The sequence below is a fragment of the Spermophilus citellus genome, assembly GCF_964194105.1.
Source record: "Spermophilus citellus genome assembly, chromosome: 1".
Classification (NCBI taxonomy): domain Eukaryota; kingdom Metazoa; phylum Chordata; class Mammalia; order Rodentia; family Sciuridae; genus Spermophilus; species Spermophilus citellus.
In genome coordinates this window covers 172,592,486-172,714,381 of record NC_138182.1, presented here as the reverse complement: position 1 = coordinate 172,714,381, position 121,896 = coordinate 172,592,486, and the positions used below count along the sequence as shown (strand labels likewise).

Genomic DNA, 121,896 nt, shown 5'->3' with positions numbered 1-121,896 from the left:
CCATTTTTAAATTAATCTTTTTAAAAACAAGTGCCAATACACTAAAATTCTTGTTACCATTTCTGAAATTTGTTTACTTCTTTGTCCACTTTTTCTTCTCCTGTTTTTATTATCAGAAACTCTGCTTTTGGCCCATCACATCGAAATCCTCCCAAATACACTGTCATTCCTTCATTGCCTTCCTTTCTCTCAATGGTCTTTGCAATTCTTATCTTAAAATCTCTTCCTCCTTGATGTTCTCTTAACATCTACCAACAGTCCCTAATACTGAATAAATCAACTGTTTTAATCTGGTAGCTCAAAAAAAAATTTTTTTCTTTGGTTGGCTTCAGTGTAAATTCATGATTTCCAAACTCATTTGAAAATTAGTACTTAACTAAATTTTTTTCTAAACATATGCCTTTTTAATTTTTTTTTAAATAAATGACAGTGGAATGCCTTACAATTCTTGTTACACATATAGAGCACAATTTTTCAAATCTCTGGTTGTATACAAAGTATATTCACGCCAATTCGTGTCTTCATACATGTACTTTGGATAATGATGTCCATCATATTCAACCATCATTAATTACCCCATGCCCCCCTATTGCCCTCCCACCCCTCTGCCCTATCTAGAGTTGTCTATTCCACCCATGCCCCCCCTCCTTACCCCACTATGAGTTAGTCACCTTATATCAGAGAAAATATCAGCATTTTTTTTTTGGGATTGGCTAACTTCACTTAGCATTATATCTCTAACTCCATCCATTTACCTGCAAATGCCATGATTTTATTCTTTTATTGCTGAGTAATATTCCATTGTGTATACATGCCATTCATATACTGAAGGGCATTTAGGTTGGATCAAGGACCTAGGAATTAAACCAGAGACTCTGCGTCTGATAGAAGAAAAAGTAGGCCCTAATCTCCATCATGTCAGATTAGGCCCCAACTTCCTTAATAAGATTCCTATAGTGCAAGAATTAAAACCAAGAATCAATAAATGGGATGGTTTCAAACTAAAAAGTTTCTTCTCAGAAAAAGAAACAATCTGTGAGGTGAACAGAAAGCCTACATCTTTGGAACAAATTTTTACCCCTCACATATCAGATAGAGCAGTAATCTCTAGGGTATATAAAGAACTCAACCTAAAAAGAGCATGCTACAGGGACACTGCTACATCGATGTTCATAGCAGCACAATTCACAATAGCAAGACTGTGGAACCAACCTAGATGCCCTTCAATAGATGAATGGATAAAAAAATGTGGCATCTATACACAATGGAGTATTACTCTGCATTAAAAAATGACAAAATCTTAGAATTTGGAGGGAAATGGATGGCATTAGAGCAGATTATGCTAAGTGAAGCCAGCCAATTCCTAAAAAACAAATGCCAAATGTCTTCTTTGATATAAGGAGAGTATCTAAGAACAGAGTAGGGACGAAGAGCATGAGAAGAAGATTAACATTAAACAGGGATAAGAGGTGGGAGGGAAAGCGAGAGGGAAGGGAAATTGCATGGAAATGGAAGGAGACCCTCATGGTTATACAAAATTATATACAAGAGGAAGTGAGGGGAAAGGGAAAAATAATACAAGGGGGAGAAATGAATTACGGTAGAGGGGGTAGAGAGAGAAGAGGGGAGGGGAGGGGAGGGGAGGGGGGATAGTAGAGGATAGGAAAGGCAGCAGAATACAACAGACACTAGTATGGCAATATGTAAATCAATGGAAGTGTAACTGATGTGATTCTGCAATCTGTATACGGGGTAAAAATGGGAGTTCATAACCCACTTGAATCAAAATGTGAAATATGATATGTCAAGAACTATGTAATGTTTTGAACAACCAACAATAAAAAAAAAAGAACTCAAGAAGCTAAACACCAAAAACAAACAAAAAAACCCCAATCAATAAATGAGCCAAGGACCTGAACAGACACTTCTCAAAGGGGATATACAATCAATCAACAAATATATGAAAAATGTGCCTTTTTTTGTGTGTGTGGGGGGCAATCCTTTAGTCTTCCTCTTGATGTCCCTATACTGGCTTAATTTCTTACCTTGCCAAGGAAATAAAAATTTGCAGGCTTGAGCTTCTACAACTTTAATTTTTTTTTTAGGTGGTGCTGGGAGTTGAACTCAGGGCTTCATGCATGGTGGTAAACCAGCACTCTCCTGCAAAGCTACAATAGTCATTTAAGTAGGATACAACAAGGACATGAAGGGTGCCAAAGACAAAGCAATATTTCTTTTACTTCAAATTTGTTTATGGTATCCTTGGTTATTCATCATATCATTCTGTATTTAAACATGATACCATTCTTTGTCATTGTAACCAAAACCGAATTACTTTAAAAAACAAGAAAATGCAAGAAAAAAAATATATATCTTAAATTCTGAATATAATAGAAGAGGAGCAAAATCCATGGGACTTGTATCAGAAGCTCATAAACACTTTTCCTAATTCCTAAATTGGGCACCTTAAGACAGGGATGGTTAAAATAAGCAAAGACAATTATTCTCTTTACCTAAAACAACTAAGAGATCATTGTTCTTTGATTTGTGATGATCTCATAAGAAAATTTATAAGCTTCATTTAATCATTTAATAATAAAAGAGTTCAGCTTTTTCTGTCAATTAAAATATTTAAGATATCACAGCATCAACTATACATATTTAGAAGAAAATACTTGTTTCTATCCAAAAGATCCCTAATATGTTTACATACCCAAATAATTTGTTACTAATACTTCACAAGGAATATCATTTTATTACTGTAATCACAAAATCATAATTTCTGTACAGGAATGTATAAGTGAACAATAACCAATGCATTGATAATTCACTTCATAAAGAGGGTAAGGTACTACAGAACATATTATAAAGAAAAAAATATTGTAAAATCTTCTGGCCTTGCAGTGCACTTTTTAGTGCAAGTATTTAAGACACAATAGTGTTCAATTCAGCAAAATATTGCAGAATGTCATGCCACAGTCCACTTAATTCAAAGAGGGTCAGGACATGCAGCTTGTAATAAAATGTCAGAGTGTATTTATATGTGTGTGTGTGTGTATGTCTTATACACACACACACACACATATACATATATGTGTATATATGTAAAAAAACCACATGTAATTCATAAAATATATAGTGGTTTATTTAGATGGTTTTAAATGATTTCATTGTGGAATTCAGCATGACTGGAACAAACATCCAATGTCTTCTTAACAGGAATAATCTTATTGCTAGGCAATGGCTTTGGCTTCAGGTAGGAATGCTTCCCAGTATTTTATCAGCTGTGGATGATAATACAAGATAATCTCATTATCTCATCATTTTTATGCATACATCTAGTATAGCATTTTAAAAAATCTACATCTACAATGTCTGCCCCCCACCCCCTTATTTTTTTTGTGGTGCTGGGAATTGAACGAACCCAGGGCCTTATGCATGCAAGGCAAGCATTCTACCAACTGAGCTATATTCCCAGCCCCAAGATGTTTTTTTTTTTTTTAAGTTGTGGATGGACCTTTACTTTATTTATGTACATGTGATGCTGATAACAGAATCCAGTGCCTCACACATACTAGTCAAGCACTCTACCACTGAGCCACAACCCCAGCCCTGTCTCGTTCCTTTTTTAAAAACTGACACATAATTGTACATATTTAGGCTGGAGAAGCAACTTCAGTGGCAGAGTGTTTTCCCTAGCATGTGCAAGGTCTTGGGTTCAATCCCTAGTATCACAAAAAGAAGGCGGGGGGGGGGGGGGCCGAGGAAAACAGAAAACCACGTTGTAGGGAATGTCTGGTTTCTTTAAAGGATTAATTTCTTTACCTAAAGTCCATTAAAATAATTCATATATAAATTATTTTTTTATCTATAAATTATTTAAAACATTAATAACTCCTAATTTCAGTTTAAAATTATATAAACAATGTAACTTTAAAAAATGTAGTACCTTAGAGTTTGATTTATGTAAAATGTACATAAAAATATATATTGAATATAAAAAATTTATATTGTATATAAAAATATGTTGGTACAATATACTTAAAAATACTACCCTTAAATAATAAAATTATAATGACCTTTTCCAACAGAAAAGCAGTAACATCTCCTAATTCACTGGATATTTACATTTTTATATTATTGTTAACTAAAAGAGATAGGATAAAAGGATGAAGAAAATATTGAGCAATAAAGATAAAAGAGGACTAAAGTTATAAGTTTAAAACAAACCCTTTAAAAACAAGTTTGAGCTTACTTTCCTATTTTAAAAAATCTAAATGTAAGAACGACTTTTTAAAAACGTAAATATAATTTGAAGACATTTCCCTGATTTAAAAAATATAATCATTATGTTTTATATAGATAAATTTCTAGATCCACATATTACTACTAGGGCTGGGCATGGTAGTGCACACCTGTAATTCTAGTGACTTCAGATGTTGAGATAGAAGGATCACAAGTTCAAGGCCAGCCTCACCTTTTAGCAAGGCCTTTGGCAACTTAGTGAGACCCTGTCTCAAAAATAAAAAGGGCTAGGGATTTAGCTCAGTGGCAAAGCACTCTTGGGTAATTTCTGATAACAAAACAAAACAGAAAACAGAAAAACTACTGGAGAAAGAAATTCTTCTGTGTTTTTTTTTTTTAAATATATATATTTTTAGTTGTAGGTGAGCACAATACCTTTATCTTATTTTTATGTGATGCTGAAGATTGAATCACGCATGCTAGGCAAGCGCTCCACCACTGAGCCATAACCCCAGCCCTCAGAAATTCTTCTGTTTGACATTAACTTATGTTAAAATAAAATACACCAGACAATCTGCTATTTTACTTAATCCAACAACCCCAAACAAAATTAAAAAAAAAACAAAACAATAAAAATTAAAACAAAAAGCCCTAAAAAATTAATTAGCTTTGGTTTCTATTAAAGAAGAGAACAATTTACTATGAGCATTTACTCACAACAGGTCTGATCAATAAAGAAATAGAACTAGAAAGACAGAGAAAGGGAAAGTTGTCCCTGAAGTTTCTTATGGCCTAATATTGGGAAATCTAGCTCTGTCTATTGTTTAGTAAAGGCAAACAGGACCTGAGATACTTACAATTACTTTAGCATTTTTTCCTTTTATTGTCACTGACTTTCTATTTCTTATAACTTTTTGAGCTTAAAAACCTATTTCATTAATTGTCATCTTGAAAATGAAAAATATAATGAAAACAAATTATAGAAGTTATTTTTTAAAAAAAGCTTACCTGTTGCTGTGTTTGCACTAAGGATTCTAAGTACTTGATGATAACAGTTTTAAAATCTTTCACTCGTTCTTTCTGTTAAATAAAGTACATCGCATGGAAAAAAAGTCCATTAGTAGAAAATTAAATTTAACCTTTCCAAAAAACACAGCAAAATGTGACCATGTTCATAAACCATTATACATACCTCAAATCTTCCTACTTCTTTTCGAATTGTTTTAGAGATCTGTTCAAAATCTCTTTCCCCTTGTTGTACTTTTGCCTCCCACTAATAAAAACAAGCAAAAGAAAAAAAAAAAATAAAAACAAAAGAATATTTCATTTTTTGCCTGGAAAAAAATCACAGAATTAACTACAATTTTGATGATGATCATTCATTGAACTTTTAAAAAACATAATGTCTAAAAATTACAACGAGAAAGCTCAATATTGGCAAAAATCAATTTAGCATCAAAGTTGTATCTCACTTTCTAGTGGCAGAAACACGTGTCAATTATTTTCATTAACATTTCCCTGCTAAATTTATTCAAGAGTAGAATATTGCAATACGTAATGAACTATAATGTCCACAGCTTAGTAAGATATGAATTCAGGAAAGATTTTGAGTATAAAATTCACTACCAAATAAATTAGCAATGTTACAGTGTAATTTTCTCATTTTTTCCATCAATTATTTCAGAATATACTGACAATATATATTTCAAGAATACATGTTCATCACAATTTATATGCCATGAAAATACTTATAAAATAGGAAAACCATGTGACATTTAAAAACCACTTTGTAATGGTAAAATGACTGGATTAAAATAAAAAAAAGTGGAATTATGGTCTACTAAAGACCCATTAATAAACATTAAATTCAGATGAAAACAACAGAATGTTGTGATTTGTGACCAATGGAACACATAAAATAAAGTAACTAAAAATTTAAGCAATGAAATGATATTTTCCCCACTATGTAACCAAAACACTGGTACATACTCTTCAAAGAGCAGGTTCATTTATTTTTAGTAATATAAAGATTGTCCTACCTCTTCAATTTCCTTATTGAAGCATGGCAAAAAAAGTGTATAAATTATAATAAACTTGTACAAATTTATTAAAATACCATATATAATACATATATATGGGGGATAATGTTGCCTGTATAGCTAACTGTGGGATAGATCTGTTTCTAAAGTCATTTTTGGACACAAAATAATCATCTGAAAGTTAATATTAACCATTTAAAAATATATATATATATATAATTATTAATGTAAAGGTCAATTTCAAATAGTTTCTTTATATGCTTCTTTATTTCATAATCATGTGTAGGTAACAGAAGGGCTCTGGAGATTTTAATGATGATCACAATGTTAAAGTAATTCTAACACAGTTTATAAAAATATGGAGAGATAGTTAAGTGCTGAATGGGTCAGAAAAAAATTTATGAAAAATTATGCATATATGAATGACATGAAAACTCTGAATAAAGAAATATGGCATTTAGCAATCACCTCTCGTATTTCATTTTTAGCTTGCTGTATTTTATCTGGTTTGTTAGCAACCATCATTTTTGCTTCAGTTTCACGTTTTTTGAGCAAAGTAATCTGAGCATCTTCCCATTTTTGCCAGCACTTCATTCGATGGTCAAATACACCCTATAAGCAAATGATACAATGGTATTAAGTAACACTGTAAAGTACTACCTTCATTACACTAGAAGTACTATAATATTGAAAGCAATAAAATCAAATATTTAGATACTATTTTAAAATACTTAGTGAAAATAAGCATGCTGATATCAAAGGATACTTTTCCTTATTCATTTGTTTTAAACAAAAAATTCACTGGATGAAAAATAAGGGCTCAGAATAAAAAAGCAAAACACAAAATCAATTTTACTAGCCTTCAAGGTTTTAAATATGATTTATAATAAAATTTCTTTTTTTATCTAACAGAATTTTATAAATTGAAAAAAAAATGTCTTTAGTAGGAAAATGCTGGTGTTATATCTACACTTGAAGTTTTCCTACTAAATATTATAAAACACAAATTTAAGCTAGGCACGGTGCCATACACCTATAATCCTAGCAGTTTGGGAGGCTGAGGCAGGAGGACTGCAAGTTCAAAGCCAGCCTCAGCAACTCAGTGAGGCCCTAAGCAACTCAGCAAGACCCTGTCTCTAAATAAAATGTGTGGCTCAATGGTTAAGTGCCCATGAGTTCAATCCCTGGTACCAAAAAAAAAAAAAAAACAAAACAAAAAAAACAGGTCAGAAATTTAAAAAATTGAGAAAAACTCAGGAACAGGAAACTTAAGTAAAACAGGAAGCTAAGTAAAAATATGGTAGAGGAGAATCCAGTAGCAACAAATACAAGTGGATTAAAAGTAAAGGCTTAGCCAGGTGCATTAGCAAATGCCTGTAATCCCTTGGGAGGCTAAGGCAGTCCAAGTTTGAGGCTAGTCTAGGAAACTTAGTGAGATACCCTATTTATTTAAAAAAAAAAAAAAAGTACAAAATAGGGTTGGAGGTATACTTAAGTGGTTAAGTATCCCTGGGGTTCAAAATCTAGTATTGCAATGAATGAATGAACAACAGGGCTGCGAATGTAGCTCAGAGGTAGGCATCTTGATTCCAATTCCCAATACCTCAAAAGAAAAAAAAAAAAAGTTTAACAAAATGAAGTGGGGTCAGTAATACGCAACATGAAAAAGCCAAAATCATACATTTGTCTATATATTTGGTCTGCAAAACACAATGAAGTTGACAAACAAACTCTTAAGAGTCAACCAAATCTATTGACTTGTTTCAAGGTATCTGGGAGAGCAAGAACAAGTGAATGGAGGAAATGAAGGAATAAGAGTAGTTAGAAATCTTACGAAAAAACTGATGGTGGGGTTGGGGATATAGTTCAGTGGCAGAGCACTTGCCTAGCCTGCACAAGGCTTTGGGTTTGATCCCCATCGTGGGGGAGGGGGGGCAATCAATAGGATGGGATCTACTAAGAATTTATTTTCTAGCTTGATGTTGAAGGTATATCATTTTAGTATTTTCTAATTGAACAAATAAAATAAACATCAGTAAATTAGGTGAAACAAAAGTTACTTGGATTATTAACAGTGAAAGAAACCTTTTTGTATGAAGAAACAGTAAAGTACCTTATTTACAGGTACTTAAGACCACTAAGAATTAACTACATGGGGCTGGGGCTGTAGCTCGGTGGTAGAGTGCTTGCCTACCACCTATGAGGCCCTGGGTTTGATCCTCAGCACTACGTAAAAATAAAAAAATAAAATAAATAAAGGCATTGTGTCCACCTACAACTAAAAATTATTTGAAAAAAAAATTTAACTTCGCTTTGGGCCAAACTTAATTTGAGAGAGCAAGAACAAGTGAATGGAGGAAATGAAGGAATAAGAGTAATACATCAAACATAAATAGTTTTTTAAAAGTTAATATAATTTAAAAGAAATAATCCCTGCCTTTCATCTCTTACAAAGAGATACATACACAAACACATGTACAATAAAAAAAGTAATACTAAGATTTTAGGCCCAACTCTTCTGTAGGGGAACAGAAACATATAAGCTCTTCATTTTATCTATCTATCTATCTATCTATCTATCTATCTATCTATCTATCTATCTAATTTATGTAGGTAGGTTGGTAGGTAGGTGCGTTTATACAGGGGATTGAACTCAACCACTGAGCCACATCCCCAGCCCTATTCTGTATTTTATTAGAAACAGGCTCTCACTGAGTTGCTTAGCACCTTGCTTTTGCTGAGGCTGGCTTTGAACTTGTGATCCTCCTGCCTCAGCATCCCGAGTTGCTGGGACTACAGGCATGTACCATCATGCCCAGCCATAAACTCTCCATTTATAAACTCTCTGTTCAGTAATAATTTGATTACTTAAAATATATACCAGTCTAGGCCAGGTGTGGCAGAAATCCCAGTAACTCAGGAGACTGAGGCAGGAGGATCATAAGATTTAGACTAACCTCATAAACTTATCGAGACTCAGTCTCAAAAAATTAAAAGGGCTAGAAAACATACCTCAGTGGTAAAGCATCCCTGGGTTCAATCCTTAGCACCAGAGGGAAAAAAAATATACAACCCAATATAGAGAAAAAGATTATTTTTTTAAAAGTTCTTTAATTTTAACATTTGTTTTTAGGATATACATACTAGTTTCTTCACTGATATACTAAATTTAAACTAATTTGGGCCCTGCCCAGTTTATTATCTCAAAAGGCTTCAGAGCCATCAGATGTTTACTGTAGTACAAATGCACGCACTTAATACTAAAGTCAGGTTATTTCAGGAAGGAAATGAAAAAAATAATCCTAATGATACCAAAATAACTTTTTCTTCATTTTTCTATTCTTGTTTTTAAAAGGACAGACAATAAAAAAGAATCAGAAAATAAAAAGGGATGAGGATGTTACTCAGTGGCAGAGCACTTGTCTAGCAGGTGCAACCCCTGGTTTCAATCCCCAGTCCTGCAAAAAGAAAATAAAAAAGAAGAAAAAAAGTAAAAGGATCATTGTATGTTAAAGATGCTTTACATTTACACTAACCAGAGAAATTACAACTTTTACCAAAAAAAACCCTTCATCTTTGGGTAGAAGAAAAAGGAACACATATGTTGATGATAGTTTGAAATCAATAACATTTTTCTCTTTGGTTAGGCCTCAGTTTCTTATGTCCTTGGCAATATACTCTAACCCCCAAAGTACTCCTAGTTTCAAAATTATGAGAGTAAAATACTTTTTTTCTGTACCATGGATTGAACCCAGACACTAAGCCACATCCACAGCCCTTTTTAATTTTGAGTTTTGAGACAGTGCCTCACTAAAATTGCTGAGGCTGGCCTTGAACTTGAGATTCTCACAAGTTCTAGCAATGCTATCTTAAATCAATTAAATCATAACTTAATGTTTCCTTTTGTATGTAAAGACACTAACCCATCCAAAAAAAAAAAAAAAAAAGATATTAACCCACTCCAGTAGCACTAACCTTTTCCATAAAAGTAGTAAGATTTATATCATTCATTTTGGGCCTCCATCCTGTGCCAATTTATAGAATATTTTTGTTTGCAAGCTAGTCTAGGTCAATCAAGGTTGTAGCTGTGACACAGTATTCTGAACACACCAAGAAATTTGTTGCTGCAATTTTAATTAATTATTATAATATTTCAATTCAGTGACTTTGAATGTATGCTATCCTGTTTCTTAGGGTTCTAAAAGGTTGCAGAGTATTTATAGTCAAACAATAAATCTTTTAAATTTCTTGGGAAACAATTAATAGCATGTTTGTGTATTTATATACACTATTAAAAATATTTACATATTTTGTAACTTAGGATCTCCCATAAAAACTAAGACATATTCTCATGCTAAAAGCATTGAAAACCATTGTCTGAGATCTCTGGCCATACTCTAATGGCTCTCAGAAGTCCAATACCCAACAAAGCTTGCAATAATAGTAACTAAAATATGTAATCCTAAATAGCAGAAGCCATGTACTTGCAAAAGAGGAGCTTTCTGAATTTTTTTTTTTTTTTTTTTGAACTAGGGATTGAACTCAGCGGTACTTGACCACTGAGCCACATCCCCAGCCCTGTTTTGTATTTTATTAGAGACAAGGTCTCACTGAGTTACTTAGCACCTTACCATTGCTAAGGCTGACTTTGAACTTGTGATCCTCCTGCCTTAGCCTCCCAAGCCACTGGGTTTACAAGCCTGCACAACCATGCCTGGATTTTTTTTTTTTTTTTAAAGGCTGTGTCTCACTAAGATGTTGAGGAGCTAACTAAGTTGTGAGGCTGGCCTCAAATCAGTGATCCTCCTACCTCAGCCTCCTGACTGAACGGGATCATGGGTATATATCACAACATCTGGCAGAAAAACACTTCTTGTTCATATGAATTTAAAAGCCTCTGGATCAAACAATTAAATAACTTATTTTCTTTTCCTTACTAGACAGTTCTGAACCTTTAATATATACTCTAAATCTCCTTAGCAGGGATGCTACTATTTTCCAAACTTAGCTGACTGCACTTCTTTTGGTGCCAGTGCTCTGTAAAATTTTGAAAACCACGAATATAATTAATTTTATGAAATGTAACATAAGACTTACGTAGTATGCTGAAAGCTGTTTGAGAAAACAAAACAGGCAGGCCATCCCTGCCAAGGGTCTTTTTCCAGATTACCTCTTATCAGGTATTCCTCACAGACTGCCCCTTTTTTTTTTTTTTTTTTTTTTTTTTTTTTTTTTTTAACCTACATACTCTTTTACAATCATTCTTCATGCTACTGGGAGGTGAGAGTTAGAGTTCAGGAATGAGTCATCATCTGTAAACTGACTTGTATATCAAAAGTTGTCTACATATACAAGCAAAATTGCTAATTTAATCAAATCTAAGCAATCACCATTTTGGTCTAAGAGCCTTCTAGTAATAACTGTCAATGTTATCTTGAAAACAAAATCCTCAATGAGTTGGCAATGTATCAATATTCTTATTGTAGATAAATTATTATTTAATCACAGACTTTAGCTGAACAAAATTTGCATTAAAAAACAAAGAACAAGCTGGGTGAGGTGGCACACGCCTATAATCCCAATGGCTCAGGAGGCTGAGGCAGAAGGATTGAGAATTCAAAGCCAGCCTCAGCATAAGTGAAGCACTAAGCAACTTAGTGAGACCCTGTCTCTAAATAAAATACAAAATAGGGCTGGGGATGTGGCTCAGTGGTTGAGTACCTTGAGTTCCATCTCCAGTTACCACTCTACCCCTCCAAAATAACAAAGAACAGGGTCTTTGTACTTTTTTAGAATGTTTGCATTCAAGGTAAAAGGTAAATACCTAGATCCTCCCGCCCCACACCCCAGCCCATGATACCATAACATTATTATGAAACATTATTTGCAATACATGAAAGACTGAATAATGTTCAATTTAAGAATCCAAATACTAAAGATATGTATACAATAGTACTTTGTTAAACTGGATTACTTTCCCAACTATTCAGAAAGTTTATTAAACATTATCTTTAGGTAACATAATCTATGATCTAATGTAGACCCATCTCGTCTATAGATAATGGTGACTACACATTTGAACAAACAGACAGAAAGTCTGACTGGAATTTGAACCATGCTAAAAACCCCACGAAATATATTCACTTCAACAATATTTTATGGCTTTATCCTGTTTCTTATTATATGCTTTAATTTACTAATGATAATAGAGTCTAGTAGGTAGTTTTAGTTACTGCAGAATGATCAAGCAAATGCTAATAGTTAGTTGCAAACTTGTAAATATGAATATATAATAAATATATATAATACTTTCTCTTATCTGACTTTCCTTAGATCTCTTAAAAATATTAACTCTGTTAAAAAAAACTAAGTTACAAGAATACAAACAAAAATAAGTATTGGTGAGGATGTGGGGAAAAAGGCACACTCATACATTGCTGGTGGGACTGCAAATTGGTGCAACCAGTATGGAGATTCCTTGGAAAACTTGTAATGGAACCACACCATTTGACTCAGCTATCCAACTCCTCGGTTTATACACAAAGGACTTAAAAACAGCATACTACAGTGACAAAGCCACATCAGTGTTTAAAGCAGCACAATTCACAATACTAAATTGTGGGACCAACCTAGATGTCCTTTAGTAGATGAATGGATAAAGAAACTGTGGTACATATACACAATGGAATATTACTCAGCAATAAAAGACAATAAAATCATGGCATTTGCAGGTAAATGGATAGATGTGGAGAATATTAGGCTAAGTGAAGTAAGCCAATCCCAAAAAACCAAACGCCGAATGTTTTCTCTGATATGAGGATGCTGATCCATAATGGCGGGGGGTGGGGGGGGCACGGGCACATGGGAGGAATGGAGGAACTTTAGATAGGGCAAAAGGGGAGGGAGAGTAAGGGGGTGGGCATGGGGGTAAGAAACACAGTAGAATGAGATGGACATCATTACCCGAAGTACATATATGAAGACATGAATGGTGTGACTTTATTTTGTGTACAAGCAGAGACATGAAAAACTGTCCTCTATATGTATACTATGAATTGAAATATATTTTGTCATGTATAACAAATTAGAATAAATAAAATAAATAAATTGAGTTACAAAACAGTTTAAAGTCTTTTTCTGTGTAGTATTATTTAGAATTTACATACTTACATACATGCCTAATTGGAAACCACATTCTTTTTAAAGCAAACTATACTGAAGCAAAGGCAAGAAAGATTGCAAAACAGGGCTTACTTTCACTGCAGCAATAAGACGAATATAGTCGCTAAGTAGTTCTGAAAACATGTAAAAGTCAGCAAAAGCTTGTTCTTGATGTAACTGGTCTATCTTCTCCTCAACCTCTGCAAGCTGAGACAGAGCTCTAGATAAAGCAGTATGATCCTCAGAATTACCTAACATGGCAGCACTTTTAGCAAAGGCAGCTGTGTTGGCTGAAAGTTCTGAAATAAAAAAAGGGCTTACTTTAAGCATTTGTTAGTATAATTATAAAACATTGTATTGATTTTCTACATTCTCTCCAAATTTTATGTACTGACGAACTGGCTGAATAATGTTTTAAGTTAATTAACAGAAATAGTTACTAAAATGCCTTAAGCAATAGTGCAAAATGCTCACAAAGCTACTGAAAATTAATAATCACTGCTGGCGCTGGGAATGTAGCTAAGTGTTAGAGTGCTTGCTTAACATGTACAAGGCCATGGATTTGATTCCCAGCACTGCAAAAAAGGGAAAAAAAAAAAAAAGAATTATTGCTCATGTTTTCAGGTTATATACTATATTTAAATAAATAAAACATAACAATCTTTCTTTTCTCCCCCAAATACTCATTCTTTGTCCATTCCTAAAAAACATAAGAAATGCATTTTTAATAAGTGAAGCATTAAGGTTATGATTGATTTATACTACATTCTTTGGCCTTTAAACATTTGTCACTGAAAATAATGTCTGCAATTTTTAATGAGAATATTATTTAGCTAATCAAAGAAAAATAAGGTAGAATTGTAGATACAATTCATGTCCACCTTTGTCTTTTTTTCTTTCTTGTGCAATAATTTTCCGTAAAATAGAATTTCTAAAAAAGATTTTTCGCATGACCATTTTGGATATTTCAATTAAAAAAAATTTACAGGATGGATGCTACCAACAACTAGCAATTACATTGCCTGAAAATTGTTGTTACTCTACATTGTACAGAATCTAAAAGAACCTTCATAGCCCATTCCCTAAAACATGTGTAATACAAATGACAAAGCTGTGACAAAATACTTTCAATAATATAGGTTTCTGTTAATTATCTTAACAAAATGTATTACTAGTAATGTCACATACTAAATTACTTATTAAATATTTTGGAAAACTGATAAAGCCTCGATGTCTTTAAAATTAACATATCCCCACCCCACCAAAAAACCCCACTTCATTGTGGATTAAAAACTTACAACTCAAAATTTATGGGAAGTTTTATGCCCCATGCCAGCCAAAGAAACAAAAACAAAAACAAAAACCTCATATTTTTAAATACTTTCGTTTGAAAATGAAGAAAATACTTCAAAATGTTTTCCAGGAAATAGAGGCAGAAAACAAATACTTTCATGAAAATTTTCAAACACCAATTTTGGAATCTCTCATGTTTTAAATATAATTAAAGTTATCAATGAGACAACTTCATCTGTTAAACTGTAAATACATCAACATGGAATTAATCAAATGAATAATAGTTTTCATCCAAAATTCAAATATACTTTTATATGAGCTTCTATACCTAAACCAGAAGTTAGATAAAAATAAAACAAAATTTTTAGTAATGAAATTAAAACAGAAGGCACTCTTAAACTATTATTTCTCTCTTCCTTAATAACTTCAGAATATGCATTTTTAGTAAAATTTAAATAAAATATTTTCATTAGTTTTATGATGGTAAACATACAAGCAACAAAGTAAACAAACCTTTTCTATGACAGACCAAGGCTTCCACACTGGCATGAAGTTTCCTAAGTTGCTGGTCTAGATTCTCAAATTGCTGTTGCTTTTCTTCAAACCACTAAGAAAAAAAAATGAAAAATGGGGTTAATTTAGGAAGAACAAACCACTGTAAATTAGGTTACCAATACCAAGCTACATTCCTTGTTTTAAAGCAACAAATTAACCGTATATAACCATGGTGGTCATCTGATGTGGCTGAGAACTAAACTCAATAAGCAAATTAATATCCTATTTTCTACTTGTACAGCTTTAAAATGCAATTGTTGGGCTCATTAATTCATCTCATTATTCAAGTCGAAAAATCAGCTCTTACTGCATCCGATTCATTCATCTTGATTGTCATTTTGTTGACAGCGTCGGCAGCCTTGTTCACCATCCTCAATATTCCTGCTCCACTCAGAGCCTGAGTATTAACTGCTCTAGGCAGCTGGAATTGAATGACAAATAAGGGCAAACAAACCGGTTAAAAGCCTAGAGGTTTAACTGGGCACAAAAGGGATCCCTCCCTTCCTAAAATAAAAAAAAAAAGAAAAGAAAAAAAAAAGAGGCTGTATTTTCTTTACTCTCATACATTTAAATAGTGAGATCTAATTTCTCAAATACACTACTTGTACATTCTCAAAGGAAAACCTAAAAAATAGACTTTCCATTTGCTTTTCTTCTGTACGTTTACATTTAGATGGAACAAACACCATTTGTCAAAATATATTAAGAAATTGCCAAGTATCCTAACACTGGCCACCTGTTTGCTAGCAGAAATAAGCTGTTTATAAGAAGAAAGTCTTGAGAAAAATCTCCTTATGTTCAGTTAGGATAATGCGGTTTTGAGTTTTTAAAAAATTCTGAGACAATTCCTTAAAAAAAACCTCAAGCACTAACAATTAGAATTCTTAACTGTTATTAAAAGCCCAAAATGTACCAAACATCTCAAAATATAAAGAGTAGCATGGTTATAGTTCAGGCTTTTTCAAACTACACATTTGCATTTTGAAACCTTAATAAAGATATTAGAATGCAGACACATATTCAACTTTGTCTAAAAATGAAGTCTGAATAAATTTATTTCAAAGATACCTAACAAACAACTTAGGGCATTTGAAGTTAGTTTATAAATCATTCTGTTCAACTTGGTTTTAAATTTTCAAGAAAGGGACTGATCATCCTATAAATATCAACTTTAAAGAAACTATTTTGCTAGTAATTTAGTTAAGTAATTAATTCATTAGGTGAAAAAAACCCACTGCCTTATTTCATCTATTAATCCAATTATTTACTGATTATTCTTATATACATTATAATGATAAATACAAATGAGAAACTTCATATACAAAAATTTAAAGTAGAAAAAATACCTCTGAACTTTCCAAGAACTGCCTTAAATCAGGATCCTGTAGTAAAGTTGGATGTTTTACTGTTCTTTGAAGATACCTAGATTTAAGAATAAAATTTCTCCCTTTATTAGTATTTTAAATTGTATTTCAACAAATAAAAATTTTAAAATGCAATAAAAAGGTGTCCTCAGTCTGCCCCTTATTAGTCTACTCTCACTATAATTAATTAGAATCTTATAACATTCTACTAATTAAAAAGCTTTTTGTTAATCTTTAAAAAATTGATAATACCTTTTTCATAATTAAGTAAGAAATGGCAGAGGGTAAGGATAAAAGTGGGAAGTGGTTAAATCATTTATCAAACTTCTTACTATAAAGTATTAGAATTTAAAAGGTTATATGAGTTTAATGATTTCATATTTAGATATAGTTAATATTGTTTCCAGTTACAATTTTAGAGTCCTAAGATACATATTTCTATATTTTACATATATGAAACACACATTTTTTTAAAACTTAACAAGAGTAATTGCTATCATTACCAAAATTCAAAACAGTCTACCAATGTTTTGCTTGTTAACAGATTTAAATTGCACAATCAACTCTGGCACACAACTAAAGTTTCTTTAATAATTGTATTTTTAAGTTTTTGATACTTCTGTAAATATGATATATAAAGTAGAAGTGAAAAAGCAATAGAGAAACATTATTATCAAAATCACTGTTAGCTCTGGGTGCAGTAACACATACCTATAATTCTTGTTTAGTCTCTTTCTCCACAGCCAAACTCTATACAATAATCGTAATTATTTTATCAATGTTTAAATGTTAATCTGTCTTTACACATTTATGTAAATCATATACCATATTAAGCTTCATTATAAATTGGTAGTTCACATAAGAAGTTATTATGCTAGAAACAGATCATTTAGTAGATATGTGGTTTAAAAGAATTTTATTGCTTATATAATAGAGCCAAAAGAAAAATGCAGTGAGAACATTAACTTTAAAGTTTAAAATAAGTTGGTATCATCCCACTAGAATCTGACTTATAATTTTAATAATGAAATTCCCCCAACTCTATTAAAGAAATTATTTTAATTGTTTGTACTATGTATTACCTAAAGGCAGTTTGCATAAGTTGTTCAATTTAGTGCTGACAAATAACAGGCAATTACATATTTGTAAAATGAACAAGCAGAAAGGAAGACAAAACATCTGATACTTAATCTTTAAGAACACTTCAACATTTCACCCTAAATGAAAATATCTAATACTACCTATATTCTGAAATAGTTTTCCAAAGTGATTACTAGTCCCATGAAATACTCCATCAAAAAGATTAATTCTAAAAATGTTTGAAATATAATACATACATACACCTTTCTTTAAGATTCATATTGACTGGTATCAAGTTGGTGCTCTAAGTCCAATAGGAAATAAACCTGATATAACTGTTAAATCCTGTGTTAATAAAACTCTGTTAACTATAGATCCCATTTTTCATCCTACCACTTATTAGCTTTCTGAGGAATCAGTTTTGGAAAATTATATTCTAGAAAAGAACAGCAAAACTTTTCCTTCTTTTTTAAGGAAAGAGCAACTAACTAAAAATATATGTATAGCTTATATCATGTTATAATTGAGAACAGAAGTGTAAACTGGATTTTAAAACAATAAGCATTCATACATATACACCAATTCAGAAATAATATCAGAGAAAGCTATAAATATAAAAATATTAAAAAAGGATGAAGAGAAGCCTTGAGTTCAATACCTAGCATTCCCCTCCCCAAACCAAAACCAAAACCAAAACCAAAAAACAGAATGAAAAGAAAAGAAAAAAAAGAAGAGAAGTGCTAATGATGAGAATAGAAAGGCAGAAAGAGTCTGGGTCTTGAATGACATTCATTTGTTCATTCGACAAATATTTACAGAGCACTTACTACATGTTAGGTATTGTTCTGGGTACCTGCAATACATCATTCAACAAGACACACTGAGATGTTTTCCCCAGTGGAGCTTAAGAGTTTAGAAAAAGACAAACTATAAATATAACAAACATAAATTATGTAGGATTTGAAAAGGCAGCAAGTGCTATAAAAAAGAAAGGGTAAAACAGGGTACACAGAACCAAAGGTGTAAGACATGGTGTTTGCAATTTAAATAGGTCAGAATGAAGCTGAAGATCAGAACAGACTTCGGGGAAACATTTACAACTGAAGAAGGGATGGGAGTCAGCATGCAGATGCCTAAAGAACAAAAGCATTCTAGGCAGAGTGAGTACAAAGACTTGAAGTAGGAAAATCCCTGGAGTGCAAAAAGATCAGTGTGGCCCAGAGTACAGTGAGTGATCAAGGAAAATATGAGATCAAATAGATAACAGAGTGGGAAATACAGGTCAGGAAAACTTGGGAGTCTGTTATAAGGACTTTGACTTATATTGATTGAAATCAGATATTAATATGATCTGATTTATGTTTTTAAAGGATTATGCTAGCTGCTATATTTGAAAAAAAAAAGAAAAGAAAAGAAAAAGTAGAACTGCCAAAGATGAAAGTGACGAGACCAATTAGGAAACTACTGCAGTTAATTAAGACCTTTGGGCCAGTAGTCACTAGACTGATGAGAAATGGTTATGTTCCAGATATCAGATGGAAGCACTAGCATTCCCTGATGAATTAATAATTCTGAACAGCTTCCTATCTCCAAATTTCTTAATATGAAAGAGTGGATTAACTAATCTATACTAACTTCTTAGACCTTGCCAATTGGGTTTTTAGGTTCTTGAGACAAACACAATTCTGATTCACTTACACTTTAAAGTTAAGAAAGGTTATATTTAAGTAACTTGCCCAAGATCACAGAGTGTAGGACAGTATAGACTTGAATTACAAAATGAATTATAAATCTTGTATGCTATTATTATGCTCCTCCAAATTTCTAAGCATATATTTGCCAAAGTGTATTCTTACCTATAAAATAAATTCACTATATGTTAAGATAAGGTACAAAGTACTCTTAAGAAAATCAAGCAAGCTATCTTAGGTATATCTCTGCTTACTTTATCGAATATGGCATAGAGTGGTACTTGGCTATTTCACTCTTCCTAACTCGTAATACCAGATGTTTACTTTTTCATTAAAAATAGTCATCTGGATTCTCTAAATTAAATAAATAAAGTGAAACACAAAGAAATACTTCCCTGATTACTAGAGGCCTGCTCTAATGTTTAAAAATTTTTAAATGTCACTTGACAATCACTTTTATAAGTCAGATATATAAAAGGGTAAAAAAAATGCAGTTTTAAAATCTTGTACACATTATAAAACTGTGTTCAAGAAGCGAATAAAACTGGTTATGACAGAAGAAATGGGATTAGGGTAAAGCTAAAGAAATGAATTCCTTTGCTTCTGTATGTTCATGCTTATATTTTCTGTAGTCATTTTTTCTAGAGGAACAACTTTTCCATATATGTTATACTAAGTGTTTTATGCTACATGGAGTATATACATGGAATGTTTTATACTACATAGAGGTATGCTAAGTACTATATAATGCCATCAAGTTAGAAGAAAGTAGAACATAAAAATAAATTATATGTCCTTGGTACAATAAATCTTCATTAAGTTCCTTATCAAGCATGCCATCTGAAATATTTCAAATTTACTCATAGAAAAATAAGACTTGAAAGGTTTCTCAAAGGGTCTTGGTTACACTTTCAGGAAGGACTAAGTGAAATCAAGGCAGAACATTATGTACCTTTATTCTTAAAAATATTCTGTCTGTATCCCCTACCTACGATACAATCAATTCTAATGGCCAACCTAAACTTCTGCAATTTCAATTTTCTGGGGAATTGCTGATTTCATAAATACAATTCTACCTTCTAGTATTCTCTAGCATAAGATTTTAAAATTGCATATTCTTTAGTTTTTCTTACTGCATGCTGTTTAAACTTTTCTGTGGCATTTTTTAAAAATGTGAACAATTTATTACTAAACACAAGAAATAAGTTGCCTTGAAAATAGTTTAAAAAAATACCTGGGGTAGGGGTGGGGGTTGTGGTGTATGTGTGTGTGTATCCTTAAAGCCTGTCCTACCTACCCCAATACTGATTTTAAGCTAAAAGGGAAGTAATTACCATGATAGGTTCTGAAAAGTCAAGGATAGTTTCAAATTTGTTTTCTCATTTTTAGCATAGCATGGAAGGAAAAAATACACAAAAGTAAGAGGAACACATTGCAATTTTCATTGTACTGAATAATGTTCATACCATATATGCTATAACTTCCTAAGAATCTAAATACCAAAGTGGGATTATTTTTACCCAAACCTTTTTTTTTTCCTGTAGTGTTGTGTATTTAAACCAGGGCCTCACCCATGCTAGGCAAGAACTCTATTACTGAGTTACATCCTCAGCCCTATCCAAACATTTTATCAACTCTTTACCCCCAATCACAACTACCATGTTTTCCTTTACAAGTCTAGAAGTTTCTTAGTGCCTTGGTATCTACATCTATGATATAATTCTATCCTCATTTAACTCATATATTTATATTCCTGCTTATAGCATATGAAGCAAAACAGATGTTATTTTGTTAGACTATTCATGAGGATTAATAGAATCACAACAAATACATTATTGTACTGCTAAAAGAAGCAATTTTTAAAAGTTTAAAGTACTCTTAAGAGCCATCAAGTGGTAGTTAAAAAAAATAAGCATTAAAATACAGTTGTATAATAAGTAATAAATTAGACTTATGAGAGTAATGAAGTATTACTATCTAGAATTACCTTTCAAGAGCTGCTCTCCGTTTTTCTACGAACTCTGTGGATGATGAATCTTCTTTACCTACTTTAACCTTGGTCATACCTTTGAAGAAGTTGAGAGTTGAGATGATTTTACTGTGAAAAAGTCTTTTGTGACCATTTCTTCACAATTTAAAATATACTTTGAATTTGAACTTAACAAAAAAAAGCTTCTAAGTTGGTAACTGCTATGTTACTTAAAAAGCAAAACATTTTGAAAAATTAAATCTCATGATATGCTAACATTTCTACTTGGTAAATAAATAATTAGGACACGAGAGAACAGATAAAACAGAAAATGAGCTATTTGTAGTTTCTTGACCCGTACTGATTATTTATACAAAAACTTACATCAAAAAGTTCTTTATCTGCAATATTTTACACTCCTGGTAAATTCAAAAGTTTTTACATTATAATGTGCATTATGGAATCTTTAAGGCAGTTAATTATGAGCAATAAATAAGGCTCTTTACTTTCAGGATGACGTAAATAAAGATAAACATAACCCATGAATTTACTAAATTTTCCCCTGACTCAGATTCAAAGAGCATGTTCTTGTTTATTTATCAAAACTTTGTTTTTAGGCAGGGTCTCACTGATATTGCTCAGGCTAACCTTGGACTCCTAAAGCTCAAGTAATTCTCCTACCTTAGCCTCTCAAATAGCTGGGACTGTAGGCATATGCCATCACAACCAGCACATGACAGGTTTCCTAACAGTTGAAAGAATAAGCACATTCACAGAGACATTTAGAACACATCAAATTTTGAAAATAAAAATCAGGTTAATTGGGCTTGGGGTGTAGCTAACTGGCAGAGCATGTACTTAGCATGTGGAGACACTGGGTTCAATTCCCAGCACCAAAAGAAAACAAAAAAACCAAAAATGTTAATTATTTCTATATTGTCAACTTTAATGTTAATATATTAGGCTGCAGATCCCCCACCATTCCTTTTCCTTTCAAACATGTTTTCTGAAGAAATGAAGTACTGATACAAGCTGTAACATGGAAGAATCATGAAAAAACAATAGTAAATAGATGAAGCCCATCACCAAGAACCATATATTGCATGATTCCCTTTATATAAAAAATCCTGAACAGGCAAATCCGTAGAGAAGGACAGTACATTAGCATCTTTAAAAACATATTATAAAAAACTATGTAATTCTTATTCAGGTTGATATATTTGGTGAATAATTAACATATACCACCATTAATGTTTTGTTTCTAAAAATCTCATGAAAATATAAAGGTTTGAAAAAGAAAACTCAGACAATTGAAATTATGGACCTTGTGTACTGTATATGGGATGTTAATTATTTCAGATATTTTATATACCCATAAAAAAATCCCACAACTATGTAATTCTTTGCTTCTTTTTTTCTTCATTTATCCTCTCATTCGTAAAGGCAACCATTATGGCACATTGTGGGAAAATAAAACAACAATTTATCTTAATTGGTTCACTCTTAAAATTTTCAACTTGTTTTTCTAATAGTTTATATAGAATAGTATTTTTTAGTCAAATGAGGTCCTATTAAGTGGTAATGGTTATGTGCAATGACTTGTTGGCAAAAAGTAACCACTCTTATTCCACTATTTAATACTTGAAAAACACAGTTTATGTAATTAAAACCGTCTTTTAATTTTTCTTAGACAATATATTCATTTTTATTTAAAAGTTAATAAATAACAAGACATTTATAAAATGACTAGAAACTGTGCTGGCTGGCTGCCAGAAAGTTCAAAGATTAATTTGTCACCTATCTTTAATAACTGTTCAAGATTTTAGGAAAAAATTGTTTTACTTGGATTCATCCTACATTTCTTGACTATATTTTCCCTGCTAATTTCTTTATTGATATACATTTTCATTATTACATGTAGTTGCCTCAATCCTTTTCTTGAATGAAGTAGTATATAAATAATTTTTAAGCAATTTAAATCTATTTTAAATGTCTTTTAGACAATTCTACAATAATATAGCATTAAAAGTTATATAGCTCAGTTGGTAGAGTGCTTGCTCAAGGTTCTGGGTTTAATCCCCAGCAAGGGGGGGGGGGAGTTATATTTAAAAAACAGAAAGATGGGGCTAGGAGTATAGCTTAGTGGTAGAGTGCATGCCTAGCATGTACAAGGCCCTGGGTTCAATCTCCTGCCACAAACAAAATAATACATAAAAGTTTTCTTTTTTAGGTAAAGAACAAAAACAAATTAAAAAAATTAAAAAGCAAGAAATAAGCAAATCATTATCCTATTGAAATAATCAAATTGAAAGTAGGAGGCAAAATAGAATTGTGGTTAAGAGTATAAGTTGAGAAATAAGAAAATTCAGCTCTGCCACGTTATATGACTTTTGGCATGTAGGATAACCTTGATTAATCTTAGTTTCCTAAGTTCCTTAGTTCAGAATATCTGGAGGGTTTTAGAGACTACAAGGTCCCTATAATAATATTAAACTGTTTATCTTTTGTTGTTCTTTAATGAGTGTCCAGCGTGGAATTTTATAAAGGTTAGCTAATGTGTTATATCACAATAAATGAGTATAGAAGCACAGAAGAACAAAGCTATTTTTCTATTAAGGTAGAAATTAGAATTTACAAAAAGTTTTTAAATTTTTTGTCTTATTAAATGTTTTTGTCATAAAATTTCTTTCACAAATTTTGTGTAACATAAAGTAAATTTATTACTTTTAATATTTATTTTTCGTTTTTTCAGCGGACACAGCATCTTTGTTTGTATGTGGTGCTGAGGATCGAACCCAGGCCGCACGCATGCCAGGCGAGGGCGCTACCGCTTGAGCCACATCCCCAGCCCTAGTTTATTACTTTTAAATAAATAAGATTAAATAATTTTTTCAAATACAGTAAGTATCAACAGATGTAGCCCACATAAGCAAACGCTCTCTTAAGACTCTTTAATAAATTTTAAGAATGTAGGGCCTAGGAATGCAGCTCAGTAATAAAGTGCTTGCTTAATATACACAAGGCCCTGGGTTCAATCCCCAGCACTGAAGAGAGAAAGGAAGAGAAGAGAAGAGAAAGGAAAGAAAGCAAGCAAACAAGCAAGAAAGAAAGAGAAAGAAAATAAAGGGTTCTTGAGACCAAAAAGTTGAAGAACTACTCAACTAGGTTTATGAATTTTAAAAGAGAGAAAATATATTACAAACTCATCAGGTTTCAAATGAATGATATCAATAAAACTGCTTTCAGGGCTCGGGCTGTAGCTCAGTGGCAGAGTGCTTGCCACGCATGCATGACAACTAAAAAATAGTAATAACCTTTTTTTAAAAAAACATGCTTTTCAAATCAAAATCAAAAAAGTAAAAACCAATAATTTAAAAATCAGTAAAATTCATTTCAAATATTTTTCAGAGTAATCATCTCAAGTATAAAGAAAACTTGAAGAAAGAAAAAAAAGGACTGAAAAAAGACTGGATAATACTTAAAAATTGTTTTTGATTTTTTTTCTTTTAATATTTTTTAATTGTCAATGGACCTTTATTTTATTTATTTATATGCAGTGCTGAGAATCAAACCCAGAGTCTCACACATATTATACAAGCACTGCACCACTGAGCCACAACCCCAGTCCAATACTAAAAAATTTTAAGAAATGGAGGTTTTCTCTTCTTTTTAAATTTTCTGCATTTTCTTAACTAAATATTACTGGTATAAATAGAATAGTTTTTAAATATTAAATTGAGGTATAAAATAAGATAAGTTTAAATAGTTTTCATATAAGCAAGGCTAACTCAAATGTTCTTTTTGGACAATATAAAGCTAAGGTCCAAATACCTCCACCTCTTTGAAAATTGTTAATATATTAATAACATTAAGTATTCTGAGTGTGACTCAGTAAAATGGTATTCTACTTCCCCTAAAAGGTTACAGTTTGTAACTGCTTTCAACTTGGTAAATTTTAACCCAATATTCAAAACCTGAACCCGTAGGTGTTAGAAAATAAAACTACTAGCTATATATTCTTATATAATAAGAATAATTCTTATATAATAATATTATATTCTTATATAACAAATGCACAATTATCATAATAGAACATTTAAATTACGATTATCTCTACAACTGAGATGGTGGTAATGAATGATTCTGGAATGCATAAATGTATACAGTTAAAAGGGATTTTTTTTGCTTACTCATGCTTACCTACTATACTCTTCTCTGGGGCAGGTGGTACAATATAACCAACGTGTAAATACTTGCTTGCTAATTTGCTGTGCAAACCAAGAAAATCACTGAATCTTCTTTTAACTGAAAATTCACTCTTGCTGAACATGGAAAGAGAAGTCTAAAAGTGAAGAAGAAGTATCTCAAATTTTGAACAGTACAGAATTATTCAGAATTTAATGCTATAAATAATTACGAACACACACACACACACACACACACACACACACACACACACACACACAAACACTGCTCTCCTTTGCAAAAGAATGCAGAGTATCTAATGTGGTACACAGACTTCTAACAATTCAAAAAACAAACAACAACAACAACAACAACAAAACCCAAATGATTGTTTCCGTTAATGAATTTTAAATCTTTACCTCTGGCACAGATCTCCTTCTAAGTTTCAGTCCAAATATTTCCAAAATGCCTAAAGGGACACCTCCACTTAAATCTCATTGACCTCTCAAACTCACTATATTTTCCCCTACTCAAACACAAGTTCCATAAAAAAAGAGCACTTGACTGTACTGTTAACTAATATTAATATACTTCTTGCTTGTAACAGAGGCTGACACCATAGTAAAGTACTTAATAAACATTTGTTTACTGAATTAACAAATCTTATCTCACACTCACTTTGTTCCTCCCTACCTGTCTTTTTAGAGAGATCACTTTCACAATTACAAAGTTCCTCTATTTAGTAACTTAGGTATCCCTCTTCTTATTCCTTACATCTAGGTCTAAGAAGCCATTTATTTTTCTCACTTCCAGAACCATTTCCTTAGTGTCAAGCATTATTTCTTATACCTGGGACTGCTGCAAAACACTCTATTTAAAGATGTGATAATTTAATAATAGTAGTGGCCTCTTAACTGGCAATCCTGACCTCTACCTTGACCCTTCCAATTCATATTGAGGCCACAGAGATCTCTCTAAAACAAAAATCTAAGAGTGTTATACTCTTGCTTAAACCTCTTTCATGGCTTTCCATTATACTTAAGATGAAACCCACATTCCTATATGTGCTACTCATAAAACATGAAAGCTCATGGCCAAACAATTCAATTATGAACCACTTCTTACAGATCCTAGAAAACACAATGCTTTCATTACTTAGATTTTTCACCAGCAAATTCCTATGCCTGCAACAAACATTCTGCTACTTTCTTTCATCTCCCACAAATCACTCCCCTCATATTTGTCCTGGTTTAGATATTACTTTGCTCAGAGGTTTTTCCTGACCCTTGGGTCTAGATTAATTCCCTTCCTGCATACTCAAACAGAACACTCAACCTATGAAATTACTTACAACTCACTGTAACAATTTCTTAGCAATTTTTATGTAAAGATAGCCTTTACAAAGACAGGGTTCATGTCAACCATAATCACTGTCATATCCTCTTCTATATATAGTAAGGGGTCAATATTTTATTAAAAGAGTCAAAGGCTTACCTTTGTTGTTACTCTATATGCCATGTAAGCATTCATGCCATCACCTATAAGTCAAATATTATTTTTAAAACCACGTGCTTAAAAACAGTACCATTTTAATACTGTAATGACATATTTAGTTAAAAAGGGGGGGACATAACAGTCAAACTAATAAAAAAGAGGTACAAAATATAATTAATATTGACTCACCAACTTTTTCTGGATCCGACACACTGATTTCTATATCAAAAATATCTCCATTTGCTTCTTCTTCAATCTAGAAAAGAATAATTACTTTTTGTGTTAAAGAAGATTCCAATTTATATTTTTGTCATAACACTAAGAACTATAATTTTTACCATATATGTTCTAGTAGGGTGTCATAAAAATATTTTAAGAAGTCACTGAAAAAAAACACAATAAAAGCTTTCACATTTCCTGATTATATAAAGAAACAGAATAAAATATACAAATAACAGGATAAGGATTATTTGGAGAAGTAATGCAAAAATCTCGTGTCTTCAAAATTCCTCAGATGTAGAAAAAATATTTTCACTTTCTGTACAAAAACTGTGGAATTTTTTTTGTCCAATATACTGAATCTTTGTATTCATACTTTTAAAATTATTAACTCCTTATTTTTAATACCAGTATTTCTTCAAGTTAGAGCTGTTTCTAAATAATTAGGAGATAATCATTACTTTCACCAGTAGAATCTTACATACTTGCAAAAAATTATTATACCTAAAGGCAATATTAGCATTGTGATTTTTCTAAATACCAAGTGAAGACACATTCCTCTTGAAGCCAATAAAAGAACTATAAAGTTCAATTTTAAAAAGCAGTCAGTAGAAAAAAATGATAACCCTATAAGACTGTAGAAAAGACCTTTTAAATGCTGTTATAAAGCAACTGGATAGCAGTTCTGCAAGAAAGCTTTGTTATTATAAAAAAGCTCTGAGATTATTAACTTAGCAAAATTTTCAAAGCAATAACAATCTATCCATTAAAAAGTTGAGTTTTTCTAACTGAAATCTTTTCTTCAATGATTGCCTTTTTGTATATTTTTTAAAATATTTTTTAGATGTAGATAGACATAATACCTTTATTTTATTTATTTATCTTTATGATGTGCTGAGGATCACACTCAGTGCTTCATATTGGCTACTACTGAGCTACTGAGCTGTAACCCCAGCCCTCTTGTATGTTTTTTTAAGTAAAACTTTTTTGAATTATAACACATACAGAAAAGTATATAAATTGGTACAGCTCAATATACTTTAATAAAGTGTATACATCTTTCTAAACTCAACCAAGGTCAGAAAAAAAACACTATTAATCAGTCCAGAAGGCCCTTTTACATTCTCCTATAGTCATAATCTTTCCTTCGCCCTACCAATATAACTACTATCCTCTGTTCACTAGCTTTTTTTTTTCTTTTAAAAGTTCATTTCATGAAATCATGTATAAGTACTCATTTCTGTCTAATTTCCCTTAATATTATACTTGTTAGATCATTCACATTTTTGCTTGTGGGTATGTGGTTGTTACTTAATTGTGGTCATTTAAATGATCTATTTCTTTAAGAATTACTTTTTTTGGCTTTGTTTTGATGGGGATAGAATCAGGGGACACTCTATCATTGAGCTACATCCCCCGTCCTTTTTATTTTTGTATTTTTAAGACAGGATTTTGATAGGTTGACGAGCGAAGCTGGTCTCAAAATTGTGATCCTCCTCCTTCAGTCTCTAGAGTAGCTGTGATTATATGAGTGTGCCACCGTATCTGGCCTATGTGGATGACTTTTAAATATGTAATTTTGTCATTTAAATAACCTCCACTCCATGATTTTTTTCCTTTTCCAAATGCATCTTAACAAAAATTATTGCCAAAACATGAGATTGTATCTTCAATTGATTTATAGTCCTTCCTTTTAAAAATAAATGCTACATAACAACTTTTAAGTACCAACTTTATTTATTACATTCTTTTACAAATAAAATTACTCAAAATACCACTTTACTGTGATTAACAGTTTTCAAAGTACTTTCATACATTACCTGACCAACATAGGAGTCCTCAGAGGCACACGTTATCATCATTAAGATCAGAAATGCCAGGACTGGAGTTGTAGCTCAGTGGTAGAAAATTTGCCTACCATATATATGGCACTGGGTTTGATCCTCAGCACCACATAGAAATACATAAAATAATAAAGGTAATTGTGTCCATCTACAACTAAAAATATTTTTTAAAAAATCACAAATGACAAACTACTTAAGAAGGTTAAATAATATGCCCAAGTTACTGGGTTAAAAAGTGGTAGCGATAAAATCAGAATCAAGATCTTTCAACTTCTTTAATATATATTCTTTTTCTAATAGGTTTAAAAAGGCTTTGATTAGGAATGACTAATAGTACAGTGATGTGATGTTAAGTGAGGAGCAAAAAAAAAGGGTACAATTTACATATTAATTTAAAATATGAACACTTTTCTATACCTCCTCCCTGGATCTATCGAAGATCACAGGAGCAGACATACTCTTTGATTCAATTCTAGGAGCAATGAGTGCAGTAGGGGTGACAGGTGTGACTGCAGGAGAAGGTTCCGAGGAGAGTATTGGTTCCCTTTCTGGGCTGTCCAAAGAAACTTCTTCTGTGGCTTCTAAACACAAATTAAACAAGTTTAAGGAAACTGCAACAAACTTCCAAAACTATACAGCAGTTAATGAATCATGAATAATATTATATACTACCCACAAATATCAAAATAATATAATTTTAAAATTGTCATGATGAAAGAATTTTCTGAATTTAGTTGTTTATCATATCTTTAAAAACAAACAGGAATTTTGTTGGTTTCAGGAAGAATTGTTTTAAGTCAGCTTAAATGACTATACTACTGGAAATTATCTATACTACTAGATGTGGAAAGCAAAGATGTGGACAATTCCACATTCATTTGTGTTTGATTTTATAATATATCTTATGCTTACAGTAACTTACCTCCCAAACATTTTATTCAGACTAATATTATGATTATTTTATACATAGGAACACAAATGTTAGGGCACAAGGCTGCCAAGAACTATACCAACTGGGATTAAAAATTGGTTATGGAAAAGCCACAAAATTAGTAACCTAAAGCAATTAATTGTCAAAGATTACGGGGTATTAAATGAACACACATATATGACGCAAAGCAAACAGGTGTTTAGGTTTTAATTAAAAATGCTCATTCACTTGAAACAAAAATCTAAAATATATTTAAAATCAAACCATATCAATAAGTTGATGTCTATAGGCTAGGTAATATTGTGCTAAATGCAATGGAGAAACACAAAGAAATGGAAAATATCATACCTGCCCTCAGGGAGTTTATAATCTAGTTGGGAAAACAAGACATGTGGAATGTTAAATAATAATAAGAGACTTACAAGAACAATAAGAATATTACAGGACATTTATTGCTATACCAACTATAGAACAAACACTACAATTTGAGTAGATACAGAAGACAATACTTCAGGCTGAGGAAATCTGGAAATAATTTGTAAAACTGATCTGAGGAAATTGAGATAGGCACAGAAAAAAATGAGAGAAAATTCCAAGAGAACAGAATAATAGCATAAGCAAAAAGCAGAGTAAGGAAAGTAAAAATTACAGTGACCATAATGTAAACCACAGTTGCACTGGTCTGCAGAACTGATACCAGGAAAAGGAAAGCAAGATTATAAGGGAAACTCATGACCAGACCAGTGATTTCTTTTTTTTCTTTTTTTAACCTTTATTTTATTTATTTATTTTTATATGGTGCTGAGGATAGAACCCAGGGCCTCTCGCGTGCTAGGCGAGCGTTCTACCGCTTAGCCACAAACCCAGCCCCTAGACCAGTGATTTCTAACCTGACATTCTTATATCCTACAGGTTTAGAAAGGTAGTAATTGTAGTCAATGTGCCATTTTAATTTTAATACCTCAAAAGGTATATCTGCCTAAAAAAAGGTTGTACAGGTTGACAATGTTATCAAGTTATTCTTATTGGTGACCTAATGTTGATATAACCATTGTTATGGATCCCTTTATATTTTTTTATTAAAAGAAAAAATAATAACTAAAATTTTTAAAACTGTGGTAATCAGAGGAAGAATGGACTACACATGATATAGACTACAGAAGACTCAATAAAACAGAAAGCTTTTATATAACTTCAGGTTATGAAGATTGATGGCATTTATTATTATTTTTTTAAGAAATGAAAATAATGAGCAATATGAGAAAGTAAAAGACAAAATCAGTACATTGAAGCTAGAAGGTGTTAAGATATTTAATCTACAAACAATGAGCAAAACAACAAACACCAAAACAAACTGCAAACAAAACAAAAAACTCCAAAAGTATCTGAAGAGGCATGGTTACTGCAACAGACTCATATATAAAACAAAACAAAGACACCCCCCCCCAAAAAAAAACCTCTATGAAATAGTAACTTTATTAGACATCAGTACAGATAAAGTCATTTCAATTTTTTAATTACATTTTATTTCATTGACACTGGGTTTGGTATTCTTTGCACTAACAGGCTGCTTCATAAATGCTAGCAGATTACAAAATAAATAAAGCTAAATATTGATTTATGTAGATAATATGGAAAGTGAAACCAAAAAAAAAAGTAAACAGATTTAGATTTAGCATAGTAATATAAAGTCTGTTTTAAATCGCTTTCATGACTTCTTTTAGATTTGACATTAATATACCAGAAATTCACAAGGCTTAATTTAAACCAGAACTAAAGGTTCAAGGAGATGTCCTGTGGGCATTAACTACAAAGATTGACTTTTCCTTAGAGACATACTTTGAGGACAAATATAAATTAACTATGTCAATGTCAGCTAATTAATACTTCACTCATATAGATTCCAGAGAATATTTTTTAAAAAGGAATATTCGTTACCCTTATAAATTGGCATGACCTGTTGAACAGCACAAGTGAAATAAGCTTGATCATGTGGCAGAAACAAGTTCTAAAAGTCTAGGGCAATTTCAGTATTGGCAAGCTGTTCACCCTCATTTATTCCCCTAGGGCAGTTTCCTAAAGGATGTTCAATTAAGCACTGGTGTAGGACATAACAAATGAAGGAAAAGCATTTGGTGAACATTGTCTATGAACACTAAAGACTTTAACACCCATTATTTGAAATGCTACCTAAAACTTAGCACACGTAACAGTATGATCTAATTTCTTTAAGGCTTTAAATCAAAATGGCTAGGTTGCTAGAGCAAGATCTATAATCTACTCACTGATATAGGAAAAACAAGCATATGTTCTCATTACTGGAAAAGTTTTCACCATCCTGATAACACATGCTACTCTCTATTCTGGTTTTCTAGAACCATTTATCCATGGAAGAAGGGATATACCTGCTTAAACTGTATTATAATAAGAACATAGTATAATATTAAATCATTTATAGAAAAATATTTAGTTTAGGCCTTTGATCACCTAATGTTATTATGCAACATAGGTAAGTTTAAAATAAAAGATGAAGCATAGAAAGTATATTTGAAGGTTAACAAAAAACACATATTACTACATTTATTGTTCTTTAGTTGTTTCTCCTTTTTATTTTAAAACAAATATTGACAATTACTATATTTGAATCAGAGTATTTAATATAGTCTTCAAGGTAAAGTAAAAGAGTGTAAACATTCTCCAAATTGAGCTATGTAGGCAAATATCATTGTATAGTTCTCGAACCTAGAAAACTGATCAGTTATGCATGCTATTTAAAAAACAACAACTTTTCCTTGCATAGGTATACATACACAAAGTTGTTGTTATCATCAAGTTTCAGTAATCTCATTTATTCTGAGACTGGTTAAAAAGTTTAATATAATGAATAATACAAAAAAACTCTATGCATTAACCTACACTGTCAAGAGGAATAAATTAAATTCTAGATTCAGAACTGCTTAGTAGAGAAAGGACTTTTGTCATCTCAGCTTAAAATGCAAATGCCATGAAAGTGCTTTTGATAATTGTCTGAAAAAATTCTACTAAATGGAATAAAAAAGAACACTGAAATACTATAATTCTCATTAACTATGATTGGACTCTAAGTTGTTAGAAGACTTTGGGGTAAAAAAATAAGATACGTGGTATCAAAATTTTCTTTTTTAAAATTTGTTCTGATTAATAAATGACAATAGAATGCATTTTGACACACTGCACACAAATGGGGCACAACCTCTCATTCCTCTGACTGTACATGGTGCAGAGAGTCACACCAGTAATGTAATCATACATGTATATAGGGTAATAATGTCTGTCTCTACTGTGGTATCATAATTTTCTAACATAGCAACCTACAGGAATTCATCTGTGGTAAAACTTTTCATTGAACTAATCAAGCTGGAAATTATGTAGACCTTAGTGATGAAGAACTGTGACTTCAAACATATTTGTACAAAAAATAACAGTGGTTTGAATATGGGACCACTTTAAAAGTTGAACACACATTATTAAAGTTTAAAGGAAAGCCAGTTCAACTAATTGTTAATATTTTAATTTGTGGGCTGGGGATGTGGCTCAAGCGGTAGCAGGCTCGCCTGGCATGCGTGTGGCCCGGGTTCGATCCTCAGCACCACATACAAAGATGTTGTGTCTGCCGAAAACTTAAAAAATAAATAATAAAACTTCTCTCTCTCTCTCTAAAAAAACATATATTTTTTAATTTGTTTCAATAACCTTAAGATTTTGCTTTTTTAATATTAAAACATTAATTTGTAACTAAATTTTAGCCAAGGCATAGTTGTTTTTGAAGAGTCCAATGCTTTTTTTTCCCCCCAGTTAGGATAAGTACACCAAATTTTGCCTCTATATGTACAATAAATTCCTCCAATATCAATTGATTCACCTAAAAGTAAGCCAAAATAAAATAGGAAGTATAGCAACTTATTAAAATAAAAGATTCCAAATATAGATAAAATATAAGGTGATTTTGCAATCCATAGTTTAATTCTGCTTTGTGACAACTTGTTAATTAAAAAAAATAGAATCGATGCTACTTTTTGAAATTTGAATACCACAATCATTAGTCTTTTGAGTTTAAGGACTGACTAAAACAATAAATTATAGCATGAAATTTATTTCCAAATTCTTAAAACTAAGAAAGGATATCAGTTTTGCTTCTCTAATCAGTCCATATATTTCACAGAATAATCTAATAGGAAATTCCCCTTAAGTTGTTATAAGAAGAGCTAAAACTAATACACAGAGTTTACGTTTTGCTTTAGAGAATATTTTATCATACAATATCTAACTAACTACTGTTAAACAAATAAAAAGATATGATAATTACCTGCAAAAAGATCTTCTCTGTCATCATCTAGTACAACTTCTGCAGGTTTGGGGCCATTAGAGTTTGCACTGATATCTTCTGCAGGAAGACTGGCTGGTTCTGGAGAAGATGGGCTCGACTATTAAAAAGAACAATAATTGATAATAGACTGGGTGTTTATAACTGTTGTAATTATGTCCTATACACTAGAGAAACAGAATGCCCTCTCATTAAGAACGACTATTTTCTCCTGTCAAGAATAAACCCAAAACATATTTTTAATTAACTCCTTTCTTAACCAAAATTCACTTCAGATTTTACAAAGAAACCCTTTGTCAGCCATTCCCTTAGAGGCACTAATTTATCACATTGAGTTATGATTAACAAAACCAAATTTAACACTTCCATCATCATAGACAACAGAATCAAAATCAGGCAAGTCCCTTGATTTTTAAAAAAAAAAATTATTATTTTATTTTCTTACACAAATGGAGCACAACTTTTCATTTCTCCAGTTGTACATGATGTAGAGTCACACCATTTGTGCAATCACACCATACACAGGGGTAATAATGTCCATTTCATTCCACCATCTCCCCGCCATACAACCCCCCACACCTCTGCCCAATCCAAAGTTCCTCCATTCTTTGCTTGTCACCCACCCCCATTATGGATCAGAATCCACTATCAGAGAAAACATTTGTCACTTGATTTTTAAGAATCCATGCTTTTGAGCCAAGTGGGGTGGCACACACATGTAATTCTAGCAGCTAGGGAGGCTGAGGCAGGAGGAACATGAGTTCTAGTCAGCCTAGCAATTTAGTGAGGTCCTAAGCAACTCATCAAGACCCTGCATCTGAATAACATATAAAAAAGGGCTGGGAATGTGGCTCAGTGATTAAGTGGCCCTGGATTTAATTCTTCTGTACCACTCCCCAATTCCCCCCCCCAACAACAAAAGAATATATGCTTTTGTTTCTGCTATGATCATGTTTGTTTCTCTGGTGGTGGAAGATATACCCAAACATCAAAATTCCATGCAACTCAACAGATGTAAAAAACATTACATGTGCAGGAATGTCAAAGCACTACTTATTCTGAGAGGAAGGTGTAATACAAGTTAAATTTATTATTTTTTAACCTATTTATTTATTTACTTTTGCATTATAATTATTTTTTTTAAAGAGAGAGAGAAAGAGAATTTTAATATTTATTTTTTTTTTAGTTTTTGGTGGACAACATCTTTGTTTGTATGTGGTGCTGAGGATCGAACCCGGGCCGCACGCATGCCAGGCGAGCGCGCTACCGCTTGAGCCACATCCTCAGCCCTGCATTACAATTCTTAATACACCTTCATACTACAATTTATCATATCTCTGATTGTATATAGCATGTTGGCACCAAATTCACATCTTCATACATGTATTTTGTATAATGATAAGGGTCTCCTTTCACCATCCATGCTATTCCCCTTCTCCCTCCCTTTCCCTCCCACCCCTATTCCCTATCAAGAGGTAATCTTCCTCCCTTGCTCACCCTCCCTACTAGTTGAATTTAAATGCCATTTTTCTAAGATTTCTAGAGTTTCAAACTAAAAAATAGGCCCTCAGTCAAAACCCAAAACATTTACATTTCACTTAAGCTAAACACTACTTTTGTACTTCTTGGTTTTTTTGTTTTGTTTTGGGTACTGGGAATTGATCCTGGGGGCACTTAACCACTGAACCACATCCCCAGCCCCTTTTTTGTATTTTATTTGAATTGCTTAGGGCCTCACTAAGTTGCTGAGACTGGCTTTGAATTTGCAATCCTCCTGCCTCAGCCTCCAGAGCTACTGGGATTATAGGCAAGAGCCACTGAGCCCAGCCTGTACTTCTTGATCTTAAGTATATTGACCAACACAATTACTACAGCACAACTTTTAATTTTATCAGTTTTCCTTGTAATAGTTAAAACCAACAGTCTTAAAAAATTAAAGCTTTCTAAAACAATTTTATAAAAGTATAACACAAAAGAGAAATTTTTATATATCAAAAGTATTGAGCTAGAGATTTTCAAAACCTCAACACAAGAATTCGGAGCAAGACAGAACACTACCATCAAGCCCAGAGACTCCACTCATCCTCCTTTTCCAATATTTACTATGGAGGCTTCTACCAGCATGGATTAGTTTTTCATGTTTTTGCTCTTCATATAATGGAACCATATAAAATGTACTATTATTTGGTTTTGTTCTTAATGTTATCTCCTATATGAAGTTCTTCTATATCATTCTGTATAGTAGTAGAGCAGTGATTCTCATTGTTGTGTAAAATCCCTTTGTGTAACTACTACAATCAACACACTCTATTACTAATGGAAAATTGGGTGGTTTTCAGGTGTGTGTGTGTATTTTAGTGAACATACAAACAAATTTATCTAGCACATACCTAGAAGGGAACAATTGGACCATAGTATAGACATTAGGTAGATGAATGTTCAGCTTAAGAAGCTGTTACTAAACAATCTTTTAAGGTGGTAGTCTAAATTTGTAGTCCCACGAGAGAAATATAAAAAGTGTTGTTCCACATTCTTGTCAACACTTCCATATATTCTACCTTTATCAGTTTAGCTACTCTGGAGGGTACAGAGTATATACCAGTGTGGTTTGAATTTGTATTTCCCTGATGATAATGATGCTGAACAAATTCTATGTGTCTAATGACCATTTGGATAACTTTGTTTTGAAGGATTTCTCCAAGTATTTTGCCAATTTTTCTATAGTTCTTGTTGGTTTATAGTTCTTTATATATTCTGGTTACAAGTTCTTTGTTAGATGTTATCACAAGTATTTTCACCAGTCTGTAGCTTACCTTTTTACTCCCCTGCAACCCCAGTACCAGGGACTGTGCCCAGGAACATTCTACCTCTGAGCTACATCTCCAGCCCCATCACTTGTTTTAAAACTTTTTTGAGACATGGTCTTGCTAAGTTGCCCCAACAGGACTCAAACTGGCATTCCTCCTGCCTCATGTCCCAAGTACTGGGATTACAAGACTTTGCTGCCATGCCTAGATACTTTCCTATATGCTTTTTTCCCCCTTTTAAAAACTTGTCCCCCTATTTTTTTAATGATAGACTTTAAAACATAAGTTCTTAATTTAGTAAGGGTACATCATTAATAAAAAATATAATTAGTAAACTTTTGTAGGATCAATAAACATTTTTCTTCTTTATTTTCAGTGCCAGAGACTGAACCCAGCACTTAATGCATGCTAGGCAAATGCTCTACCACTAAGCTACAACCGTGAGTCTCCCAATTAACAAGATGTCTTCAACAACTTTTTAAGTAAATAATGGAAGTGAAATATGCTAGTCCAAAAAAAACCAAAGGCCAAATGTTCTCTCTGATATGTGATGGTAACATACAATGCGGGGTGAGGGGAATAAAAATTCATCGGATTAGACAGAAGGGAATGAAGGGAAGGGAGGGGTAGGGTACGAGAATAGGAAAGACAGAATGAATCAGACAGTACTTTCTTATGTTTATATATGAATACATAGTCAGTGAAATTCTACATCATGTGCAACCACAGAATGAAATCCTAGGGCTGGGATTGTGTGGCTCAACGGTAGAGTATTCACCTTGCGTGTGTGAGACCCTGGGTTTGATCTTCAACACCGCATAAAAATAAATAACTAAAATAAAGGTATTGTGTCCAACTACAACTAAAAAATGAAATATTTAGGTTTAACGCTAACAAAATATAAACAAGATCTTTATAAGGACAACTAAAAACATCTGAAGAAAAAAAACACAGCACTAAATATATGGAGAGATATTCCATGTGCAAAGAGAAAAACTCAATATTGTCAAGATGTCAGTTCTTCCTAACTTGATCTATAGTTCAATGTCATGACAAACAACATTCTGGCAAGTTATTTGTGACCACTAACAACTGTTCAAAAGTTTGTATGAAAAGGCAAAATCCCAGCATGGCTAACTTAGTATTAAAGAAAAACATGGGGCTGGGGATGTGGCTCAAGCGGTAGCGCGCTTGCCTGGCATGCGTGCGGCCCGGGTTCGATCCTCAGCACCACATACAAAGATGTTGTGTCCGCCGAGAACTAAAAAATAAATATTAAAAAAATTCTCTCTCTCTCTCTCTCTCCTCTCTCTTTAAAAAAAAAAAGAAAAGAAAAACAAAACTGGAGGATTGATGCTACCTGACTTAAAATAAAGTTACAGTAATTAAGACAGTGTATTAATAAAAGAAGAGAAACAGAACAGACAGCCCAAAACGAGCCCCGTTAAGTACAGCCAAGAGATCTTTAACAAATGAGCAAAGGTAATACAAAGGAGAAAAAAATAGTCTTTTCAACAAATAGTCTGGAGTAACTGCACATTCACATATAAATATGAATCTAGAAACAGACCTTATACCTTTCACAAAAGTTAACTCAAAATGGATCACATATCTAAATATAAAACAAAAATTATAAAGGCACAGTCCAACATAAGAAGGAATTGATAAGTTGGACTTTACTACAACTAAAAATGTTGCTATATGAAAGATACTATCAAGACAATAAAAAGACAAAACACAGACTAGGAGAACATACATACAAAAGACACGTGATAATGAATACTTATCCAACACTCTTAAAACTACACAATAACATTTAACAGCTCAATGAAAAAATGGGCTAAAGATCTGAATATATACCTCACCAAGGAAGATACAGAAATGGCATTAAGCATATGAAAAAATAACACTAAACACCTAGAATAATGGCCAAAATCCACAACACTGCAACTACTAATACTCATGAAAATGTGGAGCAACAGAATCCTCATTCAATGTTGGTGGGGATGCAAAATGGTACGGCCAATTTAGAAGACAATTTGGCAGCTTTTTTTTTTAATTTTTAATTTTTTAGTTGTAGATAGACACACAATATCTTTATTTATTTTTATGTGGTGCTGAGGATCAAACCCAGTGCTTCACACATATGAGGCAAGCATTTTACCGCTGAGCTACAACCCTAGCCCTTGGCAGCTTCTTAAAAAGCTAAAATACTCTAATCATGAAATTCTACTCCTTAGTAACTACCCAAAGGAGATGAAAATACGCCCATATAACCACCTATACAGGATGTTTACAGCAGTTTGACCCATAATGGCCAAAACATTTGAAAGGTGAATGGATTTAAAAAAAAAAAAGCTATAGTACATCAAGACAATGGAATATTATTCAGTGCTAATAAGAAATGTGCTGTCAAGTTATGAAAAGACATGATCAGATAATTAAAAAAAAATCAAAATTTGTGATCTTGTGTGTGTTTAGACAGATGCAAGTATGTATATATACATTAAATATTTTAATTGTATGTAAGGATATTTATTGAGTATGCTAAAAATACCCATCTATTTAATGATAGAAAGGTTTAAAAATTAAATTCTATAAATTTATGAAATGTTTTTGGGACATTTTAAAATTCAGTGTTACAAGCACTAATTCACAACATACAAAAATGCTTATATTTTAAGGTTAAATAAGGAAAAGTACATTATTATATATATCAAAATCATTCCCAATTTTGCATAAAAATGTATGCTATGAAAAATGTTAGCAGATGACAATGTCTGTGTGTATTTTTTTTTTTCTTTAACAGCACTGGGAACTGAACCCAAGGGTGCTTTATCCCCACTGAGCTATATCCCTGGACATTTTTGTTTTTATTTTGGGACAAGGTCTCAAAATAAAATACTGAGGGTCTTGTTAAATTGTTGATTGAGCCTGGCCTTGAACTTGCAATCCTCCTGCCTAAACCTTCTGAGTTGATGGGATTACAGGATGCCTAGCTGGAAAAGTGTTAATAGTAAGCACCTGAAATTGTTTGATGTGGTAATATTCTTTTTTTCTCCTTTGTATCTTTATTTTCTAAGAATTGAAATAAAGAATTATGAGAGTTTAGATGGTGAAAGGTCTTGTAAAGCATGCTAAAAATTTTGAACTTTACTGTGAAAGCAACGAGGAAACAAAAAAGGCTTTATAGGATTTTAGGAAATAATATCTGACTTTAAAAAGTGCTGAGATTAGAATGGAAGCTAGCAAATGTGTGAGAATAAGAGCATATTAACAAGCTATAAATCTAGTTAAAAGTGTGTAGGAATAGTAGTGGGGATAGATTTGAGAGCTGTGAATTAGAGCTTCACAAATATAGTGAAATTAAAACAAATCAAAGAAATGCACTTTGTCCATGAGCCTGAACAAACCAGCAAGTTTTACTTAAATCCCCCAAAATCAAGTTTAGTTTTTTACTTATTGAGGAAAATGAAGGAAAAAAAATCCCTGAAGTTCAACTCTCATCTTTACATTGTATAAAATAGCCTGATGTGAAGTAGCCACTTCTTTCTGGTTACCACATCAAAAGAGAAGCACAAAGAATATGGATATTATAGATATTAGCTCATGATGCTTCTACAAAAAGTGTGTACTATATTTAATCAGCATTAATATTTATATATCACGGTGTCAAGTCTGTTAGATATAGTGACTCTTTAATTGTTCATTTAGAAGCTTTTCTAAGAATGAGATTGATGCTTTTTATCCATCTCTAATTATATAAACATAATTCCTGGAGTGTAACTTCCTACTGCATATACCCTAGTATTCTGACAACAAAAAGTATTTGTTTAAATAGTCAAGTTGTTTGGTATTCCCCAAAACATTTTTCTCTTGTGCCATATTCTACTCACATCAAACAAGATACTATGAATTTTTTTTATTTGCATTTCTACAGATACCAACTCTCAGTTAAACAGATCTTGACAAACAGGATTACAGAGTATCAACAACTTCTTTTGCTATTCTTGTGACTTAAAATTCACTACATAAAGGTTGTGATCTTGGCAAATGTAGTGATTATCTCCCTTCTTTGGCTTCCTGATCTTGAATCCCACTGATTCTGTAACTACATCTATTTTCCATCTCTATGGCCACTGTTTGAGCTTTACTATACTATGCCTGAACTATTTTGAAGAGTTCTCTGTGAAATGTTGTTCACACACCAGTCCATCCTTTAAACTTGGTTTATTAATAAAGAAAAAATTCAGTTGAAATCACTATATCAGTGTTTTCTATTATTATTGTCCCACTTCATTCCACCTTATCTCAAATTAAGAAATTTGTAGTGAATATTTGCCATTTTGGTCACTAGCATCCAAACAACTTTCCTATTTTGGAGGCTCTCAATATCGGTAATAGGTAAAACAGCAGAGCTGGATCACCGAGAGACTATTCATAGTGGCTTCCAAAAGTAAAGAGCTCTCTGCAACATGTCCAGGTCTAGCAGAATTCTTAAGTACAGAATCAAGTGTCACTGTCCTATAATGACGGTACAAGAAGTGGCAAGCAGAGCAGATTACTCATATGGAAGGATCTTGGCTACTTCTCTTGATTTCTACACCTTATTTTCCAGATTTCTTATTTATTCTACTAATTCCATGAGATTTTTCTAACACATCCCTCTTTCTCTTTATAAACTATCTATCAAGAGCCAGGCACAGTGGTGCATGCCTGTAATCCTAGCAAATTGGGAGGTGAAGGCAGGAGGATCACAAAAAAGTTCCAAGCTCTGAAATACAAATTACAGCAATGCATAATATTTTCAATGAAATAATATCAGAAACATTTTCAGACTTTAAGAATGAAATGGAGGGCTGGGGTTGTGGCTCAGCGGTATAGTACTTGCCTAGCACGTACAAGGCCCTGGGTATGATCCTCAGCACTACATAAGAATAAATAAATAAAATACAGGTATCGTGTCCAACTACAACTAAAAAAAAAAAAATGAAATGGCAATTCAAATACAGGAGACATACAGGACTCCAAATATACAAAATTATAACAAATCCATGCCAAGACACATTGTTATGAAAATGCCTAGCATACAAAATACATATAGAATTAATAAAGTTGCTAGAGAAATACAACAGGTCACATTTAGAGGTAAACCAAAAATGGATCTCAACTGATTTTTCAACCCAGACCCTATAAGCTAGGATGTCTTGGAATAATACCAAGGCTTGAAAGAAAATGGATGTCAACCAAGAATACTATACCAAGAAAAATTAAGCTTCATAATTAAAGATGAAATAAAAACCTTCCCAGATAAACAAAAGCTAAAATAATTCACAACTAGAAAGTCTGCACTATAAAATATACAACAAAATATTTCAAGAAGAAATGAAAAATAAAAACGAAAACCAACACAAGGAGGAACTACACTAGAAGAATAGTCAACCAAGAGAATTGAATTCAACTTAAAAATCAGAAATAAATCAAAATAAAAGTAAATAAAAACCATGTCTCAGTAATAACATTCAATGTAAATGGTCTAAAGAAATAAATCAAAAAAAAAAAAAAAAAAAAAAAAAAACACAAGCTAGTAGACTGTATTAAAAAACAAGACCCAGGCTGGGGTTGTGGCTCAGTGGTAGAGCGCTTGCCTAGCATGTATGAGGCGCTGGATTTGACTCTTAGCACCACATAGACATAAATAAAGGTCCATCAACAACTAAAATATATATAATTAAAAAAAAAAAACAAGACCCAACATTATGTGGTCTCCAAGGCAAAGATAAGACCATCAAATTAGAGAACTAAGGAGAAATGAATAAATCCTATAAATACAAACTTACCAAATCAAAATCACAAATAAATAAAACACACACACACACACACAAAAAAAAAAAAAAACATGAAAAGTGATAGAAACAGTAATCAAAATCCTTCCAAAAAAGTAAAGCCCAGGAACATGAGGTATTCTACCACATGCTGGAAAAACAAAAAAGCAAACAACAATAAAACCAATAATGATACCAAGCCTTCTCAAGTCCTTCAAAAAATTGATGGAGAAACACATTTTATAAGACCAGAACTACTTTTATACAAAGCTAGAGAACACTGAAAGAAAATAAAATTAGAAGCCAACATCCCTGATGAACATGTAATCAAATTCCTCAACAATATTCCTCAACAAGTAATCTAAAATCATGAATATATTCAATAATTATATACCATGATAAAATCGAATTTATCCCTAGGGTCCAGGATTGTTCAACATATACAAGCCAATATTATGATACACCAGACTAATAGAATGATGAACAATAATCATATGATCATCTTAATAAATGCTGAAAAGTGCATTTGACATAATTCATCATCCTTTTAGGATAAAAACTCACAACAAATTTGGTTTATAAGGAATACATTTCAACATAATAAAAGTCATCTGGGGCAGGGGATGTGGCTCAAGCGGTAGCGCGCTCGCCTGGCATGTGTGCGACCCAGGTTCGATCCTCAGCACCACATACCAACAAAGATGTTGTGTCCGCCGAGAACTAAAAAAAATAAATAAATATTAAAAATTCTCTCTCTCTCTCTCCCCTCTCTCACTCTCTCTAAAAAAAAAAAAAAAATTAAAAAAAAGTCATCTGTCACAGATAAGCCCACAGCTAAATTATATTAAAAAATGAAAAGCTGAAAACTTTCCTAAAGACAAGGACACCCACCACTCTCACTACTTGTATTCAACATAGTATCTGAAGGTCTTCGAGAATTTAGGCACGAAAAAGAAACAAAAGGCAGACAAATTGGAAAGAAAAGAAAGAAGTTAAAATGTCTAAGATGGCATTATCTCATATACACAAAATCCTGAAGACTATTAGAAAATGTTAGATTAAATGAATTTAGTAAAGTTTCAGGGCACAAAATCAACAGACAAAAATAAGCAGCAGATATATGTTGGAAAATGGCAGACTGGAGTCACTGAGCACTTGTTCAACTTCTCCACAAGACAGAACCAAAACAACAGGAGTGTAGCTAGATGCTTGTTGAACTGGATGGACTTAGGAGAGCATTAGAAGAGAACAGTTGAGAGAAAGAGACCTGGAGAAATATATAGATTTGGGATAAGGGAAGAGTGCAAGGAAGAGTGCAAGAAAAAGTGCCCCACCACTGAACACAAGGTATCAAGGTAGGGGAAGGGGGAATAACTCTCAGTGAAAGAGAGAGGATCCCAGAGAACTCCACTAGCACAGAATTTGGCACCTTGCAGACACAGAGTCTAAACAAGTAAGAGACTTGGGAACTGCAGAGCAAACTGGCTCTGGAGAAGTTCTTTAAACTTATCAGGATAGTCTCATGAAGCTAAACTCAGGAGATAACTTGAGAAGGGTCTTATTGTCTAAATTTACTAGTGTGGGGATTGGAGACCCCTGAGACTTTTCTTTCTCTGGGACTCTGGACTCTACAAAAATTTCACTGCACTGACGGAGTAGGTGGCTGCCTTGTAAGACAGTATGATCCAAAGGAGAGACTTCAACACAAAGCCATTGAAAATTCTATGCTACAGGAAGAGAGACTGCAACATGGAGGGGAGCAGAAGTTGCTTCCCTTTGAAACTGATAGTTCAGGGAACCAGCTAGCAATCTCGGGGAGTGAAGAGTTCTATGTGAATTTTTTTGAGAATCAAGTATGAGAGTACTAATAATGTTGGTAGGGACTATATGTATGCAATCTGACACCCTGCCTCTCAGCACAGATCTCTTTGTCTCCAGATCCTCTCACCACTTATAGGTGTGTCCAGGGATATGCTGCCATTTTCCCCGTCCTTAGAACATGTAGATCAAAAGTTTCTAGGCAGAAGTTTTACTTAGCATTCTGAGATGGCTCATTAATGTGTTGCAATCCAATATTTGCCCTGCACTATGGAGAGAATCTTTGCCTACTGATCTCTGCATTCCATGTTAGCACATTCTACTGTACAGCAGATGAGAGGAATTCCAGCTAGCTTTAGCCACAATTCAGCCCTGTTAAGCAGGACAACAGAAAGAACTGTGTGTGTGTGTGTGTGTGTGTGTGTGTGTGACCACAAGACTTTACTATCCACAGGGTACAAAGCTTAAGAAACCCAAAGAGAAGATTTGATCAGCATAGGTTGTAATTATTCACTCTTCCCACCTCACTGAGGTACCATGATGGAGATAACAATTTACAATTTTATACTTTTATGTAAAAATGCTTTTTTTCCTTCTCTTCTTAACTTTTATTAGAGTTTTTTCCCCCCCTTTCTTTCTTGTTTTCCCCTTTTACTTTTCTCCTCTTTTCTTGTTTTTGCAGCAGCCAGGAAACACTTGTCCTGAGGATTTCAGATCCTTTTCCTGGCAAAAGAGGCACATCTGCCTAAGACACTGGCAACATAGTAATCTCCAGCCTGACCACTTTTCCCCAAGCTGACATTCCCACCCAGCATTTCTTCAGGCCACGCAAGTAGGCCAAAAACGGAAACAAAAAACATCCTAGCAAACAAGATAGACAGGAAAGAACACATATGGGCTACACAAGTGTGGTGACAGGAATTGAATCCACATAGGCATCTTCTGAAGGCAACACCTCCAATACATGGTCAGAAAGCAGTAGGTTCCAAGGGGACAGCAGAGATTTTAGCATTCTTTGTGCTGACCTAACATTGTGCCTTGTAGCCTACACACTATACTATAATGTAAATCATGTTTCAGTTAAGAACATAAAAGAAAACAATGCTGAAAGGTCGGGAGATAAGGCACACAGATGCTCAGGCACTCACACCTCAAGTCAGGAGGGTGGGGTGGATACTAGGGTTCCTTTACATCCTATGCACAGTGCCAAGGTCTCATTCACTGTGTACACTGAGGCCTGCTTCTGTTCAGGGTCTGTGAAGATTGTTATCACTTCTGGGTTGCTGGATTACTGTACATAAACTCCTGTGTATTTTGAAATTGCACTGACACAACTATTCCCACTCCTGCCACTGCACTAGTGACTAGCAGGTAAAAAGAGGCCACAGGAAGTTGTGGACCTCAGAGAGAACAGGCATTTGGAGCAAACAGTGGAAAAGGCAGTGTTGGCTGTAGGAATGGAGGCTACAGTTTGGGGGCTTCTTGATGGAAGGGCCTCAGCACAAAGGGGCTTAGCCATCACACCTAAATAATTAAGCAAAAGAGCCCTTCTTTCTTACCCAGAGAGGAAACATTACCTTGCACACTAGGAGGAAGGTCAGCTTCTGTTTCTAAGAGCAACAGACAAAACATCTGATAAGTCCCTGCTCTACCCAGGGGCAGATATAGAGGAAAAAAGCCTATGAAATCCCGTTTTTCCACTCCTCAGACAAAGCCACACAAAATGCACAGAGGAATTCCTCTGCTATGCAGCTTTCCTTCCCTCCTCCAAGATTTCTGAACATCTGCTGTGGGTATCACCCCTCAAACCTGGAGTTGTCCAGCCGGCCCTGAGCTTCCTCCTTGGACCATGACTCTCATTATACCTCCCCAAATCTTCTGCATATTATAAGCTTTCAGGAAGCAAACAGACAATCTAGTCAGTGGTGTGTTCCTACCTCATGCTGGGAAGTGGCTTTACCTCAGGGGGATTTACCACCCATGTCTTTTTGTTTTGAAAAATATTTAAAGACTTTTTTCTTTATAAAAAACTTCTAAGCTTCTGAGAATTTCTCAATTGGGGCTCTCCCTGAAAATGGCAAACTATCTACATGACAAATGGGACACATTTCTTTTTTTAAAAGTTATCACTTTCTAACCAAAAGATAATTATAATAGCAGAAAGAAGCTGCCAGAGCAGCTCTGGGAGTCCCAGCCCTGTGGAGATGCCAGAGCTGGAAGATGCCCAAGGCCTCCCATTCTGACTGACCTGAGAGTTCTTTACTCTATATTTGTGTGCACTTCACTTTACAAAATTTAGTGTGAACAGAGCTCAAATATCAGAGCAATTCCACGTGGGTACCCTTGGTTTTTATGTAAGTAACATCCATAACATTACCTTGCACACTAGGAGGAATTTTGACATTTCCATCCCCAAATCCCATGTGCTTTCTCTCTCATGACTTTAGCAGCCACCAGGAAGAGATTTTGGGTAGGTAGGCTGCATGGCATGTGGTGAAGCACCCAGCCATTGCTGCAGGCAAGCCCTCTCCTGCCCACTGGCCCACCTCTCACTTCCCTGTGCATGGGATTATGGAGATGATGCCATAGAACACTCTGCAGTTTCCAATAATGCCTTATCAGATGTGTATTCTCCAATAGCTGTCACCCACCCTGTCCATACACCACAGGGAGGGGCCTGAAGATTGGGAAAGGGATTCTTTCTTACCAAAGCAATCAGTTCAAACAGAATAAAGTATACAGAGGCTCAAGGAGAGAATCAACATCTATACTAGGTCAAGGGGAGCTAGTCTCCATCTACATTGGCTCAAGGCAAGTGAATCCCCATCTACACTGGCTTAAGATAAGTGAGTCCCAATCTACATTATATCAGTTGAATGAGTCTCTGTCTACCCTGAGCAAAGAAGGAGGCAAAGTGATCCAGGCCTCAGATAGGATTGCTGCTAGATTCCTCCCCTTGCCCTGAGGCCTCTCTTTTTTTCTGTTTTTTTTTTTTTTTTTTCCTCCTCCTCCTTTTTTTAACCTGTCCTTCAAAAAATCTTTGGAACATCAATATTATTATACAGTTTGTGAGAAACAAATTTATTAAAAACTATCTCTGCTATCCCAGAAGGACAGAGAAGGGCAGGGAAAGAGGAAATGTCCCAGGGAAAAGAGTCTCTGATGTCTCTGGCAGGTAGAGGCAGAGGAGCGTCCTGGTGAATCCAGATGCACTCCTGGCTGGAATCTGCAAGAAGAAGCCTGAGCCACTTGGCACACCTCATAATTCCTGACCAATGGCTGGCACCACGATGTCAGGATCCTCAGAACTTGGGGTCTTCTGGCTGTTCATTAGTTTGTATGTCTCATCTCTGCATCCTCACTAGAGCTACTGTTTCAGAACCTACGATGTCTCTGGACTTCTTCAACAGGAGCCACTTTTCCTCTGAAAACCAGGCGGCAGAAGCACAGCATGCAACAACATGTTGAAGGCAAGTGGCAATTCTCTGACTGATAGCTTCTTTCACCACCACCTCTGGTCCAGTGAAGAGATGGCGGGCTATTATCACCTGGCCAAAGCTCTCCTGCCCAATGTCCCTCAGGACCTGATAATGGTCCATAAGAACCATCTCATAGCACAAGCTGGGCCACTGCAGCACTATATTTCTCAGAGTACTCTAAAAACACATCCTAAGCTGGAATACCAACTAAAGATGCAAAAGAGAGAGAGAGAGAGAGAGAGAGAGAGAGAGAGAGAGAGAAGAAGAAGAAGAAGAAGAAGAAGAAGAAGAAGAAGAAGAGGAGGAGGAGGAGGAGGAGGAGGAGGAGGAGGAGGAGGAGGAGGAGGGGGGAGGGAGGAGGGGGGAGGGGAGGGAGGGGGGAGGGAGGGAAGGAAGGAAGACCAAAATCAATAATAAAAAAACAAATAAAAAACACAAATCAAAAACACATTAGCAAGGGCTGGGATTGTGGTTCAGCGGTAGAGTGCTCGCCTCGAATGGGCAGGACTCGGGTTCGATCCTCAGCACCACATAAAAATAAAGGCATTGTGTTAAAAAGAATAATAAATTAAAAACAAAATTAGCAAGCTAGGTGTGGTGGCTCATGCCTGTAATCCTAGCAGCTCAGGAGGCTGAGACAGGAGGATCGAGAGTTCAAAGCCAGCCTCAGCAATGGCAAGGTGCTGAGCAACTCAGTGAGACCCTGTCTCTACATAAAATACAAGATAGGGCTGGGGATGTGGCTCAGTGGTTGAGTGGCCCCAAGTTCAATCCCCGGTACCAAAAAAAAAAAAAAAAAAAAAAAAAAAAAATTAGGAAAACACCATAATTACCTACCACAAAACACTATCCGGGAGTCCAATAGGTCACCACCAAGAGTTTACTGTATTTATGGACAAAAACCCGGCTGCAGCCACCGTCTTATATACCCAGGATTTGAAGCAACCTTACAGTGTGACTCCTTATGAGATCAGAGCAAGTAATGACCCACTTACACGTAGGCATAACTCCCAGTGATCACCTCACTTTGGAGCCTCCAGGATCTTTTCAACTTTCATAATAAGAATAAGAAAGAACCCCGGAAATTTTTTTGCTTCAGTGGGTTATGGAGACTGATATTTCCATGTTTAGAAATTAAAACCTGTAGGGTTTCAATGGTCTTTTCCAGTCTGAAAAATCTATAACTTCTGGCTTTTGAAGACCTCATCATATAACACTCATGGTATTCCATTCCTATTTCTTTCAACTCAGAATGATTAGGCTGTGGAGAGTGGTGATTTGAATCATGGTTTTTGATTGTCTCACAACAGGAGATGTACCTGTGCTGGGAACTTCCTATGCAAAGGTATAGGTCAAGATTGCCCAGCTGTTATGGTGAGACAGAGGTTTTGTGCAAGGCACAGGACTATCAGTCTTGACCCTGAGTTCAGATAGTAGCTGTCAGGGGTAGAGAATTATGAGCACAAAAAAGCTAATTATAATTGGACTTGATCCTCCAGCCTGCCTCCTTTGAAGAAACTTTCTCACAGAAAACCCTTTTGATGATAAAACCTATATAATAAACATGATGAGCTAGCTCTGGGTCACTGCTCCTCTATAAGAGGATGGTGTCCCACCTGGTTCCAGTTTTCTCTCCCTGTGCCTGTCTTTTCTAATCCCCCATCACCCCTTACCACAGTCGGTTTCTGAATTAACAGCCATGCAGGTCATGGCAATTGGTGTCAAAGAGATGGTAGTACTTCACTTATAATCTTGATACTATAACAAAATGCTCTGGTCCTAAGACACTCTAGAGCTTGGCATTAACACCTATGGAGTTGAGAAGGAGAGCACATTTGTCATCATTTCCCCATAAAGATTCCATCAGATTTCTCACTAGAAAACCTGGATTGCAAAAGGCAGTGGGTTGATATATTCAAAGCAATAAAGGATAAAATATGGAAGCTGAGAATATCAGAACCAGTGAAAGTATTCTTCCCATCAGGGGAAGAAATGGTAGCATTCATAGATACTTAGGTCCCTTCCTGCTATTAAAAAAAAAAAAAACACCTTAAACTGGTATTTATTAATAATAATAAATATTAATTTATTAACAATAGAAATCTACTTCCCATAGCTCTGGAGAGTGGCAAATCCAAGGTCAAAGCATCTTGAAGCTATATCCTCACACTATGAAAGGGGTAGAAGGATTGAACTCATTCCCTCAAGCTGCCCTCCCCGCCCCCCAACTTTTTTTTCCCTTCCTCTTTTGACATACTGGTAATTGAACCTACATCCTCAGGCAAGTACTCTACCAATGAGGTACATCCCCAGTCCTTTTTATTTTGAGACAGTTCACTAAGTTGCTCAGGCTGGGCTTGAACACATGCTTTAGTTTTCAGAGTTGAGAGGATTATAGCTTGTTATGGTTTGGATATAAGGTGTCCTCCCAAAATCCCATGTGTTACTATAGGAATATTCAGAGGTAAAGTGAATGGACTGTGAGAACTTTAAATTAATCAGTCCATCCTAGGTTGAATGGACTCATTGGCTGGCAATGGTTGGCAAATGAGGCATGACTAAAGGAGATGAGTCACTGGTGGCGCCTCTTTGAAGGCTACTCTGTCCCTCTCTTCTCTGTCTCTCTTTTGCTGCCCTGAAGTGAGCAGTTTTCCTCCACTGGGTCCTTCTCTCATGACAAACTACCTCATCTTGGGCCCAGAGAACTAGAACCAGACATTTATGCACTAAGACCTCAGAAACTGCATCCCCTAGATAAATTTTTCCTCCTGTAAGTTGTTTCTGTCAGGTATCTTGGCCGCAGTAGTGAAAAAGCTGATTAAAACATGGCCATACGCCATTACACCCAGCCTGACAGATGTACTTTTGTACGTGTTCTGGTCTTGTGCATGCCATCCATGGGATTGGAGCCTCGAGACCTAACCACCTATTGAAGGCCCACCTCTTAACACTGTTACATTAAGGCTAAAATGTCAACAGGAATTTTGGAAATAAATACACATTCAAACCACAGTACTGATAAACAAGAGCTCAGGGTGCTGGTTTTCACTAGATGCACCCTGTTTGAGGGGAGTCCTTCAGACTGAATGAACATTAGATAGGAATGAGATCTTGATAAGGACGTAAAGACATCTGGTAAAGCAAATTTCATAAAAACTATAAAACTAGTGCTATTTGTTTTCTAAAAGATGGAGGAGAATAATGTAGCAGAAAAAAACAATTTTATTGCATGGTATTGAACACACAATGCTTACACATGTAACACTATGACAACAGTAACTGAGATGTGGGGTCAGAGAAATAAGGCAGTAGGATTTAATATAATACTGAAGTTATGCTGCTCTAGATTCACATCAGAGCAGTATCTTCTTATATTAAATATAATTCCCAAATGGGAATCACAAAGAAATACCTACAGAACACACTCACTCACTCAAAGCTTGCCCTGCTCTCTCTATAAGGATGCAACCACACTGAACCATGAGCTCATCCTATTCCATTATAATCTCAGCTTAGGCAATAACATCATAATTATGCTATTTCTGGACCCCCCCCCTCAAAAAAAAAAAAGGCCTTCTTCCTTCCTGTGAAGTCAGAAGCTACACATATCTTTTGGAGGAAATAATTTAATCCATATACTCTCTAGTTTTATTTTTCTGAGTTTTTTTTATCAATGTGTGTTGAATTTATGTCATATGATTTCTCTACATCAATCCATATATTCATATGACTTCCTTTGCTTGTTAATAAAGAACTTTAGAACTTGAAGAGAGTCTTTAGGCCTTGAAGAGAGGGCGTGTGAATTTGAATACTAAGTATGTAATAAAGGTAAAAAATAAAAGATCATGATCAGAATATACAGGATCTCTGAGAAAGCATCAAGAGAACAAACCTGAGTGAGAGTCAATGGCATAGAAGAGGATGTGGAGATAGAGGCTAAAGGCATTAGGAACATTTTTAATGAAGTAGTAACAAAACTTTTCCCATATCTGAAATGATACACATCCACATACAGGAGATATATGGGACCCTGAGGTTAAGACAAGATCATAACAAAACCCCATTAAAAAAACAAGATACATCATAAAGCAAAATGCCAAACATTGAAAATAATGTATGAATACTCAAAGCAGCCAGGGAAAAATATCAGGTCACACGTAAAGGCAAGCCACCAAGCCAGCACAACAAAGAATACTCAATGTAACGATGCACAGTTACCCAAAAATAAACCCCAATGCTCCCAAATCAAAGAAGACCACTAGAAGAGCATCCACTTAAATGAAAATTAAGACCGAATATAATTATCAAACAAACCAAATTGGCAGGCAACTACAACATACATCCATAATAACACTGAATATAAATGGCCTCAACTTCCCAATTAATTAAAAGATACAGATAGCAGAATGGATTGAAAAATAAGATCCAATTGTATGCTGTTTCCAACAGACTCATCTTGTTGGCAAAGACACCCACAGGCTGATGGTTAAAAAAATGGAACAAATAAAATATTCCATGTAAATGTCATCTCAAAACAAGCTAAGTTGCTAGTCTATTTATCTGACAAAGTAAACTTTAAGCAAAAATTAATATGAAGAAGAAGAGACGAAGAAGGCCACTATATTCTGGTAAAGGGAACACCCTAATAAGAAGATATAATGGTAATAAATATATATGCCCCAAATGTCAGTATACCTGATTATATTAAAAATTATTCTTGACATTAAATCCCAGATAGACCCCAATATGATAGCACTGGATGATTTTAACACACTCTTACCACCAATGGACAGATTATCAAAGCATGTAATCAATAAGTATATGGCAAACCTAAGTAATATTATAAATCAAACAGATCTCATAGACATCTACAGAATATCTTACCCCACAACATCTAAATTTACCTTCTCACCAGCTCATGGAACCTTTTCTATATCACAACACATTCTAGGTCAGAATGTAAGTCTTATCAAATCCTCAAAAACTGATTATGATTCAATAGGATGCATGGGATTATAATGTAAGGAAACTAGAAGTCAACAGAAAAAAAAATAGAACCCACATAAGCATATGGAGATTGAACAATATTCTTTTTAAGAAGAAATGAGAGATGAAATTTAAAAAAATTCTTAGAAACAAATGAAAACAGGGATGCAACATATCAAAATCTCTGGAACACTGTGAGAACAATTCTAAGGAATTGCTCTAAGGAAAATTTATAGCACTGAGTGCCTACATTAACAAACATAGATTCCCCCCAAATGAACTTATGATTTACCTCAAGACCTTAGAAAGGAAGAACAAACTAATTCTAAAAACCATATGAGGGGCTGGAGTTGTGGTTCAGTGGTAGAATGCTTGCCTAGCATGTGTGAGGCACTCGATTCGATCCTCAGCACCACATAAAATCAAGTAAATAAAATAAAGTTATTATGCCCAAGTAAAAAAAAAAAAATTTAAAACCCACACCGGACAAGAAATTATAAAGAGCAGAGTCAAATTTTAAAAATTGAGAATTTGGAAAAATTCATAGGCTCCCTGAAACAGACTTGGGTCCTTGAAAAAGTAAGATTCATAAACTCTTAGCCAAACTAATGAGAGAGAGAGAGAGAGAGAGAGAGAGAGAGAGAGAGAGAGAGAGAGAGAGAGAAGAGGAGAGAAGAGAGAAGAGAGAGAGACCCCCCCCCAATTAACAAAATTAGAGATGAAAAAGGAGCTATCACCACAGCCACTTCTGAAATTCAGAGATCATTACAAAGTATTTTGAAAATTTATACTCTAATATGGAAAATCTAGTAGACACTGACAAATTTTTATACACATATGACCTGAGCAAACTGAACCAGGAAGATATACAAACCCAGACAGATCAATATCAAGTAAAGAAATTGAAACATAAATTAAAAGTCTTCCAAAAAAGCAAAGGCCAGAACCTCATAGATTCTCAGCCGAGTTCTACCAGACCTGTACAAAAGAACTAACACCAGTCTGTCAAATTATTCCATGAAATTGAAAGGAAGGGAACACTGCCAAAAACATTTTATGAAGCCAATTGTTATGGTTTATATGTGGTGTCCCCCAAAAGCTCACATGTAAGATAATGCAAGAAGGTTCAGAGGAAAATGATTGGGTTTGAAAGTCTTAGGCTAATCAGTGAATTAATCCCTAATGGGATTAACACTGTGGTGACTGGAGGCAGGTTGGGTGTGGCTGGGAAAAGTGGTTAATTGAGGGATGTGGCTATGGGGTATGTTTTGGATCTGGAGAGTGCAGTCTCTCTCTCTCTGCTTTCTGATTATGATATGAGCTGCATCCCTCTGCTACATTCTTCCACCATGATATCCTGCCTTGCCTCAAGCCCCCAGGAATGGAGCTGGCCTTCTATGGACTAAGACCTCTGAAACCATGAGCCCTCCAATAAACTCTTCCTCCTCTGCAATTGTGCTAGTTGGGTCTTTTAGTCACAGCAGCTAAAAAGCTGACTAAAACAGAAATTGGTACTGAGAAGTGAAGTTGTTGCTATGACTAAACTAACCATGTGGTTCAGGCGATTTTGGAGCTTTTTGTAATTGATGGGAGGAGGAATTTTGAGATGTGGAGAAGTGCAATCTCCTTAGATTGTTGTAAGCGGAGATTAATGGCCAATTCTGGTGTGGGCTCAGAAAAAAGAGGACGCTATTGCAAGTTGGAGTAGAGCCCATTCGTCTTATATTCTGACTGAGAAGTTGTCTGCATTTTGCCGTGTCCGGAAACTGTGTGAGGCTGATTTTAAAAGTGATGGACTTCTTAAACTGGCAGAAGAAATTTCTAGCCAGCAAAGTATTCAGGCAGTGGCATGAACATTGCTGGTGGCTTTTAGCCAAATTCATTGTGATATTCAGGAGCAGAAAGCAGAGCAGAAGGATTTGAAAAACTAGCACTTAAAAGGTAGGAGTAAGGAGCTGGGGCTGTGGCTCAGTGGTAGAGTGCTTGCCTAGCACAGGTGAGGCACTGGGTTCCATCCTCAGCACCACATAAAAATAATAAGAGATATTGTGTTCATCCACAACTAAAAAAAATATATTAAAAAAAAAGGTAGGAGTAAAACGGGCTAAAAAGGTGTAGTTGTTAAAGACCTACTGCCACTAAAGAAATGCTAAAGACTTTGCCCAGAGACAATAAGAAACATGGCGTGAAGGTATCTCAGGAGCTGGCAAGACCAGACCCATCTAAAGCTCAAGGGAGTAAAAGTGACAATTTTCTTAAGAGACCAGTGGGTTCTTTTTCTTGCACAAGTTGGCCCCAAAAGTTTTTACAATGTGCTCAGACACCCAGATGCTCAGAGGCTGCTGCAACAAGGATCCCTGGATGGTTGGCTACTACTTAAGATGGCAGCAGACCTTGGTGTGACACGTGGTGCTGTTTCTGCAGAAATGCGGGATGCTGGAGTTAGGGGTTCATGGAGGATTCCATCAAGATTTCAAAGGGAGGCAAGGCAAAGCACAGCGTCCCTGCGTGCACCCCCTGAGAAGTCACTGCTGCCCCATCACTGAACACAGCTGCTTCCATCTTGGGACACCTCTGCTGCCACCATAGAGAGACACAAGCCAGGGGCTGGAAGACCACCCTAAGGTACCTGCAGCTTTGGTTACACCTGAAGTATTCCTGCTCGTTGTGCTAATAGCCACCATCTTGCTGCAGAAGCTGGAGAGAACTGGGCTCTCCCTAGATCTGTGAGTCTTAAAGTGCACAGGGACAGACAGGACTAGCTCCTGCGGGTAGGGAGGCTGGAAGAGGGTGTGAGGGCATCTTGCGCTTGGCCAACTAGTCTGGCCCCCACTGGGACCCAACTCCAGCCTGGTCCCCAACTCTCTCCCTAGTCCAGAATGATCCCCCAATCCCACCAGTTTGGAAACCAAAAGAGCCCTTCAGCTCTACAATCCTCAGTCTCCCAATCCCTCCCTAGATACCAACTCAGCCCAGCGCTTGCAGGTATGTGTCGAGCCCCCAGCTCTGGGAATCTGGTCCTGATCCACTTGATACACAATAGCTCTCCACAACAGGCATACAGGTCCCAGAAATTGATTTCCATGCATTTATGAACCCTACTACTATGTATAACTATAAAACTCTAATTAAAAAAATTAAAATGGCTGGGGACGTAGCTCAATGATTGAGTGTCCCCTGTGTTTGAACCCCAGCACTCCCCCACGAAAGTATTAAATATTACTAAAATTTAATATTTGTGATTTGATATTTTTAAGTATTTAAGGAAATCCATTCAATTAAGCACTGTCAAATCCCAAATTCTAATAGGAAAATAATGATGAATAGAAAAAAAAGTCTACCTTAAATAAATTAAAGTACTACTTTAGCCACTATAGTATTATTTGTTATATTATTTCAACTAACCTTTTCTCATCACAGCTAAAAAAAAAAAAGAGTTAATATTTGTTTACCATTATTCAAGTTAGCCAAATAACCTTTTTTGACAATTTATTTGAGATTACAAAATATAAACAATGAAACCCTAATTATGTTGTACATACACACACACACATATGCACATGCACACCTGTTAATATTTGGTGTGTAGATGTCTTTACTTTCAAGAGACTTTAATATTTAATAGTTCAGTGAGAAAACACATGCATATAAGGTTTAGAATAGAACTGTTCAAATAAGCCCCATATAAGTTACTTTTGAATGCCAGGGAAGAGGTCCTAAGTCCCCCTGAATAAATCAGAGTTTAACTTCTGAAAAGAGATGGAGTTTTCTAGGTTGACAAATTGTGGGGTAGCAAGATGAAAAATGAGGGCTATCTGGTCTTTGTGACAGCTACTCCTCTCCCCTAGCCATAAACAAATGTAAGCAAATGGATGTGACTGTGTTCCAATAAGATTTTATTTACAAAAATGAGCATCCAAACAGATTTAGCCTCTAGGCTATAGTTTGACAATCCCCTGCCTTATAGCACCATTTTCCCCTCATCACCCAATCTGGGAACTTACACATTATCTCAGAGACCTATATCTCCCTTATGACTTACATCTTCCATTATCTAGCGAATCACCCATTCCCATTTTTTTTACCCCCACTGTCCCTCAGAAATGATAGTAGGTCACTTCTTCCATGTTGCAATGGTCCTGTGCTTGCCCTTGCCCTATAGCCCTCTCTACTCAGTCTAAGAGAAAGCAGTTGCCAGATGCGTAGTAGGTATCTACAGAGACCCCTGTGGCAAGGATCTGATGGTTCCTCTCACAGCCGTGCAAATAAGCTTAGAATTCGATCCTCCTCAGGCTTCAGATGGCTGCAACCCTGACTGAAATCTACCTCAAACCAGAATACTTCGGTAAACTGCCCCTTAGATGAGGAATCTAAAATAAGTTGCTAAGTCACAGAAAGTTGTTACAGTGCAAAACGTAACTAATATATGTGGTAAGCCCACTGTAGCCCCATTACCTCTGCTTACAACTAAAGTCTAGGGGCAAAAAACAAAAACTACAGGAGGAATCTAAGAAGTAAACATATTCAGACACTGTGAAAGAAAGTGAGTGTACTTTCATCTTTTCTCTAATAGTTTTGTCCTGAAAATAGCCTACTCACAGATCTGTGCAATGGTAAAATTCTAATAGAATCTCACCTTTATGGCTAGACATGAAGAATATGTACGCATAAACAAATCTGGATTTTTTTTTTCTTTTCTCTTGAGGATTTGCCAAAAGCAGGCCCCATGCATGGAGCTGCACTAGAGGAGCAATAGCACAGGTAGATACAACTCCAAAGAAACCTCATCTTTCTCACCAAAGAACTGAGAAAAATGAACTGTATATATAACCTGAACAATGTGGGAGAAGAACCCAGAGAAAAAACTGGTGAAGGGGTTCCTATGATTCTGTGAATGAGTGTGCAGAAGTCTCAGGATCAACCCTGATGAGGTACATATAAAGGAAGAAATACAAATAGCACAGCACTTTCCAAAGACTTTTGAGAATCAAACTGATATTTAGAACATTGTCAAAGTCCCAGATAAAGCTGTAAGTAGTGCATGCATGGGACAGACACAAAGAAACAAAATCTTTGAAAATTGAACTGAAATGAGAACCAATGCCCCCAAAAGGCAAAACAGAACTTTAACCTAAAGAAGCTCATTGTCTGACAAAATAACAAACAAACAAATATCTCCAACATTCTCCAGAAAATTGTAACAGGATGCGGAATCTAGCTATTGATATGGTTTAGATATGAGGTATCGCCCTAAAAGCTCCTGTGTTAATGCAGGAATATTCAGAGGTGAAATAATTAAGACTATGAGGTATGAGCTAATCAGTCCATTGTAGATTGAACAGACTGAGTGGTAACTGTAGGCAGGTAGGTATAACTGGAGGAGGTGGGTCACTGGGGACCTGCCTTGGAAAACCTCATCTTCCCTGGGATCCCTTCTCCTTCCCATCTCTCTGCTTCCTGACCTTGCCATGAGGTAAGCATCGTTCCTATGCCACAGTCCTCTGTCATGGTGTTCTGCCTCACCTTTGTCCCAGAGAAAGAGTTGGCCTATCACAGACTATATCTCTGAAACCGTGAGCCAAAACAAACTTTCCTTCCTCTAAGTTGTCCTTGTCAGGTATTTTGGTCATAGTGAAGCAAAGCTAACACAATATGACACTTGGAACATCTACGACACAGTCCAAAATCATTTGTCATAAAAAAGAACCCAGAAAATGTGACCAAATCTTAAGGGAAAAGACAATCAACAGATGCTAAACCCAAAATAACAACAAACATTTAACATGTCAGTTTAAAACAAACAAAAAATAATAACTATGCCCTATGAGGTAAAGATAAATACATTTGAAATGAAATGACAACACTCTCTAAAGGAATATAGAAGCTACAAAAAATAACCAAAATAAAAATTTTAGACTGAAAAAACTTATCTGAAAAAAAAATCACAGGATGGACAATAACAGAGTGAACACAACAGAGGAAAGATGTCAGTGAACTTTAAATTCATAGAAAATATTCAATCTGAGTAACAAAGACAACTTCTGAGAAAAGAAATTGAAAAAGAATGAACAAGGCACCTTAGGGATTTGTGGAATAATATAAAGAACCTAAAATTCATGCCACTTCAGTTCTAGATGGAAGGATGAAAAGACTGCTACAGGGGTTGGGGTTGTACTTAGTGGTATAGTGCTTGCCTAGTGCATGTAAGGCACTGGGTTTGATTCTCAGCACCACATAAGAATAAATAAAATAAAGGTATAAAAAAAAATTTTTAAAGACTGTTGCAGAAGTATTTAAACAGTGGCTAAAACATCTTGAATTTGGAAAAGACAAATTTATAGATAATAAGTTCAGCGAGCCTTAATGAGGATAAAATCAAATAATATGACGCCTACACACATCATCAAACTGCTACAAATGACAGACATAGGTTAAAAAATTGAAAGGATCTAGAGTAAAAGACACATTTTTACATGGGAACACCAATTTGAATTTCTGTAGATTTCTCTTCAGAAATCATGAAAGCTGGAAAATAGTGGAAGAATACTTTTAAAGTGCTTAAAGAATGCTATTGATCCAGAAACCTTTAAACTGTGAAAATACCCTTTAGGAATAAAAGTGAGAGTTTTCAGATGAAGTAGAAATAAGAGAATTCATCTCCAACTGATCATCTCTAAGAGAAATGCTAAAGAAAATTCTTTTTTTTTTAATTCTTATTTATACACGGACACAATATCTTTATTTTTATTTTTATGTGGTGCTGGGGAACAAACCCAGTGCCTCACATATGCGAGGCAAGCACTCTGCCAACCCTGGCCCCTAAAGGAAATTCTTTATGCTGAAGAGGAATGAAATAAGCAAACTATCAATGGCAAAAATCTTAATAACTGAGTGAACATTTTCTTCTTTAGTTCTTTAAAATAGATATAACATAAATATTTTAATAGTATACAATGCAACTATAATACATTAAGATTATAATCTATAATGAATTCATATAATGATGAATGTTTATATTATGCTAATATATGGGATACTCATAGTTTTATAACATAAGTATTATAAAAACAAAAATTTAACTTATTTATATAACACCAAAAAGCAACCCTTTTGTCTCATAGTGTAGAACCTAAGAGTGAAGTGTGGGATAGGAATGGTGTGGGTAGTGGGCAACTGTAGTAAAGGCTATGGAAAGGCTATGAGGCCTACTTTCCCTTTAGTGTCTGTCCATTGTTAACAGTGCAGAAGGCTGTTTTCTACTGCTCAGGACGCAGCCATGGTCAGTGACTCAGTAAAAGCTTTGAAGACTTACTTATTTCTGTCCCTGCTTCTCCATGCCTTTTCTAGGTTCCTAGTGAGTACAAGAAGAGCTATTCTCCAGTAGATGGATAAAACTGTGGGAGGAAAAAGCAATGGTGAAAGGGAACACTGATGGCTTCTTTGTTTGGAGCTGAGGTTCTGTTCCATCAAAACTACAGTTGTCCAAGATACATAATTGAGTAGTCAGCAGTATTCTTAGTGAATGTGTATATTTTCTTCCCTCAGAGCGTCACCTCGTAGTGTGCAGAAAAGTTTTAATACAAAATTTTAAAGTTTTTGCTAATATCTCTTAAACTAAAAAGTGATGCTGTGGATTCCAATCAAGACCAAAGAAACTCATTATAGTCTTTCTCTCCCTTACAGATTAACACTAAGAACTCTGAATAGAATACAAAAACCAATAATATAAAAATAAATAATAGCAGTCAGACTCAGGAATGAGCCAAAAACGTGAAAAATTATTCTTAAAAATTATTCTTGATTTCTGTTTTGGATTTTCCTGAGGATACTGCCAATTGGAAAACTTTATACAGACGTGAGCAGTAAAGACTCCAAGAAAAACTCTTTGTATTTCTGGCCATAACATGAGGGCCCCTATAACCTATAGAATATGAATGGAAAACTCTTTTATTTCTTCACCCCCATTTTCTTTCCTGGCACTGACCTAAGGCAGATATAGTGTCTTAGCCTCATGACGTTAGCAGTGACAATAATGCTAACATAGAAAACCCTAAGAGAAAATCTAATTCTTCAGCCAAGTGAATTAGGAAAAAAAACCCAATACTGAGAAGTGGCAGAAATCCTCATTGGTATTCTTTTTCCTTTCTTTGATCTGCTTTCCTGCAAGGCTGACCCAAGCTCAACAAGTATGTGACAGTGCAGGTAGCTAAAACTCTAACAGAAGTTTTGTTTCTGGCCAGAAGAACTAAGGAGAGAGATCTCTAAGAAGTAAAGAGTGAGGTGGCAGCGGGTGGAAGGGATATCCTGGAGAAGATCCCCCTAATTCTATGAATGAACCTACATAAATCATGGTTTTATCTCCAAGCTGCATATTTGTAGAATAATAGAATAGACTCAAAGCAGTCTGCCAAAATTTCCAGGGTGTCTCAAGTTTCTGTACATACTGCAAACAAAGGAATTTGCTCTCTTGTTTTGGACTATGTTTTCTTGAAAGATTGTATAGTAAACAACCTTTGGAAGAGAGAGGTAAGAGTCTCTTCAAAGCAAAGACCAGGTTTGTTTACTGGGTAGTATTAATAAAGATGATGTATTCACCAGCACTAAGAACAGGCAGGATTTAGCATAAGGGTTCCTCAGCTTGTGGCTAACCAAAGGTACAGAATCCACCTAGGCTAATCTTCCTCACCTTATTGGAATATGAGGGGCAGGGAAACTGTCACAAACATATACTTATGTTTCTTGCTATGCTTTGAGTAATAAAATCCTGTATCGTGTTTTCTCCCAGCAACCATAAAACAGATTAAATAGTCAGCTTACAAGGAAGGTAAAATTCTTAGACTTTTTACAGGTGTTGAGATAAAAAAGTCAGTGAACAGAGAATATTCAATCTAAATTGAAAAAAAAAAAGAACAAAATAGCAGAACCTTTGAAATATTAAAAATTTATATCATCCAAGTCCTAGAAAGAGAGACAAAGAAAAGCTGTGTAGGAAAAATATTTCAAGAAATGATGGGCAAAAATTTCCCAAATTTGATGAAAGACATAAATTTATAGATTAAAGAACAAGCAAACTCCGAACAAGACAAATGAGGGAAAAAATTACAAGTTACATCATAAAAAAGTTACATCATAAAAAGTGGCTGATAAAATAAAAAAGTTAAACTTGAGGTAATTAAAATCACAAAAAACTACATTTAGAAAAATTATTAGAATGACTACATATTTCACATTAGAAATCATAGATCAGTTCAGAAAGCAGTGACATGAAATCTTTAAAGTGCCAAACAAAAAGACTTGTCAACTAAGAATTTTATATCCACTAAAAATATGAGGAGATCAAGAATGTGGGAAGGCTGGGCAAAAGGAACACAAGTTTGAGCCTGGTCTGTGCAATTCAGGGAGACCTCATCTCAAATAAAAAGAACTGAGGATATTGCCCAGTACAGTATTTGCCCAGCATATGTTTCAGTACTTAGCCCTGAAACAAAAACTAAAAAACCCAAAAGCATTTCAGCCCCAGTACCACAAACAACACAATGAAACTGAAATAAAGATATTTTCAAATGAAAGAATACTGTAGGAATTTGTTGTCACTAGGGCAACTCTAAAACGCTACTTACAAGTTCTTTAGGCTGAAAACATACAATAGAAGAAAGTAACAAATACTTGGACCTTCAGAATTAAATAAATAATCTCAAAAATAGTAACTAACTGGAGAAACAGGATAAACTAGTTATTTTAAATGGGTATGACTAGGCTGGGGTTGTAGCTCAGTGGTAGAGTACTTGTCTAGCACATGTGAGGCACTGGGTTCGATCCTCAGCACCACATTAAAAAATAAATAAATAAAGATATTATGTCCATCTACAACCTAAATACATAAATAATTATGTCCATCTACAACTTAAAAAAAATCGTTTTAAAAAAATGGGTATGACTAATGGAAATAGTAACTTTACCTGATAAGGTTTTCAGTACATGAATATTTAGTACATATGAAAACTATAACATGAAAGGGGGCAGTACACTAATAGAACATCAAAAGTTAGGTTTGTCTATTGCAATTCCTAGAGTAGCCACTAAAATATATATTTGTAAAGAGCAAAAAAAATCCAGTAGATAAATTAAAATGCCAATAAACATTAAAGTAATGCAAAAGGAAGGAGAAAAGAAGAAACAGGGAAAACAGAAGAAGAAAAACAGTAAACAAATAAAACAGTATAGATCTAATCCAACCATGGCAGTAATCACATTAAACATAAGTAGCCTAAACACACCAATTAGAAGAGATGGATACAAAATCAACAAATTAACTACACAACAATATGCTGCCCACACACACACACCAAAAAAAAAAAACAAAAAAAACAAAAACCTAATTTAGGTCACAGGTTAAAAATAAAACAATGCCAAAAATGTCATATAAATAAAAGAAAGGTGGAATGTTTATAAACATCAAAGTGAACTTCAGAATAAGGAATATTACCTAGGAATAAAGAAGGGCATGATAAAAGGATCAATTCAACAAAAGACACAAACAATCCCAAATGCCGGTGGCTAACAAAGCTTCAAAATACTGCTAAATAATACTGATTTAATTAAAAGAAGAATTAATAAATAGAATTATACTTGGAGACATTACATTTTTCTCAATAACTGATAGAACAATTCAATAGTTAAAAGGGAAAGACAGCGAACACTTGAAAAACCCTTTTAACCAATTTGATCTGACGTGTCTAAACACTCCATCCAACCAGAGACTATATAGCATCAGCACAAACAAGAAATTAGTAACAGAAAGTTGTCTGGAAAGTTCTCATATTTTGTAAATTAAACCATACATACTAATTAACACAGGTCAAAAAAGTCACATAGGAAACTATATACCTAAATACTAATACTAGGAAAAGAGTTTCAAGTAAATGACCCAACCTTCTATTTTAAGAAACTAAGAGCAAAGTAAACATAAAAGGAAAAAAGAAAATAAGAAACAGAAATCAATGGAATTCAAAACAAATAGAAAAAAATGAAAACAAAACTAAATAAAAGCTGGAAAGATTCTAAGAAATTGCAAACTTCAAGAAAGACTAAAATAAACACATAAACAAAAAACCCTGAATATGTAAATTACCATTATCAATAATGAAAGGGGAGAGGCATCACCCATGGAATCCACAGACACAATAATACAATGATAAAGATTATTATGAAAAACTTAATGCTAATAAGTTGCACAATTGAGAGTAAGTGGCCAAATTCCTTAAAATACACATACTGCCAAAGTTCACCAAGAAAAAATAGTCTAAGACGTAAGACTAATTCCACAGAGCCTCTTCAAGAATATGAAATAAGAAAAAATCCCCAATTCATTTAAGGAAGTCAGCATTTCTGATACAAAACCAGACAGACATTACAAGAAACAGAAAACTACAAACCATTACCTTCCATGAATATAGACACAACAACCTAAACAAAATATTAGCAGAATAATCCAGCCATATATAAAAAAAATAAAAATATTATGTCTGTGGGTTGTCCCAGGAATGCAAGGCTTATTCAACATTTGAAAAATGAATCACTATAATCTTCCTTATAAATAAACTAAAGGAGAAAATTATATGATAATCACAATAGATTAAAAAAAAGCTTTTGTCAAAATCAACATCCATTTATGAGATAATGTTGATTTCTCTCAAAAAGGGAATAGAAAGAAAAGTATTTTAACCACATGAAGTTCATCTACACACAGACACACAGACACTTTACAAATAATATATATATGTGTGTGTATATAAATATATATATATATATAAAAATGAAAAAGAATATTTTTCTCCTATAACTACGAAAACAGGACACCCTCTAATACCACGTCCTGTCAACATTATATGGTGGTCCCAATCAGTGCAATAAGGCATCCAGAGGAAAAGAGGAACAAAGACTGGAACAAAAAGAAATAAAACTCTAGCTACAGACAACATAATTATCTACACAGAAAATCCCAATGACTACATAAAAACCTATTAGATCTAATGAGGTTTTAGCAATAGTTACACCATCCAGGGTCAATATGCAACTAATGAAGAAATGTAAAAATGAAAGAAAAGCAGCAAAACCGAAATCAAACACCATGAAATACTTAGGTAGGAAATCTCAAAAGATGTGCTGGATCCATATGCTGAAAACTGTAAACACTGATAAAGAAATCAATTAAGGTCTAGAAAATGGAGAGACTGCATTTGTTAACATGTTCATTTTCCCCAAGTTAATCTATGGATTCAATGCATCCCAATTAAAATTTCAGCAGCGTGTTTGATAGAAATCAGTAAATTGATTCTAAAATCATGTGGAAAGACAAAAGAACAAGGATAGCCAAAATAATTTTAATATCAAAATCAGAAGACTCATACCACTTATTATCAAGACTCAGCTATAGTAATGAAGACAGTGTAGACTGGCAAAAGGATAGTTAATAAATCAATGAAACAAGAGTCCAGAAATAGACCAGACATACAAAATTGCTATGGTATGTATATGAGTTATGTCTCCCAAAGGTCCATGTTAAAGGCTGTGTCTCCAGAATGGCATTATTGTTAAGTGTTGTGACTCGTTAGAATGTGGGACTATGTGGGAGGTCCTTATATCACTGGGAATATGGCCTCAAAAGGACTATGGAACACCACCACCCCCCCACCAGCTGTTTTCTCTGTTCCTAGCTTGAGATGTGACCATTCTGTTTCTAACACGTGCTCTGGTGTGCTGTCCTCACAAAAAGCCCAAGCCATTAAGGCCACTCAATCTTAGACCTTAACCACCAAAATCATAAACCAAAATAATCCTCTTTACTTCATAGGCAGATTGTGTCAGTTTGTTTCATTATAATGACAGAAAGCTGACTAATACAATGGTCAATTGATTTTGACAAATATACAAATGCAACTCAATAAAGAAAGGCTAGTGTAGCCCATACCTCATATGAAAGCCAACTCAAAATGAATTCTAGGCCTAAATGAAACACCTACCAACTATAAATCTTGTAAAAGAAAATAAAAGCAACCTTGTGACCTTGGGTTAAAGTTAGCAAAGGATTTATATTCTATATGACATTTAAAGTGAATGCTAATTCACAATAAGGTGGGTATTTTGGACCAAAAAGAGGAGAGTGAAGGGAAGGCAGGAGACATGGGAGTAGGAATGATAGTAGAATGAACCAGACATTATTACTCTATGTGTATATATGATTACATGACCTGTGTAACTCTACATCATGTACAACCAGACCAATGAGAAGTTATATTCCATTTTGTATGATGTGTCAAAATGTACTTTACTGTCATGTGTAACTAATTCGAACAAATAAATTAAAAAAAAAAAGTTCTATAAATGAAAACAGAAAGGATAATGTTCTTTTATCAAAATAATAAACTTTCGTATTGTGAAAGAAAAGGTTAATAACAAAAGACAAGCAACAGGCTTGGAAAAAATTCCTAGAAAACACATATCTGACAAAGGATTCACATTCAGACTACATGAAGTATTCTAAAAATTTAATATGGAAACTCAAGTTTTAAAATGGATAACAGACGTGAAAGGATGTTTCAAAAAAGACAAAAGTCAGTTGGTGAAGATAAACTCAGAATCACTAATCATTAGGGAGGGTATATTAAAATCACAAGGTAGGGTTGAGGGTGTAACTCAATGGTATAGGGCTTGCCTAGTATGTGAAAGGCCCTGGGTTTGATCCCCACCACTACCAAAAAACACCAATAATAATACTACACAACTGATGGGAGGCTAAAAGTCAGCTGTGTGCAGGTAAATGTTTAACAATCAGAACTATGGTAAAGATTTTTGGCTTTTGCAGTGGCAAGCTGGTTATCTCTCACTAAATGCAGAACTGGGAAGACTTATACTTTTCACCAAACAGATGAAAAAAACACACAGGTAACCTTGATAGCAGATAATAACCACTGACCTATACTACTAGTGTAAGTTTTTATCAATTTAATTTTTAATAATGGCTAAGTTTCCTAAACTAGTTCCTTAAAATTTAACAATCAATTCTTGCTAGCCAGGACAAACCTGATCAAGCTTACCACTGCCTAAAATAAAAATTAACAAGAAGTCCTGAAAAGAATGTGGAACAACTAACATTCTCATTCATGGACAATGGCAATACAAAATGATACAGCCACTGGGGAAAATAGTTTAGCATTTTTTTTTAATAAAGTTGTTTGTGTTTATCACACAACCCAGCAATCCTTCTTCAAAGCATTTACACAAAAGAGATAAAATGTCAACCAGAGAAATGAGAAGTTTTGCTCTATTTGTGTACTATATGTCATAATAAATTCTACTGAAATATAAATTTTTTAAAAGAAGAGATAAAACGTGCTCATGTAAAAGCCTGTAAGAAAAGTTTATACTGGTTTTATTCATAATTGTCAAGAACTGGAAACAATCCAAAATGTCCTTCAGAGGATGAACAGATAAACAGTGGTACATATATACACCAAGAATACTAAATTCAGCAATAAAAAGAAATGAACTACAGATAAATACTATACTATAAATAAACACTATAGATATATTTATACTATAAATACTATACTATAAATACTATAGATAAAAATACATGTGATAAATACAAACAACATGAAATACCATTGATGACTCTTAAGTGCTTTATGATAAATAAAGAAATTAGACTCAAAAAACTTCATATGTATGATTTCATTTGCATGACATACTGAAAAAGACAAAACTATAGGCTGAAAACAGATCAGTAGTTGCCAAATGCTGGGGAATGGGAGGAGTTCATTACAAAGAGCAACATGACAGAATTTACTGGGGTGATTGAACTGTTCTATATCTTGATTAAAGTGACAGTAAACTTTACAAAATTGGAATCAACTTCATATCAACTAAAAACTATCATCAGAGGAATAAAACAGAACTGTTGAATTGTGTATGAACTGTTCAACTCTTCAGAGTAAAGTGAGCATCTGCAAAACTAACATTGAAGACAAGTCTTATTTTTTTCAGGAAAAAAAATCTTCAAAAATATTTGAGCATTCCTGGCAGGTAACTTCACAGAATTACTTTTTTTTTTTTTTTTTTAAACAGGCTCTAAAAGGGAAAGTAGTAAACTAGAGTTATGCTTCTTCATAAATTCCTTTCTAGTAATTTTTCATGCTTATTGCCTCTAACCTTGTTACTGTTTTTTCCCCTCTAAATCATAGATAATTTATAATGATTTTTTGGAAATTTGGTACTTTTAAAGGTGGAGCTTTATCATTGAACAAATTTATGACAGACTCTCAAATCTATATCTCTAGCCCATCTAGTATTTCTAGCTACCTGTTATCATTTTTATTTACTGTAGTACTGGGAATTGAACCCAGAGCCTTGTATATGCTAGGCAAGCATGCTTAACACTGAGCTACACCACCAGCCTGATAATTATCTTTATTGGTCTAACATATATCCAAACAAATAAATTTATAATTATTTGCTCTAAAAATGATCTAAAAGGAGGAAGCCATACAAATGTTACCTTTTAATCTGTTACTGCATCAAATCCCTTGTTTTATTATTTGTACTTTGCTCTATAAAAAAGCTTCCAATTTATCAACCCAACAATGGTACCTCCCATTCAAATTTATCCCTCAAGTGGTCATATTAATCTTCCTAGGTAAAATGTTACAACCATGCAAATCTTCCATTCCTTTCACTTGCCTACATAACAAATGTGAGAACTCTTCACAATCTTACTACATAGTAAGCCTATAACACATACTACATTCAGTTACTCAAAATTATTTATGGTTCTTTAGAATTGAACACAGAGAATCTGAACCTCAGAGAGACCCTTGCCAATTCCCCACTTCAAAATTTCATTCCACTCTTCAAGATCTCTCTTAAATACTATCTCCTCAATTAGCTTTTCCTAGTCAAAAGATACATCCATTGTTCATTCACTATGTGTTAAAGAATGTGATAGGAATTAGTTTCTCATTTCACTGGCATTTTATGTTTTCAGATCATATAATCTCTCTGTATCAAAATTTTCTGTACATCTTTTCCTTCTCTACTGGAGATTTTCCATCTTCAAAGACTTATAGTGTTTTGCTGATCTTTGTACTCTTATTATAAAATAAACATTATAGTAGAGATTGTAATCCCAGACAGAGGCTTGGGAGGCTGAGGTGGGAGGATTGCAAGTTCAAAGCCAGCCTCAGGAACTTAGTGAGGTCCTAAGCAACTTAGTGAGATCCTATCTCAAAATAAAAATTTAAAAAAGGGCAGGGGATGTGGTTCAGTGGTTAAGCGTCCCTGGATTCAAACCCTGGTACAAAACAAAACACTACAGCAGAGAATAAATAAGTGTTTACTGAAGCCAACCAAATATGTTATCTTCTGGGCACTTATTTTTTTTAATTTTTTTTAAATATTTATTTTCTAGTTTTAAGTGGACACAATATCTTTATTTTACATTTATGTGGTGCTGAGGATTGAACTCAGTGCCTCAAGCATGCTAGGCAAGCACTCTACCACTGAGCCACAACCCCAGCCCTCTTCTGGGCACTATAGCCTGGGGTTACATGTTAGGACAGGAATTCTAAGGCCTGTGAATACCTCATCTGAAAATTCTAGTTAAAATTCTCTATAAACATTTTGATGTGATAACATTAGGAAAATACTGTGGTATTCATCTTAAATTTAGCTGACTCACATTTGAGGTTAGTAAAGAACCAAGTGTAAACACCTATTTGGTCAACTGACTTGTTGACAAGTGTCCCAAGATCATCAATCAATGGGAGAAACATACGATGTTTTTAACATCATATGTTTTAACATCTTTTTAACATATGATGCAGGAACAACTGTACTGTCATATGCAAAATAATAAAGTTGGACTCTTACCTAATGCCATCTACAAAAATTAACTCAAAATGGATCAGGCCTGTTATAGTTTGGATCTGAAGTGTTCCCCCAAAACTTATACTTGGCTCCCAACACAACAACTTTCAGAGGAGAGACTTTTGGGAAGTGATCAGATCATGAGGGTTCTGATCTCATCAGTGGATTAATTCATTAATAATTGGATGAACTATTGGGAAGTGGCAAAGGACAGGGCTAGTGGGACCTAGTTGGAGGAATAAGGTCACTATGGGCAACCCTGGAAGAGTATTTCTTGCACTAAATCCTTTTTTCCTCCAGTGATCAATATCCCCTGCCCCCTTCCTGGCTACCAGGAGCTGAACAGCTTTCCCACCATGTCCTTCTGACAAGATGCTCTATCTCACTTCAGGCCCAAAGCAACGGAGCCAGCCAATCATGGACTGATATTTCTGAAGCCCTAAGTCAAAATAAATCTCTCCCCCATAAGTTGTTTTTTTCAGGTATTTGTCAAAGTGATGAAAAAGCTGACTAACAGACCTCAAAATAAGAGCTAAAACTATAAAACTCTTAGAGGAAAACGCAGATGTAAATCTTCATGACCTTGGATTTGGGACAGAGGATTCTTGTTAAGACACTGAAAGCATAAACACTAAAAGAAAAAAATAGATGAATTTGACTTCATTAAATGTAAAAGATTTGTTTTAGAGGACCCCATTAATATCATGAAAAAAGCTGGGTGCAGTGGTGGGCACCTGTAATCGAAACACTCAGGGATGCTGAGGCAAGAGGATCGGTAGAGCCCAGGAGCTGAAGACCAGCCAAGGCAACATAGCAAGATGCCATCTTAAAAGGAGGAAAAAAACTGGGGATTGAGGGGGTATGTATCTCAGTGGAAGAGGACTTGCTTAGCATGTATGAGGCCCTGGGTTCAATTCCCCAACACCAAAAAGCAAAAACAAACCAAACAAAAATTTTTTTTAAAAACCTGAATGATGGATGGATATATACTACAGTACTACAGACCTTGAAACCATCATGCTAAGTGAAAAAAAGTCACAGGAAAACAAAACAAAACAATAAAATCCCATTCCTACAAAATCCAGAACTGGATAATATAAAGAGACACAAATTATTGGCTATTTAGGACTCAAAACAGGTGGGTTAGGGAAAGGGAAGAGAGATGACATCTAAACATCTTAAAGGGTACAGGGTTCTTTTTGAAGTGATAAAAATACTTTTCAGGTATCAAAAAAATAAAATAAATAAAATTTTGCCAAATTCTTTCTCTTCTCAATCCTTTCCCTGCCCCAAACCTAGCCTCTCGCCACTTTCTTGTCTTATAGTCACAATGGAAACATAAAGCAGACATTTGAAACATCTTTTATTTACTTAATACAGTTTTATGTGACTTTCTAATTTTGAAATAAAATGAGTTTTTCCCTTCTTAAAGAAATGAGTTTAAAATTGGGTTAAAAATATATACATAGGCATATAGATAAACTAATGTGTAGGCATTATAAACTGAACAATTATGGCATTGAAGCTGTGTATGATTTTCACTTACGTGGGTTTCAACTGATCCCCCACTCCAGATCAAATACTCTCAAATGAAAAAGTTGTCTATCTGAATGACATAATTTTAAAAACTCTGATTTTCTTTTCCCTTTTAAATTAAAAGACATGGGCTGGGATTGTGGCTCAGCGGTAGAACGCTCCCCTAGCACAGGGTGGACCCGGGTTCAATCCTCAGCACCACATAAAAATAGAGGCATTGTGTTGCATCCATCTACATCTAAAAAAATAAAATAAAATAAAGTATTTTTTAAAAAATAAAATAAATTAAAAGACATTTGTTTTTAAGTATTACTTTTAATTTACAGCTTAGGCAATACACATTTTTTTTAGGTAATAAGTATCAAAAGCAGATGATCTCCCTTGATATTACTTAGGGCCTTGCAATTTAGTGTTCTCTATGGCTCAGAAGCACCACAAGGACAGCTTGATAAAAATGTAGAATAATGGGCCCTATTGCAGCTTTACAGAATCATAATTTGCACTTCAACAATATCCCAAGGTAACTTACGGTAAAAAGTCTGAAAAGCTCTGATCTAGAACACTTATTAAGCATGGATATTCAAGTGAGGTGCAGGCATCTGCATTTTTAACATAAATACTGTAGCTTTTCCAATACAAAAAAGTTTGAGAAGCACTATTTAATAGAACAGTGAAGTACTGAAAGAGGGTTCCTTTAAAACAGTTTGGTAAACTAAGAAACACTGCTATATATCCTTCCCCAAACTTTTTTTTTTTTTGTACTAGGGATTGAACCCAGGGGGGCTTAACCACGAAAACACATCCCCTGCCCTTTTTATTTTATATTTTGAGACAGGGTTCACTAAGTTGCTGAGGCTGGCTTCAAAGTTGAAATCCTCTCACCTCAGCCTCCCAAGTTATAGGTGTGCACCACCACACCCAGCTCCCCAAACATTTTGAGAGAAAAAAAATATCTGAATTTACAAATCTCACAGCCATACTACTTTCTAAAAATTAATAACCTGAATGAATTTGTGAAATATGGAGTTTAAGATGAATAACTAATGTCAACTTTATGTACAATTTTCATGTGCATTAACCAAGATAAATTTAAGGTATTCCTAATCAAACTTTGTAGACTTTCACTGAAAAATGATCAAACATACTTTTTAAAAATTCCCATCCACAGGCTGGGGTTGTGGCTCAGTAGTAGAATGCTCACCTAGAACATTCGAGGCCCTGGGTTCAACCCTCAGCACCACATAAAAATAAATAAATAAAATAAAGGTATGTGTCCAACTATAACTAAAAAATAAATATTAAAAAAAAGAAATTCCAATCCACGTGGCAAATATGATTCCTTTTACTTCACTCCAAACAAAGTTCCAAACAGGTCAACCAAGTTTGTTTGGATCCTTGATGTAAAACCTTTCTATTCTCCAACAGGAATACAGGTCTTTGAACATGCCAATGTAGCTGTATAACATGCATAAAGAGCAAAAAAAGATACTAAGCCTCCCAAATATATCCAGCAAAAAAAAAAAATTTCACTAATTCTTAGGGGATGCTAATTTGACAATCCAGTAAAAATCTAATAAATACAAATATTCAAGGTTTTGTGAGGAACACAAAGATGATCAAGGTACTATCCCTAATCCCAGGGAACCTAAAATCTGAGGGGAGGCAGGGTTTAGCTGGAACTATGCACCAATTAGCAGAATGTGGTCAGTGCTGAAAATAGTTCCCGGAAGTTCCCAGTTTCAGGTAGCTAAAAATTCTGAAAGTAGATATTTTACAGTAATTTCCAACTTATTTGTTGTAGAGGTGAACAGACCAAGAAAGCACTTTATAAGTAAGGATAATCTGTGGTAAACAACCTTCCAGGAAATTTGCTTACATTTTAGTAAACACAATTAAAATTAAGATTTTAGGTGTGTATGTTTTTAGTAAATGTAAAGTAATTAAAACATGAACCAGACATAGGCGGTCCAATACACATAAGTTCATAGAGGGTGTTTCCTTTGACAAAAACAGGAACACTCCGCTTCAGAGATCGCTGATCATGCGAGAAAAGAGGAAAACGGAGTGGAGAACTGTTTCTATTTTTCCCCTGTTAGCTTAAAAGAAAAAAAAAAAGCCGTTTCCTGAACTACTCCCTCATTTCAACTTTAAAATTTTCTAACACTATGGTCTCTAAAGGGTCTTGGAACTAAAGACAAACAAAAATGGGCAAATGCAATGCATTTACCTACTCAATAGCCCAAACAGAAGCTTTTACCTCGAGGGGAACCAGCAGTCCACTAAGGAACACGACCTAAGAAAGTGCACCCAAATGCTCCTGGCTGACCCTCGGTCACTCTGAGCTCACTTCATTGCTCTTCCCTTGCAGGGCACACCCTCCCGTGGGAACAGAAAAGCCAAGCACTTCTTCAAAGGGGCTAGGGAAGCCCCAGGGGAGTGCCGAGCGGCGTGCTGGCACCCGGGACAAGACCATATCTGGCCTGGAAGAAGAGGTGCAACTGACACCAAGAAGGGCCGGTAGAATGGGGAAAGGGCGCTGCGATGCACGGTCCGGACGCTGCCGGCCCCTTAGAGAATTAGGTCGGTCCCCAAGGCCCGCAGGCTGCTCTCCTGAGGAGGCCTTACCGTCCAGGCCATTACCCAACCTACTGACAGGTACCTCAGGTGGGGTCCGTCACAGGTGTCACCCACCTGGTCTTGCTAGCCCTGGGGGTGGGAAGGGACAAGCAGGGGTAGGGTAACGGCATCTAAAAGGAGAGACGCGGGGAGCAGCGCAGCGCGGAACCCACGGAGATGCAGTCTGACCTCTACCGTGGAGACAGTGCTGGTGAACAAGTCTTCTCCGTCCTCCAGTTCCTCAAAGTCGGTGGGTTTCCCGTCCCCCAGCGGAGGAGGCTCCCTCTCGGCCGCCATCTTCGCTCGCTCGGACGACTGCGCGAGCTGGGCCTCGCGGACCTGTCACGTGAGCACGCACAGCCAGGCTGGCGCGCCAACCCGCCGGCTCCCCGCCTCCCCGGCCCGCCTCCCACGGCCCCGCCCAGCGCGAGGCCCCGCCCCCTTCCTCGTGACGGTGACCTCCCCGAGCGCTCGGCGCTCAGCTCCGCCCCTTCGCGGCTTCAGCCCCCGCCTCCGTGTCTGGGTCATTGCCTGCTTCTCGCCATTTACTTGGTGACTTGTGGAAGAATTCTGGACTCTTATTACCGCAGCACCTTCTTAGAAGGGCTAGGCCAAATGATTTCTGGGAACCATTTTTGTGGCTTTCCTTTAGGAAGTAGAAAAGGTCGAGGAACCACTCTTTAGGCTTGGAGTTTGTACAGACAGAGGAAGCAAGGCACATACTCTCAACTTTGTTTGGACCGATCCAAAAGAACCTTCTGAAGTGATGGAAACGCTCTACATCTGGCTGTCCAAGATGGTAGCCACTGGCCCACGTGTGACCACAGAACACTTGAAATGTGCTGTGTGAAAAACTTGAGTTTTAATTTTATCTCATTTTAATTAATTTAAATAACCCCATATGACTAGTGGCTATTATTGCAACTTTTGGTTACAAAAAGCCATTGAATAATTTGTCATCTGTAGTTTATTGCAATTTCATCATGAACCTTACAATATTGTTTTCGCTACAGGGTTAGAAAGTAATAAGAGTAGAGTGGTAGCTTAGTGGTAAAGCATTTGCATGGCATGATCCCTAGCACCACCACCACCAAAAAAAAAAAAAAAAGTGGGAAAATCAGACGATTGGTAAGAGACTCATATTCACACTTCATGGCTTCTTTTCCACCAGTTAGGGACAGTCTGGAGTCTGTCTCAGCTTTAATTTCCTAATAAGTTCAAAGCCTGATTTGAGATGGCTCCTCTTGTCATCCTTCATTTTTACCTGTACCTTTATGTATTGCTTTCTACTTTCTGTCTTATGCTATAGTCATTTGTATTCCCAGCATGTCTTTCTTAGTGGTATCTAAACTACTTGAAATATTAGTTCTACTGCTTATAAAAGAGACCCACATTAAACTTGACTTCAAAAAGGTACATGTGTACTTATTCCTTATGAGAACTGGGATTGGTATGAAAGCTCCAAGGATATAAGCTTTTAATGCTCTGCCCTCCATAAGAAGCATCTCTTCCTAATTGTTCAAGTTGTCTTACCACCACAATTTCACCACATTCCAACTGGCAAAAATGTGAAAGGAAAACAGAATGACATTGCTTTCCTTTTAAGAGCACTGAACAGAAATTTTACACACCTCTCTGTCTACATCTAATTGACTAACTTGTTAGTTACATGATCATCCCTAGCTACAAGAGAGACTAGGTATGTTAGCTTTGCACACTATAACCAAAATACCCAATAAGAACAACTTAGAGGAGGAAAAGTTTGTTTGGGGCTCATGATTTCAGGGTTCTCAGTTCATGGTTTGGCCAACTCTTGTAAGGGTCCGGCGAAGCATCGGAGAAAGAGACCACTCGAGACTAGCTTCATGTAATGGCAAGGGGGATTTATTAGGGATCCGGTCCAGCGTGCTGGGGCTCTGTGCTCACTCAAGAAGGGAGAGCAGCCCAGAGCAGAGGTCAAGCAGAGCTTAAGTACACTTTTTGGGGAGGGCAGGGGGCTTTGCATACATCAGAACAAATCATCATGAGGCGCGGGAAAATTGAACAACAACTCTGATACGTGATTAGCACATTCATTGGCGGGAACAGGTGGGGGGGTGATTGGTCACTCCTAAGCGGGGTACACATTCAAACTGATTGATTCGGGCCTTGTGACAAACTGCACAGGGCCCTAGGCTAAATGGCCAGTAGGGCGTTGTTTTAACTATATCAGGAATTTCAGGTTCTGGGTGTAGCAGAGGAACTTAACAATACCTAGTCTTTTACATTTTAATTCAAGCTTTGCAGCTTAGAAACTTTACAATGCCCGGGTCTTTTACATTTTAATTCAGGCTTTCTAGCTTAGAAACTTTACCCTTTCACTCTGATGATGCTCTGGGCCTGAAGTAAGGTAGAACTTTGTGGTGTGTGAAGGAAAGCTGCTCAGCTCATGGCAGCAGGGAACCAGAAAGAGAGTGTGTGAAGATCCAGGGACATGATATAGCCCCCAAGGGCATGCTCCTAGTGACCTGCTCTCTCCCACTGCACTCAACCTGACTACAGTGACCACCTAATAGTCCATTAAAATTATAAACCCAACAAATGGATTAATCTACTGATAAGATTGCAGCTCTCATAATTATGTACTCATTTTACCTCAAAACATTCATTTACTGCCTAACACATGGGCTTTTTTTGTGGATACATCATATCTAAACCATAAATCTAGGATGTGTAATTATTATTTTCCTCCTAAAAAAATAGGGGTTCACTTAGCCTGAAAGAATGATGAACTATGTAGAGAAACAAAAGTCCCTGCTATAGCAGCCTTTCACTGTTTTCATTGTAGTATACCTGTGTATTGCCTTCTAGGTAATTACCTTTATCCCACCCTTAGCTGTAAGTCTCCAACTCAAGGTTGTAATACATGAATTGGGCTTAAATCAAGTCCCAACAATTGGTAGCGCTCATGATTGGTGTAAAACTGGAAAACGCCGCACCACACGACACAGATTACCAAAGAGGTTTCTACTTTATTACAAAAGGCTGTGTGTTTATATAGGTCTAAGAGAGGTAGCAGGGGCTGAGGTAGATAACAGGTCGCCCGTTTATTGGCAAGCTCTTCCATATGTCAGTTCCAGAGCCCAAGAAGTTAATTCTAATTGGGGCTAAGGCTTCCCACCAGCAGGGTATGAACATTGGCGCCGGAGGGAACGTTTCGCGCTAGTGAAAGAAACAAAGAGGGTAAAGAGGGTCATTAGACGCCATGTTGAGTTTTTTTTTTCTGGGGTGCTGCGCCGTTATATGTTTTCCCAACAATTGGTAGAAGAATCAGTTACATTTTCCACAAATTTTCTGCAGTTCGGCAGTGGTTCTTTCCCCACTCAGCCTAAATTCTATTCTAGTCCCTATTCTTTCAGAATTGTAAGAATTGTCTTGCTATTTTTCTCATCTTCTTTCTTTGTCCCTTTTCTGTTTCATCTTCTCTGAAATCCCAAATTTAGCCATCAGCTTCTCTAATCCTATATTCCAATTGCTAGAACCTTTGGCAAAGTAAACCCAACCTAAGATTGATGATCCTGTAGGTCAATGATCTTCAACCCCAACTCCACATTGCATACATATCATTATGTTTTCTTTATAAAGCCTTCAACTGTTCTTTCCATCAGAAGTTCTAAAAATTCATTTTCTCTTCAAGTAACCTACCATCTTTTTCTCCTCATTTTCATCAAATATCTTAACCTCCTCACTTAATGACAAAATAAAATCTGCTGAATGGGTTCTTCAACTTTAATTGTGAAGCAAATTGTCTTTGCTCTATTTTCCCATTGGTTGCTGTGTATGTTTTTCTAACATCTGTCACATTATATTGTGATCACAGATGCTTTTCTATCGCCTCTAATAGAATGGAGGATCATTGATATCAGAGACCATTTCTTAGTTGGCATTGGATCCTGAGTAGCCCTGTATTAGTTCCCCTAATAAATAAATTGTACAAAAACTTAGCAGCTTAAATCATAAGTATTTATTTTATCTTGATATCTATTGATTAGGATTCCAGTTGCAACTTAGCTGGTGCCTTTGATTCAGGGTTTCTCACAAGACTATAATCAAGTTATTAACTAGGAAAGTGGTCATTTCAACATTTGGAGAGAAGTTGATCCCAAGCTCGCTCACATGGCTGGTGGCAGGCCTCAAGTCCTTGCTGGCTGTTTGCTGGAAACCTGAGTTTCTTGCCACACAAGACTTTCCATGGGCTGGGGATGTGGCTCAAGCGGTAGCTCGATCACCTGGCATGCGTGCGGCCCGGGTTCGATCCTCAATACCACATACAAAGATGTTGTGTATGCCAAAAACTAAAAAAATAAATATTAAAAAATTTAAAAAAAGACTTTCCATGAAAATTCTCATATAACATGTCAACTTGATTCCCTTAGAATGAAGAATCTAAGACAGATGAATACTATAAGATAGGTATAAAAAAAAGTAAGAGAGCGTGAGCAAGATAAAAGTCAGTCTTTTGTAACCTAATCTTAGAAGTGACATCAAAATCTGGGGCTAGGGTTATGGCTCAGCGGTAGAGCGCTCACCTAGCATGAGCAAGGCCCTGGATTTGGTGATCCTCAGCACCACATAAAAATAAAGTAATTAATTAACGATATTGTATCCAACTACAACTAAAAAATATATATTAATTTTTTTTTTTAAAGTGACATGGGGGGGGGGGCTGGGGATGTGGCTCAAGCGGTAGGGCGCTCGCCTGGCATGCGTGCGGCCCGGGTTTGATCCTCAGCACCACATACAAACAAAGATGTTGTGTCTGCCGAAAACTAAAAAATAAATATTAAAAAATTCTCTCTCTCTCTCTCTCTTTCTTTAAAAAAAAGTGACATCAAAATCACTGTATTCCGTTAATTGGAAGTACACACTTAGAGGGTGAAATAAGGTTGTCAATGACAGGAGGCAAGAATATAGGGGGCCATTTTAGAGGTCACCATAGTGTTCAGCACTCAACAAAATAGATACCTTATTAATATCTCTAATGAATCAAAGAAAGAATGAAGCTTCAAGAGAGGGCTGACAGGAAGTTACAGATTTAGTGATAAAAGGCACTGGTACATTAGAAGGCTCAGGTAATCTAGGAAGCACAGTCCTAAAGTTCATTTAAGAAACAAGCAAAGGAAGAGTTACCATAAAGAAAACTGAAAAGGAGCAGAGATGTAAGAAACAACCTAAGAGATAGGGCTACAAAGAAAGTAAAAAGACAAAGAAGAGACCATCTGCCGCGTCCGGCGAATGGGACCGAGTCCGGCGGGAGACGTCGGGATTAAAAAAGACACAGGAGTCCGAGGTCCTTCATCCAGGGGGAATCTGTCTTTATTATCTCAGCTCATACTTAAATATTTCTTTCAGACAGAATGGAAAGTTACTGGTAGGCGGAAGCAAGGACGGAGGGGGGCAGGTGGTCCTTGTCGACTCATACTAAGCCTTCAACCAGGAACCTTATCAGACCCAAGCAGGTCAGGACGTTCCCACATGACCATTATAGGCTGAATAATATGGAAACAGACACCACAAATCTTTCAAGGCCTTGGGAGCTGGCCTCTTTGGCGTGCACACAAGAAACCAGGGCTGGGCCCAAGCCCCGGGGGCCAGGGGGAATTTGAGCCAGCAGTTCCCCCTCTTTTGTTTGTTGCACGTCAAAGGGAATCAAGTAGCCCCTGTCTTAGGTCGTTCACTGCCCTTACAGTGCTTACCCGTCTCTGGGGAGGCCCCATTCCCCTGTCTTAGGTTGCAGTGCAAGCGTGAAAGTTGCCCGTCTCTGGGTACTACAAGATCAGCTCGTTATTACCAAGGCATTTAGTGGTAGCGATCCAGCCAGTCATTATTGGGTCTCTAATTGGTTCCGGTTCGACAAGGCATAGAGTCAGAGGAGAGGAATAACAAAAATAAAGAAGAAGGAGGGTGAAAGGAGGAAGGCATGAAACAGGGATTATTATAGAAAAATCATCTTCGAATCGGTCGGAGACAAACTTCAGCAAAATCATCCTTGGTTTGTAGGCGTTGATAATGAACCTGTATTGGCTTAGAAGTCAGAATGTTAATTTGTTCTTTAATAAATTGTGTCACCCTCTTAACAAGGCAGGGGCCTACAGCAGCTATAAGAAGGAGACCGAAAAGCGGTCCCATATTGTGAGTGGCGGCATCTGCTTTAGCATTGCCTTCCGCCAGAGGCCCAGGAAGCTCTGAATGTCCTCGGATATGTCCAATGAGTAAAGGATCTCGTCTAGCCCAAACAAGAAGCTGAACCGTTTGTAATTGTTCCATGATAGTAGATTGCCTGCCAATATAAGGGGCTGTTTCAATAACTAAGGCTAAATTGGCAACATAGAGACTATCAGTATACACATTAAGTGGGGTGGAATTGTAAAGTTTAAGAGCCATAATTAGAGCCTCAACTTCTGATCTTTGGGCAGACAGTTTAGGAACAGGGTGTCGAATTACTTGAGATCCATCAAAAACAACAGCAAACCCCCCTTTAGCTCCGTCTGTATAAACAGTCTGAGCTCCTGAGATAGGTTCCCTTTTAATAATTTTAGGAAAAATAATAGGACATTTTTTAAGGCCTTCTAGAAGTTTATGTCGGGGAAAGTGATTATCAATTTGACCTTTGAAATTACAGAGAAAAAGACACCAAAGATCATGTTCTTGTTGTAATTTTAAAGTCATATCCTGGGTATAAGGCTGAATGAGAATGTCAAAAGTTTTTCCAAACAGTGCATCACCCAAATATTTGGCTTTCCAGATCAGATTTATCACTAGTTCATAAAAGGGAGTTATCACCCGAGAGTTAGAAGCGGGTAGATGGACCCAATAGATGGGAACTGTTTGCCAAAACACTCCAGTAGGAGTTAATTTTGATGGCAGGATTATAAATGATAGGGGTATAGAATAATCTATCTGGGTAACCTGTATCTTTTGTGGGGCTGTTTTTATTAACCTGAGTGCCTTCAAGGCTTTTGGAGTAGGTTTTTACAGGGAGGTGGGTGAGGGGTCTCCTCTCAAAAGGTCATACAGGGGTTTAAGTTAGTAGTTCAATATACTTAATATTTAATCAACAATGTGAATTTACTTACCAAAATTAATCTTTATCTTAAACAGTAAGAATTATTAGGCAATAAGGATCTTTCTTTAAAAAATAAACTTACATTTTAATAGGTGTTTATCATATCAAAATATGGACAAAATTTTTGCTCACATTAGTATAGTTAAATTAGGAAAATAACCTGAAATATCCTTAAATTAATTATAGTCAGTTTAGTATATATAAATCTCTTTTTTAATTGTTCTAACTTTTTACATCATCTGTTTAGATACCAATATAAAAATCTTCGCCGGACGCGGCAATTTGTAGTATCAAATACCTTAAATTAATAATAACTGAAGAGAGTGAATGGTTAATGGATTATTAAAAAATGATGAGGTGGTTAATTTTATGTGTCACTTTGCCTGAGCTATGGTGCCTAGTTATTTGATCAGACATTATTCTAAATGTTTTTGTGGAGGTTTTTTTTTTGGGGGGGGGGGTGAGATTAACATTTAAATTGGTTTTTGAGTAAAGCAGATTACTCTCCAAAATGTGGGTAAACCTCATCTAATTAATTGAAGGTCATAATGGAACAAAGATTAACCTCCCTTGAACAAGAAGGAAATCTGCCAGCAGACTGACTTTGGACTCCAACTTTAACTCTTCTCTGTTTCACTGCCTACCTACCTACCTACCTGTGTTAGTTACCTTTCCATTGCTATGATAAAAAACCTGAGAAAAACAACACAAAAAGCACTTTTTAAAGCCTTTTACATGGCTATACCTGGGATCAGAATAGGAAGTGAGGCCATTAATTGGGGGTATTGATGCAATTAGTTTACCAGAAAGTGCATCTATACATAAACTTGTTTATATGTATAGGTACAGAAAATGGAAAAAAAATCCACATCAGAGAGCAATATTGTTTTCCCTACAAAGGAAGAAAGGTTAATTGCTAAAAAAGTAGAAGTCAGTGTTAGCATACACAACATGAGGAATTTAAAGAATATTTTCAGCTGGGCATGGTGGTACACACCTGTAAACACAGCTACTCAGAAGCTGAGGCAGGAGGATCATGACTTAGTGCCGCAGTCTTGGCTGGGCACAGAATCACGAGCCACCACACAGCTTTGTAGATTCAAACAGCAAATCTTTATTCCCGAACTCACACCGGCCTCCACACACGTTCTGGGGCAATCCCAGTTCTGCTGCCACCCAATTCACCTACTCCACGAGGCTTTTCCCAAAATGCTCTCTGAATCTCACGAGAGCTCAACGGGAGCTCAGGTAGCAGGAACGCCCTATTTCCAGCAGCAATAATCCTCAACATCGAACTTCCCTAAAACCCAAGGTCTTAAACTGGGAACGCCCTAAACCCAAGGACCGGGATACTATACTTCCTCAAACTGCAGGATACACCCTAATCCTGGATCCACCCTCGTCCTTGAGTAGGGTCATCTTCCTCAAACACACATGCAAGGTCACAGCAAATTTAACATGGGGTACGCTGGCAAGGAAATCGATGCGTCATTCCTACTTGGTAATGGCCCTCAGCAACTTAGAGGGTAGCCTGTACAACTTAGGAAGACCCTGTCTCAAAATAAAAAAATTAAAAGAGAGTTATGGACAGAGCTCAGTGGTAGAATGCTTTCCTAGCATAAATAAAGCTCTGGGTTTAATTCCCAATACTAAAAATAAAAAAATTGTTTCTATGGGACATAGGATTCTGGAAGGCAGAATAAAGAGTAAAAAAAAAAAAAAAAAAAAGTTAACTATGGATAGAATGGTATATAGGCTGTTAGAGGAACAGGACAGGGAGGGAGACCTGGAAGAGGTCTTTTGTTTTAACATAGCACCACAGGGCATGTTAACAAACAATACAATTCTTTGTGATCTTTGCAATTATAATGGGGGAAATAATAATTTGGTTGCCTAAATGAGTGATTATCTTAAGTGAAAATAGTTTCATTTCTAATTGGAAGGTAATGAAGGCCTTCACATTTGTTGAAAAGAAAAGAAGAAAGGATGTGAGGAAGGGAGGGAGGAAGAAAGTCAAGCATAGTGTTCTTTTACTCATTGACCATGAATGCAAATAAATAAATTATTATTACTATAAAAGTGTCAATTAACTTCTAATCAGCCACATTACTAATGGCTGTGAAATGGTTATTCAGTATTACTATATTTCTAGTCCCTGCATGGCTGCAGAGTCCTATAGACTAAAGCATCTTTTTTTTTTTTTTTAAGAGAGAGAGAGAGAGAGAGAGAGAGAGAGAGAGAGAGAGAGAGAGAGAGAATTTTTAATATTTATTTTTTAGTTCTCGGCGGACACAACATCTTTGTTTGTATGTGGTGCTGAGGATCGAACCCCAGGCCGCACGCATGCCAGGCGAGCGCGTTACCTCTTGAGCCACATCCCCAGCCCCCATAAAGCATCTTCTTGTAATAGCTATTTCTTCACTAAAATTTATGGAACACCATAAAGTGGTGGTGGTGGGGGGGCATGCAGATCACTTCAACGTCTGAAAACACAAATGAGCATAAAAACTGTGTACATTCTCTTCCTGCCCTTGTGCCTCTCTCACCCCCAAAATACTCCTGAAATAAAAATCTCATTCTAGCCGGGCATGGTGACACACGCCTGTAATCCCAGCGGCTCCGGAGGCAGAGGCAGGCAGATTGTGAGTTCAAAGCCAGCCTCAGCAATGTAGCAAGGCACTAAGCAACTCATTGAGACCCTGTCTGTAATAAAATACAAAATAGGGCTAGGGATGTGGCTCAGTGGTCCAGTGCCCCTGAGTTCAATCTCTGGTACCATTAAAAACAAACAAACAAACAACAACAACAAAAAACCATTCTATCTCTGAATCATGTTTTCCTACTGGCCACCTACCTACTCCCTACTCCCCTGGCCACAGGTGTCCAGATGTCTACTATTGCAGTCACAGCTGACTTCATGGGCATAAAACCTGTGCAGTCACACAGGACTTGCATGCAGGAGCACTCTTTGCTGGTTTTAAGGCTCTGATGTCACCATTTTGAAACTCTTTAATAAGTTTGAACAAGGGGTCCCACATTTTCACTTTTCATTGCATCCTGCAAATTTTATAGTCATTCTGACTCTGTTCTACCTGTTATGACAGTGCTAGAGGACAGCTGGAAGGTGGGGTGACTCATTATCCCTAGGGCAGGGGAAAACTTACTGTGGTTTACTTTCACTATTTTTCCTAAGAGAATTGACTGGGTAACTCTAGTCTTCTTTATCCACAGCTTTCAACTCTCTATTTCTGGGAAGAACAGGGATGAATGTTGTAGACACTTATGTATCAATAATTTTTGTCCCAGACCATATCCTTTTGAAGATAATGACTTAAGTTCAGACACAGTTTATGACAAATGTATATATTGTTAATTTTATAAGGACCGGTGCATGAAAAAAAAAACCTTAAAATAAATTTTCAGTAGAATAAAACATTAGCAATAAAATGAGAAAGAAAATAGTTGATATTTCCAAGAAATTATATGAATACAGAAATCTAGGGATAGTGTTAATTATTTAAAGAAGTTCAAATGGTAATATTCAAGAATCAGGAAATCTCACATAAAAATCCAGATTTCTGACTCCTCTTTTAAAAATTAAAAGATCTGGCCATATATGTCCCAGATCTCTGTAGACATGATTTCCAGTTCTCCATAGTCCCCAGTCCACCTTGTTGTCAATCCAACATGAATGCATTTTTCTCTCCTGTGGCAGAGACTGGAAGTTGGTTCTCCAAATCCATCCCTATCCCTTCTTCTGTTCATGAAGTTAGGGGGACAGCTGTGGTCTCAGGGGATCCAACCCATTATATTTGGAGTCTTGTGAGAATCAATTAGTTTTTTAATACATAGGGCCACTATTTCACCTAATTGAATTTGTTCTGCAGATAGCCATCCAATTCCAACATATACCCCAGAGCCCAACCAGGAGTAGCATTAGCTTGTTCTCACACTAAAGCAAACATATGTTGTTTTGTTAGAAATATTTATTGTAGGGTCTTCTTGATTAGAGGAAGGGAGGAGGTAATCTCCAAATTGGTGGAAAAAAATGTATTCACCAGAATTTCTAGCCTATTTGGAGAATTTTTGCCACGCACAATGTTTTGATTTGAATTTGAAATGCCTCCCAAAGAGTCCTGTGCTGAAGGCTTGGTCCTCAGTGCAGTATTGTTCAGAAATGGGTTTTGGGGGAAGTGATTGGATACTGTGGGTTCTGACTTCATCAATGAATTAACCCATTGATGGTTTCATAGCTGATGGCATTACTGGAAATTGGTGGAAACTTCACAAGGTGGGGCCAAGTTGGAGGAAATAGACATGGGAGGTGTGCCCTGGGCAGGTATACGTTGTCCCTGGTCTCTTTCTCTCTCTGCTTTCTGGCCTTCATGAGGTAAGCAGCTTTCTTCCATCAAGCCCTTCTTCTGTGATGTTCTGTTTTATCTCAGGCCCAAAGCAATGAAACTGGCCAGAAATGGACTGAAAACTCTAAAATCACGAGACAAAATCAAATTTCCCTCCTTTTAAGATCTTTTTTCCTCAAGTATTTTGTCACAGCAATGAAAAGTTGACTAACACACTCGCAGATAGATTGGCTGCCTGAATTTTCCAAAGTGGTTCATTAGTGGCAGAGAAAGGGAGTTCTCCACATATCAAATATGGACTAATTATAGTCTTCAGAAATGGTAAGAACCTAATTTGCAAATGAGTTAGAATGAATCTTATTTGGATAAAGAAAAGACAAAGAAAGCAAAGAGTGACAGTAAAACAATTCATGATTATTTAGTGTTTCTCACTTAAATTTTGCCTTTAAAGAGATATTTGAGGTCTTTCAGCAGGGTAATCATTCAATGGAATGACCGTTGATCACAAAGAGGGTCTGGAGGGTCATTTTCTGGTGGTTCCCTTTGTACATGAGTGTGGTGGATTCACAGCTTGTTTTAAAGAAGTATGAGTAGTTAGTTGTATGTAATGAGAACCTATTTATTTTTCCATTATCTGGTCTTCTGGTCCCTGATTTTTACATTTCTTTAATAAGACTTGATCTCCTGGTTCAAAGGGGTGTAGGGAGTCCTAAGGGTAGGATCTTGTCCTAGAAGATGCAAACTCATGCATAGAGGTTAGAATCTGATTAAATGGATATACGTAATGCTTAATTTTATTTTTATATTCTAAGTATGGGAAAAATATCCCCTTTATGGAACCCTGAAAGGGTATTAACATATAATTTCATAAGGGCTCAACTGTAGCCTACTTCCAGGAGCCACTCTAATGTGGATAGATGCAATAGGCAATATCATTTCCCATGTTTTATTGTGCTGGTCTTCTCTTATATATATTTTTAGATATGATATTTTTTTTTTCATTTTTACCTGATTATTGTGATCTCTGGCGGTATGTAGTATCCAGGGGATTCCTAATGTTTTATTTACCTGTTCTGTTACAGAGACAAAGGCAAGGCCATTGTAATTGTGTATGTTGTCAGACATGCTATACTTGGGGGTTATGGCCTTTAGTAGAGCCAGAACCACTTCTGAGGCTTTTTTTTTTTTTTTTAACCCACTGGAATAGGCTTCAACCAACTGGGAAACATTCTCAACAAAACTGGTACATATTCGAAGTTTCCAGCAGCCATAAGCATCTGGGTGAAATCCACAAGGCCGATCTTCAGAGGGGTATGGCCCACAATAATTGGCTCTCCAAGATCGGTTCACCTTTTCCATTATGGGGTTGTTTTTGGCACAAAGTTGGCATCTCCAGGTTCCCTCTTTTATTGCCTTATGTAACCCTGGCCCTCTGAAGTATGGTCTAACAAGTCCAATTAATGTATCTTAAATTAAATGAGAGCTTTGATTAATATAGTCATTTATAGCAAACACAAGCTGTTTAGGAAACAAGATGACTGGGAGAATTCACTTTTCTGTGAGAGAAAGAGTACCTCTCTTTGAAATCCCATTATGGTACTCTTCTTTCATCTGTCTCCAAATACTCCAGAGAGAAAAAAGTCAAATGAAATTCAGGTCTTAGAGGGGTCAAAAGCTTGGTTTTGTGCATAGCTAATTTAGAGGTCTGATTGGTTAGGTGATTTTCTTAGGTTATTATGGAGTTTCCTTTTTAATGACTGAGGCAGTGTGTGACAACCACCTCTTTTGGAATGAGGACAACTTCCAAGAGTTTGAGTATCTCCTGAGGATATTTTATGTTCTTATTAGAGGCACGATGCCCATTCTCTCTTTCTACTTGATCCCATAGGTGTGGATGATGAAGATGATATATTTTGAATCAAATCTAAATGTTAGCCTTTTCCATTTCGAAAGCTCAAGAACCTGGATGAGGGCTGTTAGTTCGGCCTTTTGAATGGTCTTAACTGCCAGGAAGGAATTTGACTCAATGACCTCTTATAAAGTCACTATTGCATATTTAGCATGTCATTTTCCATAGTCTATGAAGTTGCTTTCATCTGTGAAAAGTTTCTAGTCTGAATGGTCAAATGACTGGTCCATTAGGTTTGGTCAGCTGGAAGAGATAATATCAAGAACTTCTACACAGTTATGATGGGGTTGGAGGCTCAGGAACTAAAAGGAGCAGAGTGGATGGATTTAAAGTTGATATTGTTTTAAGAGTTTTGTTTGGGTCATCTAATAAGGTAGCCTGATATTTAACTAACCTTCCAGCAGTCAATGAATGTCCACCTGCTTGTTCCAACAAGGTTAAGAGAATTGATGTGGCACATATGCAGTAATTAATTGACTAAGTTTAAATTTCTCAATTTCCTTTAGCATGTCACATGTGGCTGCTACTCCTCAGAGAAAGAAGGCCATTTCTTGGGCATGTAATGTAATTGCTCTGAGAAATAAGCTACGGCCAGAAAAATTCTCTCTGTGCTTCAACAAGAACTCCTAGTCCAATTCCTTGCTACTTATGTACATATAGATTGAGTGACTTTACTAAGTTGGGCAGTCCCAAAATGGGGGTGTACATGAATTGGTGGACATCCATGAGAATTTTAAAGACACTTTGATATGCCATTGTCTAAATTAAGGGCCTAATTAAATCCTCATATAGGAGTTTGCCACAAGGCTAAAATTAGGTATCCATATTCTGCAATATCTTTCTATCTACAGAAATCTTAGTAGCTCTTTGCAGAATTTGAGTGTTGGATGCTGGAAGTGGCTTTTTCTGGTCAGCCACTAGGCTTCATTGTCCTTTCTGTAACAGGAGATCTACGTGGATAACTTGTTTCTTGCAAATTTGAGCCTTAGAAGAAGACTTATAGATGCATTTGGCCAGATGATTAAGAATCCAAATGGTGTTTTCTAGGCAGTTTATAATTTGGACAACATTTAGATTTAGATCAAGTCATCTACATATTGTAGCAATGTTCTCTGGCTAATTGCAACATTCTCAGGTATCTAGTTAATATTTCCCCCAGAGACTGTGGGCAAGTTTTTAAATCTTTGTGGAAATACTGCCTACCAGTATTGTAGAGCTATTTTAAACAGGGGCTTTGTCCATACAAATGCAAAAATAATTGTGATTCACTTTCAAGTGCAATATAAAACAAGCCTCTTTTAGATCAAGGAAAGTAAACCATCAACAGCAAGGCATCTAGAGGAGTATAACAATTATGCACTGTGAGGTAAATGTCTTGGGCAATTTCATTATTAGCCCATAAATCTTGAACAAAGTAATACTCTTCAGATCTGGGCTTCTTTGCTGGCAGAATAGGAGTATAATAAGGTGACTAGCAAGGCTGGATCAGGTTGTACTTTAAATATTTTTGAAGTATGGGTTGGATTCCCTTGAGTGCTTTCCACTGGAAAAAGTATTGCTTTAACTGTGGAGCTACTGCAACTTCTTTTAAAAGAACATTAACAAGCAAGGTGCTTTAGCTTTTCCTGGAGTCCCCTTAGCCCACCCTGCTTGGTTCACAAGTCAACAGATTACAGGGAGTATTAACTAACTCATTCTCTGTTGGTTTCTCCTAGATCAACATCAACTGGAGATGAAGTGCTTATTTTGGTGGCACTTTTTCTGATTTATATCTTCTCTGAGAAGCAGATTACTTGAGCATTAACTTTGCATAGCAAGTGTCTCCCTAACAATGAAACTGAAAATTCTGAAGTACATAACAATGTGACTTAGGTGCAGGTCATGGAGGCTATATTCTAGGGGTTATAGGAAAGTTCACTCTTGGGGCTTTCTTGATACTCCTATAATAGGAAAAGTCCATTCTGATTAGAACTTCTTGTTAAAGGGGTCATTAAAACTGAAAATGTTTGTCCCATGTCAACCAGGAAGATTGTGTGTTTGTTCCTCACTATCAGTTGAACCTATTTTCCTTTGAAGAAATAACAATAGGAGAGGGGCAAGGGGGAGGGGGAAAAAAGGGGAGAGAATTGAACAACAGCAGAGGAGGTAGAGAGGGAAGATGGGAGGGGAGGGGAGGGGAGGGGGGATAGTAGGGGATAGGAAAGGAAGCAGAATACAACAGTCACTAATATGCCATTATGCAATAATGTGAGTATGTAACAGATGTGATTCTGCAATCTGTATTTGGGGTGAAAATGGGAGTTCAAAACCCAATTGAGTCTAATGTATGAAAGATGATATATCATGAGCTCTGTAATGTTTTGAATAATCAATAAAAAAAAAGAAATAACAATAGGAGCCAAAAGGATCATGGGAACCTCTGGACCTCATCAGCCATGGCAAAATCATTGATTTCAGCAATATGATGCTTCTGTTCTTTGTTGAGTTTGTTCTTTTCATTTAAGAGTTTGGAGTAGTTTTTCTCCTAATACTCATTCCAGTATGTAAACTGATCCTACCCTTTTCCCTTTTGGGGAAGGGCCTCCATTCAGGGCTTGCAATCCTGAGTGCTTTGGATGAAGATGGTCGCTTTGGCTTTTTAAATTTTTTTAGTCATTGTAGACCTTGTAGGCTATGTCCACCAACTGAGACAGGGTCATTCTTTCAAGGGACTTCCTGGTAATATGGACTCAATTTTCTGTAATTTTTGCATAATGTTTAGGCACCCTACTTGCTGAAAGTCATAGTGACCATTTATATGTTTTCAGGGACTTCTGGGTTTCAGACAGTATATTGACTATAAACATAATATATTATTTCTAACCAATGTGTGAAGTATTCTGTTGTCCCCTATTTTAATAACTGTATTGTATTTAAGGTTATGAATTGCGGATCCACTGTTGGAGCCCTACCAGAAAACTTACAATAGTGGTCCAGTTGAAGCCTATTGCTATTGTCATTTGGGTTCCAATTCAGTTCTATCAGCAGTATTGCTACTATTGGATTGGGCTGTTTGGGGATTGGCCTGGAGAAGGATCTGAGACTCCTCGTTCGTTTTATGTAATATTCAGTGTCTCATCTACAGTCAACATTATATTGAGGAAAGCTTGTACATTGGCTCAGGTGGGGCAGTGGGTGGCAAAAATGCTGGTAAAGAGTTCTACCATCTTTTGTGAATCATCACAATAATGGAGGTAAAGAATCTTTCCAATCTAACAAGTCAGAAGTAAAATATAGGGTATAAGACCCAAAATGGTCTGTTGGCTAGCCTTGGTCATTTAGCCATCCTATAGGTATTGTCTCAATGGGAATTGCCCTGACATACTTAGGTAAACATTCTAACCAAATTGGGTGCCCAGGTGGGTCTTATGGAGAGAGACCATTGTAGAACCACCAGCTTGTCAAGAGGCTGGTATCTCCCAGTGCTCCAGAGGCTCTATCAACTGGGAAAGTAATTGGTTGAGGCAGAGCTAAAGGAATTGGAGGCCCTGCTGGGAGCAGGGGAGTTGCAAGGTTGAATACAACCTTTCTTTCCCTTCAGTATCCTTGTCATCATCTGCCAAGGGTTTTTAGCTTTGGTGTCTAGACCTTTGTACCATAAATTTGGTAACTTTCTTAGAATAATCTTGATTGTGTAAAATTATAAAAGGTTGGTGTTTCAGTCATCTTTTTAGGCATTGTGACCAAAAGACCTGACAAGAGAAATTGGAAGAGAAAAAGGTTATTTTAGGGATCATGGTTTCAGAGATCTTTTTTTTTAGAGAGAGTGAGAGAGGAGAGAGAGAGAGAGAGAGAGAGAGAGAGAGAGAGAGAGAGAATTTTTAATATTTATTTATTTTTTAGTTCTCGGCGGACACAACATCTTTGTTGGTATGTGGTGCTGAGGATCGAACCCGGGCCGCACGTATGCCAGGCGAGTGCGCTACCGCTTGAGCCACATCCCCAGCAGAGAGAGATCTTAAGTCTATAAGTGACCAACTCCATCCTTTGAGGCCTGAGGTGAGGCAGATCATCATGGTGGAAGAATGTGGCAGAGGAAAGCATCGGGAACAGTAGGGAGAGTAGGAGGGAGAGAGAGAGAGAGAGAGAGAGAGAGAGAGAGAGAGAGAGGAGGGAGGAAGAGGGAGGGGGAGGGAGAGGGAGAGGGAGGAGAAGAGGGAGAGGGAGAGGGAGAAAGAGAGAGAGAGAGAGAGAGAGAGAAGAAATAGGGTGGGGGGGCTCTCCTCACCACAGATAAAATATATACCCCAAAGGCACACCTCCAATGACCTACCTCCTCCAACTACAACCTATCTGCCTACAGTTACCACCCAGTTAATCCTTATCAGAAGATAAATTCACTGATTAGATTAAGGCTCTCATAACCCAATCATTTCACCTTTAAACTCTCATATTATCTCACACATGAGCTTTGGGGGGGACACCTAATATTTAAACCTTAACATTGAACGTATGTTATCTCATCACATTATCATGATCTTGGACAAAACAGTTCTGACTGAAAGATAGTATATTAATTTAGTGAGTCATTAGGGGGTCAACTCTCCTTTAAGTCCAGTATAATACACAGGCCATATGGTATTACAATAATGGATTATACTTTTATTAGTTATAGATTCATAGCTATAAGTAGACCATTCATCTAAAATTCTTTCAAGGGACTTCCTGGTAATATGGACTCAGTATTTCCCATTGTTACACAAATTACAATAGAGATCTCTCAAGCGCCCTGGTTCCTCTTGTTATGCTCAAATTCGGGACCCCCAAAAGACCACCAGAGACCAAGATCCATGTAAGCAGCAAAGAGGTGGTTTATTGCAAGCTAGCTTGGTCCTCCACGCACACACACAGCAACTGGTGACACTGAGAGGCCCTGAGCCCAGGGTTTGCAGCAGTTTTATACACTCTTTGGGGAAGGCAGGTGAAGCCAGATTTAAAGTTAGGTAGTCAGTGTAGTTAGGTAAATCGGGTCTAATACCGAGTGAAATCTAAAATGGAGGCCATGCTGGAAATGACTCAGGAAAAACACAGGACAATGGAATGTTAATGGAGCCCAGGAAACAGCCCCCAACAGATTTGAAGATAGCCCTTCACAAAGAAGTGTTAATAAACAGCCCCCAGCAAACTTAAAGATACCCCATCCCAAAGAAGTGATAAAGAAGTCCTTCCTGCCTGGCCCACGGTGTCCCAACCCCTCCCACCTACATTCCATCACCAAAACTATAAGAAGGGGAAACAACCGCACTTCCGAGGATTCCACCTTTTGGGTCCCCTTCTTCCTCTGGGAGAAGTCTTTTCTGCTGTCCTTTAATAAACTTCTACTTTCTACTCTGACCTTGCCTCGGCGTGCTTCTTTGATGTTATTCTTCAACATTGGGGAAGCAAGGACTCGTCACCGGTCAACAGCGGTATCACAGGGACCCCACATACATCATAGCATCTCTTAGCAAATCATCACACAACCGTGGGAAAATCATAAAACAACTCTAAAACATGATTAGCACATTCACTGGCGGGATCAAGTTGGGTAGGGGTGATTGGTTACTACAAGAGGGGATTTGTTTGAACTGATTGGTTTAAGCCAAGAGGGGTGTTCGTTCTGAACTACATGGTTTCCCAACACGTTATCAACCACCATAAACTACTGGGAGGGTCATCTGGCATCCCAGGTATTTATTTCCCTGTCTCATGCTGATTGGTGGCTGCTAGGGGGTTGCTATGGGTCCCCACCTAGCCTGACTGAGTCAAGGACACCTGGCGCAGCAGCTCTCTCCTGGTATTTGTAGATAAACAACTCAGCAGGCTTGGTATGTGCCTAGGACTACTCTGTGGGTCTTTCCAAGGACAAAGATCATGCCCCCTTCCTTGGACAGGCTTTGCTCTGAGGTAGAGGCTTGTTTTTCACTCTATGTACCGTTTATCTCCTCTCACTATTTGGTATCCCAGTTCCTGCAGAATTTCAATTTTTTTTTTTCAAAACAAATGGCCTATGCACATAATAAAAGAATTCAAATCAAAAACAAGAAAAGAGCAAATTCTGACATGCACTGCAGGAGAAAACTCATCAGGAATCTCAATCTAAAAGCCTTCAAATCTCAAGGCTTATTTCTCTGCTTTACCAAATTGTGAAAAATACAGACAATGCTGGCCTGAACTAGAAATAAAAGTCCTCAAAGTCATAGCAATTTTGGCAGCTTTTGTGGGACTGTGCAATCCTTCCTTCTCTTTTGGGTTTGGCTAATTGCAAGTGTCTATTGCCCAAGAGCATGGGTGTGGCATCCTGGCTGGCTTGCCAAAGTTTGTTATTGGAATTAGGATGAGAGCCCTGGCTCTGGTGGGTTCCAATGGACCAAGCTCAGTCAACATCCTAGAAAGCCAAACAAATAGGTGGGTTGTGGTAAAGGCAGGAAAAGAGCTTTATTCTCATCGTGGCTGCCCTAGAAAGAGCAGATGTCTAGAGAGCTAAGGTCTATCTTTGAGTAATGGACAAGAGCTTTGAGGTTTTTTAGAAAAGGGAATCAAAGATAGGAATGGGTAATTTGTAGAATTTCTGACAAAGAAAGCAATCTTGGTCAGGCCATGGTCTAGTTAATCATCCTTCTAGGGTACTATCTCAGGATTGGCCATGTGGAGCTTTGTAGGCACCTAGAAGATTGCTATTGCTTGAGGGGTAGTTTAATTTCTTTCTTTTTTTTTAATAATTCTGTATTTTTTTTCACTCTTTTTTTTTTTTTTGAGAGAGTGAGAGAGGAGAGAGAGAGAGAATTTTTAATATTTATTTTTTAGTTCTCCGTGGACACAGCATCTTTGTTGGTATGTGGTGCTGAGGATCAAACCCGGGCCGCACGCATGCCAGGCGAGTGCGCTACCGCTTGAGCCACATCCCCAGCCCTAGTTTAATTTCTTTGTCATCGTGTGTATTAATTAGGCATGTTGTTCCTGGATTCAGGAACACTCAGAAGAAAAAAAACAAACAAACAAAAAATATGTAAAAAGCAAGATGGAATCAGATAAACAAAATGGAGTGAGTTAGATCAGTGACTGGGCCCTCCTTCACTTCCTTAATAATAATTACCCAGGATTTAGCAGACATCACAGTTATTCAGAATGAAGAGAACTTTTCTTCCTCCATAGCCAGGAATGCCATGTGACTAAGTTCTGGCCAGCTTTTTTTTAAACTGGAACTAGAGTTGTGTTAAGTAAAAAATGACAGATGGGTATGGTAATCCCAGCAATTTGGGAGGCTGAGGTAGGAGGATTGTAAATTAGAAGCCAGCCGCAGCAATTTAGTGAGACCCTGTCTCAAAAAAAAAAAAAAAAAAAAAAAAAGATGCCCTGAGTTCTATCCCTAGCACTGCTAAATAAATAAATAAATGCACTCACATTGAAGTTTCACCATGCTGAAACTAAATAGTTTAATCTGACCTTCAAAGATATAAGGATTAGGGAGGTATCAGCCAAGTTTCCCCAAAAGACTGTTTCAATTGACAAAATTGACATGATAATGAAGTTCTCTGCCATAATCTTTGCACTAAAAAGGTAATATGAAATAACCTGATGTTAAACAACCAATTATTTTTCTATTGTTCTGTCTCAGACCAACTTTGAAAGGATCAATTTGCTCTTTGGGTTTTGTTTCTTTTTTATGCAGCTGTTTTCTGTCATAAAACCAACTTCCTCTGTTCAGCTCACTGGAATACTTATTGTATTTTATGGAATGAAGTGTTTGTTGTCTGACTCTAAAATTGAAAATGAAGCCAATTAAGATTTTTAAATTGCTGTAATTTTGTTCTTTGTTGAGGAATAACATTACTAAAATTTGCATTTTCTTAGTCTTTCTCCTATCTATCTTCTATCTTTCTATCTATCTATCTTTTTTTCCTTTCTTTCTCTCTCTTTCTGGTATGAGGAATTGAACCCGGGAGTGCTCTACCACTGAACTACATCCTCGACTTTTTAAATTTTTATTTTGAGACAGGGTCTTGCTAAATTGTTCAGGTTAGCCTTGAACGTGTCAGTCTCCTACTTCAGCTTCCTGAGTGGCTGGGATTACAGGAATATGCCATCATGCCCGACTCTCTATTTTATTTTATTTATTATTTTTCTCTTTGAGCTTAGGGCCTAGAACATGCCAAGCAAGCACTCTACCACTGAGCTCTACCTCCAGCCTCTTATCTATCTATTTTAAATAGTATTCTATTCATTTTATTGTGTACTCTTAATTTTTTTAAATTTAGAAATATATTGTGAACATTTTCTTATCAATAGCTTTCTAAAAATCAATACTGTTTCACTTGTGTAGTTTTTGTTTTTTCTTTCTTTCCTTCTTTTTTTTTTTTTTAAATAAATATCTCATATTGTTTAAATCTCAGCAGTTTAAAGAGGAGGGTGGAACGCACCACACATGTAGGAACTTACTTTAGGTAGGAGAAACATGCCTTTCAATTTCCACTGTAACACTAAGAAAGGGAATATGTAGATGAAGGTAGATTGGAAAGGAATATATGTACATGTATTTGTTTTGTTTTTTATTCTTTTGCTTTTAACACAGAGTAAAAAGAAGCATGGGGATAGCAAAATTGTTCTTATAGATGTGAAGGGAGAAAGTGGTCAGATCTCTTTCCACAGGCAAGCTCAAAAGAAAAAATATGACAGCAGCTTAAATGGAATTCTGTATATAAACTTTATGACTTTTGTTACCAAAAGGCAAGTTGGAAAAAGAGAAAACAAGGAGCCAGGTATGGTATTGAGTCCCTGTAGTCCCAGCTGCTGATCCAGGAGGATTGATTTTGCCCAGGAGTTCAGTTTTAGGCCAGCCGGAGCAACATAGTCAGATCTCCCCTAAAAAAAAAAAAAAAAAAAAAAAAAAAAAGATTTGAAGCCCTTATGTTGTGCTTCCTAATACTTCTATGGAGATGACAGGATAGCTAAGCTTCCTTATATCCAGGACTCTAGGATGGCCTGTGTTCACCTCTTCCACAGCTTATTTTTGCATGACTTGGCTTTAAATGATCTTCCACCATCCACCCCTGCAAAGCCCTGAAGCTGTATCTCTTATCTGATCCAAGATCAGACCCTCCTGCTTCTTATTCTTCATTAGCTAGCTTCCCATTACCTCCCTGCCTGGATGACTCTCCAACCACTCCCAAATTACTCTAGGACATTTGGCTAAATGGATCAGGAATCTGTGCCTAAATTGCAGACCAAATACCTATTAAAATATAATGCCTGGAGGATAAACTTAGAAATTCAAACTTACAAAAAACAAAAACACAAGACATATCAGAATAGTGAAGAGTCATACAACAAACTACTACAATCTGGGAATCTACACAAATATGTTGAGAACAGAGGAGTGACTATGAAACACAAATTTCCTGAATTGCATCAGAGATGAAGGCTAAAATGTTTATATTTATGCAAAATTCAGGATGTTCAAGTTAATGTTGACATGACAAAGGAGAATTTTCAGCGTGATGAAGAAAGCCTATAATAATAATGTACTCACCCTCTGCTTGGCTAACATCCTGTATCCCAGGTGGAGTCTTTCTGTAGATAATATCTATGTTATTTGCTTATTTGACTTTATAGTGATTTGTTTTTAAGTGTAAACATATGGGATAAGCAGTCACATGCTTACAAGACCCGAACAATGTAATTATTTAAAGATATTAGATTTGTCATATAAAACAATAAAAAATCAAAATCAATCCAATAAACATTAATGCAAAAAGGGAAAACTAGTTTTTATGTTTTAAGAGATCAGTCCTTCAATAAATTAACTTGTTTATTCTCTAACAAAAGATTTACTTTTAACAGAGGTGGGGAAAGAAATATAAATCAATATATTTACATATTATTAATTTAAAATGATATGATGTAAAAATAGATTAAAAAGGCTACTATGTATAATAAAAGGTATGGTTCTTGTCCTCTAGTAATTTACATTATGAAATTTACAATATAAAGAAGAATTGCAGCATGAAAATGTTGAAAGTGCTCCAGCTTCATGAGTCAGCTTCATGAGATAACAGCTTTCCAGAAAGATTTTGGGAGAACAAATGTTGGAGGATGGGAGGTGGAATAGTCAGCAAAGACCTCAGGGTGACAGAGGAAAATGATGAGTGTAAACTCATGTTAGTAGTAAAAGATACTAGATAAACAGACTAAAGGAAGTTCATAAGAATTCATCTAAGTCACACAGCCCAGAGGTTTGTATCTAGGCTAGAACAGGAATTTTGACAGAGCTCAAAGGTCAAGTTTCAAGGCCACAGAGAGGGGACAGCTTCTCTGTGGCATTTCCCTGTATTCAGAAAAAGATGTTACATTTCTTTTCCTGTTTTCATTGATACTGGGGATTGAACATGGGGCTATATCACCAGCACTCCTCTACCCCCAACCCACCTTTAATTTTATATTTTAAGACAGAGTCTCACTAAGTTGCTGAGCCTGATCCTCTTGAGTAGTGGACTACCATACCTGGCTAAAATGGTTCATTTTCTGAAATGCCACTGCCTTATTAAGTTGGGTAACCAATTAGATGTCAGAAATACAACTATGATTGATAAGGTTATTTGGTCAGTATTTTATAATGATTATGTTGTTGATATAATTTTGAGGTTAAAAAAGGAAGTACAAATTTTACTTAGTAGTCATTTTCTTACAGCATCTCAGGTGGGGAAAACGAATGAACATAAGGCAAATGGGCACCTTAGCCATCAATATACATGCTTCTAAATGAACCTGTTATGGGAAATGAATGCAGAGAAGGTAGCGAATACTTACTAGATGTTATCTGCAAGAGGGTAACTGTTACCTCCCATTCATTGCTTACTGTGTGCTCTTCATAGAGCTGTGAATTTGATTTCACTCAGGGCTACGGTTTGAATATGGTTTGTTCCCACCAAAAATCATGTTGAAATTTAATTACCATGATGAGATTTTAAACGGGGAGACCAGATGGAACTTTTAGAGATGATTAGAGCTCTGCCCTCATAAATGAATTAACCCATCAGCTTATTAATGGGTTAATGCATTGGCTAGGAATATAAAAAAGTGGATCTACAATAAAAGCCAGTTTGGCTCTATCTCCCTTTTTCTCCCTGTCTTTCATTAGTGATTTTCTATGCTGCCTGGAGACTAAGCCATCAGGAAGGCCATTACCAGATGTGGCCCTTTGGTCTTAGGCCAAAGCGGTGAGTCAAAATAATTTTTTTTCTTTATAACTTACTCAGTTTCTGGTATTATATTATTAGCAAGAGAAAACAGACAAAGATACTCAAGTTTCTTTTTCTTTATTCCTCATGAATGAAGAGTGAAGGTTGATTCTCTAATACTGTAAGGGTAAAATTTCTAAGCTGATTCTAAGCTGCAAAAGTCTGAGTTAAAGTGTAAAAGACTAGGGCATTGTAAAGCTTCTAGATTGCAAGGTCTGGGCTAAAAGGTAAAAGCCTATTGTTACAATTCCTCTGCTATCCCCGGAACCTGTAAGTTGTTAGGACAATGCAGGAGCTGCTCAGTAAATATCTCCATTGATTCCCTGGTTGTTTAATAGCTAAGGGCTCCAGGTAGCATGGCACGTAGGCATCCAGGCCCCAGAACCAATCAGTTTGAATGTGTACCCCACTTAGCAGTGACCAATCACCCCTGCCCAAACTGTTCCCGCCAATGAATGGACTAATCATGTATCAGAATTGTTGTTCAATTTCCCCGCGCCTCATGATGATTTGTTCTGATGTATGTAAAGCCCCCCACCCTCTCCAAAAAGTGTACTTAAGCTCTGCTTGACCTCTGCTCTGGGCTCTGGGCTGCTCTCCCTTCTTGAGTGAGCACAGAGTCCCAGCGCGCTGGAACGGATCCCCCTAATAAAAATCCCCCTTGCAATTGCATGAAGTTTGTCTCGTGTGGTCTCTTCCTCCGACGCTTCGCTGAACCCTTACATTTGGTGCGTTGGCCGGGAACTGCGCATCGCCGGACAGGGAGACCCTACGAAACTACTTCGGGGGTAAGTAAGGCGCCTTCCCCTCTTTCTCTCCCTCTCTTTCTCTTTCCCCCTTCTTCTTCTCCTCTCCTCCCCCTTGTTCTTCTTTTGCGATCGCTCAGGTTCCATCTCTGGTGGCTCTCAGAGCCTCGGGTGGGGTTGGCAGTGTGTGTGTGTGGCTGTCAGTGGAGAGCGTAAGCTCCCCCTGGCGGTGACTGGTAGACGTACCTGAGTCACAAGCCACCCCCTCCTTAGGACGCTTTGGAGGGTTCAAGGGGAAACAAAGTGCTCCCCGTCAGGTAGAGGGGCGGAAGAACCCTCGCCAGTGTATTTTTGCTGCCAACCCGTCTGGTTTTGCCGGCAACTCTTTCTGCTGAATTTACTGTCTGTCTGTAATTTTTGCCTCTGAATTTGTGTTAAACGTTTACTGTGTGTCAGTGTTTGTGTCACGTTTGTATCGTCTCTCGGCGCTTCAGAATTGCCCACCCTCGGAGTTGATATTGTCTTTCAGTTGGGCCGCATGGCCATCTAGATTATGGCTTCTAACCTTTCAGGACCTTTGGGAATCTCTTCCTGCATGGGTGGGGTCCGCGCAGTCCGCTGGGAGGATTCCACCCGGCGGTATGGTGGATCTGTCCTGTCCCTGTTCCTCCCGGCCCCTCCACCCACCTGTCCTCTCCGCCCCCTGGCCGTCTCCCCTCCCGGGAGGGGAGAGGGGTGCTCCAGCGGGCGCGGTGGACGGGCAGACGGAATCGAGGTGAGGTCGGCGGGGGACCGCCCCTCCTTCCCCTCCTCTGCTGGCAACCGGCTGCCACCGGGCGTATTTCCACCACAGCGGGGCGGATGGGGTTGGAGTAGGAGTCCGCAGGGGGCTGCGTCCCCCCCCCAGTGTCACAGCCCTCCCGGCCGCAGTGATATTAAATTGGTGTTAATTGGCTTTAGAGATGGGAACCAAATTTTCAGTCACAAATTTTAACACTCCCGAGGAGACTTCTAAGGAGTCTCCACTCAGTTTTCTTGAGGAAGCCTAGCACTTACAGCCTAACTGTAGGCAGAGGATGAGCTTTTTGGGAGCTGGCTACTAAAAAGTTAGGAAAAAAAGAAAAAAAAAAAAAAGCCTAGTGCCTAAGGTCAAACTAAACTGGAGGAGCTAATCCTGTGGGTGGGAGATAAGACTAAGGGACTCCCAGCAGCTGCCAGAGCCATTTTGCTTTGGGGAACTCCCTTATCTCTTATCTACATTTTAAGGATTACTCCACCTTTGTTTACTTAAAAAGAAGGGACACTGAATGCAGTAAAGCCAGTCACACTGAGACCCTTGATTTTATACTAATAGTTGCCCCTACGTGAAAACATCTGGTCCACTCGTGGGAAAGTCTATGACTGATGGGAGTCATAATTAAATGAAAGTTCAAAACTTGGAGGGATATGTTCTTATCTGGTTGTCTGATTGTTTCTTAAAGACAAACTAGGTTAAATGTGTGTCTAAAAAAAATAATTTTTTATTGTAACAATCTGGTATCTGAATGGGTTTCTAAAGCATTGCACTATCTTGCAGTTAAAAGTTGGGTTTAAGCAATTGTTTAGTTTGATTTCAGGTAGTTCTAAAGAGTTTCAATTTTGAACTGGGAAGCCTAAGGAGATTTCACTAGGAGTACAGTGCATTGATTTGGGCAAGGATAAGTAAATTATGATTTGGTATCTGTTTCTCTCAGTGTATAAGATTTAGGAAAAAAAGTGTTGAATTAAAACGTTGGTCTGGCTTATTAAAATAACATTAAATAATTAATTAACAACAGTCTTGGAAATTCTCAAAGCTTAATTTCAGATATACATGGTAGTGTGTAGGCAAATTTAATGTAACTTAATGCTACTTTAGAAACTTCAGAACAAGGAAAGTGGCTTAAAGGTCTTAAAGAAATTTCTTCTGATGGCAGAGATCCTATTTCCAGTTTTATGTGAGCAAGTTTTTCTAATGTAAAAGATATAAAATGTCGGGAATTGCTTCTTAAATTTGTATCATAATTTTCAACATCCAAACCTGGAAAAATGACTTATGGCTAAAATGCCTCAGGCCTAAAGTGTCTGCTCAAAATAGCAGTTTTTCCCTGCTCCTTCCAGACCTTAGCCAGGGCTTAAGCTGATATGCAAACAGAAGCAGCTTGGAGCTCAGGCCCAAGAAAAAAAAAAAGAGTAAAAGTGTCTTTTTACCTGAACTCAAACTAGACCAGACCAAGAAGTAAATTGTATAATATTTACTAACTACTGGCCAGTCATCTTTTTTTTTAGGACTTTTGCCTTTTCTTAGATTCTGTGTTGTTTTGAGCTCATGATTTTTATCCTACAGACAAGTTAATGTTTTTCTGATAAGTTCTATTTTTTGATCAACTGGAGTTTTTTTAAAAAAACATTGCAATGGAGATTTCATCTGCGAAAAACTACGAGGCCTTTATTATTGTTATGTGTACACACTCTTGTTATGTGTTGTATGTCGGTATGTCTGTATGTGTGTATGTCCATATATCCTGCAGTGATATGACAATTAACAAATGTGGAGCGCTCATAAAAAAATTAAAAATGGATCCAAATATCTTTGATTCACGTGATTCAAATGGCTCAATTTAAATTGGGTAAACAGATGAAAGTAAAGAGGTCTTAAATTAAGCTTACAAGTTTTTCTAGGTGTTCAAAAAAAAGAGGCCCTAATAAAATGTTAACTCTGATTAAATTTAAAAGTTTACAAGTAATGTTTCAAAATGTGAACAAAAGGAGGATAATAGATAGAAGAAGAAACTAAAAGGTTCTAGGTATGGAACTGATGGAGAGAAAAAAAAATTGTGTTTCTGGATAAGAGAGTCTATGTGATTAAGTAATTAAGAGGGTTTAAGTAAGTGATAAAAAAGGTCTGTGCAAGTTGGTTATAAGTAAGTTTTTAAATAAGTTACACAACTATGGTTAAACAACAACTGTTGTTTTTCAATACTTTTCTTGTGCTCTCTTGCTCTGCATAATGAAGTTCCTTCAAATCCGATTACTTCCAACCAGCTTCTGCTTAGGCACTACCAGCCTCTGATGACCGATGGACCCTCAACATCTTCAAGAGAACAATTCACTCAGTGCTGAAGCTCACTACCAGGCACGATGGAATGCAACGGACATGGGACAGCGGGAAACAACAAGTTCAGAGAACCTCTTAATCTGCCATCCTGGATTCATGAGTCTTTATGTCCTATTAAGCTTCCTCATGGCCCTTGGTCTCTTTTCTGTCAGCCCCCCAACATGGAACTTCTGCCAGAAATTGATCTTTGCTCTAATTTTTATCTTCATCCTGTTTTTGTTTGCTCTGATCTTCTTCAGGTGTTGGTGATGATATCTGGAAAAACCTGCCAATAGACGGGTAGCCTGCCATTTATCTAAGCCCTGCTATCTCCCCCTTAGTCATTTCTTTAAAAGCTAAACTTGGTTAATATAAAAACATCAATGTAATTATGGTGTTATTAATGTGTTCATATCTTTCAGGTATACAAGTCTGTAAGGTAGAAGCTTCAAAAGAACATTATATCAAGCTGGTGTTCTAAAGTTGTATGGTAATTTTAGGCTTAAAAAACATGTTGGAAATTTATTTATCATTTGTGTTCTATAACTGGACTTGTTATCAGTAAGATATGTAAAGTTCTATGTTGCTTTCTACACTGAGATACAATTTAAATGTATTTTTAAGTCAATAAGAGCCTAATCTGGGTGAAAGTTTTATTGTAAAACACAGAAATACTTTGCTACTTTCCAACAAGAGGTTAGAAGCTTCCAGCCTTCCTTTAATTCATGTTTTAGATGTGATATTATGTTGTGTTAGCTAATATTCATGTGAACTTGAGCAATAATTTATATAAACTTTGTAAAATGATGTCTAAAAAGCAAAGATCAGCTTCAGAACTATAATATTTAAGACTTATAAAGAGCCCCACCTTACTTGAGATAAGGCTCTATGTCACATCTCACTGCATGTGAAAGTGACTATGAAAGAAGTAGGCCAGATTTCAGTGCATTTAAAGTTGTGCCCAAAAGTTGGTTTTTGTCACGATTGCCAGGATACCAAACAGGGGATGTACTCTGCCAAAATTCTAGGTAGCTATTACATAGACTAAATATGTTTTTACCCTAGTTAGTTTTGTTTTGTAATTTGCTTTTAGATGGACTAAGGATTGCCTGTTAATATTTTAAAGAGGTACTGCTTTAAGAACTCACAACCTGGGTTAATTTAAGATAATGAGTTATAGGGAGTTGCCACCTACAGGATAGAGAGATAGACATTAAAGTTTAGTACCCTTAATATAAGGCTGTTGACTCATTTTGCTAGATGTTTAAGATTAAGTCTTAAAATTAAAAATTTGGCTCTTGCCCTCTGAGTCAGTCTGAATCAGGGAATAGGGGACTTCTTCAAAGGGCTCTGCAACTCTAGGCCACATAACTTCCCGAGCAGGGAGATTAATGAGACCAGTGGAGGACAGGAAGCCAGTCAGTGCATTTGCTGTGAAGAGGAGGGTCATCAGAGAAGGGAGACATCCCTGATGCTTCTGAGGGAAGCCATATGGTCAAGCAAGGCCTGGACCCATCCTAGCGCAAATGGCACTAGCAGAACTGAGAAGCTGCTGTGAAGTTCCCGAGGACTTCCCAGAGACTCAGCTGACTGTTAACAATAGGTAGAAACAGAAGTCAGTTTGACTTGCTTCATCTTAAACACTTAGCAAAGACAGTCAAAGCCAGAGCACAGCTGTTCCTGGATATCTTAAATGATAATAATAGTTAAATATAACCTCCAACAATAAGTAGACTGGAGGCTACAAAAGAAATTCTTAGACAGAAATGCCTGATAACTGTCAAAGGGACTGCTAGAATAGTTTTAGTCTAAGGCCTTTGTTTCTAACCAACGCAGGTAGGCTTGATGTTTGCTAGTATGGTTATCCAGCCCTGAGTAGCAGAATTAAAGATTTCTCTATTAGACACAGAGGTCATACTAACAAAGGATTTTGAAGGATCAGATGGCATTAGATTATTAGACTATATCTTAAGGGAAAAGACATCTGTAACCCTAAATGTTGTGTTGACATCCCTGACATTTCTGACAATGTGACAAATATCCTTAAAGATTTACATGCTCAGATAGAAGCCATGTCCTCAGCAACTTTGTTGTGAAAACAATATCTTAGCTCCTAGTTCCTGGTACTGCCTGATGGAAAACATTGTTAATCTTTGTCTTGGTCATTATACTCATTGGCATATTTCTATGCTGTGGCATTTATTACTGCATTAATATGGTTCCAGTACTAATGAGTTCTTGTTTCTCTTATAGACCACCTATCACTCGAATGGCCCTCCAGCCTATTACTTCTCAATTGGACTTTTAGCATGGACCACTCGATAGACCCGATATTTTTAAGGGGGACTCCAAACTGCTTGCCCCACGCCGTCCCTTTTCAGCCTGAAGAAGCCAGAAAGATTCTCTTCGTCCCCCTTCCTCACAGCAGTAAGGAGTTCCCAAATTAGAGGGGGGAATGAAGCCAGATTTAAAGTTAGGTAGTCAGTGTAGTTAGATAAATCAGGGTCTAATATCGGGTGAAATCTAAAATGGAGGCCATGCTGAAATCGATTCTAGGAAACGCAGGACAACACATAGTGATCAGACAACAATATGCTCCACTGGCAGAAATGAAAAATGAGACCTTCCAATAATTATGATTCAGTACTTTTAAGATTAAAAGTAGTCAGAAAAAGGAGTGGGGAATGTAAGGGTAAAATTTCTAAGCTGATTCTAAGCTGCAAAAGTCTGAGTTAAAGTGTAAAAGACTAGGGCATTGTAAAGCTTCTAGATTGCAAGGTCTGGGCTAAAAGGTAAAAGCCTATTGTTACAATTCCTCTGCTATCCCCGGAACCTGTAAGTTGTTAGGACAATGCAGGAGCTGCTCAGTAAATATCTCCATTGATTCCCTGGTTGTTTAATAGCTAAGGGCTCCAGGTAGCATGGCACGTAGGCATCCAGGCCCCAGAACCAATCAGTTTGAATGTGTACCCCACTTAGCAGTGACCAATCACCCCTGCCCAAACTGTTCCCGCCAATGAATGGACTAATCATGTATCAGAATTGTTGTTCAATTTCCCCGCGCCTCATGATGATTTGTTCTGATGTATGTAAAGCCCCCCACCCTCTCCAAAAAGTGTACTTAAGCTCTGCTTGACCTCTGCTCTGGGCTCTGGGCTGCTCTCCCTTCTTGAGTGAGCACAGAGTCCCAGCGCGCTGGAACGGATCCCCCTAATAAAAATCCCCCTTGCAATTGCATGAAGTTTGTCTCGTGTGGTCTCTTCCTCCGACGCTTCGCCGAACCCTTACAATACAAGACAACTTTCTCCTTTTATCATTTTCTCTTTTTGGTCAAGGCCAGGGAGAAGTAACCCCAAGGTGAAAAGCTTGTAAATTTCTCATCATTCTGTTATTACCTTTGTTGAGTTAAATCTGACCTCTTAAAGTGGTAAGGTCAGTATGTACCTTCAAGGTTGTTCTAGAGAAGGTTGGCAGTAAGGGAAGGGCACCTTAGTTATTTGCCAATTTTCACATTGTGGTGATATACTTCATTTCCATTGGTCCCATTTCATTGGCCAGAATTACTCATATGGCCCCAAATACATGCAAGGAGTCTTATAAATGAAGTTCCTGACTTCTTCTCAGACTTGGGGTGTCCAGTGTTACTTTGCCTCAAATGCCTTTAGGCTGTGGGCTGAATTGGGCATCAAACAAATTTTAAGTGGCAATGTGGTTTTGGCCAGGACAATATTTAAAATGCATTTCAATTAATTGCTGCTAATACTTAACAACCAGTTGAGGTGTCATACAGCTATAATACCAGTTACTTGGGAGGCTGAGGCATGAGGATTGCAAGTTTGAGACAAGCCTGGGCAATTTAGTGAAAGTCTGTCCCAAACAAACGGAGCCGTTTATGTAGTTCAGTGGCAGAATGCTTGACTAGCATGTAGAGGGCCTTGGAGTTAATCCTCAGTTCCATAATGAATAAATAAAAAAACATATATTTTAAAAGTATTAGTTGTTAATATTTAAAAATGGAGACATTTTAACAATTAAGATCAGACTATCTGTTAACATGAGACCTATTTCTTCATGGTAGATGGCTACAGTTGGATACTAATTATTTTCCCCTCCAATCCTAGCAGCTAGTTTATACAGCTAACTTCACTCTATTTGGTTACTTGCTTGGGGACTGAAGTATTTAAACTTGTCATTTTAGAGCAACAATTCAAATTATGGCCTGTTTCCTGGGGCTGGACATGGAGCAAAGCTTATTTTTCTCCTATATATGTTAGCTTGCTAGTACTGCTATAGTAAAAGAACTACAAACTGGGTACCTTAAATATCAGAAATTTTATGATTTCACAGTTCTGTAGGTTTGAAATCTCAAATCAGGATTACTGATGGGGTTGGTTTCTTCTGAGGGCTCTGAAGGAAGGATCTATTTCAGGCCTTTCTCCTTGGCTTATTGTGCTCATCTTCATGCTAACAAGGCATTCTCTCTGTATATGTATCTCCATGTCCAATTTTTCCATTTTTAACAAGGACACCAGTCATGTTGAATTTGGGCCCATCTTAATGAGTTCACTTTATTAAGATTGAAAAGACCCTATAGCTTTCCAAAGAATCAGAGTTAAAATGTTAACATATAAATTTTGGGGGACATAATTCAACTAGTAACATCATACATGCATATATGTATATGTGTGGGTATATACAGAAACACATATAGACATATGTATAAAAAGGTATATTTTACATGAAAATTGAGATGCAATTTCAAAATGAATCTCCTTTCTGTGCAAGGAATGACATATCCTTATTTTTTACTACACAGCAGACATGGCCTACACAGAGGCCCAGAACCTTCTACTCTGTGGGGAAAGGCTTTCATATGAGGAGGGCCATGCAGAGGAGGCCTTGTTCTTTGGCCAAAGAATGAAGCCCACTTGTCATACTACTTCTGCTCAATCTTTCATGAGCTTTCCTTCTCTCCCAGGCAGAAATCCACATAGTTGTCCATGCATGCTCTCAATCCCCAGAGCAGTTGTGAAGCTACACACCACTCAGGGGACTGTCAAGTCTGTCAGTAGCAGGAATGGCCCCACAGAGCATAAAATACTGACAGAGCTATAAAATGTCACCAAAATTTAAGTTGTGTTAAATGTAACTGTTTTCTGAGGTTACGTGAAACAGTTACCAGGTCTACTCACTTTTTTCATCTTCTCTCACTAAGCTTTCATTGACTTTTCTGTGGGACACTAGATGCTTTTCTGGGTGGGGACATTAACTGGGGATGTCCATAACAGGCACTGGTGGTTGGAATGAAGGAGTTCCCAACAGCAACCTGGATACAATGGCATGGAGCGTGACATGCTTTCCTGGTTTGCATTCCTTTACTAATAAAACAGGTAGGTAGGCAGAGAGGAAAATAAAAATTAGTACCACTGTTTCTCAAAAATCTGTTTGTGTAACTTGGGGCCTCAAAATGCCAAACTCAAATAGCTTAATTTAGATACAAAGGGCTAATGAATTAATTATTAAAAGTAGTAAATAAAGCCCAATTTTTTAGTCTTCATGATGGCAAATAGTGGGTTTATTTCCTTTAAAAAAATTTTTTTAAGTTAGTGATTTAACTGACTTTACCAAAACTCAGATGTTTGGGACCACATGAGGATAGCCCCACTTAAAATATTATTTTAAAATCTTTAAATACAGTTAAATCAGAGGGTAATTAAGATAAACAGATAAGCCTGATGAAAACTTAGCAAAACATTCTGCTTACTTAGAAAGACCAAAATGCAATTCTTGAAGCTATCAAGATATTTCATTGATGTGGTTGTGTAACTGTAGTATGATGATTTAAAGTCCTTTGGGTATAAGCTGAGGAGTGGGATAACAGGTCAAATGATGTTTCCATTCCAAGTTTTCTAAGGAATCTCCATACTGCTTTCCTGATAGCCATGCTATGAAACCAAACTTCAAAGGATGATGGATAAAGAAAATGTGCTGTATACACACAATTGAATATTACTCAGCCATAAAGAAGAATGAAATTATGGCATTTACCAGTAAATAGATGAAACTGGAGAATACCATGCTACGTGAAATAAGTTAGTCCTAAAAAAACAAAGGCCAAATTTCCTCTCTTATATGTGGATGCTAACCCGTAACAAGGGAGGGTAGGGAGAGGAAGTTCATTGGATTAGACAAAGGAAAATGAAGGGAATGGAGAGGGGATGGGAAGAGGAAAGACAGTGGAATGAATCAGACATAACTTTCCTATGATCATATGTGAATATGATCAGTGTAACTCCTCATCATGTACAACCACAAGAATGGGATCTTAATTGGAATGGGTTGCACTCCATGTATGTATAATTAATATATCAAAATATCCCCTACTGTCATGTATATCTAAAACAAAAAACAAAACAAAACAAAAAGAATGTGAAGAAAAGGTAATATTTATAGTCTGTTGGTAAGAATGTAAATTAATATAGCCATTGTGGAAAACAAAATGGAAAGGTTTCAAAAAATTAAAAATAGAACTATCATATGACCCAGAAATCCCATCACTGGATCTAAAGGAATTGAAATCAAGTATACATCAGCACACCCATAGTTATTATAGTACTATTCACAATAACTAAGTAGTGAAAACAACTGAAGTGTCTATAAACTGACAAATGTATAAAAAATGTTGTAAATATACCCTTAATATATTAATGAAATACTCTTTAGTCACGTAATAAGATGAAACCCCATTATTACAACAACATAAACAGAAATAAAGGATACTATGCAAAGTGAATTAAGCCAGGTACAGAAAGACAAATACTACATTATTTCACTCATGTGTGGAAGCTGAAATAGTTGATCTTAAAGAAACTGAGAATAGAATTATGGTTAGCAAAGGCTGGGAACAATAGTGAGAACGGAGGGAAGGAGAAAAGTTGAGCAATGGCTATGCAATTATATTTAGGAGCAAAAAGTTATGTTGTGCTATTGCATAGTAGGGTGACAATTATTTATTGTATACCTTAAAATACTGGAAGAAGGGCTGGGGTTGTGGCTCAGTGGTAGAGAACTCACCTACCACATGCGAGGCCCTGGTTTTGATCCTCAACATCACATAAAAATAAATAAATAAAGGTATTGTGTCCAACTATAACTAAAAAATAAATATAAAAAAATGCTGGACGAAAGCATTTTCAATGAGGAAGTGATAAATATTTAAATAGGTAGTTGTTTAATCCAGTTTAAATATTACACAATGTATACATGTATCAAAACATCACATGGGGGCTGGGATTATAGGCACTGGTTTTGATCCTTAGCACCACATAAAAATAAATAAATAAAATAAACAATATTTTAAGAAATAACATGGAACTACATTAATAGGTATACATTTTATGTTTCATAATATCAGTTAAAATTAATTTAGATCAATACATAACATTAAAAAAAAAGACATTTCAGTAGAATTTGGTGCTAGAGCAGCCAGATGATTCACTTCCTCCCTTATGATAAAAGAAGCCGAAACTTCATATCATCAGTATTTGTTGAAAAAGAGGATCTAGAAATCCTGTGGTTGTTGGTTGTTGAGGTGCTGAATAGCTGACTGTAATTGTGTGGAATTCTATAACTCAGCATAAATCGGATACTCTATGACTTGATCTTCTTAGAAACAGTGATAGAAAGGAAGCCAGTGTTGCTTCTCCCGAGTAGTGTTTTCCCTTAAATATGGCAGCATCCTTCATAACTTGATGTGGCAGCATCCTCTACCTGGGAGTTCCTAAGCCCTATCTTTCTGGAGTCACCTTTCCCATGAATATCCAAATAACATGGCCCAAGATGCCACCCTGCTCCCTGGTCAGAGCCCTGTCTGATAAGCCCCCTCTGGACACTGTGGGGGAGGACCTGTCCTGGCTGCTTCTGCAGCAGAGAGCACTCGAGCCTTGTTCTTTACATCCTTTCTGGCTAACCCAGTTGTCCTAATTTTATGTTTCAAGCACAAACATGTCGTAGTCCTGCTACAGGCTGAGAGGGCTTGACACAGGGTAACTGTAGCATAGAATATCAGACATTTCTGTTCTAAAAATCCTCAGGTTCTTTCACCACGTAAAATTTCGTCCTATACAACTTTCTCTTCAGATCCTCCTATGTCTATATTGCTTGGGCTTCTCTTCTAGTTTTCACCAAACTCTCCTCCTATAGCTCCCACTTAGGCAGCAATGGCGAGTTCTCTCCAGAAAGAGTATATAAAATTGTGAGCTTAGGGCCAGGGGTATAGCTCAGTGGTAGAGTGTTTGCTCAGTATATGGCAGGGTTAGGTCCCCAGCACCACAGAGTGGATATTAAACAAACAAACAAAATAAAAAACTGGGTTTAGCTTGTCACTCATGATTAGGAGTTATTTTGGGGGTATCTCTAGTTCTGTATCTCAAAACCTGGCCCAAATTGCTTGTTGATGTGTAACTTCATCTAGCTGAAAAATATTTCTCCATGCTAGCTCCACAAAGAAAATCCCAAATTATGTCATTGTAATGTATGTTTTTATTTAGTGGGAAGAAGCATTTTTAGCTCTTAGAAGATTTGGAATTCATTATAGAAATGATTAAGTAAGTTAATCCATATTATTTTGTTAAGGAATAATCTGTGTTTAAATGTTTTAGAAAATTTGGTTTATTAGAAGGGCCCCAAAATTTCTTTTTGTTGTTGTTGTTGGTACTGGAGATTGAATCCAGGGGTACTCTGTTACTGACCTATACCTCTGTCCTTTTTATTTTTTATTTTGAGACAGACTTTTTCTAAGGTGCACAGGCTGAACTTAAATTTGCAATTCCCCTGTTTCAGCCTCCCAAGTATTGCTGGGAGATTACAGGTGTGTGCCACACACCTGGTTATGATTCCAATTTAAAATTAGTAGTTAATAATTATTTTATCTTTGTGATTTTTACATCAAAACTTTACTAAGATGAGGAGTATTAGAACAATTAAGACAATTTGTTTTTTATTATTATTTATTATATCTGTAAATTTAATTTGTTTGATTTGTAGGAACTACCTGATTAAAGAGAGGGGTTTCTTTGTGACATGATGAAAATGTTCTACAATTGATTGCAATGGTGGTGGCATATCTTTTTAAGGATATTCAAGTCATCAAATTAAATACTTTAAATTGTACACTTTAATTTTTTACTTTGAATAGGTGAATTATATGGCATGTGAATCATATCTCAATAAAGCTGATAAAATAAAAGAGTTTCCTGGGTTTTAAGTTTGTGAGTCAATTCTAACACTAAAAAAATAAAATATAGTATAAATAAAATATAGTATAAATTCAGTTTAAAAATATTTAATAGATAAATTGAATAATAATAAAAATTGAATGTCTTTTGCATGCTTAGAACTGTCCTATGGAATAAGAGAATGAGATTTATGCAGTATAGTTAATCATTACACTATCAGTCAGTAGTACTGGAATTACTATATAATGGTTTAACTAAAATTCTGGCAAAATTTGGGTGGAAAATCTAGAAGTTCTGAAATTAAAGCCAATACATTTAACCAGACCCAGATCTTGACAGTTATATTTTACAGGATGGAAGCTGTCAAAATACCAACTTTATCTATCTTCTTCACTGTAAAATAGTGAAATAAAAGTACACACCTCCTGGGATGTTGTGAGGATTAAATAAGATAGGCCATATAAATTGCTCAGTTATTGGCACAGAGAAGATGTTAAATGAATGTTACCTGTTATTATTAACTGGTCAATGACAGAAAATTTATTGTGTAGATGAATAAATGGGACATTTGATGTTCTTGTTGTTGTTGTTTTTGGTTATTATCATATATTCTCTCTGCCCAAACATTGATTTCCTTGAGTTACCAATTTCCTGGTGTGCAGTCCTTTGTATATCAATATATTTGTCCCATGGATAGAAAAGCAATTTGAGTTAGACTGACCAAATCTCTACCCCATATTGCTGGGGAATTTGATTCTTGAGTAAGGTAGTACAAGAAGGGAAAATGCATTTCTCATCCAAGATACAGGCTATGCACTGCATGGTTGTTTGGGGGTCACACTTGGTCAGCAGTGCCAGTAGTTCAGCAGATAAGCCAGAAGCAGCATAAAAGGACACACGGGACCTCTGCAGCTGTCTGTCACTGTATCTGACAACCTCCCAAGAATCATGATTGCTGCTTGTTCTGCCTTACAAATTTCTTTTTTTTTTTAATATTTATTTTTTAGTTATCGGCGGACACAACATCTTTGTTTGTATGTGGTGCTGAGAATTGAACCCGGGCCGCACGCATGCCAGGCGAGTGCGCTACCGCTTGAGCCACATCCCCAGCCCCTGCCTTACAAATTTCAAACAAGTTCTTCTTTGCCCAACTCTAGGTTGGAACATTACAAGAGAAGGTGATTGTGAGAAATAGAGCTACCAAATAACTCAAGGTGACTACTGCACATTCCAGTACAGATTTTAAGAAAATAAATGGAGATGATACACATGATCACATCAGCACAGGGCCTGGCCTATAGGTTGTGTTTGCTAAAAGCTCATTTATTTATCACAGCATTTGTAAAATGACCTGTGTTGATAGTATTTAGACTTGGAGTCATTGTTTATGACCATGTTAAATATGTGAATTGCTGACACACATTTTGTTAGCGTGAATAGTTTTGTTGACCCACTGTCTTTCTTCTCATGAATGTGTTTGGAAACTGTTCATAAAGTTAATTGTTAATTTAGTTAAATACCAAACACCATAAATACAAGTTATACATTTCTTGTATTTAAATTCCTTTTCATTAGCCTTGTAATTATATCTTTAGGTTTAAAAATAAGAACAATATTTTTTTCTAATTTTCTTTTTTTGTTCTTTTCAGTTATACATGACAGTAGAATGTGTTTTGACATATCATACATACATTGAGTATAATTTCCCATTCTTGTGGTTGTACATAATGTGGAAATAGACTGGTCATGTATTCATAGATGAACATAAGAAAGTTATGTCAGATTCATTCTACTGTATTTCTTATTCCCATTCCTCCTGCCTTCTCCCATACTCCCCTGTCCAATCCGGTGAACCTCCACTCCTCCCTCTCCCCTTCCTATCCTGAATCAGCATCCACATATCAGAGAGAACGTTCAGCCTGTGGTTTTGGGGATCAGCATATTTCACTTAACATGATTGCCTCCAGTTCCATCCATTTACTGGCAAATGCCATAATGTTTTTTTTTTTTTTTAAGAGAGAGTGAGAGAGGAGAGAGAGAGAGAGAGAGAGAGAGAGAGAGAGAGAGAGAGAGAAAGAGAATTTTTAATATTTATTTTTTTTTAGTTCTCGGCGGACACAACATCTTTGTTTGTATGTGGTGCTGAGGATCGAACCCGGGCCGCACGCATGCCAGGCGAGCGCGCTACCGCTTGAGCCACAACCCCAGCCCGCCATAATGTTTTTTAATTAAATGTTTGATTTGTATTGTGAGGTTTTTTTTTTTTTGGTGCCGGGGAGCTAAGTCAGGGCCTCACATATACTAGGCAATCATTCTACCACTGAACCACATCCCCAGTCCAAGATCTTTTTCTTGTTATATATTTTCTTCGACCTATTTTTTTAACTTTCTAGCTTGGACTTCATTATTTATCAAATTATGCCAATTTACTGTGTTATTCTTGCCTGTATTTTTCTTACAAAAGAGGTAGCTTATTAGCTCTTGTATGAATCTCTATAAATGTAATTATGTCAAAAGGGTTCTGGCAGAAAATAGAAGGCATGCACAGCTGGAAGAGAATTTAATGGAGAAGCTATCTACAGAAGTGTAGGCTAGGCTACAGGAACCAATAAGGATGTTGAGGAACCCAGGGACTATCAAGAATTGAAAGCTATTACTGCCTCTAGCCCTGTAGGGACCAAAGGAGGAAATGTCCTGGTAGGTACAGGAGTTAAGCAAAAGCAGTTGTTCAGCATGAGATGTTCTTGTAAAGGGACAGAGTCCCCACTAGAGCCTTCTGCTGAAGCAGAGCAACAGGGAAGTAAGACCTGGTTCACCTTTTTCTCTGGCCCACTGATCTCCTGCCGATGCCTCTCACTGTGTGAATACAGTTAGAAGCCAGAGAACATGAGGCACAGGTGACAGTTTCTAGAGGGCAGTTGCTCTGCAGAGCAGAGGAGTCACATGTGTGTAGGTGTGTATGTGCAAGCCTAAGTGGGTTCTGTGGGTGTCCCCTGAGATTGTCAGAGGAGCCACAGCGTACGGAGCAAGAGGCACTTAAGTCAGGCTGAGCACAAAGTTGGTGGAACTTGTTACTGGTCACCAAAGCTGTGGTATAATTAAGAGGTGAGGTCAAGTGGCTAAGGGGTGGTGCACAGGAGGTGTCTGAAATATATTGCAACTGCTATACTGATCCCATGCTATGGTCTTTCTTCCCGGTTGGACTTGCTATTGATTGTGTGAGTAGTGAGCCCATGTATGTTTTGTTTACTAGTGTATATCCCATCTGTCTTTCTATGATTTCTTGAATTGAATGAAATCTGCAAAAATTTAAAAAAATACTATATTCTGTTAGAATAATTTTAACTTTCACCCTATAAAATCATAATTATTAGCAGTCAATTAATAGGAAACACAAATTTATTTCAATTCTTCACTAGTTATTAAAGAGTAAACCTCACCAGCAGAAAGGAGATAGGGGAAGAAGCAAAGGAGGATAGAAATTCTTCACAACTAAAGTTGAAAGTTATATTTTTATAATTTTTAGTCAAATTAGTTGTGTTTTATGTATTTATTTATTAATCCAACAAATGTTTATGGAATAGTTTTAGATTTTCTTTAAATCACCTTATTTTATTTTGGATTAGCTTTTAGGTCAACTTACTTTTTTTTTTTTTTTTTTTTTTTTTTAGGCAGGGTCTCACTATGTTGAGCAGATTGGTCCAGAGTGCCTCTACTCAAGTGATCCTTCCATTTCAGTCTCTTAGGAAGTTGGTACAAACAGGCATGTGTCATGGTGCCTGGTTTCAATTTGCCTTTTTGATACAGTTGTGTTTATACATTTATATTTTACCCTAAGTTATGTGACCTAATTCCTTGATTTCCTGTCATATTCAACCTTCTTTTAAATGTCTATATGTGTAGGTGGACTGGCATCAGTGGTTGAAAGACCAGAATGAGTCAGCCTACTTTGGATTAAATTCAGGGTGAACCACTTCCCTGTTTTGGGCAAGATATTTAACCTGATAAATGGCTACATGTGCTTTCTATAGCCTAAGGAGAAAATAGAGAGCTTAGCATGCCTAACCAATAGGCTTGTTGTAAGGACTGAGTGAGATAACAAATGGAAAGTGCTTAGTGTGTTGACTGGCACACAGGAAACACTTGATAAATGGTTGAGACTGTTATGGTGAAACTATAAAATCAGTATTGATGACTTTCATTTCCCCCCTTTTTATTTATCAAATTAAAACATGTTTCGAAAAGAAAACCTGGAAAGCAGAGGGGAAGAAAGTTCAGTCCAAATTGTACTACCCCAAGAAAATAATTTTTATTCATATGAAACAAAAGGTCATTATAGAACCTTGTCTGAAAGAGAAAGCCTAACTGAGCAAAGATTTGAAGGAGGTTAGGACACACTATGCAGATAGAGAGCTGGAGTAAGAGACTCACTTATTTTATTTATTATTATTATTTTTTTTAATCATGGGATGGAACCCAGCGCCTTGTGCATGCTAGGCAAGTACTTTATCACTGAGCGACCTCTATATCCCAAGCTCCACATTTTCTCTGGTGTTATATCATGAACATTTTTACAAATAAGTAAATGTCATTTTTAATATTTTAAATATTATTTTACATTTTAATATTTTAAATTATGTTTAATAACTGTACAATGCTTTAAATAACAATTAAACAGCATAATTATTTTTAATGATTACTTATATAAACAACTATTCTCTCCTACCTGTTCTCTGAATTTCCACATGTAGGCTATAAACAATTGTCCTCTCTTATAGACTTGAAAACAACCACTGTTGAGAGCCACAGCCAAAGGGGCCCCAGCAAACTTCCAGCTGCCAGCAAACTTCCAGCTGCTGGCTGATGATTGGCTCACAGCAGCCCCAGCAACATCTAGCTGATTGGCTCCTCTGCGGTGATGTTCATTGGGCTGTTTCCCTGCCCTTCAGACTGCCAGCTGATGATTGGCTCACAGCGGCCCCAGCAACATCTAGCTGATTGGCTCCTCCACGGAGCTGCTCATTGGGGGACTTCTTTGGCTCCGCCCACACGACCCAGCCAATCAGCCTCAAGAGCAGGAGGATTGTGGGAGGTGGTGAGGGTTGTGTGGGGGTGAGAGGCTTGTGGGAAGCCGGTGGTGGCAGTTGGGCTCTGAGGGGTTTTCCCTGAGGAGCTGTTTTGTTTGGCGTTTGTAGTTCTAAAAATAAAGTTAGTTTCTTTTGACAAGTGGCTCCTGAATTGTGCCCAGCCAGACTGCGGCATTTGGTGGCTCGCATGGGGAGCGACTGAGGGTAAGTAAACTGCTCGCCCCTGAGGGCAGGGCGAGAGGATGGGTAGCCATTCTAAGATTCCTCTTTTGTTTTGCTTCATTTTTGTTTTAACTTGCCTGTCCCTGGAGATGAGTGAGACGGAAGAAAAACTGCTCACATCTGAGGAAAAATTATTTGCGTCTGAGGAACAGACAGGGAGAAAGGACGGATGCACATGTCAGGAGGATAGAAAGGCTGATATAATGATTTTGTGTGGTTCCATTTTTATTGCATTCTGTCTCGGTTTTGTTTGGCGTCATCTTGTTGGGTTGTATTATAGCAGAAATACGGGATCAGCAATTAGTAAAAAACAAACCGAAAGACTGTTAAGTAAATTGTTAGAGGAAGGAGGCATCTCAGTAAAATCAAGAACAGTCAGGGCATACGTTGATACAATACAACAATGTAGCCCATGGCTTTTTAAGGAGGAGTTGTTAGATATATCACAATGGAACCATCATGGTGAAGATTTAAAAAGAATAGAAAAGAACAACCCAGGGACTCTGCCAGTTGGCACATTGCCATTGTGGACACTCGTATATGGTTTGCTTAGTCCAAAGCCTTCAATTCAGACAAAGGAAGGAGAAGACATATTGATTCAAGTAAAAGAGAAGGTCTCTCAAGTTAGTCAGACAGAGGAAAAGATTCAAGTAAAAGAGAAGGTCTTTCAAGCTCGTGAGACAGAGGAAGGAAGTTTAGAGCAGAAAAAGCCATCAGGGGAAAAGTTACAACAGGAGACTGCTAATAACACCTTTCTATCAGAGAGCGTAAGTGTCCAACCAACAGCACCACCTCTACAGGAGACTGCTACTAACAGCATTCTATCACCAGAGGGCATAAGTGACCAATCAACAGCACCACCTCCATATGCTAGGAGACTCCCAACCCCCGCAGTTGATAGTTGGGATCCTGAGACAGGATCTCAAGTATGCCCTGTATTTGAGGTAGGAGGGCAGCGAATTTACCAGGGTTTAAATTTCAAAACAGTGAAGGAGCTAAAAGAGGCTGTAACAACCTATGGTCCTCAAGCACCCTTCACTGTAAGCTTGGTCGAATCCATTACCAACTTAAACATGACGCCAGCAGATTGGGCTAATATTTGTAAAGCTGTGCTAAATGGAGGACAATACCTGTTATGGAAGGTTGCCAATGAGGAATTTTGCAAGGAGACGGCTAGGCAAAATGCAGCAGCTGGTTATTCTCAGAGAAATCTAGATATGTTGTTAGGAAAGGGACCTTATGAGGATCGGCAGCAACAAATTGCATATGATCCTGGCGTATACTCACAAATTGCTGTAGATGCAGTTAAGGCATGGAAGACTTTACAAGGACATGGAGGTTTACAAGGTCAATTATCTAAGATAATACAAGGAGCTAATGAACCTTACGCTGAATTTGTAGATAGGCTTATTCAAACAGCTACCAGAGTTTTTGGGAATACAGAACAAGCAATGCCATTAATAAAATAACTGGCTTATGACCAAGCGAATCGTTGGTGCAGAGATATCATTAGACCATGGAAACAGGAAGATTTAAACACATATATTAAATTATGTAGAGACATTAATGAACAAGAGCAAGTCATGGCAGCTGCAGTAAAATAGGCTTTATATACCAGGCCAAGAACATGCTACAATTGTCAACAAACAGGACATTTTAAAAGGAATTGCCCCATAGGAGGAGGGTTTAACAAAACTAGGTATCAAAGGAGTAGAATACCGGGTATTTGCCCACGATGCCGTAGAGGGAGACATTGGGCTAATGAATGCCGTTCTCAAACCAGCATAGAGGGTACTCCATTACATTGGGCTAATGAATGCCATTCTCAAACCACCATAGAGGGTACTCCATTATCAAAAAACGAACAAGGACAAGGTGTTTATCCACAATATCGTGGACAAAGGCATCAGGCTCCGTTGCCAAAAAATGGACAGGGGGCCCCAATGCTCCGGGGCCCCAAACCACAAATATACGGAGCACTGGAGGAACCCAGCAACCCCATCAGGGTAGTGCCCAGGACACATTGTCCATCAGATCCCTCATCAGACAAACCAGAGGGAGCGCAGGGTTGGACATCTGCGACTCCGCCAGATCAGTACTAACTCCAGAGATGGGAGTTCAAATCATTCCCACAGGGGTAAAAGGACCTCTTCCCAAAGGAACAGTAGGCTTATTATTGGGACGCAGCTCTTCTACTCTAAAAGGACTTTTGATAAGTCCTGGGGTAATTGATCCCGATTATGAAGGTGAAATAAAAATTATAGCCAGTTCTCCAAAGGGTATATCAATAATTTCACCAGGAGATAGAATAGCACAGTTACTAATAATACCAAGCCTGAATCATGAAGGTCCTGATCAGATATATGAATGGAAAGTACTCCCTCAAGGGATGGCTAACAGCCCAACTATGTGTCAAATTTATGTTAACAAAGTAATCCAGCCACTTAGAAAACAAAATCCTGAACTACAAATATTTCACTATATGGATGATGTATTATTAGCACACAAAGCTAAAAACACATTGCTAGAATGTTATGCCACACTTACAAATTTATTAAAAAATTATAATCTAGAGATAGCAATAGATAAAGTACAATTAAATTTTCCAACTAATTATTTAGGAGTTCTATTATCCTCAACCATGGTCTGTCCACCAAAAATTCAAATACGAGTAGATCAACTCAAATCACTTAATGACTTTCAAAAGTTATTAGGAGACATAAACTGGATAAGGCCTTATCTAGGTATTCCAACAGGAGAATTGGGACCTTTATTTGATATCCTAAAAGGTCCATCAGATCCAAATTCACCCCAAATGTTAATGCCTGAAGCAAGAAAGGCATTAAAAATCATTGAAACATATATGGAAAATATGCATTTGGATAGAATTGATATAAGTTTGCCTTTATTATTTATTGTACTACCAACAAAAAATATTCCTACAGGAGTATTTTGGCAAGAAGGTCCATTATTATGGATACATTTATCTTATTCTCCTAACACTATTCTTACTAGGTATCCTGAGGCTGTAGGACAATTAATACTCAAAGGAATAAAAACAGCAAAGGGAGTATTTGGAATTTCTCCCAATAAAATGATTACTCCATATACTATGAATCAAATTGATGAATTAGCTAATGAGTTAAATACTTGGGCAATAATCATGTGCAAATCTAATGTTTCATTTGATAACCACTTACCATCTAATCCTTTATTGTCTTTTTGGTCATTGCATCCTGTAATTTTTCCAAAAATGACAAGAAAAACACCTATCATGAATGCTCCAAATATATTCACTGATGGGTCAAATAATGGTACAGCAGCAATAGTTACACCTGATCAAACTTTTACATTTTTAGTACCCAAACAATCAGCTCAAAAGGTAGAGCTTAATGCAGTATTACAAGCTTTTGTGATGTTTAAAGATTCTGTATTTAATTTATTTTCTGATAGTCAGTATATAGTTAATGCTATAATATCCCTTGAAGATGCTGGTAGGATTTCCCCTTCTTCTACTGTTTTCTCTTTGTTTTCCACTATACAAAGTTTAATCTGGGACAGAAAAGATCCATTCTTTATAGGACATATCAGGGCACATACAGGATTGCCTGGAGCCCTTAGTTTGGGCAATGATTTAGCAGACAAAACTACACATGACGTACATATTTTCTCTACACTAGAAGAAGCTATAAATTTTCATAAAAGGTTCCATGTCAATGCTAATACTTTACAAAAGCGTTTTAAAATAACTGAGGAACAAGCTAGACAAATAATAAAACAATGTCAGAATTGTGTGACCTTTTTACCACAAGTTAATCTTGGAGTCAATCCTAGAGGATTGATACCTAACCATATTTGGCAGATGGACGTCACACACTTGCCAGAATTTGGAAAATTAAAATATTTGCATGTTACAGTTGATACTTCTTCTGGATTTTTGATGGGCTCCCTTCATGCCGGAGAAAAAACCAAAGATGTTATAGCTCATTGCTTACAAAATTTTGCCACTGTGGGCATTCCAAAACAGTTAAAAACAGATAATGCCCCTGGTTATACTTCTACCTCTTTTAAACAATTTTGCTCATCATTTGGCATTACTCATATAACAGGAATCCCATACAATCCACAGGGACAAGGCATAGTTGAAAGAGCTCATCAAACTATTAAAATGTACTTATTAAAGCAAAAAGACGGAATTGGGAAGGAGTATATATTCCCCAAAGATAAACTTAAAATAACCCTTTTTACTCTAAACTTTTTAAATTTGGATTCATCAGGACTTAGTGCTGCAGAAAGGCATATGTGTCCAAAAAATGTACATAAGCCCAAGGTACTTTGGAAAGATATTCTAACAGGACAATGGAAAGGTCCTGACCCAGTAATTGTCTGGAGTTGGGGGTCTGTTTGTGTGTTTCCACAGGAAGAACAGCAGCCGAT

At 36.4% G+C, this 121,896-nt stretch overlaps 1 protein-coding gene across 2 annotated transcripts; it reads right to left on the bottom strand.

Moving 5' to 3' along the window:
* Nucleotides 1-3,127: 3,127 nt before the first annotated feature.
* On the bottom strand, nt 3,128-74,927 carry SNX2 (sorting nexin 2). Of its 2 annotated transcripts, XM_081307423.1 has the most exons (16): nt 74,613-74,927; nt 34,416-34,533; nt 30,419-30,440; nt 29,557-29,720; nt 27,266-27,332; nt 27,077-27,120; nt 25,598-25,739; nt 21,416-21,494; nt 16,640-16,715; nt 15,601-15,714; nt 15,252-15,345; nt 13,539-13,744; nt 6,753-6,896; nt 5,438-5,518; nt 5,254-5,325; nt 3,128-3,284 (listed from the first exon to the last, which is right to left on the bottom strand). In XM_081307423.1, the coding sequence occupies exons 2-16, from the start codon at nt 34,440-34,442 to the stop codon at nt 3,234-3,236; spliced, it is 1,383 nt and encodes a 460-aa protein (XP_081163549.1). In that variant the 5' UTR covers nt 34,443-34,533; nt 74,613-74,927; the 3' UTR covers nt 3,128-3,233. The 2 variants fall into 2 exon arrangements, with proteins under 2 accessions (XP_081163549.1, XP_081163548.1); XM_081307422.1 differs by lacking the exon at nt 30,419-30,440 and having other exon boundaries at nt 74,613-74,919.
* Between the last annotated feature and the right edge of the window lie 46,969 nt (nt 74,928-121,896).

Bases quoted from the DNA above. Each gene is read 5' to 3' on its own strand.
- SNX2 (XM_081307422.1), bottom strand. From the start codon at position 74,720: ATGGCGGCCGAGAGGGAGCCTCCTCCGCTGGGGGACGGGAAACCCACC. The intron at 27,121-27,265 runs GTGAGTCAATAT...TTTGACTTATAG, and splicing joins GTCGGATCCAGAAAAAGTTG to GTGATGGCATGAATGCTTAC. The intron at 6,897-13,538 runs GTAAGCCCTGTT...ATTTGCTTATAG, and splicing joins GTCTTATTGCTGCAGTGAAA to GGTGTATTTGACCATCGAAT.